Source organism: Rhododendron vialii, chromosome 6a, assembly GCF_030253575.1.
Source record: "Rhododendron vialii isolate Sample 1 chromosome 6a, ASM3025357v1".
In the NCBI taxonomy this organism is placed as follows: domain Eukaryota; kingdom Viridiplantae; phylum Streptophyta; class Magnoliopsida; order Ericales; family Ericaceae; genus Rhododendron; species Rhododendron vialii.
In genome coordinates, this window is record NC_080562.1 from 26,518,951 (window position 1) to 26,645,184 (window position 126,234).

Genomic DNA, 126,234 nt, shown 5'->3' on the forward strand with positions numbered 1-126,234 from the left:
CTTCTGAAAGATTCCAAAAGCCATTGTCAAACTTTGCAACATCCTCCACGGTTTGGGTTGTATGCTTTGCAATAATTTTGCCATCCTCAATACCCATAAAAGACTCCAAAGCTTTAGAGTCAGCTACAAACAGATTTTCACCATCAAGGTCACCCTCATTGAGCTTCGAGTCAGCCCCACCACTTACTAAGAAGTTTTCACAAATGGTTTCACTCCCTTGGACTACATTAAGCTCTGCATCGGAAGAGGACCCACCCATTAGTTTCACTAACCCGTGAGTCCGTCAGACGCACACACCGGTATATCTGTTATTAGTTCCGTTACCTCAGAAGCTCCAGAGAGATTTTCTATTTTTCTGTACTTGCAGTACACGTCCTAATTAAGAGCTACAAAATTGTAACCCTCAGAAATGAATGCTTCAGGCTGATTTGGACACATTGCCCACAAGTAAAAACTGTTAGACATTATAGAATTACAAGCGGTAGTTTCCCTTTGCTGATGCTTTGTTCACTTAAGAAATGAAAAACGTGCAGGTAGGGGAAGACCGAAGAGGAACTGTTATAAATCAAGAAAACTTAGAAATACAAGTCACAGAAAAAGCAATGGAGTTGCTTTTCGTCCGCATCTCTTGAAATCAAAAGCCCTAACAAATTTCCCCATGGGAACTCATATCATTAGATTAAGATTAATCAGACTGCAGAAAGAAAGAAAGATTGTTTTAGCACATCTTTAAAGGAGTTTAGTCGTTTCACCAATTACAAGGTCATTGCAGAAGAGTTTGAAGTTCAAAACACGTTAAGTCTACCAATAAGAAGGAATTTCGTGCAGAAAACAACTTATAGTGCCTCATATTACATAGCCATTGTGACAAACCCAACAAATGAACACACAACAACAACAAAAACATAATTTAACATGACTTCGGCAATTTACACGTGTTACAGATGCAAACTCTGGACATGAAAAGCTCTGCGTTGCCCTTGAACTGCACAGCCCAAGAGTAGTACACAATGATCCTGGAAACCAAAGAAGCATTCCTGGTGCCTTAGAAAATGTAACATCAAGGAAGCATGAGTAAATTTGATGGGAAGCAAAAATGCCATGGGTATGAACATACTTACTTCTAAAACCTGTAAATCTGTGCTGATTTCATCTCAGGTTCCGAAGCCCTGCCAGAACTAGTCACAGCAGCAAAAGGAATAGATGAAAATGTTGCCCTGGAGTTATCTTGATTCATATCTGAACTGGGTTTAAGTATGTGCTTTGCTCCAGCGCTTAGTCTAATTGGACCTGATTTTTCAATCTCATCTGTCGTCCGAATCTCAGTCTCCCCACATTCTGTACTGCTTGGTTTATCTCTGATAGAGACTTGTTCAACTGCAGCCATGCTACCATGTAGTGGTTTTTCAGCACCGGATCCTTCTTCCACCGTCAAGTTAGGAATCTTAGTCGGCTTTGGAGAATCGGATGATGATCTAGCCGCTGGTCTCTTCCTAATGTACTTTCTGTGACCACTCACTCTAGGGCTCACTCTCTCTTTGAACTTCATTCTCTCTCCATGATTCTTACCAACAGAAGCAATTGGTATAAATTCACGACAGAGTGGCATGAGCGGCGGGCCAAGTGAATTCTTCACCGCAGAGTCAGAAAATGCAGGATTATGTGGATAAGGCTGAAAGTTCGATCCATACATGGTGGAGGCATGATTTCCGCCTCCCACATCAAGATAAGAGTGAAAAGAACCAATGGGTGTTTCCTTCTGTTGTGTTGCATTTATCAACCATGGGGGCAAGCTAGTAGGAGGGTTCCGCAACCAAGAAGGTTGGACATGCTCTCCACTATCTGGATGCAAGAAAGGTAACTCCATGGCCGACTTCATTGCATGGGGTAGTTTCTGCCTATTTTGCAGGTCAGCAGACTTTGAAGTCATATGACTCATGTAACCTTGAGGAGTGGAAGCAAACATTTGAATTTGCGAGTTGGCTTTCGATGATTCGTACCCAATTGTAAAGCAATCTTGGAAAAGAGGAGCCGGGCTATATAATGGAGGGGAAGCCGATGAAGGTATATAAGGATGCAATGTAGAAACGTGACTTCCATAGGTGTGGTATGGGTGAGAAAACATAGAAGCTGGGGGTTTCATCAGTGGGCCATTTTGTGATGCCTGATAGATATGAAATTCAGACAAGTACGGAACATTTTCTTTCAACTTTCCGGAACCTGGAAGCGGTCTCTCTAATGAGGAGTAGCCAATGGCAGTGTTGGAAGGACGATGCTCTGCTATGATCTGCTTGTCAGTCCAAATCTTTCCATCCTCAAATGCTTGCAAGTCTTGGCTACTTCTACCGACTGTAAACTCTTTACCCATCAGCCGCATTGTCGGTTGAGACACATGAATTGCCGCATCGTTGGGGTTCCCCTGTTGAAAGCCCTTTCCATCTCCAATTTGGGTCTGAACCTGGTTATACTGTTTATGCCCATAATGAATGTTATTGTTTTTCACTAACTCCAAATCTGATGCGAGGTCATAGACAGATTGGTTTGATTCTCGTGCAGGGTCAAAACAGTGCACACCAGTACCTTGGATACTACTTTGACCTGTCCTAGATGTTACGGGGAAGTTGAGATTCCCTTTCATACTGCTACAAACGGGAAACACGTTTATCTGGTCCTTTGTTACTGCACCGCCATTATTCCACACTGCAAAATTTGGAAGGGCCAAATAGGAAGAGCCCGTTACTGTACCACTTGAATTTAACGGGATTAGTTCCCCTTGTGAGTTCAGTGGTAAACCGAAGAAACCTTGATCCACACATTTTCCTTCACCCATAGCTGCTCTTTGCTTCCAGTCTGGAAAGGAAGATATACTGCGCATCAATTCCTTGGGAGTGAAATGACAGAATGATTGGTATTGCATAGCATGGTTAGGATAAGTTACATTTGTGGTCTGTGGTGGAAACGGCAGCTTTCCATTTTCGTTTCCATTCATGGCAAAGGAAGATGGTGACGGATGAGAAGATGATTTTACATACTCCAAGGAACACGCAGCAGCAGCAGTATGAATAAGATCCGTAGAGTGTGATTCAATCAACCCGTCACTCATGCAGTTGGAAGCTCTTACAATATCTGCACGCACTTCGGTATGAACAACGGGATCGTACCTTTGTTTTAGCAAAGAAGGGAATCTCGGGGAGCAGTCATATGAGGGGTCATGTGATGAATCTCTGTAACCTTGATTAAATGTTCCAAAATTTTCATTATTCGGTGCAACTTGATTTACAGTTACTGAACCCTTGGAGAAATGATCTTCATGACCCATAGGTGGCTTCAGAAAATTCTGTGTATCAAACAACTTCCTTGTACTTGAAGGTTTAACTTGAACCTCTGTCTCATTATTTGTGCTGATTGAAACATCTTCCTCCTCACTTTCATTCACCTCAGCAATCGTCAAATTTTTACCCCTTTCCATTTCATGATCCTTGGTGGAAGCAGCTGAAAATACATTTGAATTTGAACTGCTAACACTTTGCCATTTAGGACACTGTGAAGGAGGAGGCTTGCTTCTTGGTCCCCGTATGTCATTCATGTCTGAGAACCTGACATGCCTGTCAGATTGGGGAGTACTATACTGACTAAACTGACCAGCAATCTGAGAGTTGCATAACGTGGAATGCTCCCCTATAAACCCCTTTTTGTGATTCTTGAGAATTCCGCGAACATGAAAACCTGATTTTTTATGCTTGACCAACTTGGAAGGTTTTCCAAGTTTTTTCTTCTGTGTAGCTAAACATTTTACTGTTGGTTTCTTCTCGCGAATAGACACAGCATCCGGAATGCCCTTGGCTAACCCCTCAATACAAAATGAGCTATTCGGTTTTGAGGAGAAAACCATCCGAGATTGCAGTTTCAGCTTATGAGGTTTCTCCTGAGAACACAAAGAGAAAACAAAAAAGGCAGCTTAACTCGGCAATTTCAACTCAATAAAATTATGAACTGCATTCATCATCTGAATTATCAAAATGAATTCTGAGAAGAAAACATGTTCACCAAGTTTCAGGTTCAAAACACATCTCTAGGTTTTGAGCATGAAATGAAGCAATCAGAAGAGTTTACCATGATTGCTTATATTTATGCATGTGCATTCAATGAGGAATATCAGCAAGTACTCAAATTTAGGACTTTGATTCCTTATGGTTTCATAAGTTTTCTTTCTCTCAGGGAAAAACAAGCAAGAGTTTTAACCATTATACTACAGAATACAACAGATATAGGCATATAATATAGAAACTGGCCCATCGTGAAAGTGCCAAAGCTTCTGTATAAATGTTATTCCTCATGGTGAATTGTAAAATTTTAAATCATAGAACACCGATTTTCTAAGCATTTCCAAAATACATCCATCTCTGAAGAATCACTCCAATTTTAATGTTCCATCGGAGTTCATGTCCAAACTACAGTAGATCAAATTACCACCTGGGCTTTGTGGCTAGCCTGCACTTATCTCGGTCAAAAGCCTAAGCCCTTTCTTCTTAGTCAACTCGTTTCCAAACACATTTTGCACCATTTTGTGGGCATACTTGCCAACATAGAATTGCTTTGCCTTTCATGGTCGCCGTGATCTGATTTGCATAGTATAGCTAGATCCGATTTAGCATAGACTTGAAAAAAGTTTTCATATCAAAAATTTGAGATGCTTTCAACCCAAGGTGATACAATAAACTAAGGGAGTATTTTTAGGCAATCCGTTCCCAGAGGCAGGCGCCCGGGGCATAGGCCCACCAAGCAACCGCCTTGGGCTTTCAATTTTCGGCCCAATTATAGGGCCTCAAAATGTCAAAATATATTTGATATTATGTATGTCAAATATTTTCCAAATGGGCGAGTGCAGGATGGCTGTAAGTTCCATGCTCTTTTACCATGATGTCGCAAGTTCGATCCCTGCTCCTTCCAATTTTTTCGTGAACAATTGTTGAAGTTGTACTAAAAAATTCAAACATCATGGCCTTAAGACTTGAACTCGCGTGATCTAAGGGTACAGAAAAGATGTCCCAAGCAGTGTGCCACTGAGCCACAAGATAATTTTGCTTGTCATTTTGATTAACTAATTTATATAGAAAAACATAAAAGACCCAATTTTCAAACCCCACTAGGGACTCGAAAATCTCAGGGTGGGGCCTGCCAAGAGGTCAACGCAAGGTGCCTAGAACATTCCAAACTCATATTAGTAGAACTCAAAATAGAAGTCTTTTCCCAAAATTAGGCATTGGCTCAGCATGTGTTTTCCAAAACATAACTACTTTAAGAAACTAAATGTTACGTTTCAAAGTGTAAGAATCTATTTATCCCTGGGAATAGGTTTAGAATGACCTAACATACCTGAACTCAATGTCAAATAGTGGCTCCTAGTTCTTTCAAAGTTAATGGCACATAGTTGTTCAACTCAATTTGACCTGTTCCATCAAAGCTGAGAATTATAGAGCATCCATGACATGTGGTGTTACATGGACTCAGGTAGAGCAGCAGGTACATGCATGTGTCGGAGAGTAGGATTCATCTAGTTCTCGTGGCAAAGACAAGGAAGAAACACTACGAAATCTTAATGTTTCTTAGTATATTTTTTTTAATCTGCAAAAGTAATAATTTTATTAAGGGAAAGGGGGAAGGAGAATTCCAACCAAAGGTTGAAAGATACATCCAAAGGCAACGCCCGCAACACCTGATGGCCTAAACACCCAAATAAAACAAATAAAGCCCAAATACATCTGATGGACTAAAAAGCCCAAATTTTACAATAACGCACAAAAAGATAACCTAACCCACCAAAGTGGGCTAGGCCCAACAGCCCAAGAAACCCAAAACAAACCCTAGTCAGATTCCCCCATCCTGACAGCCCACCTCAATCACCCACCGAACAGACAGCAGCAACCCAATTGCCGACCAAGCACCTCCATTCACCACCATGACACCACTAGCCAACCCAAATTGGAGAAAACAACCAACGATCGAAACAACCCAGCCACTGCCACAGAAGCTCACCAAAGCCATTAGGCAAAAACCAAGGCGCTCAACAGCAAACCTAGTGAGAGCCACATCACCCGTGTGGCCCCACCCCTCAAACCCCTTGCCGTTAGGCAAAAGTCGGAGCCTCAGGTGGGCAAACCGACCGGAGATCAAGGAGGAGGACTCACAGCCGTGGTCACGAGAAGGACGCGAAAACCAACGTAGCAACCAACACAGATCTGGGGTCAAAATAAAGGAGGGGAGAGGTAGAAGAAAGAGGGAACCGGACTAGGAACCCTAGCAAAGATCGCCAAGTAATTGCCAAATCGGCACCCACAAATGATCTGAAAAGTAACCGAACGTCAAAATCCATTACTCCGGCATTGAGCCACCTACACTGCCGCCTCCAACCGCTCTACTACAATCATCATAAAAAAGGAAAGCGGGGGGGGGGGGGGGGGGAAGGGGCGGGCAGCGAAATAGAGAGAGAGGACGAGGCGCGGCGTAAAACCCAGGTTTTGAAGCTTCTAGAGAGAGGGGGGGTGTTTCTAGAGAGAAGGGAGAGAGAGAAACCAACATAAAATAATGTTTCTAAGTATCTTTCCCTTACTATTAATGCTAAATCAAATTTAGAAGGTACCATATACCACTTCATGGGTAACATAATACTCCCTCCGTCCCATAATGTTTGGCACTTTCACTATTCCAGCCTTATGAAAAAATTAACAATATCTTTTAATCCATAATTTTTTTTTATAAGCAATATGGATCTTGTTTGATAAAGTTTAATTTGTTCTATTATACAAAGTTCAACAAATTGCCTAAAACATTATGGATTGAAAGATATATGCAATTTTAAAATGGCACGCATTCCTGAAAATGCCAAACATTATGGGACGGAGGGAGTAGTTTTTATTGGAGGTAGTTTCTTTCAAATGGCATGCATTCAGTTATGTTTAGCGATCTTCAATTGACGAGGAACGATTTCTAAATGATGGCACACTTATAACAAGGAGGTCATGAAAAGCGTATGATGTTATGGCTTTGAGAATCACATACCTAGACCATTGAGTGTTTTTATTTGTCTTTCTTTTGACAAAGGGTTTGTGCTTCTAAGTATTTTGACCGTATCTTTTCACCCTTAATAATTAGTGCTTTGGTTTTCAAATTTTTGGAAATAGAATTTTATGAAACACTAGCAAAATCGCACAAACACAAGCCCTGCCCATTGTGGGCTCCCCGACCGATGCACCCGAGAGTCGCCACCCAGATTTTTGAGATGGGTGATCCGAGAAACCGAGGGTTGTGATTTGGAAAAGAAGGCTTTTGGTCTAGCGAAAATGTTTAAGACTTTGGGTTATGGAGGGGAGGGGGGGGCACATTACGAATGGGGAAGGTTTTATTGGAAAAGCACCACATTCGCGCTGTAAGAACCAGTCTCTACTTAACATTTTCAAAGGAAAAACTTTAAATGTCTTTTAGGAGATTAAACTCTTAATAAACAAGTAGGGAAAAGGGACATGGGATTAAATATGTCACATTGGCGTGCTTGTGGTGCTTACAGTACAGTGGATGATAAATGAATGATGTGCAGAAATGAAATAACAGATTAATGACAAACTGCCTCAGTCACAAACAACACCGCACGGTGTACCCAAACACGCCGCACGATCTTCTGGTACACCGCACGGTAGACCTATCACTACCAGTCCACTATTATTACTCAGAACCACGCTCGGTGTAACAACTAAATCGTATGGTGTTTCGAGACACCGTACGATATAGTTCCTGACTTATTCCAGAATGACTTTGTTAGAACAAACCGTTGATTCAACCGTCTTTCTTACGATCTTTGTTGAAGACAGTTTGCAAATTCCTTTTTGATGCACTTGATCATTGAAGATGATCATAAAAACCCTTTTTAATAAGCAAAAAGCATGGTTTTCAGTCAAAGCTACATTCTGAAATGCATCAATAACAATCCCTGAATAATACCAATATGACCAACAGTGGATAGATGTGATCAAGACAAACAAAATGAACGACTGATGAACAAAATATACTGTACAGTGGAACTCACTACAATGTGCGGTGTATCATGACACCGCACGGTGTAGTACTTCCAGTACAGTTTCTAGTTTTATTTTGTTTCCAAAAATAGTTTTTAAGCCAACACTTAACAAAACAGATCAAGTATGACTACAGAAAATCCCCCTCAGAGCCAAGGCTGAGCTTGGCCCAAGGAAACTTGCCTTTACCTTCGGTTTTAAGCTTGAACGAGGATGGATAAGTGTGCGTGAGTATGGATGATTACGAGTTTAGAGTTTTGGAGTGGTGGGGGTTCCAAGATAGTGGTGTAATAAGCTTGGAAAGTAAGGAAGAACGGAATTTTTGTAGTGAGAGCGAGAATGTCAGAACAATTCTCTCAAGACTTGGAGGAATAGTGGATGTAAGGTTGTAGAGAGAGAATGTGTAATAAAAGAATGTGGAGTATGTAGTGGAGAGTGGTCCTTTTCTCTTAAGAGGAGGGGATATTTATAGGCAAAAGCCAATAAATATCAATGCAAATGGGGGAGGTGGCTTCTAGGCCGGCTAGAAGTGTATTCTCTGCCAAGCCGTTTTTCAGCTGTGGCTCAAATGAGCGTGGCCAACAGCTTTCTGAGCCAATCAGAACATTTCCAAGAAATGCCATGCGGTGTACCGCATAACCACATGCGTTGTAATAAATTTTATTACACCGTTCGGTGTAGTGGTGTCCCGTGCAATATACCAGATTCAATCCTGGGCTTTTCTGGGCTTTTAGGCTTTGCTAGACTTTTTAGGGCTTTTAGGCTTTGTTGGGCTATGGGAGTCCACATTCAAGCTCTCGAAGGCATTGTTTCTTTTATTTCATCATCGGGGCATTTAAAGAACCTTTGAGGTCCAAATTGGGGTGTCTACACCCATGCAAATGGTTTTGAGGCCTTTTCACTCTGAAGTACTGACACTTCTAAAGGCCAGTGAGTCTAAGGATATGATCACAAAAACGTATTAAATTTAATTAATTTTTTAGGAGAGACAACGGGGACATGGGGAGGACACGGCAGGGATAGGAGAGGGACACATATAAGGACATAGTACGGGTTAAATATGCTTTCTTATAATATTTTGGGGGGTAAATGTGTAGTACTTCAAATATTTGGGGTTAACAGTATAACATGATGTATATATGATGCTTGTATATGTATGTATATACAACAACTCTTTTTCATGATTCTACTTACGACTCTTTTTCCACTAGTATAAACTAAATATTGTTTAGATATTTACTTTTGTCGTGTCCCCTCTCGTGCATGTGTCCCCATTTTTTTTAGAATTCTCGAATGTCATGTGTCATGTCCATGTTCGTATCCATGCTACATAGCCTGTTCTGTTACTAACTTTTTATTTCCTTAACCCAATTTGCAGTAGGTCAACAACTCTAATAATGGTGAACCCTTCTAAACACCCATCTTCTTCTTGGCATTTTTTTTTAATTTCCCAATAGCTACACATACTTGAGGCAAAGTAGGTACGTCCCACACAAGGGTCATAAAAGAATCTAACATTCTTGATGTCTCGCTCAAATACATAAACTACTTAAACATGGCCACTTACCCTCAAGAAGTTTGTCCTAGTCCATGAAGCATCGATACTCCTGGAGGCCGGCGTGTCTCTGTGTCATACGGAAACACACAGGAATAGTTTTAAATAGCGGTAGCAGACTGTGTAGCGGTAGCAGTATAAGTGTAACAGTATCGGGAGTATCGAATGGTACATAGCAGGGATCGGATATAGTGGTCATGAATTTTTTGAAATTGTTTTCGGAGCCAAAGCACCTATAGCAGTCATGTAGTGGGCAAAAAAAATAAAAAATCGAATATAAAGCAACATGTTGCGGGAACCAACCGATACAAATATGAATTTTGGGTAGCGAGGTGTAGCGGTACGAAAGGTCTGAAAAACCGCTATGTAAAGGCCCATACGCTACGTACCCGGCTAGTTTTAAATCTGTGCACACGGGATAAATGGCGAACTACGTATGGGATACCCCAAGTGGCATGTCCATTAAATGTAATTAATTTTTTAAGGGAATACGCCAGGGACACAGGAGGGACACTTATAGTAATACAGTAGGGGTTAAATATGCAATTTCTTAAACTTTTTGGGTGTTAAATTGTATGACTTCAAATATTTTGGGTTAAAAATGTAATATGAGGTATATATGATAGTTGCTTACATATATTAATGTTTCATGCTTACACATATAACGATATGTACACTGGTTTATAATAAAAATATTATTTCATTCCATCGGTTCACAGAATCAAACTACCCCCAATCTCAACAGACATCTAATCATAGGAGTCTCAGGCCTCTCGACGTCTTTGACTTAAGCATTTGTTGATTCGTGCAGCTCAATTTATTTGAAATTTTTGTATTCGTATCCATGCTATATAGGTTCCTAGTTATTAAGACCTTTTTTCTGATTGCACCAATCTTTCAATAGGGACCAAGCCAGAAATTCACACCAAAGGGGGCACAATCGATGCAAGCGACTTTGTTGTGCAAAATAGAAAGTTATCTCTCTTTTTTGCAAACTTGACGCGTCTTGATTTTCTTTGGCACTATTTTTTCAAGACATATTCCTATTTAAAAAGTGTTTAACTATTGGGTAATCTTGAAAAAGCTACAAAGAAAAAATTTTAAAATAATTTTATGTTGCACATAAATTTATAAGTTCCCCAAGTAAAATAATTAAATTTTTAGGTCTTCACGAACTATCTTCAACAAAAAAGAGAAAGGTCTTTTTGAAAATAAAGAAATAAAGGAGAAGGTGATAAAGAGTCGTATGATTTTCATTTTGTGCTAAAATAGCACTCGGTAATTATAATTCCATAAACACGTGGCGGTTTGGCGGCGAAAGTTCAGTGAATGAAGGCTTGCTTATGAGTAATAAATTATTTGTGATTTTGGGACGTGGCCATGTGGTGTCTCAACACCCTTCTCCATCACATATTTATGCGGAACATTTAGTCTTGAGTCCCACATGTCATGTGGGAATGCCCTAAGAGCACTCAATAATTTTTCTGTATTCAAACGGCATACAATAAAACTTCTAAGATATTTTTTTTAAATTCAAAACCATCCAACGGGGGCACAGGCCCACACTAGTCCTCACATAGCTCCGTCGCTGCTTTTGATCCTTTTGAGTCTAGGTATTCTTTGCTCCATATATGTAATGGTTATTTGCCATGTGTAGGAGACAACTACACCTTACAATATTGTCATTGGATTTTTATAATGAAGATCAATGAGGTTAAGAGTCTATAAAGCTTTTTGAATGAGGATTGGTGAGGGCCAAACCATAGTAGAGGTAGTTGAGCTCTGCAAACTTGCCATGGCAAGAGACCATACAAAAAAGTGCATGAGTCCACACACTCCACACCCTAAGGCCTAAAATCCTCTTGCTGAGTCCACGTAGACTAGCTCATCTTGTTCTAAGGTAATCTAGCCACAGGAGTCCATCAAGGCTCCAAGCATGAATTCTTCATCAAAAATACTCTCAAAGCCTCAACTTGCCCTTGCTTTTTAACCAAAGATTTTCACCAAATCTAGAAAATAAATTTCCTATCCTTGAGAAAACTCAAGAAACTTCAATTAATCTTGACCTCACATTACAAGTATGACCCACACCTAGGAATTGAAATGTTGTATTTGCAGCTCTTGTGTAGGGTACCGTGCTCAGATTAGGTTACAGATGACGAAAAAGAGCTATTTATAGAAAGCAATGCCAACCAGATTCTATTGATAGGTTTCCAATTAACACTTGACACCCATGCATGACTTAGAGCTGAAATCACTTTGGTTCAACTTAGAACTATTAGCTTTGCGTAAACTTATCAAGTTGGAACTTAGCTTGAACAAAAAGCAGAAGATAAAGCATGATGCCATGATACGAACAACAGGAATTAATACTATCCAATGTAGCATGTAAACAAAGTTAAATGTTGAATTTTGTATATTCATGCCGTGCTTATGATCACTTGTAAAGAAAATAAAAACTACAACGTAGTACTAGTAAAAAATATGGATTGTTGATGGAAACCTCAATAATACCCTATGAAGCACCGACACATTTAGACGTCGAAGAATCGCAGTGTCAGGACACGGGGACACGGCGGGACACCTCGGAGATACGTACGGGACACGCCACGTGGCGTGTCCCATATTTTAATATTAAATTTTGAGGGGGACACGGCAAGGGCCAAACTGTAATTTTTTTTTAAAATTTTGGGGGCCAAACTGTAATTTTTAAAATTTTTGGGTGTTAAACTATATTTATTTATTTATTTATATATATAAATAAATAAATAAATATACACGTGGTGTGTCCCCCGCCGTGTCCGTGTTCCCATTTTTTTAGAATTCCCGTGTCCCGGTGTCGGTTTCGGTGTCCGTGTCCGTGCATCATAGGTAATACCACCTGTGGTGGTTATAGGACACTCACTGAGGGATCCATCGTCGTTTAATGACAAGGGATAACATGACAAGAGAGGTCCAGCAAGTGTCATGTCGGTGTCCAACAAGAGTCACACAACATGCCACCTACTTAGAAACTTATGAGCTTCTTCACCAATATGACATCTTTCTAGACCACCTGATCAAACACCTCACTACCACATGGTCCCACAGCTTCTTTATTCCACTTCTCCAACAACGTTTTTTTTTTTTTTTTAATTCCGTATCGAACAAACTTCTCTCACAACTTGATGCTCCACGGACTGGATAAATTCATTAATGATGAATCTTGTAACCAGAATGATAGAATCGCAAGCCTTTGCAAAATAAAATATATACAGTCAACATAACCGAGCAAAGGCCAGAGAGAGTTGGGATTTCCTGCAATCCAATCCGCAGGCAAAAATACCACACAGTTGTTTGAAATCTAGGCTAAAAAGTCCATTAGCATCAATACAACGTCCCCAAAAGCAAGAAGAATCCGAGATCTGATTTTCCATTCAGCTCTTTACTCTTCACTGTAATGCCAATCTCAACAAATACCAAATCTGAGAAAAAAAATTCCCATTTAAGAGGGAGTCCCAGCAAAGTGATGTATCTTCATGTCATATTCCATCATGGAACGTATTCCATTGTGAAATTGAGATAACATGTCTTTTCTACACTTACCAGTACTACTACTACATATCCAACGGTCTAGCTACTCCCCAATTTCCATATGATCTGCAAACTCTTTTCGTCATAATACAAAATATTCATGTTAATTGTCGGCCTTCTTTATCAGGCAAATAGTCCTCAATTAGAACATGTAACCTTCAATATACCACCATATATAAGTAACGGGAATGCCTACTTTTAAATCTTAGTACTTCATCACTATTCCTCCATCAGATGATCAAAGTTCAATCTATATTCTGAACAACTTATTCACGGAGGAGTCGAGAATAAGTTATTCACGGAGGCGCGTAATCTCATTTGTCCGTCTCGACAATTAATAGTTGAGATATGTTTTTAAACTTTGACCATTAATAATTATCTCTGATCGGTAATAATTTATTTTTAATCCACATCATCTAAAACACTTTTGGACGCACGAAAGTGAACTCCCTAAAACTTATTCACGGCTCCTCCGTAAATAAATTTTTCTCGTTGCAAAAAATCTAGACCATCAGATGCAACTTTCATTCGTTTCATCCTTCTATATATTGTCAAGGCAATGATGATTCGACGAACACATAAATAACCTGTCCGAACAAAAACAGCACAATTAATTGAGGATACACTGCCAGTCTGCCAGACAAGGACAAATTCTACAACTCATAAAAGCCCTCACTGTCTAATCCGTACTGCAAAGCTAGCTGGAGCACCCATACTCCGTCCCTCCAACTTTGTTGAATATGTCCCAGCATGAAAAACCCATGTCTTGTTTTTAACTTTTTCTCTTTGGATACTGAACCTCAATCTCAATGCCTCCTAGGCCTAGCTCACGCAAGAAGTACAATAACTAAAATCGCTTCCCTCATCAAAGGGGTATACAGACTTTTATCAGCCTTTCAACAGTAAAATTAGGCGCCTAGTGATGCAAAAAAAAAAAAGAGGGAAAACGCTCAAATCATGAGAGTTAAAACCCAAAAATCAAGTAATCGACAATGAGAACAAAACTACAATTACTAACATTTAACAAAACCCCAATATTTTATGCACCAAATTAAGCATGAGATAAACAAGAAGTACCCAAATCAAGTATATTTTATGTTAGTAATCACTTAATATCGCTACCACAAACAAAGCAACAATGTATCGTAAATTGGTGACGGTAGAAATCACGTACCTTCTTCTTTGCAATTGGCTTGACCAATAGATGGGCACATTCTCTTTCCTTGTTCTTGTTCTTGACCTTGCTCATCCCCTTTTGCTTCTTTATATTACTTACGGTTTCGTCTTTCAATTTGGCTTTCTTCTTTTTCTTCTTCTTCATCTTCTCCTTACTTTTCGAATCGGAACTAACATCACACAATGCCAAAACCTTCGGATTGTGAACCTCGTTCTCTCGTGAACTACCCCCCTCCTCCTCTTCCTCCTCCTCGTCATCGTCATCCTCCACTCTCTCCACCTGTGGAGCCACCGCAATAATCTCCACAATTGATCTCTTCTTCGGCGCCCTAGACTTCGCCTTCGTCTTCACATGAGATCTCTCATCGTTCCCCTTACAATCAAAGCCGATTTCCTCACTCAAACCCACCTCAACAGCGTCTCCCCGACTCCTAGACGACTCTCCGAAAACCATCTCCCTCTCTTCGGACTCCAACCGCACGAGCCCCAGCTCGTCGGACCACCACCTGAACTTCGCCACCGTAATCGGAGGGAGAAAACCCTCGTCCGTTTCCCCGTCGAATGGCCAGCATTTGGCCACGTCAACACTCCTCATCTTCGAAACATACTCTCTACGACAATACAATGATTCATAAATTCACATTCACAACAGTCAATAAATTTATACTTTCCAAAAATAAAAATAAAAACAGTCAATAAACAGCAGACTAAGAAAAACGATACGGGAAAATATCGAAGAGAAGAACAAATTACCGGATCGAGAAGCCCTGGAACGCCACCGCCATGCCTCCTTGTATGGTAGAGAGAGAAACTAGAAGAAAGCAGAAAACCGATCGGTATTTGTACAGATATATAGTAATTTAATTAGCAATAGGATATTTCTCATTCTATAGTAGGAGAGAGTATTAGAGAAAAAAAATTAAATAATTGAACAAAAGGAGATCACGTCAGAGTTTTCTACGGTCCAAAATCGAGCTTACGAGTTTAGAGAGAGAAAGTGAAATTAGATGGACTGCGGAACATGATGATGATAAACTCACTAGCCTAGAGAGAGAAAGCTTTAAATTAAACGGGCAAGACAGAATCCTTATCCGACGATGATAAAGCATATAGAGAGAGAGGGAGAGATCAGGTTAATTAGAAGGAATCAGAGAGAAGTTCTAGAGCGAGAAAGTAGAGAGAGAAAGCAAGAACAAAACCTCATATCATCATCATAACACAAGGTTCCAAAGGAGGTATAAGCTCTACGTACAACAGATATGCGTATGTGCAGAGAGAGGAGGAGGGCGGGAGTACTTACGTGTGGCCGACGGGAGCTGATCCAGCACGACGGCCGGATTCCGAGGGTTAGAGAGAGAGAGAGAGAGGAGTGCTTTTTCGTTTTCCCGCTGCGTATGGGATGAGAGAGAGAGAGAGAGAGAGGGGGGGGGGAAGGAGAGAGAGTGGGGTTTAGAGGTGGAGTGTATTTCGTGCCCCTTATTAAAGGGCTGGACAGCGACCTATGAGAGCGGAACCTAACAGGGAAAAAGGAGCGAGGAATATAAAAAGAAAGCGGTCTTTTCATTAAGTTTGTAATAATAATAAATTATAATTCTCCTAGTAGAGTAGAAAAATAATAATATACTTGGAAGTACTGTAAAGTTTTTATTATGGGGTGAGGTGTACATTACATACTCTCTCTCTCTCTCCTCTCTCTCTCTCTCTTCTCGGGTAGTGTGGACAACTGAGAGAAGAACAGATTCGCCCACTACCATTTGTCATGCGTACGCGCAACGTCGCAGCGGGTGAAGTGCCCTTCCCACAAATCAAGATAATGATGTTACATGATACTCCCTCCATTCCGATCTGTTGGTCTCATCTTAAAACCAAGATTATCTCTAAAGAGCTGTTTCTGACTTTTTAGGTACTTAAAGCAAACAAATATATGAGGCCTTTTTGTCGAATTATTATTAAAGAGTAACAAAATATGAGGGGTTTTTGAAATTTAAAATTCTTTAAAAATCTAAAGCGACCGCAATATAAATTTTAGCTCGGGACCGGTTCTATCTGAAGAGCAAAACCAAACCAAATTTGAAGAGCTATGCCATCAAAATACCCTCCAAAGGAAAAACAAACTCGCTATACCATTTTGATGTAGCTCGCTCTCTCTCTCTCTCTTGTTTCAAGTTTGAAGCGTGAGAAATGGGTCTTCAAATGGCCAACTAAACAATTCTACTACTTTTGATTGGGGAATTAATTGATTGTTTTGGCATAGTTGGTCCCTTAGGAGTCAAAGAAATAATAATATACTCCCTCCATTCCAATTAATTTATTTGTCTCTCGTTTTATTCTAACTGATTAAATAATTTATTATATCTTTAAATTCATAATGAATTTTATATCAAATATGAATCTTGTTTGATAGATTTTGATTAATTCTATAATACAATATTTCTAAAATCACCTAAAATATTATAAATTACAAGATATAATCAATTAAAAAGTAGCATAAACTCCCAAAAAGGACAATTAAATTGAGACGGAGAGAGTATTTACATTTGAAGATCCCCTTGTAGTGCACTAACATCATATGACTCTTCAACTTGTCACATAGGTCACTAAAGTATATATTTGATGTAGAATTTCGCTTATTACATTGGAGATACTACAAGAGGTGTGTTTCCACCGGGGCTTTTTACCTCTAAAAGTCGTAGAAAGAGAAAAAAAAATTATCTTTTGTCTTTATTGAAATAAAAATATGCGTTTTTTAGTTGTGCAACAAACTTTTATGAATTATTAATTTGTCTCGATGCATGAAATTAAAAAAATAAAACACTTCTGGCCTTTACCCAACTTTTTTTGAAAATATTCAAAACAAAATCAAAAAAACGTCTCTTTTTTTTCCTTTTTTGATATTTTCTGGGTTTTTTTTTTTTTGACTATTTATTGCATATTTTAAAAAATATGTGCATAAATGTCATAATTTTTTAATTTTCTGATTCTTCTCATCAAGGCTAAACTAATACTCTATAAAATTTTAGTGGGAAACTAACAAATGTGAATTTTTTTTGAACAAAAAAAAATTTCTCACCAGAACTTTTAGATTAGTGGAAACACCCCCCTAAATGAGCTATATCTAATAAATTTCTCTATTACCCTTCCATTTTTAAATTAGATATTATCAATTCATCTTGAGGAGAGGATCGGAAAAGTTAAAAATTATTAGCAAAATTCATAATTTTTTGAATAAAGAAAAAAAATAAACCAAAAAGATACAAAAGTTTGACACAAAATTAACAAATGCGAAAATCTTGAATAAAGATAAAAAAATATATAAAAGAAGCTAAGTGGTTTAGTTTTGCCAAAATAGGCCTAAGTTGAAATTCTTAAAATGGACCAACAAATGGTTTTTTTTTTTTTTTTTGTAATGTACTCCCTCCGTCCCTTTATTATAGTTCAGTATTTCATTTTGGGCTGTCCCTTAATAAGTGTCCATTTGGTAAAGTTAGTGGGTAAAAGTTGGTACATTGTCTATTTTGTTCCTAAAAGTAGATTTCATTTTGAAAAGTTAGTGAGTAAAAAGTGTAATGATGATGGGTAATTAGGGAAAGTGAAGGAAAAAGTTGATGTGAAAGGTATAATGATGATGTTTTTTTAATAAGTTGGAATTACGAAGTAGGACATTTAAAAAGGGACGGATGGAGTAGTAGTTTTTTCTTTCTTTTACCATCCTTATCTGATGTAAAATACGTACAGATCAATCCTTTTATCAATTCATCGTTGGTGTTTCTTTTCATTTGATAAGGATGTATAATGTCGTGATGAATATTCTAGTTCGGTCAAACTCAATACGCTCAATAGAAAGCTGGGCTTAATTAGGCCTTTGATTCTGTCTGATCGGGTCAACTCAAATATCAAACTCTTAGGTTCAAAAGCTGGGTTCGCCACATGGTAGCATTCAGATATATGAAGTACCAAGCTGCCATTTCTGGCTAAGAGTGACACTTGACTCCACGAGGTTCGGACTCTTAGGTTCAGCAAACTCCTGCAGGCCAACTCACTTTCGTCGGCCTAACCGCCTTGCTCTCCCTATATGTGTGTTGTGTCGTCACTTGGAACGTTAAGGCATGCACATGGGTGACCGCTCATGCACATGCGCGTTAACGGTCTTATCCAAAACGTAATGAGTGCCGTTAGCCGGAATGGTTACCGAGCATGGGAGTCACGCGCAGGTACTTAGAGGATGAAACGCAAAAACGGTACACAGTACTCTTTCTCTCTCAAAACCCTAGTCCTTTCATCCTTCTCCTGCACTTTCTAACCAGATCGATCGTCAGAGGGTCATTCCGGGTTCCAATCGGATTGGCCTTTTATCATGCGTTACTTGTGCAGACAAAGCGGCGCTAAGCGAACCCAGTCGCTGAACCAGGAGGCTCATGCAACGTTAACCGAATTTGATCACAACCACACATGTTATTTGTCTCACTCGTACACAGTTGTTCATTTTCCATTTGTCTTAAGATGCACACGGTGTATTAGATGCATAAATATCTCTATTAGTATTATCAATGAAGTTCTTACTCTTTTAGTAAATAAAAAGATCAACCAATATCTTATATAGTAATATCTTTTAACCAGGATCTTACACAATAATTCATATCAGTGATTTTGTTTGTTTTAATATGTTCATTATTTTTTATATAAAAAAATCAAATTGACCAAATATCGATTTTATTTTAAACAGGGTGTATTTGTCACAAGACAAATGTAGAGTTAGAATCTGGACATTCTTTAATCTTCAGTCAACTATGATTTGACCAAGTTGAATTATTTATCTTAATAATAGAGCATATTTGTCACCCGATCGAGAAACCGACAGAGTTTTGATCGTCCACTTTTCTTCCATCGACTATGACTAGCTAGACCAATACATGCATGATAATTATTTCAAAGGAATATATTTAATTTGTTACAGGAAAAGTAGACGGTCAAAGTTTTAGATATTTTATTTTTTTAACAAGCCTTTATCACATTCCAATAAATATGAATCTATGGCTTGGGTTTGGGTTTGAGTTTGGGTTTGGCTAACTTTAATATTCTTCGATAAAATTTTATAAGAATTTTATTTTTTATGTGTTTTTTGTAATTTCGCGTCAAATTTTTGTGGATTAGTTATTCGTCTCGATAAGAAGAGTGTAAGAGGTTAAAAATTATTACAAAAACTTTAAAAAGTTCGCTAAAGACTCAAAAAATTAATCTGTCCATGTCATTTTTTTTTTCATTTAGTGAACTTTAAAAAAAAAATCGCTTTTTACCTTGTAGATTCTTATCGTTAAGATGAATCAATAATCCATATAATTTGGCGCAAAATTGACAATGGTTCATGAAAAAATAAAATTGGAAAAAATATTTATCCAACCATAATTGAGAGCAATCCCAACCATAAACGATAAACACGTCGAGATTTAATTTACAAATAAATAAATAAATGTTTCGAACCGTTAAATAAAATCATAATGAATCATTCTCTACGTCATATGAAAAACAGTATAAAATGATGACATGAGATCGATGAGTATGACTATTTCTTCTCTTTTCACTGTCATGGTAAAAACATGAAAGACTAGTTTCTCTTTTTTAAGAGGAAAAGACTTTTTATTAATCTTTAGAAACAAATTACAAAGACTAAAAAGATCCTAAACTAGATAATTAAATGCCGCCAGGATCTAAAGAGGAGATAAAAAAACCGAAATTGACAAGAAGCCAACTAAGATAAAAACGCCCCCACAAAATTCATCTAAACTCACTCCTCAAGCCAAAAACATTAATCCAAAGCTAACATGGCTCTGTAATGCTCGTCATCAATTTTTTTTTTCCCGTATGAGCAATCCTACTGATCACTTCCTCCCTCTTCACCATCATGGCCAATACCTTGAGTCTTCTCGAAGTCCCAAACTACTCGAGCCTCATCAAGATCCCCATACTGCTTGAGCTTCAGCGAGAATGATTTTATTCCGATTATTAATTCCTTGATCAGACGATAATGCGGCTATTGTTACTACTGACCTAAACTGAACACATTTTTGCTTCTTCTTGCCGCCTCTTTTCTTGGATTTCCCAACATATGTTCAATCGAGTACTTATGTTTCCATTTTGTTTAACCTCTGCAGTTGAATTGTGATCCACAAATAACCGGATACCAATTGATCGGATCAACCATTTCCTCTTCCAAATGAGAGACTGACGGGTTTTTTACAATAACTAAAAATAACCACAATTTAAGTCAAATTATCCCATTTGCTTATGACAAACCGAACGAACTCTTGCTATTGAGGATCCAGTCAAATGGTGATTGAAGTAGAAATTTCGGTTCAAATTAATTAACAATAATATATGCGGTGGGTGAGTGACTGAAGGGCTGTGGACCCAAGTCACACAATACGCATGCAGAGTGTGAATCGTTTTTGTTTTTTTTTTTTTTTCGAAAACACCTTAAACCACGCAAGTTCGAATTGAAAGCCCGAGCTTAGCATGAGAATTGAGACACTGAAAGCAAGGCTCTATTAAAGGATTATGTGACTAAGTTCTGGACCTGGTACATTAATTGATAACAATCGTTCATTTGTCGTTTCTTTGAGTAATATGGTAGTTCATGGAAAAGATATCGCAGTTATAAGATATCGGTAGTGATCGATTAACATTTGTCTAGGGATATTCATTTGGGGGGGGGGGGGGGGGGGGGGGGGGGGGGGGGTGGGTGGTGAAAGAGGACGCGGGGGCTCTGCTGCCCACCAGGCGCAGCAGCCCCTGCCCACACTTCACACACACCTCACACGGCACCGTTTTGTGAAGGAAAAAAAAATTAAACTTTCCGTTTGCAATCCTATAGAGCAGAAACGTGATTATGAGAGCCTTAGAGTTAAAATTTAATTATGTCTCTTTAGAATAATATGATCAGAATAATAAAATCTTCGTGTCAATTCAAACGGATTGAAAATTGGAGTATTTAATTTTTTAATCATATTTTTTAATATATAAACCATCTAAAAAAATTAAATACGCCGAGTTTTAATTTGTTTGAACAAGTACGAAGATCTTATTATTCTAATCATATTATTCTAAAGTATCATAATTAATTTTTGTCTCTAGGGCTCTCATAATTTAGTATATGCTCTTTATTTAAGATCCTATAAATCAGAAACGTGATTATGAGAGCCCTATAGACAAAAATTAATTATATCTCTTTAGAATAATATGATCAGAATAATAAGATTTTTCGTATTTGTTCAAACGAATTAAAAATTAGCGCACTTAATTTTTTTAGACTGTTTATATATTAAAAAATATGATTAAAAATTTAAGTGCTTCAATTTTCAATCCGTTTGAACTGACGCGAAGATCTTATTATTCTGATCATATTATTCTAAAGAGACATAATTAAATTTTAACTCTAAGGCTCTCATAATCACGTTTCTGCTCTATAGGATTGCAAATGGAAAGTTTGATTTTTTTTTCCTTCCCAAAACGGTGCCGTGTGAGGTATGTGTGAGGTGTGGGCAGGGGCTGCTGCCCCTGGTGGGCAGCAGAGCCCCCGCGTCCGGTGAAAGACGTTTTACATACGAGTTCTTTACAAGATCATATATACTAGTTATTTAATTTTAATTAGGACAAGTGGCGGGATTTTAATCCGAGGGGAGCCGGCTTAATATACATATATATTTTATCAGAACGTATACTTATTATCTCATAAAGTTTTTGCCTTCCAATACATTAAATTTGTACATTGAAATGATTTTAACCTAATGCAGTTAAAGTATACCAATTATTTTTCTTTTTTTCTTTAGCCTACTTCAACAGTCACGTGTTTATTTTTTACTATTTATGAAAAAAATTGTGAAATGAGAATGTAAAATAATTAATTTTTTTATCAAATCAAATCAAAATTATTAAAATTATAAATAGCTATACACAAATAATTATCAATAATATTTAAAATCAAGTATTTACAAAAATAAAAAAAATTTAAAACTCGAGGGTTGGCCCCCCGAGCCCAACATAACTCCGCCCTTGGCCCCACTGTAAGCATATCAATGGTAGTCGGATGAAAATCTAAGTTTACATGTTTCTGTCGTTTTTAGGACGTCCAAAACTAATAAAATAATTTGATTGAAAGATGAAAGATGAAAGATCGTACTGTGTTCTGAAAAACTACCTTCATTCCCTACCCACATTTTTTTCTTTGGGCAAATGGATCATTTCGTAACCAACCAATCGAAGAAACTAAAAGGACAATATCACACAATACAGATATTTTGTCTTTGGATTGTTGGTTGTCTGCTTTGATAGTAAGTTGTTTTTTTGTTTTTTTTCTCGGCAAACGAACGATTTTATAAAGCTCGAAGGGATACATCGAGGAAAGAACATCTTAGCTCAGAGAGCCAAGATACAACTATACAAACAAAACAACACATCCAACAAATAGTTGAATGATGTACCTGAGGGAGAAATTACAACTTTACTCTCCGAATACCATCTAAGGTTGTTGGGTTTGGTTTTTTTTGGATGGCATCTTCCCGTCCTTTAGGTTGGTTCTCGGATGGCGTTTTGTCGGTATGCCCGAGACCCGCTTAATTTTTGTAATCCTTTTCAAACATTAATTTTATCTTTTTTGCTGAGCAAATTAAAAAAAAAAAAACCCTACAACAATCAGCCACCAACCCACCAAAACTAGGGATAAGCAGTCCCAAAAATTCTGTTAGATAACAATATTTCCATAGACTGCTGAGCTAAATCTTTGGTTGTCGACAGAATTTGGAACATGCCTCCATGTACAAATCCTAAACCTGATAGTTTCATTAAGACTGGATATTTAAAACTTCAGCTAGCAGAGTTCCTAGATCTTCCTCCAAATATTCTGGCATGCATTTCTTTCCAACCACATGTAAAATAGACTCCAGCAGCCAAAGCCAGTTTGATTTGAAACTTCTCCCCCTACAGTACCCAGTGGCACAGATGAGTTCTCTATCCCAAGTCTCAGCTCTCCTTTGCACCTGGAATCTGGACGATAATATCTCCCAAATGCATCTGGAAAAACTAAAATCTGCTTGGTTTTGGGTTGTTTTGAGCCAGAGTTTTTTGGTATTTGCAGGTTTAGGTTGTTCCCTTTCTTTTCTTTTTTGGGTTTTCGCGGCTTTAGTTTGGCTTTCTCTGCAGTCTTATGTGTGTTGTGGGTGGGTGTTTTGAGGATTGGTGTTGGGGTTTTTGACGTTTGGTGTTGCTTGGGCTTTAGGGTTGGCTGTCTTTGTTCTTGTTTTTTTAAAATTCCAGAGAGAGACATCATCCTCAAAGTCTCCATCGTACTCCGACCCTGCCCATGCCTTCCTCCAAATCATCAAGAACACTAATTCTTTTCGCTATTTCAGCCTCCTCTATTTCAACATATTTCTTTAAGTTATAGATTCTCCCGCCTCTAAATTTATTACCCAAAGTGACTCCTATGTCCATCGCCTTATAAGCTCTCCTAAAAAATATCATTTTCCTATTGTTTTGGTTGACGTCTTGCCTTCGTGACTTTTTTTGGATCTTAGATGGCTCTTGCCGTTGTATCCTTAATCCGTTTAATCTTTTTCAAAAGAGTAATAAATTTCTCTTGCCGAGAAAATAAAAACTACAATATTCGAAGAACATGTGTTATAATATTTCTTCAGAATGAGAACACAAAATACATTTAGGATCAATCTCCATACCCCACCATCATTACATGTACATATTTCTTTTTCTGTTTTTTTGATCGGCACATAGTTCATATGTTAAATACAGTAAAATAGTTTTTAAAGAAGGAAACCCTCATGCAATGTGATTTTGCATTTTTTTTTTTAATGCAAAGTGTCTCAGACCACAAATTTTTTTGGTCCCAAGAATTACTAGCAAGAAAAATTGAGAAAGACAAACCACAAAATTACAGACCATAATCACTTGGTCAACCCCTTGAGGTTGATACGTGAATAGTTTGTTAGGAGGCGAATGAAATTTTCATGTTTTTTTTTTGTGAGGCAAACAACGGAGCATAAATTTTTTTGCACAAATGCTTTATTCTGAAAAGAATCGAAACATACAGATCGAGGGTGTTGTTTCATCACTACGAAAGTACTAGTTTTTTAGTTTGACTGTACGTAACGTATATGGTACTGATTGCTTTAATGAGTGAGTGAATTCACTCACAACAGCTTTGTGTTTTCGTACTTGATCAAATGAAACTTTTATCGATTGTAAATTGTTGGAAGTACCCCCGACAAAGGGATCATGCAACCAATTGGGATTAGTTTAACTCTAGCATGTTGGGAGTTTGAATCTTTTCATCTCTACGTGGATGGGAGTTTGAATCTCTTCATCTCAATGTGGCTGCTCTTTTTATTTTGATCGGCAATTTTTTTTAATTAAAAACTCGATAAGCGTGCATCCAGGGAAAAAGTAAGAAAAACAGACAAAATAAATCGAACAAAAAGTTGAATAAAACAACATCCGATCCCCAAACCCAGCATCCAATAACTGCTTGATTTTTTTTTCCCTTTCTGAGTTTCGACTTTATAATGGGTTTGGTTGTATCATGAACTCTCATAATTAATATAGTATTTTGGGTTTATACTTTGTACTTTATATATGATGTAAATAATAGTACTCCCTCCGTCCCTAAATAAGTGTCCGGCGTGCAAAACTAGACCTTCAAAAAGATGCATTTGTTTCGTTAAAAAAATTAATTTTTTTTCATAAATCAATAGATAGCAATGAGTTCTATTAGATTGTGAAAAAAAATTAAAATTTTTAATAGAAAATATGCATGTTTTGTAAAGCCTAGTTTTGCGCGCCGGATACTTATTTAGGGACTGAGGGAGTATCTTTTATCGATTGGAAAAGAAAAAGACAAAGGAGTGCCAAGCGGATCTCTATCCAATAACACAAAACGGCGATGTCTTTGATTAATAAGTGTTCTTGTTTTTTATTTTATTTTTTTAATCGGCAAAAGATAATGCGATCATTCATCCATAATGGCAAAATAAAAAAAGTGTTCTTGTTTTTTATATTTTGTTTTTTTAATCGGCAAAAGATAATACTATCATTCATCCATAATGGCAAAATAAAATGAAACCATTACAACAGAATAAACCATGCATTGAGATAGTCTCGAAGGGACCAGAACCCTCCTACTTTTAGAGCCTATAAGAGTCTAAACTGCCCCCTCACCTCACCATTTTATAAGAATAGAACAACAAATCCTGTTGGCAAGATGCCAACAGATCGAACACCCAATGGGCGAAGCCGAAACTACACCTAATAAGTGTTTTTGCTCATCTTATATTTACTAAAAAAATTAGTTTTGCACATTGTTATTGTACTTTTTAAATAATTCAGAAAGCAAGACTAGATATCTGTAATTCAGTGTTTTGTTTTTATTTTCTTAGTTATCTTTAATAAGTGTTATTAGGCATTATTGAAGGAAATAGATGGTGGGTCGAGTCAACTACACCAGCCTTACTAACTAGATTTGGATTGTTTTACTTTTATTCAACAAAAAAAAAAATAGTTTTGTACATTATATTTACTTTTTAGATTCTTCTCGTCAATACGAATTAATAATTTTAAAAAAACTAAAAATTATCGCAAAACTAAAAATTGTAAAAAAATGGAATAATGACAAAAAAATTTAAGACAACGAATTATATAAGCCAAATCATCCCTAAATCCTCAAGGTCCTATGTAGTCATGTTAGATGGTTGATGGTAGCTATACACTCAGAGATCTATCGATCCCCAAAACCAACACACAAATCCCACTAAAGCACAACAAAACCAAAATCCAACCAAAACGAGAAGCCGAAATAAACCGAAGGGCCGAAAAATTCCACAATAACCACAACTACCCACAAGGAAACTAAAACTCCGTCGAAAGAGACATATCATCTTTCCTATCGGAAAATTCTCCCTCTTTTAATTCCGCGTATTTCTTCAAAGCTTACTCTCTATCAGCGATTTCCTCCTCTTACCGTTCAACCAAAATTTCCTCCCTCTTTTGAACTTGACTCCGATCCCAACAAATCACAAGATTCCATGGCCTTACCACGCTTGACCGAATAAGCATCCTTTATCCCTCCTTCGAACTTGAGTCCCACAAGATTCCATGGCCTTACCACGCTTGACCGAATAAAGCATCCTTTATTCCTTTACGACCCCAAATTGATTGAAAAACTTCCTGAACGACAAAAGACCGACATCCTCCGGATCAAGATTATCCACAAAGAGATCGAGTGAACAATTCTGAACTCTCGCTTATATCCATATCCTCCTAACTTGGATTATCAGAACAATATTCGAACCTCTTAATTAAACATCCAACAACAACCACCAGTAGCACAAATCGATCAGCAAAGATAGCAATACATAAAAGTCCAAGAGCAACCCAGCCGCAGATCAGAACGGTAGCACACGAAGAAAAAAAACGGCCCAGCCTCCCAGGAGCAGGGAATTAAACAGAAAAAAAACCTTGAAGAGGGAAGCGAAACGCGGTGGAAACGAGCAATGGAGACCGAAACGGCCGAACCCAGAAGCGGTCACATGACGGCGGCGGCAGCGGCAAGAGCAAAACGGCCGGTGAAGCAGCGAAAGGGCAAAAAGCAGCAGCGGCAATACGGGAAGGATCCGGCAAACAGCAGCGGCAGAGACGAAACGAGATCAGTCAAGGGCAGTGGCGCTGGCGAGAGAGAGAGAGAGAGAGAGATCGGCCTAGGGAGTAGAAAACGGGCTGGGGAGTAGAAAAAGGGGTTGGAATAGGATAAAATGAACGGGGGGCTACATTTTGGAGGCGAGAAGCAGATCACATAAAGAGGGAAAAAGGAGAGGGGCGAAGGGGGACGGCCGGTGATGTGGGCAGACGACTAGGGATTAGGGGAGAAAACGCCTCATTTCAAAAAGAGACTGGATTGTCTCTACCGAAAATCCTGTACCTTTGCAGTGAAAGAATTTTTTAACCGTTAAATATAAGATATAAAAAAAATCACACAACCTAATGGCCAAACTCGTTCTGCACAAGGGTCAGACCCCTTTCAAAATTGCCTCAACCGCAGAGTATGTTTCACTTTTAGTTCCACTCCTAAAATGTTAGCATAGTTTCTGTTACCTAAAATGTAAAATATTTAAGACCTAAAGTTCTTAAAATTTTAGTAAAGACTGAAGCATTTCACTACAGGCAGAATTTTTTTATTATTTTTTGTCTTTTCTGAACAAAAATATTTAAATCATTTATGCTTGGATTGGAGTTTGAAATTTTTTTTAAAAAATAGTAGGGGTAATAAGTGAAGAGAGATAGAGAAAAAAATGTTAAAAGTACGAAGAATCTAGAGAAAATTTAGGAAGAATTTTTTGAAAAATTCTTTTTGAATTATACAGAAAACAAGGCATTAATAAAGTTAGGCAAGTTTTACTCGTACTATATATTTACCTTCAAAAGAGAGGACAAAAAGAAACTTTTAAATAACTGGATGTCAACATTGTTGGGATATTTTCTTCTTATTGTGATGTCACTCTCACTTGTTTTTCTTTAATCTTTGTAATTCTCCTTTCAAAGATTAATGAAATACTTTTTTACCTTAAAAAAAAAAAGTGGTTATCTATTTTAGAATAAACAAGTACTTCTAGCTCTCTAGACGATGTAGAGAATGAAGGGGAAGAGCATATATGTAGATATACTATATAATTTTTGATTACGTAAACGATAGCGATCACAATACATATAGCGATTACAAAATATAATCAATTGAAAAGTAGTACGAACTCTCAAAAAGAACAATTAAATTAGGACAGATGGAGCATAAGTTGTAACTCTATTTGGAATTTTGGATCACACGATATGCAGCAAGAATCACTATCTTGTAGTGGATGTGAACTTTTATAAATCAATTTTGGGAAACAAAATACATTTAAAATACCTAAATTAGCGTAATGGTTGAATATCGTCTGTAATGGCCGCGAACCTTTCCGTGAATCGAAAGACGGCCGATGCGTAACGCGAATTGATCGACCGATATACAGATGCGCAATTTTCTATCTCACCAGTATATCTGAAGACTGGAAAAATCAAAATGTGTGTCATATGTAAAAGTAGATATTTAAAACCTTGAGATCGATACATATATGTGCCCAAAGGGAAGTGTAACAATAGAAAGTCTGGAGATATAACGCCGGCCAAGCAGTGGGAGAGTTGAAGCCGGTGGGCAGGTTGGCTGTGGAGCAATTGAGCAAGTTGATTGCCTATCGATCAAAAAAAAATTGAGCAAGTTGAGCAAATATCGACTGGCATGCCTAGGGTTATCTTCGTTTCATTTTATTCATGTTTAATTCCATGTTCGGCGGGGACAAGAATAGGATTACGGGTGCTTTTGGACTTGCGAGAAGAGAAGAGAAAACTGGAGTAATAAAAAAATTCCCTCTTTTATTTGGTTAACTATACTGGAAGGAGATAAGAAACATGAAAAGTACTGACGACCAAATAGTATTCCCTCCGTTTGGATTTAATAGTCCTTCGTTCAATTTTAACAGGATAAAAAATGAGTTATATCTTTAAATTGATAATGAATATAATATCTAATATGGATCTTGTTTGATAGATCTCAATTAGTTCTATAAGATAATGTTTTCAAAATTACATTAAACATTATAAATTACAAAATATAATCGATTGAAAAATGACATGAGCTTCAAAAAAGAACTATTAAATCTGGACGGGGTGAGAAATTTTTTTTCTCTGAACTTTCTCTACATTTTCTTTCCTTTTCTACTTCTTTCTTCAACTTCCAAACGCACCCTACGCCCCAAGATTCAAGACTCTGTATCGAAGCAAAGGCTCCTCTAAAGTCTAAACCCATATTATTTGCATTTTCAGTCACTGTGTCATACATACATACATACATATGGGAGCGGTTCCGGGGACACTTATCTTATGAAACCCATTTTTGGAGTCACACAAGCAAATGATCGGAACCGTTCAATTTGTTTAAACATGTTTTTAAGAGTTCTTAAAAAAAAATCAACTATCTGAAGGGGTAAAGACTAAATGAATCGATTGAGCCCTTAGCGATATCCGAATGAGTTAATTTTTCACAAGAACTCTTTAAAATATGTTCTAAATAAATTGAACGGCTCCGATTATTAGCATGAAGCTCCAATAAGATAACTGTCAAAATAAGTGCCCCTGAACCACTCCATATAAATACTTTGTTGAGATTTTCACATGATCATGTAGCCCCATATATATGTATACTTTGTTGAGATTTTCGCATGATCATGTAGATCCACTTCAACATCAGTACAAAAGACTTTTGCCCATGTAACACATGGTAGGTCTAGCCAGCCAACCTTTGTGCATCCCCATGTCAAGACACTCTTTTATAAGACTTTACACACACAGCAGAAATGTACATTTTCAGGGCATGAACAGTGAAGGGTTGCTTTGAAGAGAGATAAGAGGGTAATTTTACATATCAATTCACCTAGGCAATTGTTGACTAGGGAGAGACATAATGGACCTTTTAAACACACACACACACAATATCCAAACTCTCGATGTAGGAGTCAGCCCAGCTGACACAGGCCCAAGAGCCTTGCCACTAAAGAGTGGCATCACGACAGAAGGCCCAAATGGCCTACACCAGAGGTCAAGCACCCAAACCACAACATGTGAGCAAGACTTGGTTGCTTTGAAGAATGGTAAGAGGGTAATTCAACATACTAATTCACCTAGACAATTGTTGACTAGGGAGATGCATAATGGATCCTTTAAACACACACTCACAAAACCCAAATTCCTAATATGGGTATTGTGTGAGGTTGTCCAAGAGACCTTTCAAGTAATTAGAATGCAAACACCATTTTCTCTCAAATGTAAAAGAATCCTACTTATTATGGAGTATCTGCCAAAGATAGAAACAAACTTCAACCGCAAACTACCCAAAGATTGAAAAAAAAAATTAATGAAAAAGTTTTTTTTTTTTTTTTGGCAATAGCAAAAAGATTTTATTAATCTTTATAAACGATTACAAAGATTAAACAAAACAAAGGTATACCGGCAAAAGCCACCCAAGATCACGGCAGGAAGTTTTGATCCACATACTTGAATGTTAGTTGCAACCAACGTTATAATCTGAGGGTGAAAGAAGAAATTTGACAGGCCAGGGTGACATCATTGAATTTGAGATATCAGAAGGAACACTAAAAAAAATACCTGAAAAGTACCTATACCCCACAAAGAAATTACTCCTAAAAAATAACGTGCCAACTGCCAAATATGACCATCTGAATTGTAATAATTGACACCGAAATATACCTCATCCTTGTTATCAAATGCTGCAACATGCAAATCAAATTAAGGTTTAGTAGAGTTGTTGAAAAGATCGAGATAATTGTCTGAGCAAGTACAATTTTTAGGTTGATTGCGGACTAAATTAGAGCTCGTTCTAGATCACTGGCCTTCTTAAAAAATAAGTACTAATTTCATATTTTTAAACTCAAAAATAATATAAATGAAAAAAAAAATCGTTTAGTAGAGTTGTTGAAAAGATCGAGATAATTGTCTGAGCAAGTACAATTTTTAGGTTGATTGCGGACTAAATTAGAGCTTGTTCTAGAACACTGGCCTTCTTAAAAAATAAGTACTAATTTCATATTTTCAAACTCAAAAATAATATAAATGGAAAAAAAATCGATTTTTTTGTCCTGTTCAACAGATCTCAATGAGATCTATCAAACAATATCCATAGCTAGAAAAATTATTTGCATGAACACATTATTTTTTAGCTTAAAATTGCCTTCTTAAAAAATAAATTTTTTTTGGATAAGGTAAAATTTTATTAGAAACCCACATTACACAAAATAGGGGCATATCCCTAACCAACAAAACAACCAAGACCTAAGGGTATACGCACCAAACTCTTTATATTTTGGACCAATTTACATCTTAAAAAAGTCACTTTATTACTTTAGCTACCCACTTTTAAAATAACTATTGCACCAGGCTTTTTACTCTCACTCTCCTCTCAATAAATAATCAAACTCACCTCAATTAAATACTCTCCCTTGCCTCGGAGAGAGAAACAAAAGCAGGAAAAGTATAAAAATCAAGGGGAGAGAGAGAGATGGAGTACAAAGAGAGAGAGATTGGGAAATAATATAAAAATGAGAAGCAAGTGAACAGTTGCTCGGCTTCCAAATGAGCAACTCTAGCAATGTTAAGAGTTTTTTCAAAGTAGAGAGGAAAGAAGAGAGACTGATGCAAGGGGTTTTGGGTGTTTTTTTTCTTTTTGGCTCTTTAATTTAGTTTGAAGAGGAGAGTAAAGAGAGAGATGTGGATGCTCTAAGGGACATTCCCCAAAAAATATATATAGAAATTAAGAGTTGACAAAAACCCTGCCTGAAATGTTCCAAGTCAAGCAAAGTAGCCTATTCATATCAGACTTCCCAATGTTCCTCCAAAAGCTCACATAGCCACGTATATCAAAAGCAACTACACTAATAATCTGATCTGGAGTAGAACTCACGCCTTGAAAAATGTGCCTATTCCTCTCCCGCCACAAGTGGTAAACAACTGCAGCACAAGGCAGCTTCAACAAAAGAGTTTGGAGGCTAGCATCACCCCTATAAACATTGATCCACTGGATCTCATTAAGCAAAGGCAAGCAAGGCCAGTGGATGCTATTTTTCACCAAGAAATATTACCACACAAAAGTGGAGAACGGGCAACCAAAGAACAAGTGCTCATGTGACTCATCAAAGTTGGTACAAAGCACACAAGTAGCACAATCAATAACTCCCCATCTATGCAATCGATCCCTAGTGGCCAACCTCCTCAAAATACACAACCATTGGACTATAGCCCATCGCGGAACATGATATTTAAACCAAACAACCTTATGCCAGTCAACTTCAGGAGTACTAAAGCAAAAAACATTCCAAGCTGTCTTGATTGAAAAAATCTCAGAGGAAGATAAAAGCCAACGAATGGAATCTTCACACAACACATTAGGCAAAAAAGAGTTCAGGGTAGCCCTCTCAATTGCCCTGACAATGGCAAATCTACCATACAGCCATCTCCAGTGATTCTCAACAATAATAGAGGAAACCTTAGTAGTGGAGGCTATACGTAAAGTATCATCTAATCGATCGCCAAAACGTTGGAATAAAGGGCCAATCGGATGCCAATTGTCCCACCAAAGAAAAGTGCTAGACCTGGCCCACAAGACATTTAATCCAAGGCTGAACCATGTACCGAAGCTTAAAAATTTTCTTGATTGTCCATGAAGAAGAGGCTGGAGCCTTCATATTCCACAGACATTTAGTTTTAATTACAAATGTACGAACCCATTTGATCCAAAGAGTATCCGCTTTATTTGCTAGGGCCCATATATATCTTGACATAGCAACAGCATTCCAGTCCTTTAATCTTAGAAATCCAGATCTCCTTCATATTTAGGAAGACAAACTGAATCCTAGCTGACCTTACCCCAGAAGACTTCAAATCAGGCCCTGTCCAAAAGAAAGATCTAAGGATTCTCTCTATTTCTTTCAGCACTTTTTTAGGCAGAACAAAGATAGAGCTCCAATGTTGTTTGTATATTTCTCTCTAGAAAAAAAAGACGCTCTCTCTCTCTCTATAAACTTTCAACAGATAGGTTTTCTCGGGGGGGAGGCCCTGCCTCCGCCGCCTCTCCCCCTCCCTCTTTCCCCCCTCCTTCTCCTCCCCTCCCTCTACCTTCTCCTTCGGTTCTCTCCCTTCTATCCCACTATTCCGATTTTTGGCTTCGTCTCACCCTCAGTCAGGATAGAATGTTGCGTGGCTTAGCCCCCATGTTTCCTCTGATCTGGTTCGGCGAGGAAGCTCTGGTGATAGGCGGCTGTTGGTGGCGATTTTCGGGGATTTTGGGTATGAATAATGGGGCTGGAGTGTTTTGGGGTTTTTTGGTTTTCTGTCTGTTTTTAATTTGCTTTCTACCGGTTGACTTGGGTTTCCCCCAAATCAGTCCGGTTTGGTACCAGTTTGGCTTCCCCAAATCTGGTGTGGAAGATGAGGTGGGCAAATAATCCGGCGCCTTTTGAGGATCGTCCGAAGTTGGGGTTGTTTGTGGTTGTTGGTAGGTTGAGGTTCATCCGGCTGACTTCTGCTCCGGTGAACAGCTCTTGCCGTCCAGATTTCATATACGCTTCTCGGGTTTGAGTTGGGGTCCGGTCCGTTTGGGATTCTCTACTCTCTAGGCCTTGATTGGTTCTCATCTGGCGATTTCGCCGGTCTTGCTTCTGCAGGGGGTGCCTGTGTCGAAGTCTGGATAGTTTTGACTCATTCTTGTATTTTTTGATGAAATCTGTATTGTCTTCAGGCTTTGTTATAAAATGAATTGAATGTGTTCAAAAAAAGATAGAGCTCCAATAACATTGGATACTAAATAGAACCGAGGAAACAAGTTTAGCTCTGCCACCATATGAAAAGAGTTTATTGGACAAAGAAAGAACTCTGTCCATAATTTTGGAAACTAATATCTAACAATTAGAAGCAAGAAGTCTGAAAGTAATAAGAGGAACTCCAAGATACTTGACCGGTAAGGTACCCTCGGAGATACAGAGAATGTCCTGCAAATGAGTCTAAAAAAATAAGTTCTTAAAACCTTTTCTATTTCCGTTAAAGATTGTCGACATTATTTAGCTTTTCGTTACCTTTTTCAGCTTTTGAGCCTAATTTTTAATCACATTATTTGTCTCGGCAGATAATATCAAGAAAATATAATTATACAAACCAAAGTTGAAAACAATTAATGTAAGATCACACTAACTTCTCTCTTTTTTTGTCTTTTTCGAATTTTTTTTGTCTTTAACGAATTTTTTTCAACTTTGATCTAGTTTTTATGTATTTTATTGGAATTGATTTTCACACTCCTTTTCTTTTATATCCACTCTTTATTTTGTCTTTTAGCCAAAAAAAAAAAACACATACACTTTAATTTCAACACTAAAAAACAAAAAGAAAAACAGAAAAGAAGAACTATGGGTATAAAAAAAAAAAAAGAGGGCAAAAATCACTCTCCTTTTTTTATTCCTCTGGTCAAAATGAACGATTAATCCAAAAAGTTGATCAATCTAATCTAGAAAATATTAGCATAAATCAATTAAAAAAAAACTCTCTCAAAAAGAACAAAGATTTAGGCCATTAGTTCAACTTACAGTACAAGACAATTTCTTGGGCACAACTCGTGAGAATTTTCTACTGAATTTCATAATCTCCACTAGAATGATCTTCCTTTAACTAAATTGAATACAATATTAAGACACTTTTTTTTTTGAACAGAAAATATTAAGAGACGCATATTCCGCAAATAAAATAGAAAAATAATTTGCACACTTCCTTTTTTTATAACTGCACTCTTTTTTTTGTATTTTAATGGAAAAAATAAACACAAAAATTTCAGTGAAAAGCAAATAAAATAGAGTGCCTTTAAAATAAAATAAAAAAGGAGGGTGAAAATCTTTTTCCTCCAAATGTTGCAACATGTGGTACGGAATTCGAGGTAATGCACTGTGAGAGTCTGTACAGGTTGAGCGAGTGCGGGGAATGAATAAGTCGGGCGCGCGTGCGCAGGACTTCCCTCCCGTCTTCAAAGTATGTGTAGACATTATGGGGTGTTGTTGGGTTCATTGGGGTTAGAAAGTGAAAACTGATTTTTAAGAGGACCCCACCCCCAACACCATCCCCATCCATCATGATACAAATTAAAAGTAGACATACATCCATCCATCCATCCATGAAAAGTGTATAAACATAGATAAACACGCCCAGATCCAGATGGTCCACATGTGTATCAGTCGTACATTTATGTGGCATCACCATTGAGCATTATGTGTGCCACATGGGGCCTACGTACACGCATGTCATGATGATGATGGACAACAACGGGGAGCGGGACGCCGGACCCTACCCAACGCACTTGTCCTCTCCTTTGATAACGACTTCGAATACGGACCTCTTATAATAATAATACACCCTTCGTTTCATAATATTTGTCCGGTCTGCAAAACGAGGACTATAAAATAATGTATTTCTTTCAAAAAAAAATTTTAATTTTTTTCATAAGTTAAAAGAACTCGTCAAGATCTAGTAAATTGTTGAATTTTTTTTCAACTTTTCTTACAAAAATTATATTATTTTTACGTCTCTATTTTGCGGACCGGACAAATATTATAAGACGGATGGAGTAATAATGAGAGAGAGAGAGTGAGAAAGGAGAATCTTCTGTCTCATTTTTATTGTTCATTTTTAAATTGTGTGTCATTTTTAAATTATTTATATCTTTTAATTTATAATATTTTTTATAACTTTAAAAATTTTGTATTATAAACTAACCGAGATCAATCAAACAAGATTCATATTGCATATTTTTCAAGATCAATACTAATAGATGTAAGCAAAAGATATAAAAGAGACAAACAAAATAATGGATAATGAAAATGGGAATGAGGGAGGAATTCTCAGGTAGATGATGAATATTGGAACATAGTAACCGGTGATTAACTTATACACACTTTTTGGGTTTTGTCATTTTTGAATTTTTTTTTGGATATTTTTCAAAATGTTTTTGGATATTTTTCAAAATGCTAGTGTAAAAGTCATTTTTTATTTTTCCAATTCCTCTCGTTCTTACTCATTCATATCACATAAAAGTTTGGCGTAAAATTAACAAATGCAAAAAAAAATTGAATAAAGACAAAACCCAAAAATTATTTTGCATAAGTTAATCACTAGTGTAAACACTCTAGTAAACGAGTTCTTGTAAATTCACAAGTCTGAAAATTATTTTGATATGTTTTATTTTTCGTAACTTTTTGTTTACTTTTTTGTCGTAATTTTTAGGGTTAATCATTCGTCTCGACAAGATGAATAAGAAAAGTATAAAATTATGGACCGTTATTAAAAAAATTCAATCAAGACAGCACTTTAGACAAATAAAACAGCTGCTTGATAGTACTTTTTTCAATCCTAAGTGAATTTTTTTTTTACATTTCATCATAATTTTGTACTTTTTAAAACTTCTCTTGTCGAGCTGATAATTAATCTAGTAAAAAATATATCGCAAATTTAACAAAAATTCAGTAAAAACGAAAAAACACACAAAGCCAAGGGAAAAAATCTCAAAATCCAAACAAGTCTCACTATGGGTACCGACGGCAAAAGTACCGACAATGCTCGTGAAAATGGATGAATAAAAAATGTTTGAGGGGTTCCAACGGCAAGAGTACCGACAATTTTTCAATTTTTTTTGGAAATCAAATACGACGGAAAAAAAAAACATTATCTTCTTTGTCAAACTTTTTAATTTTTGACATAAGTTTAAAATTTTAAATTATGTTAGCGAAGATGAATGATCAATAAACTTGGCTTAAGTCTAACAAAAATTCATAAGAAAGATCAAAAGACTGATTTTTTTTTTCCCCAAAAAGGTTTCTCTTGCTTCGTCAAGTGTGTCTTTACTTATTGGTAGGGCTGCAAACGAGCCGAGTCGAGCCGAGCTTTACAGTGTTCAAACTTGTTTATTAAATTTTTAACGAACTCGAGCTCGAGCTCAGTGAAAACTTAACGAGTCGAGCTCGAGCCGAGCAGACCTTGGCTTGACTCGAGCTTGAGCTTGTTCACGAGCCTCAACGGACCAACGAAAAATGTATATATATCCTCGCATAGGCCTAATATAACCAAAAATATTTTTGATTGTGAAGATATATATTTTTCATTTTCCTATGGAGCGGAAGTGTACTAGTGTGCGTGTATTCTCCCCTCCCTTGGTTGACTGGAAAGTGAAAACGGAAAAAATAAATTATGAAATAACAATAAAAATTTTAAACTTAAGTATATATACCCCGGCTCGCGAGCCGACTTGAGCTAAGCTTATCCTTGCTCGAGCTCGGCTCGTTTACAAAACGAGATGAAAAAATTGGCTCGAGCTCGTTCGTTTAATTTTCGAGCCGAGCTTGAACGAGCCACTAACGAGCCGAGCTGCAACCCGCTCGCGAGCCGCTCGGTTCGTTTGCAGCCCTACTTATTGGTTGTTGATAATTTAAATTAGCACTTTTCGAGTAAATAAATGAGGAATATTTTTTATGCCCTTTTATCTATTTGCACTTTTTCCTTGCCTTTTATTCACGTACATAAAAAATCAAATTGTTACGTGAAATATGATTTAAGAAATAGAACAAGAAAAAAAAGTGCAAAATGATAAAACAAACAGAGTGCAAATTTTTTCCTTAACAAATAGTAAAATTGAATGATCCAAACAAGGCCTTAAATAAATAGTTTCCCTCTTCTAAGAGAGTTACTCTATGCCTCTCAAGTACCTCCAAGTGATGCTTTAAGGTCTCATTACCGAAAGAGAAATAAGTACTTATTTTTTAATAAGGCAATTTCAAGCTTAAAAATTATATGATTACGCAAATAATTTTTCTATCAATATGGATCTTATTTGATAGATCTCATTGAGATCTTTTTATGGTGCAAAAAAATTGAAAAATTATTTTTCATTTATATTATTTTTGAGTTTGAAAATGTGAAAAAAAATACTTATTTTTTAAGAAGGTGTTCTGAAACGGAGCCTAAGTCCATGGGCAAATCTACAGTAGCGGCTCGTTGCAAGGCAGAAATTTTTTTGTGTGAATTAGAAAAAAATGTGGATAAGAGGTGTATATGTCATTAGAGGAGATTATTTAAGGAGGGAGTTTTAACATTAACAGGCCATTCACTAATGCAATTTCCTAGTCCTAGAACATATTGAATTCATGAAAAGCAAATACGAAGAAGATCAAGCATCTTTGTAAATATTGCCTCCACTGCCTGATATTTCTAACTGCCCTTTTTATTTAAGGGTGTGTTTCACTAACTAAAATAAGTATTTATTTTAAATAAAAGGTGATGTATTGTGATATAGTAATAATCTGTCTCGGAAAGCATAAAATGGAGTACTTACTCCATCCATTCCAATTTAATAGTCTTTTTTAGGAGTTCGTGCCACTTTTCAATTGATTATATCTTGTAATTTATAATATTTTATGTGATTTTGAAAATATTATATTATAAAACTAATTGAGATCTATCAAATAAGATCTATATTAGATATAAAATTATTACCAATTTAAAGAAATTACTAGTTTTTTGTCTTGTTAGAATAAAACGAAGGATTATTAAATTGAGACGAATGTAGTAAAAAATAAGAACCTCAGTGAAACGGGGACCGATAAACCCTGTAGTGTATACCACAGCTGATGGTGAGCATTTTCAATGGTCCAGATTCAAATATAAAACTTTTCCGACGAAAAGTTTAACTTTTCAGCGAAAAAGTTTTATTTGAATCCGGATCGTTGAAAACACTCACTCACTACTGTGATTTGCCCTACAGGACTGATCCGCCCAGCAGGATCCCTGGGTCGGCGGAGCGGGACCTAGCGGAATGCATGGTGGGAAAGAGGGGGCCCAGCGGAACGGGGCCCGCGCTAAAAATAATTTTCCTCTCCTACTCTCTTTTTTTCTAGGAAGCACTTTCTACGGGGAATCTGGAAGCTGAGGTTTTGGACAATTTTCCCGCCTTTTTCTAATCCGTTTTTTTTGTTAGGTTTAAGGCTGTTTCCCCTTTTACCTTTGCTTTTTTATCCTCTCTCTCTTATCCTTTCTGACACCATCCCCGAAGGATTAATGGGAGATCGGACGCTCGGCTTGTAGCGCGTTCAAAGCACGCGTCGCAAAGGCCTAACGCAAGATTTTTTATCAGGACTATTTATTTTGGCACTTCTTTTTTTGTTAACGGTATGTCCCTGCAAGTGTCTTTGCAAGTGTATTTTTGAAGAGTGCTATTAACAAAAGAGGAGTGCCAAAATCATTTCCCCATGGGTTTTCCAAGATGAGCTCTTTAATCATACTTTGCCCATACTTGTTCAAGTTTAAGTCTTTACTACAATTCCATCCAAGTCTTCCAATAAATCTAAGACATACTAGTATTCCTCCTTCTCAAATTGATAGCCCACTACGAAAATATATGATTTTTAGTAAAAAAAAATTTTAAGTACTTTCGTATACAATTTAATTACTTTGCGCAGTATCTTATCTAGCATTAATGTTATATGTAGAACTCATTTTAGGTGTTTGGCTTGTTCATTGTAGAACTCATTTTAGAAAAATGACTACTAAGATATTGAGGGGGTGTTTGGTTCCCTCCTTCACATTCTCATTTTTTCATTTTTGGGTGCTTAGATGGTTCATTCTAGAATACATTCAGAGAGTATTTCTACTAACAAAAATCACAAAAAACTTAAAGCTTTTTTCTATTTCGTTTTCACTAACAAAAACTTTCAGCATTTTCACATTTCGTTTCCACTAACAAAAAATTTGTCAACAAAAAATGTTTTTGCTACAGTAACTCTACTCACAAACCATCAACTTATTTACTACCGGAAACAACTTGACATTTCTCAACAACTTATTCACTACCGGAAACACCTAATAACTTCTCAACCACAAATAAAAATTTATAATTTTTTCACTACCGGAAACACCCCCTTAATAAAAACTAATTCATTGTTTCTGCAATTCTAGGCCAGAAGTGAGAAGTAGCTCAAAAGGTCCTTTTTGCATTATTGGGTTTTCTCATTTTAGGTACAATTACCAAAATACCCACTCAAAGCTAGTAATTACTCTTATCATTTCCACACAGAGAGATCAGCATAGATCGGAGAGACTGAGAGAAAGGGAGATGGAAAAATATGTACGGAGTCTCCCGGCATAGGAGTCGCCGATGGTGGCAATGGTGATGGGTGATCAGAGCGACGAGCGTCGACGTAGGAGTCACCCGTTGTGGCGACAATGGTGGTTGATCAGAGCGATGAGCTCGGAGAGGGAGATAGGGAGGGAGAGGGATGAGCGAGAGGAAGTCGCGCTAGGGGCGAAGGAAGGTGGGTTTGGGCTGGAGTTCGGTGGGTTGGGATGAGAGTGAGAGGAAGTCACGAGGAACTATACAAGTAAATATTAATTAAATACATCTTTTAATACATAAAACAACCAAGGCTAATATGGTAAAAATCAACTCATAATTCATCTACCAAACACTACTATCAAAATACATTCTGACATATCTCTCAAGCACTAATATCATACTCAAAACACATTCTGATCATAATTCAAAAATGCAAAAAGGCAAAAAATTGAAAATGAAAAGCAAAAAAGTGTGCTCCCACTAGGGATGGCAATGGGGAGGGTTGGGGGTGGCTACTACTATCCCTGTCTCCAATCCCCGAACTCAAATCCCTCCCCATCCCCCCTCAATCCCCACCGGGGATTTATTTTTACCCTTCATCCCCGCCCCAAACGGGGAACGGGGATCCTCTTGGGGAATTGGGGATCCAAAGATCCCAAAACTTTTTAAAAAAAAAGTCACTTGCCATAAAATACGAACCAAGAAACTAAATTAAAAAAAAAAAAAAACAATCTACGCTGCCATTACAAATCAAATGCCAAGGAAAATAGCCACAGTTGCTGCCATAGTGTCATTACAAACCAAATCAAAATGAAAACAGTCACATCTGCTGCCGTAGTGCCATTATAAACCAAATTTAAATTAAAACAGTCACATAGTTGATGCCATAGTGCATTACAAACCAAATTGAAATATAAACAGTTTCAAACAAACAAATAAAAACAGTTTCAAACAAACAAGACGAGTATGCTAGTGGGGCTGGGGCAGGGATCGGGAACCCTAAGTCCCTAACTTATGTGTGTGTGTGTGTGTATATATATATATAATTATGTATTATATATAGTAGGCTAGTGGGGTGGGGATCGGGCGGGTACTACCTCATATCCACCCCCTACCCGTTCCCCATTTTTTTAAAAAAATTATCCCCATACCCTACCCAATCCCCAAATAATCCCCGAATCCCCTACCCATTTGGGGCGGGGAACGGGGCGGGTTGGGTCGGGGCGGCCGGAATTGCCATCCCTACCAAACACCCATTGAGTTTAGAGAAAAGAAGTAAGAAGTAGGGGGAGGATGCTTGCTCGACCAAAGTGTGTCATAGAAGAGGTTGCCCCAAGCGTAGGGCTAGGTCGATTGCAGCATAATATCCAAAAGTCCGGAGTCGAATCCACAGGGAGTCAATGGAGCTAGGCCGGAGGTTTTATTTACGAATGATTTTTAGCGTTAGGACCGCTAACCTTTAGTTCGGCTTTGAGACGGCCAACTTTTGAGTGATGAAAATTCTCTCTACCTCCTAACCTTAATTGAAAATGAAGATTGACTAGAAATTAAAAGCGGTAAGGTCTAAGGGTTTATTCCGCCCATAACTTAGGTCGTTCAATGCTTCTCTTTGATAACTCAAGTGAGAGTCGTTGTCATTTGATCTCACTCGGAAGATTTAACCATGAAAATCAAGTTTAACTCATACAACGGGGTTTGAAAATGGAAAGGAACTCATTTAGGCTTTTTATCAAACACATAGAGTGCCATGGTTCTATGCATTGGGTGTGCCAAGGAGACTTGTCTACACACAATTAAAGAAGTTAACAACCCTAAGTTTAGACCAAATATTAGAGTTCAACAAGTTCTTTGAGCCATTTTGGCAAACATCTAGAGTGACATAGCTCTAAGCATTATATATGGCAAGAGGTCAAGTCCTTGTCTACACATAATCAAAGAGGTTAACAACCCTAGGTTTTGTTACATAAAAATGAACTTAATCCATTCACAAATCACATTAAACACAAGAAATGAGAGAAAGCATTAAACTACCTAAATCATGGGGTAGAAATCACCTCATCACTGAGCCTTAAACACTACTCACCCATAGTGGGTGTAAACACAAGGCAAAACGAAGAGAGATATGAAAACATGGGCAAAAACGAAAATAAAAGTTAGATTAATACAAAGAACAAGAGTACTTACAACATTAATGAAGGAAATCTATCCCAAAACCTTAGCAATCCCCCTTCTTTGGAAAGAGAAGGAGAGCTAGAGAAGAGAAGAGGAGAGGGAGGTAGAGAGAGAAAGGAAAAATGAAGAATGCCCTAAAATCGGGCTAAGGGTGGTATATATACCCCTTTACAAAATAATTACAAAACTGCCGTTAAAATGTTCGCACAGGACCAAGGGATCAATCCCTAAACATTGGGGGATCGATCAATGTGCTTTCTGGATGCTGCAAGAGCTGATCGGGGGGGGGGATCAATCCCTGTGCTAGCTGGATTCTATAGACACTTTTTCAACTTCGAGGGCTCGCTCCGGACACTTCCGAACTTGGATTTAGATGTTCTTCAAACTGTTGAAAAGCTTGTTGAGTCTACTTTCTAACCCAAATAGTTTGGATCAAAAGTATTTTGTACATCAAAAGATATGACGATTCTACCCTCAGTTGGTCAGAAAATGAATTGCTTTGGGTACCATCCTCGCATCTCCCTCACTTCCTTTGACTCTTGGGCATCCCGAGTATGCTTCAAAGCTTCTTTTCATGACTTTTGGAACTCGGTCACGAAGCGCCACATGATCTTAGGTACTTGGACACACTCAGGGCTATCCATGACCTTCAAATGCGCCTTATTCACACGATTAACCTAAAGATGGCAAAAACACATTTTTCGTGCAATATCATTCAAATCAAGCAAGTTGTACACTTGTGTGTGACAAAAATGTGAGAGATAAGCCCTATTATTTACAATATTGAGAGCTTATCAGAGGAGCTTTTTGAATTCTTATTTTTCACTTTTTCATTTTGGTTAATAAAAAGACCTACAGAATATATTTCGCACATATCTCTCAAATACTAATTATGTTGTAGAATATATTTTCCAAACACTTTACCATATTCAAAACATATTATAATTATAATTCAAAAAGTTAATAACCAAAATGCAAAAAATCAAAAGGTAGGGTAACCAAACACGTACCCTGTACTAAAGCACCAACAAAAAGTCAAAGAACTCAACTATGACATTCTTTGAAATCTAAACCATGGTGCGGTCTTGTTCGTTTTCAAATTTTATTTTATTTTAATTTTATTTTTCAATCATTATCATATATTTTTCTTTAATTATTATCTTATTTTTTTAATTATTAATTTCATTTTTCTCTTTATTTCTCTCCAATATTATCTTATTTCTCTCTTCACTCATTATCAAAACTAAATTACCCAAAATTACAAAACCAACAAGGCCTCTACTGTATTACCCCTGGAAAATGACTTTTAGTGGCTTGTCCTTTTTAGGGTCTCTTGTCCAAATCCCCTTGTAATCAATTCTTTGGGCCGGCTACCTTTGTGTCTGAAATAATTGTGGAAGTAGAAGAGACTGTAAAGAGTATTCGCGCATGTTAGTTTAAAACACCCATAAAATAAATAAGTTTACCCATGGAGCCATGTATTAAATCATGGTACTGTTTGTAATTGTAAATCATCCAAACAATTATAACAAGTTAAAAATCCGAAGGGACCAGCCAAGTGGTGATCTTGGCTTGGGACTTTGGAGTGGGGTTTGCTCTTTTCTAAGGTCTCGGGATCGATTCTCCTTACCAGCAATTTTTGGGATTACCTTACCCTTATGCGTAAGCATGTGAAACAGTTACAGAAGGGGTTGTAGGGATTTTCCGAGATACGTACAAGCTAACATAGGACACCCTGTATTATAAATAAAAAATTATTAAAACAGTGATGCAAAAAACAAAGAACGCATTATCAGGTTTTTGCCACTTATAGTACGTGTTACCCAATGATCACTCGTTAGCATAATAGCGAGGGACAAACTAAATTTTTTATTTTCCCAGCAAAAAAGAATTTTATTAATTTTTAAAAATAAATTAAAAAGATTAAAGAGATCCTATGTATGGGACATCATCACGGAGTATGAGCACCCCACAAAGGAGACGCCCCTCACACCAAAAATCATATGCCGCTAAGACCCAAAAGAGAAAAAGAAAAAACAGCAATCCAAAATTGCCAAAAAGCTGACCATGACGTAAACCCCAAAGTGAAACATCTCTCCCATAACCCAACCATGACATAAAAAGATACATAAAAAGATACACCACTCTCCCATCGTAGCTGAGGGTCCATCGTCGTGTTATGAAGTCTGAATATTGGTCCTTTCATCATCTTCGACTTTCACTATCATGATGGACGAAGTTATTTTAAGAAAATAATTGTATGTGTGCTTCGCTCTGTGACAAATAACACAACATCTTTGTAATCTTTTTCAAAGATTAATAAAAAAAATTGTCAATAAAAAAAAAAGATGGGGTCAAATATTAATTAGACATAAACTTGATCTTCTCTTATTTGCTAGACAAATTTTGAATATGTACAGAAAAAATTAATAGTGATTGACTGCCCCTAAGAAAGTGACATAGTAAATTTTATTTTTTTAAAACAGCAGTAATGTTTATTGGCAAACTTGATAAGGGTACATCAAGTTTGCACAATCTTTATTAAGAAAGTGATATTGTGCAAAACGAAATTTGGTATTCATGAATTATACATAGAAGTTTGCAAATTTGTACACTTAATTTTAAAACATGTATTGAAATTATAATTGCTTTAGCATTTAATGAGTACTGCCACACTTATTAACTGATGATTAGTACTAAAATTCTAGTGTTAAAAAGAGAAAATATTTATTTTTTAATGGGTTTCCTTCGTACTTGGGGTAGTATCTTAAATATTGTGGGATTAAATTTACAAAAGTCAGTAATAAGAATTTAACCACACCATTAATTAATTAATTAATTAATGGATGAATATGGAAGTCAATGGGTCAAGTGACTTCAATGTTTGAGATTAGAATATATTAAGTAGAGGAGTTTAAGATGTATATGGATGGTATTCAAAATCTAAGGATTTAGTTTTGGGTTAGGTGGAGTAACGTCCAACTTTTTATTGGAGGGTTGTATTTTTGTTTTGTCATGTATTTGTTCCCTCGATGTACCATTTTCGAGTTTATAAAAGTTTCGTTTGTCAAGAAAAAAAAAAGGGTCAAGTGACTTGCCTTGGCTTGGCTACATTAACTTTATGAAAGTCTACTTCGTACGTATGAACCGCAACAATTAAGAAATCAAGTCCAACAAATACCAAAGTAACTCAACAAATGTCACTATTAAAATCAACAAACGAAGAACCCAGAAAAACACACACAGAGAGAGAGAGAGAGAGAGAGTAACTTAGTATACTCTTTAATGAAAATTTACCGTCTAAACTCTGTAATGAAGTGTATCAAAATGATCAACTGAATTAAATTTCCTATATTTGGTGAGTGGAGATCAGAGAGAGTTGAGGGGAAAAGATTTGAAGTTTTTCACCTCAAATTGAAGTGAAACTTCCGTACGTACTCCAGTTCCTCGTACCCAATAATGAAGGTGTGTCAGCAAAGTTATAATGGGGGATTGGAAACAGGTTTCTTGCTATTTCAGTCAAATTATCGTCACCTGTCAAACCAAGGCCGGTTTTGAGCTAAGCCAGACGAGATTGCCGACTTAAGCCTTGAGCTCTGGTTCAAAATTAGGTCCTAAGATAGAAATAACAAGGTGTGTAAAATATATTCAATATAGCTCTTATATAACAAATGACCTAGCTTGCCCAATAGAAAAGTTTAGTTTTTCTATCTAATAGGTACATGGCTTAAGTCCCAGGGGTCTCTCTTTTTCTTACTTATGAGAATATTTTTCTCTCTCATAATTTTGTCTTAGGCTCCAAGAATCTTAAAGTTAGCCCTGCGTCAAACTGATTTTTCAAAAAAAGCCAAAGACTTTTTGGAATTTATCTTGGATATTTTTCCAACAATTGGGTAAAAATCATACTTTTTTAGTTTTATGATTTCTTCAATAGAGACGAACTAAAAATTTACAAAAAGTTGGCACAAAATTAAAAAAATGCGAAAAATATTTGAATAAAGACAAAATAAAAGGCCAAGTTAGTTTTTTTTTTTATTTAGAAACTAAAGTTTCTTGTGAATTGTGTGATGGATTCTTTCTTTTGGATGATGTTAACTAAGCGAAACCAGCCAAATACACCCCAAAGATCAATACTTTCTCATATAAAACTCTTTATTTTTCAAATAACTTCTCCATGCATGTAACATTATCGTACGCTAATGGAAATACTACGATACACACTTATATTTTGTTGATGTTGAAACACACTTCTATTTGAGTTTGTATGGTGTGCACCCTTTTGAGTCGCTTTAGATTTATAAAATATTTATTAAAAATCCATGACATTTGTATGAGCATTCATAACAATGGCTTAGAATCCGTTAAAATCAAGAAAAACAAAAGAACATGCAATACCAAACCAAATCGAGCCTTACGTCCCAATCACTTAGGATCAGCTACATAAATCCTTTTTGATAAAAGAACATGCAATGTTATGAAATAAATAAATTTATGTCCAAATACTGCATATGATTACAAGATCAAAGACATTTTTGCAAATATTGTGATTTTTTATACAATTCAAAAGATACATACCATACACACCTTTAGTAGGGATGTGTGTTGTAATTATCCATTTTCCTATGCTAACAGTGTTAATTTTGATCTTAGTAAACATTTTGGCAGTGCCAAACTGCATGTTCTAACATTGTCTTAATTTAATTATTTCCTTTTTTTAATGTATCCTATATACATATAATCCATTAAATTACTTCTCTCACTCTTTTTTTTTTTGCATTTTATTCTCTCTGTGAAAGATAGTGTGATCTTTTTGGTAGCGTGTACTTGGACGCACTTATAAGGGCCGGCCAACCACTTTGATGTGGTCCAATTGTGTGCATGCATGCCAAATGATAATACACATTAAGCAGACAAACGTCTTGGCACACGCCATGCGTGTGCAAGTAACGAGAGAAAAACAGAAAAAACAATCAGTCGCTATTGAACAATAAGGTTGGCAAACAATTGGAAGAGAATGCAACACAATTTTTTTTTTTTTTTGGTAAAGAAGGATTTTAAAATGCAACACATTTTGTGATGTACGAAAACATGAAGAACTAAAATAAAACGAAGATGAGTCTTCGATCCTAAACATACCATTAACCACGGAATGGCTGCAGGAGGGGATTGAGAAACCAAAGAAAGAGCTAGAATTCTTGCAAATACAGTAGATCTTTTTATCTCTTTTGATTTTTTCGCTATCAAATCTATGGAAGCACGGTTGCCTCTTTCAAAAGAAGATAGAAAACGGAAGCGGTTAAGACTAATTTCACAGTGGGTAGTAGATAAACTATGGAGGCAGTTACCCGTGGGTGATTGTAATTACAACTCTGGCCTCCGGTTAACGAAAATTAAAGCTCTGGAGGAAGAAGCTGTAGTTACAATCACCCCTAACGTGTAACTAAAGCTTGATATCATGGTATGTATGTTTGGTCTGAAATTGTGAGATGGTGGGTTGTTGCTTGGGTGTGCCATCTCATGTGCTGGTGGTTTAACAAGAAGTTAAAAAATGTGGAGAAAGGCTGCTGCTGGGAAATCAGCTTTTATGCTATAATTTGGTTAGAAAGGAATCAAATCTTAGTTGACAATGTAAAGTTCAAGATAGCCTTGTACGTGGACTAAGATGTGCTTTGACCTCAAAGGGTATTATAAGCAGAATCATTATTATGGAAGCTATATTATTGAAGCTGAAGACGAGGAAAGGGCAAAGGTTCAGTTCTTAGGTGTTTCTTTGGGAGTTATTTTGTCTTGGTTGCTTTTGGGAAGTGAGTTTTCTATTGGGGTCTCATCTTGGTTGGCTTCTTGTCAGTCTCGATTTTGGTTTTCTTTCCTTCTTGGGGCTCCGGGAGAAAATTGATTGTCAGAGTGAGGGACGCCATTTTGTGGGTGCTATTTTGTAGGTGTGTGCTCTTGATTTGATGTCTTATGTTTTTGGTCCTTTTAATTTTTATAATTTGTTTTTGAAGATTAATAAAAATTATTTTTCGCCATTAAAAAAAAAAAAGGATATGCTAAGTAATGATTTCTATCTACGCCGAAGCAATTGATGGGGAATCGGTTGAGTGTGAAGTCGAATTCGACGTTTTTACACGTTTTCTAAAGTTTCGGCATCTCTTGTCTGGATCATACCAAGTGTGGTCCGGATCAGGCAAGAAAAAGCAAAAAACTAAGTTGCAGCATGTCTGGTCTGGTGTGGTCCAGTTTGGTCCATACCAGAGAATTTGGTGGCCTAGTCTGGACCAAACTTACCTATGCGTGTTTTTTGATGTTTTTGAGGGCTTCTCTTGTATTCCTTATAAAAGGCAAAGGATAGGCAGCCTCCATTATAACTTTTTCATCTTTTCATCATATACAGTGAAACTCACCACCACACCGTGGAGTACGATTCAGCAAATTTTACTTAAGTCAGAACCACGTATATCGCGTATCTTGTCCTTTTCGATTGCTTGTTTATTTTTCGCTTGTGCGTGTTCTCTTGCCAGCCCTAACAGGATCCATGTTGATCGATTTGCTTGCAGCGGAATTCAGAGATCTCAGGTTCTCCCTAGCTTTGTTTGTCGATCAACTTGCTTGTGTGAAGAAGCATCAAGAATCTATGCTTTATAGTGTAAATTGTTATCGGAAGCCGTACGTTATACTGGCCGGAGCAAGGCTAGCTGCTGGGATAAGTTGAAGTTAAAGAGCTATGGAAGTCAAGGGATTCAGTTTTGTTTCGATTAGTGTAATATGATTGTTCTGGGTTTAATTAATTAGGTGCCAACCACGAATTAGGGATTCAGTTTTATTTTGCTTCTTCTGGTTCGGTAGGCAGGCTCCAGGCTAGCTGCTCCTTAATTTCGGGTTTTAGGCTGGCATATATGATTGTTCTGGGTTTAATTAGGTGCCAACCTCGAATTAGGGATATATTCTTTGGGTTGTGATGTCGTTTGCCTTTTCTCCTTTAATCATTGTATGTTATTACACCAAATGTAGCTCTCTTTTTATAATAGAAGAATAGATATTATAAACTTGAAAAATAGCAGTTCAGCGATTTTTATAAAAGACAACAATCTAACCTAAACATGTAAATATATATATCGAGACACGTTTATAAAAGTTACACCAAAGATTTTGGCTTCGCTCGTTTAGGTCCCGTTCTGCTAAAATTTTTATTTTTTAAGTATTTATTTTCTGTTTTACGAGACAGATCATTCTCTCACAATACATCACATTTAATTCAAAATACGTACTTATTTTATTTAGTAAAACACACCTTTGTTTACTGCTATTTTTAACCTTCTTTTCCAAAATATTTTAGCTCTACTTTTGTGAAGAAAAAAATTGTCATAGAAAAAGTATTTTCAGTGTATAACTCTAAATCACATACATAAGCAGTGATTTTAGTTTTATTTGTTACCAAAAAAAAAAGTTCAGGTAGCCTTTGAAAGTTAGGTGGGTTCTGAGTTCGTTTGCATCACAAAAGAGAAAAAAGTATTTCCATTACCTGCAAATGTGGATATCAAAAAGAAGTACCAGTTGCTTGGATCTGGGAATTGAGAATTCCAGCCAAACTTAATATCCTTTCCCTGGATTATCATGCATGACTGCCTCCCCACTAACTCCCCATTAGGCTTCGTTCAGTTGCACAGAAATGATAGAAAAAGATGGAAAAATCAAATTTTCTATAGTTTTCTGTGTGTTCAGTTACCAGAAAAGTTGTAGGATTCAAAGTTTCAACTTTCCCATCGGAAAACACTTTCATGCAAAATAGGTTTCACCAAAATGAAGGAATTCTTATTTTCCTTCAAGATTTCTATCAATAGAATACACACAGAAAAATAAATTTCATTTTTCTTTACTTCACTTTTTTTTTTTTTGCTCGGCAAATAGAACTTTTTATTAAATTCGACGGAGTACATCGATCAAAAATAGTAACTATTACGTGAAACTACAGAGCTATATTCAACCAAGATTGGATAGGAACACCTCACTGACTACCCTCTTTGTCTACCTCACCCTACATTTTCACTTTTCGGATCCCATCCAAATATCCTTTGAAGTCCTCTACCGTGTAGAGCTTGATGTCAAATTTGGCCTTCATCCACATGGCTACCTTAGTTTTAATTAGGTCCGCCACCTCCAGAGCCTCAGTTGTTACCCCGTTAAAGATATACCCATTCCTCGTTAACCAAATTGACCATAACGTTGCAAAAAAGCACACTTCCCAAATATTTTTCTCCAAGTTTCGGAATCTATTCCCAAACCACCAACTTGCTAACTCTTCAAATGAGGCTGGACAAACCCACTGGATGTGCCACCAATTCAGAATTTCAGATCATACCACCCACGAAAATCGACAATGTAATAGCAAGTGTTGAGGAGTTTTCACATGAAGGGCACACAAGGGGCATGCAGCCAAGTGAACCTCGGGGTCACATAACATTCTCTACAACTAAACGGAGAGCTCACAGAGGCATGATTCCAGTGTATCCCCTGAGGATACTAATCACCTGTTTCGTGGTTGTTCTAAAGGCTTCTAAGTTTTGGCATAGTCTTTGTTCTACTATTTGGTTAAATGGAAGTCTTGATACATAAGCCTCTCCTGGAATGGATTCTCTTCAATGCTAAATCTAAATCTCCTTTTCATTTGGATATAGAGGTACCTTGGAGCACTGTGTATTAATGGCATATTTGGAAGGCACATATATACTAAAAAATGTTTTGATGATTTGGAAACAACTTCATCTGTGTGCATCAACGGAAGAAGGAATTATTGAGAAGTGGGGGTGCTCTTCATTAACCCGTGTCGATTTAGTCCCCTCGAGATTAACCTGTGTCGATTTAGTGACTCCTCGATTTAGAATGTGATTATTTCATACTTTGCAACATAACTTTCCTATTGATTTATCAAGTAGTAATTCCGAAGTCAATTGAGCTACGGGATCTATTGTCTCATCTGATGTGTACCCGGGTGACCCTTTCTAATTTTGCAATGTTGACATAATATGTTGATATTAATCAAATATTTCTGTTAATTCAATATAACTGCATTTAGATTGTACAATAGTACTGGTACTTCTTTTTGTTTTTGTTTTTCGAAGGGAATAGATTAAAATTACTTTAAAAGATAGAGTTCAAGGTACAATAACAACATAGATATAGAGCCAGATAAAACCTAGGTAATACAACGCCTAAACTAGGTCCTAAGATGCCCCACTCCAAGGGCATCTACCATAACAAATTCCCTGGCAGGAAAGGAAACATTTATGGTAATAATAAGATCTTCTTCCTGTTGGTAACCAAGATGAGCAAGACAGTCCGCTGTCTAGTTAGCTTGCCGAAAAATATGGGAAAAAGTTGAGTTATATACTCCCAGCTGCTAGTCTTCTTGCTTCCTCCAAAATACAGTATGTTTTTACGGATGGTCTAGAGGAGGGCCATCTTTCAGATACTGAATTGCAACACTAGCTAGAGTCAGATTCAATCTTCACATTCGTCATGCTTTTTTCCTAAGGTAATGGGGAGTCCTCTATAAATCGCCCAGACTTCTGTTTCAAGACTGCCACTGCTTGTGGCCTTTCCGTAAAAACCAAGAATAATCCGGCTGCCATAGCTGTCACGGAAAGCTCCCCAAACCCAGACTTATTGCTGAATTCGTAGTAGCACCCATCTGTATTAATTCAGTTTGATTGATTTCACCTAAAGGAGGAAGACTCCATATAATTATACGGCCATGATCGACAAGAATCATTGGTCTGGGTAGCCTCGAAAACCTCCTCAATTTTCAACATGAGGTTTAAAGAGAAACCGTGAATTATATTACCTTGAGTTGTGGAAGACTAAGACCCCGTTCCAAAAACCTTCTTAAAAAATAAACAGCTTATTTCACATTTTCAAACTCAAAAATGAAGTAAATAAAAAATAATTTTTCAAATTTTTTTGCATTGTATAAAAGATCTCATCAAGATCTTCCAAACAAGATCCATATTGCATATTTTTAGATTTCAATAAAACCATAATTTTTGAGCTTAAAATTGCCTTCTTAAAAAATAAGAACTTATTTTGATTTCCGGAACGGAGCCTCAGAAGTTTCAATAAATAAATAAAGCAATTTTTCAGGAGAAAAAAACAAAGCATAAAGCTACGGAGTAATAATAGAATTATCGGCACTAGCTCTATACAAAAAGTGTTGTCCTCTTATAACTGGATGCTACAAAAGAGTCGTCAAAGCTCTCTTCGCAAGGCAGTAGTTGTATAAATTTATGTTTTTTTGATAACTTAGGTGTCTAGATCAGTTTACACGCATCTTAACTAATTTCGGAGGGTCAATCTCACCGTTCACTAATGGGGCTCCCAATTGATGTCAGAGCAAAATTGCATATGGATTGGCCCTAAAGGAGCTTGTAACACTTGAAAGGTTTCAAACTTGAGATTTTAAAAGGAAGCAAATCCCTAAATCTCGTGCCTTAACAATTGCATAAGAGAATAAATTATGTATACCGGCGGTGTAAACATTAGTTTCCTCCAAATCAATTATATTGCGATACATCGTCAAAACAGTGATCCCAATTAACAGAACATTGCGACTTGACACGATTTAATTGATTTAAAGGAAACAAATGTTTACACCGCTGGTGTACATAATTTAAAATGTTATTTATGAGGGAAATATTCAGCTAAAGTTTATGACGATTTTATTACCTCGAATATGCAATGACATACAAAAAAAAATTCTTATAATAACAGACAATGACAAAAAATACCCCAAAAAAATTTGTTAGTTTTCCAAATAATCCTGAAACTGTACAAAAAGTAGAAAGTCTGAGGCATTGCCACTTCCTCAGTTGGGCTGGTTGGAAATGCTTTGTTTGGGGAATTTGACACCAAATTTGAAAAGGCCCAACTATTCAAAACTTAAGAACTGGAGCCCAAAACTATATTGGGCTGGCCCAACGCTGTGAGTACAGCAATTCTTTGTTTTTTGTTTTCTTCTTTTGAACAAGAAGTACAGCCATTCCATAAATGTATTTTGAAGGGTTTAACAACAATTTTTGTTTTTAATCCAAGAAAATCTTGTTCTATACTATCTATAGCAATAATACATTCGTAAAATCATTTTAATCTCTCTCTTTTTTCCCTTCCAAATGTCTTGCATAGTACCGGTAGATGCTTTGTATAGAATGAAGGTAAGCATGCATATGTTAGAGACTTAGAGAATCAATAGTGGAATAAACAAATGTGAATAATCAAAACATGCCACATCATATTTTGATTATTCATTTAAAGGTTGCTAAAGTTAGCAATGTTAAATCCCATATTGGTTATTTTTTGCCCATAATCAAAACCAATGGGTCCTCCAAACTTTTTCCCTCCATTTCATACATATTTTTTTAAAAAAGAAGGAAAAATAATAATTTATGTTAGAAACAATTTAAAAAAAGTTTTATGAAACAAAAAACAATTTTTCAAAAAATACACTTTGTTCACTTAAAAAATGTAAATACAATTTTGAGAAATTTGAAAGAATTATATTTACACAAATAGTTTTGAAATTTTAAAAACTATAAATACAGTTTTTTTAAAACATATTTTGTGTAAAAAGTTTTCTATAAAAGGGTTTTGAAATTTTAAAAACAGATTTTTGAAAAACACACTTTATTTACTTATAGTTTTTAAAATTTTTGAAAAAATTGTTTTTTGTAAAAAAAAAAAAAAGTTTCTGAAAAAGACAGAAAAAAAATCTGAAAGTTACAGTTTTTTAAAATTATTTTTTGAAAACATTGTTGAGAGAGAGAGAAGGTTTTTGTGTAATGTTGGTGTACTTAATTGAGAGATAAAATTTGGTTATTGACAAAATATTGCTAGCTTTGATTATTGAAGAGCCAAAATTTGATGAGTTGTTAAGAAGTTGCTAGATTTGATTATTCCAATGTGAACACTTTTTTGATCCACGTTGCTAACTTTAACAACTTTTTGTTTTGTTTATTCCACTGCGAATGCTCTTAGAGTTAGTCTGGTTGTTCAAGATTGTTGTGCACAGGGTTCCTCAATTAATATATTTTATGTTGGTAAAATAACAAATTGATGAATATATTTGTAATTTCATCTTATAATTAGCAAAAAGGAATGTGTTTGCATAAAAAGATGGTGTGAAAATTTAGCACTCAAATACATAAATTAGACAAAAGCCTCATTATGAAAGAGAAACTAATTTTCACGCTCCATTTTTTACTAATGACGCTCCAATTTTAACTTGAAGTTACTAGTAACTTCATGAACAAAGTGAAGCGCCATTAGTAAAAAGTGGAGCGCGAATATCAATTTCCTTATGAATGTCTAGAGTAATTTTATTGAAATACTATTTCAAATTTATCAGATATAATTGAAATATTCAAGAAAATTAATACTATAATTTTATAAAATCGAGTGGGACCTGTGCTCCTATGGCTCCCACTTGTATCCGGTTATTACATTTGCTGTGCAGTTACCTAGAATAAGGGGAATGCTAGGTACAAAGAAAACTTACCCCGAAAACAGCAATCAATGGTTGAGAATCACTTTGATGATTGTATCACACACATCAAAGTGAATCTCAACCATTAATTGATCTTTTCGGGGTAGTTTCGAGGTAAATTTTCTTTGTCCATAGCATTTCTGATTAAAATAAGTACTTATTTTTAATTAAATGTGATATATTGTAAAAGAATAATCTGTCTCATAAAGCAAAATATAAGTACTTAAAAAATAAGAATCTTAGCAGAATTAATAGGGCCTCAAAATGACTTTTTTTTTGTTTTTATTCAAAAAAAATTGTATTTGTTAATTTTGCGTCAAATTTTTGTGACTTTTTAATTCATCTCGTCGAGAGTAATTAAAAAAGTAAAAGAAAATTGATCGAAACTCATAAATTTTTAAAAAAGACAAAAATAAGTTAAAAAGCGAAAATTATTCAATACTCCCCGTAGTATATGAACAATACACTCTCTTCTCTCACATTACATGTGAGATCCACACATAAGACATATATAGGGCTCACATTTTATGTGAGAGGAGAAAGTATACTGTTCAATAATTAAGACTATTTTTTTTTAATATTTTTTTCTTTATTCATTAAATTACGGGTTTTTATTTTAATTTTTTACCTTTTTAATTCCTATTACTGAAACGAATCAATAAGTTATAAAAATTTGACACAAAATAAACAAATGCAATAAAAATTTGAATAAAGACTAAAACAAAAGTAAGGAAAAAAATTACACCCTCCGTCCCTTTTTAAATGTCATGTTTCGTAACTCCAACTTATTAAAAAAACTTTATTATTATACTTTATACATCAACTTTCTCTACTTATCCATCATCATTACATTTTTACTCACTAACTTTTTAAAATGGAATATACTTTTAGAAACAAAATAGATAATGCACAAACTTTTACCCACTAACTTTACAATATGAACACTTATTAAAGAACAGCCCAAAATAAAATACTAGATTCAAAATAAAAGACGAAGAGAGTACTTAACTTCCTTATTCAAAATCACCCTTTATTTGAACAAATTTCAATCGTGCCAACCGCAACCCAGTATGACAATATCTGAGAGTGCCCCACGGTCTCTTCTTCCATGTGCCCTCCACGGTTCCAGTTCCACCCACACTGTGAGAGTGAGACTCTCCTCCTCGCATCACTAAACACCAATTCGCTCTTCAAATAAAAATTGAACAAAAACAAAACATCATTCCATTCATTTATATTAGCGTTTGTGCTCGTTCGATATACGAGATAAAAAAAAATTCATTGGTTTATTTTCAGTTCCGTGCATCGAACAGGCAAAAACGCTAATAGATAAAAAAAAATAGTTTAATATTTAATCCAATTTCGTGTTCGATACACGCTAGTATTGGTCTCATTCTATATACTGAAAAACATGTGATCGATAAAATGAATTTGGAGTAAGTCTAGTAGCATAGAATAATTTCTCTCTCTCCCTCCCTCTCCCGCGTTCCGCTGCCCCACTTTCCCACATTTTTCTCTCTCTCTTTATGAACGAAAAAAAAAAAGAAAAGAAGTGAAAAATCCAGAAAATTAGAAATAAGAGTTTGAAGGCTTGTGGGGGGTAGATAGATAAATAGAAACTCCTGGATACTTGCCAAAAGGAAATTCTTTCCACCTCCAAAATTTATTTGATGTGAAGCAACAAGGGAACAAGAGCAGTTTCGCCAAATGCCAACCACCATCATCACCACCACCACCACCACCACCACCACGGTAAGTCAACAGAAGAAAAAGAAAAACAACCTTCACAAACTTTGTTCGACATTTTTGATTGAATTGGAAATCGCATATATATTTATATATATATATATATATGCACACCACGAATCAGGCGAGAGATCTCTTATTTTGTTAAAATGCGGGACTTTCATTTTCAGGTCAAATTTTGAAAATCCGAACCGTTCAATGTGTGCAGAACGTGATTTTAAGGGTCTCCGCATGAAATCAGCAAAAAAAATGACCGGGAAGGACTTCATCCGAGCAGTTTTTTTTTTAACCGTTCAATGAAAACTGCTCGGATGAAGCAATTCCCGGTCATTTTTTTTGCTGACTTCTCGCGGGGACCCTTAAAATCACGTTCTGATCACTTTGAGCAGCTTGGATTATCGAAATTCAATCGGAAAGAGGAGTCATTTTATTAAAATGCGGGATACCTCACCGGAACCTGACTCTATATGTGTGTATATTTATCGTCTCCAATCCAACAGATTACTATGGTGCGAGTTCTAACTCATTCATTATTCGGTTAGGATTGAATAGAGAACATTAAATCCGGACGGAGGGAGTAACCCGGGAGAGAAAGTAGAAAAACCGTTTGCCTTCTTCTCACGGGTAAATCTTGGATATCTGCTCGAAGCCAGAACTCATGGGGGAGAATCCAATTTCAGGAAACAAGCAAATGTTTTTGATTCTCACTAAACCCTAGCATCTATCTACCATTTGGTGAGCAACTCCTCCTCTTCCTCCTTCTTTGTTCGACTTGCATTTCCGCTTGACCACTAAACCCTAGCAGTAATGATGATATGTTGTATCGTAAAATATCATTGCGCACACAATCAATCTCCATGATAGTCAGAGAGAAACAGTGTTTTTAGATGAAATCTTGAAGGATCCAGAAAGGAAATACTTCATTATCTCTAATTTGTTGTTGAAAGAGTGAAAACCGAGTGGAAAATTTTCAAAAATTTTCAACGCCATGGTTACCCCTCTCTCTCACATGGGGTGGGACCCAAGCATATATGTGGCTCACATTAAATGAGAGGGCGTTACAAATAACCGTTGCATTGAAACTTTCTATCATATAGAGGACTCTGTACTAAATTCTGTGTGTATTTGTGTGACAGGGAGAGAGGTAGAGAGGGAAGGGAAGGCACTATTATTTGGCAATTCTAGATGAGTATCAGTATCACTTTCTTGGTCAATTTTCGGTTTTGGTTATTAATCTCGACGGAACCCAATGTTTACAATGAATTCTTGAAAACCCAGAAAGGAGAAGGTGTTTCTGAAAAGAGGGTATATTGTGGAGAGAGATAGGAGGGGTTTGTACAGAAGTTAGTAGTAGTATGAAGTTGCTCTCCACTGTAATTACTGCATGCAGACACTTTAGCTCCAAAACTCCATCCAGAAACCCGAAATGGACTCGCAACAAGAAGAAAAAGAGTAAGGTGGATGACCCTAAAACCTCTGAAAGGACTAGAATTACATGGACTGACGAACAGTCACGAGTCTTGGATGCAATTTCCAGTGGCAAGTCCGTTTTCATTACTGGATCTGCGGGAACTGGAAAAACTCTATTGCTACAACATATTATCCGAAGACTCAAAAAGCTCCACCACCGGTCTAGGGTTTTCGTGACTGCTTCGACTGGATTGGCAGCTTGTGCTATTAAGGGGCGGACCCTTCACTCCTTTGCTGGCATTGGACTTGGCGAGGACGATCGCCAGACTTTGCTTCTTAAGGTTATCTCCAATAGGTGGGCTTATAAGAGGTTGACTCAAGCTAGGGCTTTGGTGATCGATGAAAGCAGCATGCTTGATGGTGAGATTTTGGATACTCTTGAATTCATTGTGCGAGAGGTGAGAGGAGGTGAAGAGCACAATTCTGAAAATAAGGTGTGGGGTGGAATACAGCTAGTTGTAAGTGGGGATTTCTTTCAGCTACCGCCCATTGTCAAGCGAGAGAATCGGAAGGAATTTGCATTTGAAGCAGATTGTTGGGGTTCTAGCTTTGACATGCAAGTCGAGCTTACGAAAGTTTTCAGGCAATCGGAGGCTAATCTTGTCAAGTTACTTCAGAACGTCAGAAGAGGGGAGGTGGATCGTGAAGACTTGGATCTCCTTAAAAAGTGTTGCACAGAAGCAGAACCGGATTCATCTGCAGTTCAACTCTACCCGAGGAATCAAGATGTTAATAGAGTGAACAAGAAGAAAATGGAGGACCTAAAGAAGCCTACTTATATTTATCATGCCCATGACAGTGGTGAGGATCCTTGGTTGGGGCAACTTAACCAGGGGATTGCCCCCGATGAACTTCCACTTTGTGAAGGTGCGAGGGTGATGCTCTGTAAGAATTTAAGCACTCGGCATACATTGGTGAATGGTGCTACGGGTACAGTTACAAAGTTTCAGTATGATGATGCAGGTGTTTCAGACTTGTGGAAGACAGAGGAGCGACCCATGGTGCCAATGGTTAGATTTGATTCGGGGCTGGAGGTGGTTATTAGACCAGAGGCTTGGGTAATAGTGGAGGGAGGTAAGGTGGTTGCCTCGCGAAAGCAGTTGCCTCTGATACTGGCATGGGCTTTGAGCATTCACAAGTGCCAGGGCATGACCCTTGATAGCCTTCACACTAATTTGTCTAGAGCTTTTGGCTTTGGAATGGTCTACGTTGCACTTTCTCGCATTCGAACGTTGGCTGGCCTTCATTTGTCTGGATTCAAGCCCTCAAAGATTAAGGCGCACCCTAAAGTTCTTGAGTTCTATCAGAGATTTTCTCAAAAGCAAGATAAGGGAGGAGAGGATGGTGGTGTCTGTGAGGATAGAAGTGGCAGCAGTGATGTAGTATGTGTTTCAAACAAGACAACCGGTAAAGACGACGACATAAATTCAAGCCTCATCTTTCGCTGTAAGCCCAACTCATCCCTAGTGATTTGGTGTAACAGTATAACCAAGAGCAGAGAACGAGGGGTGACTACTTGTTAAGTTATATGCGCTCCAATTGGTTGAAGCATTGTTGGTGAAGTTTGAAGAGTGTTTTTGGTGGCAAGATGAATTGCCTTAAGCTAACCTGGAAAAAAGTCAAGATTTGATGTTTTTCCTTGGTATATAGGATGTTAATCTCCTAATCTTGCCTCTAACGTCTGTTTATTCATCTCTATTTTTCGTGGTATTTGATGAATTCAACATGTTTATCGAATTTGACAGGGCACATAACATATCATGCAAGAAGCTTTAGTATTCCAGGAAATTAAGGTTAACATTGTAGCTCTTTAAAACTGCAAGGGTTTCTTCATATGCAGTGATACTTCCAGTGTGGATAACAACCAATGTTCTCTCTAGCGGATGAAGAGGTATTGTTTTCGAAAATGTGATTTGTAAGTAAAAATATAATGACACACACAAATTGCTTAGAGCATGGAAGTGGAGACCTTCTCAATCTTTCCTTCTGCCCTTCTCGTGCCAACACGCTGGAAATCTATTTTTCTTATGGGAACTACTGGAGCTCTGCAATTAACCTACCAAACAAATCCAAGCCTGATATCTGACCCTAAGCCAAACTCCATAGTTTGTTGGTTTATACGATTGATTGAATCGAAGTACGAAGGGGTTGATTTAAGTGTGAGATCCACCGAAGACTAAGTCCGAGCAAGTAGCTGGTGCAACGTATAACATGTTACCGAAGAGGAGAGAATGGGGGTGAAAGATTGTTGAGTTGTTAGCTCTGGAAATGGTTGTGGGAATGTAAGTGAAAACTGAAGGCTGTTTTGGGAATGCTTGTTGATTTTGTGGAATCTTTTATCATACCGAGTCTATATGTTTAGTCATTATTTCCGTATTATGTTTGAATAAATCCAAGATCACTATAAATTATTGGATTTTAGGAAATTATTACATACATTGTAGCTCAGTTTGTAGAAATTCTGATGTTGACCCTGCATATAATGGAATGTTCCTTGTAATCCTCAAACTCCAAAAAGGAAAAACACTCAGGTGAATGAACCGTGATACTGTTATCTAGGAATGGCGAGTCTGCAATTTGACCAATACACGTAATGGTTACCGGTTCAAGCTTGAAAACAATACACGTACATGAATTTCCAATGAAAATTGCTTTATTTCCAGGTGTTGAAGTCGAAACTTAGAGCAATACATATTATAGGTGAGTATACAAATAATACTATTCTCAACAATGGAACTGAAACACCCAAAAAGATATGATCACCTTCAACCGTGATTACTGTGCAAGGGAAATAACACATAAATGCACAAAACCATTGCCGCAGATGATGCCTCCAGTTGAAGGTTGGAAACAGCCAAACTTCTGCTTGCTTTCACTGAAATAATTTGTCATCAAATGGAAGAGCAAGACGAATAATGACTGCTTGGATTAGAACGATCAAGCTTCAACACAGACTCGAAGTTCAGGCACTGAAGTGCTCGTAACTGCCAACAATATGAGAACTCTGCAATTAATATTTGTTAAACACAATAAAATTGGACATGGGCCACCTTTGTCATTTGTAATGTATTATTTATTCGCATTCTCTGGGGCATGTATTAACCGATGTACTCGGCTTATCTAAAACCTCAGTAGGTTTATGCATTCAATGAAAATTTTAAAAATGGAGTAATCTAACATGGCACATAATTAGACAACTGTTGTTTAGAAGCCAATATCTAAATGCCCATCCGTGTGGGGCTTTTCACTACTAATAAACATTCCATCTTTTCAGCTATTACATAATATAGATGACAATGCACAGCTTAAGAAAAAAAATGAGAGAGAGAGACCTTCCAACGTCTTTTATGAACAAGTTGGTTACCAATGTCCTCCAGCTTAACAATAATTTGGGCAAATGTTGGTCTCATGAAAGGCTTTTGACTCCAGCATTCCTCTATTAACCTGTGACAATGGATAATGACTTTTTAAAGGACTAAACATATAGCTAAATAAAGGACTTACTGGTATTGTAGGTAACTAAGGACTTAATGGTATTGTAGGTTTTACTATATAGAAAATATATCTACATGTTCAGGCAAACGATAGTAAATATGAGATAACTACCTTTAAGTCCCTAATCAAACCAAATCGAGCCTTATGTCCCAATCATTTGGGACCGGCTACATGAATTCGTTTTCTCTAATCGGATTCATCTCATAAGGATCTAATAGGGTCTTTTGGGTGCTGACTGTATGCTACCCAACACACAACTCTCCTCCTATATCCGGGCTTGGGACCGACTGTTGTAGAAGATAGTAATTCTCTAGTCATGAAAGAGGTGGAGACAATTACGTGAGTTAACTACATTCTCAAACTGTTGATAGCTTGAATTCAATAATATTGCATTCGAAGTGTTGCAACTTGCAACATTAACCGCAACATCATATGAAGTCATTAATCCTAGCCCCAGAAGAGAAGAAACAATTCAGATGTGACAAGAAGCAGCATATTACTATACCCTGTTGCTTATTTTAAGCCTCGAGATTAGTTAGAAGATATGTTCCCTGAGGCTGTCGGAAATAAAAGGCTTCACCAATGCATATTACAAAGTTGGCACGATTGATACTATGATGTACCACAAGCAGATTTTCTAAAATAGGTGTATCACAATTGAAGGGAAATACAGGCGTCCAATGTTACACAATATTGAAACAGATAATACCAAGGTTCAAGAAAGTTGCGCACTTGCTCGCACGCTGTGCATCTCGGCTTTCCTTTAGAGTTAGTTCTGTGTATGTATATGTGTGTGCACGTATGTACTCCGCACGCTAATGGAGAAGTGATTTTCTTTCATTAGGATCTCTAATGGTCCTGACTTGGTTGAAATTCATTTAACAACTGCCCTCTATTTACCACCGACCCAGGTGGCTTACAAAGCCTGAAGACTTAAGTCTCTCTCTCACAGAGCGACAAAGACCCCAACCAGTCTCACATTCGCCAGCTAAGTCCACGCTAATGAACTTCAAGAGCTGACCTTTCGTGGGAATAAGTGTGAGCTACTGCACTGCATAAATGTTTACTTTTTAAAGAACTATAGACCTATCACTGACTAGGATGGGAGCCTATTGCAGCGCAACCAGATGGTACGGAGCAATTAAGGTTGACACCGATATGTCGATACCAAAGTACATTAGGTCACAGACTATGAAGCACCTATAAAGGAGAACTAAAGTGACAAATGGACAAGAGTAAGAACAAAGGAGAATTGAAAAGGAAGCAAATGAATAATGAAGAGCTGAGCCTTTTGCCCTGGGGTAAGGAGCAGAATAATTCCCACAGAGTTTGTTCCTCATTAGTTATCACTTCTGAAAGTGGTATATGAATCTGCACAGCCTCTCTACTCATTGCCAAGTGGTTATGAGTTCGATCCTTCAAATGGTATCAGCTTTCAAAGGCTTTTGGACAATACTCTCTTGTGTATGCCCCTCGGTTTGTGCCTTAGCACACCTTGTTTCGTTGTGGCGTACTATATTTTATGGATTTTGTGTTTACCTCTCCACGTGGGAGTGGGGGGTCGCACTTGAAGGGTTTTATTAGAATCTGTCCCACATCGGTTAATTATTTCCCCTCAAACAAGTATATTAGTCTAGGCAGCACTTATAGTCAATTGATTTTGAGTTGGATGCTCTAACAGTGTATGAAACATCACATCAATAGAAATTATTCACTTTGAAACAAAATCACAATCTTCGAAGATAAAACCACTTTAACTGCTTTTACGTCAATTATGAAAGCTACAATTTTGATATGCATGCCAAATTTATTTCTGACATCAGATATTAATTACAGGTATCCAAACAAAGGAATAAAGACTAGGGAGCTTGAAGGGATTACTCTCTTAATCCATGAGCATAAAGTTTTGCTGAAGCTCGAAAAGGAGGACGTTCGTTTTGAACATAGGCTTTAGGAACTTCAATTTCTTGCTTTGTTGAAAATGGTGGAGAACCTTCAATCATCTAAAACAGTTCCAGTTTACTGAAATTAATCACCACCTCCAAACATTGAAATGAAATTTTACTAAAACAAGTAGATACTTCCACACATATTGTGTGAGAATAATGTATTCAAATCGTCCACAAATCACTTACCACGCAAGCATCTGCACAGTACATATCTTATCAGACTAAAAAGTACCAACCGAAGATTGAATAGGAAAATACAAAATTCAACTCATGAATAGAAAACAGGAAATCTCTCTAACACAAAACAGTAAGAAACTAACTCATGAATAGAAAATAGGCTAGTTTTCCAAAATAGTAATGTAATGGCCAACCCATCATTTAGACCTACAAAACCAAACTACGGTACATAGAAACACATAGAAGTACCCATGTCAGGCACTCAACACTTGGGTAAGGGTAGGGGATCATGCTCAGCCAAAGCATATAAAGATATATCAACATTCAGCAAAAGAAAATGCTGAAAATGCAGAACCCCAAATTGAGAGACGTCTACCAAGAGAGGGGGAGAGAGTCGAAAGTGCCTTCAAACTAATAGATTGTCGACTAAATAAAGTTAAGATGGAAGTAGCAGCACACATACACAGCTATTGTAGAGAGAGAGAGAGGGGGGCGGGGGGTTACCTCTTGCAAAATCAATGCAAATGAAAAAACATCCACCTTAGTATCATATTCTTCGTTTTTAAAAACCTCAGGAGCCACATATCGCCCTGCACAAACAAATGAATCACTCCATCACCAACAGCTCATAAACTCTAGTTCCACATAACAGTACCACCCCAACAAAAGGTTAAAAATTCGGAAGACCTTAATTGCACAAAACTTGAATATTCAAAGGCATGTTTGTTAATTTCTAGAGGCAGAGTGAACCATTTTGCAGAAGGTGTTCTGTCACTATTTTAGGCAGTGTAAGGTTTCAAATGTAATGCCGCTCGCAAACTGAAATGGCCCCAAGTTCATCTATGCAACCCCTTAAACAAATTATATGACAAACAAGAAAATGAGTATCACACCAACGGTAACTTACAAGAGGTGTCTTGACACGTAACAGGTTTGTCTTCTTTAACAGTTTTTGCAACTTTCAGCAGCTTGCTTACCCCGAAGTCTGCAACTTTTAGGTGCCCAGAATCATCCCGCAGTATATTTCTGTCAGTTTACTTATTTGTAAAATTAGATGCAGACCATTAAAGACCATGCATAGCAGAATTCAGACAAATTAAATAGGCAAATACAATTTTTTTGTTTTATATGTGTGTTTTAAGAGAGTAGACAAAGTAATGACATGAAGACATACGATGGCTCCAGATCTCGGTGGATAATGGCTTCAGGTTTATGTTCATGCAAGTAATTCATACCTCTGCAACATTAACAAAATATTGCTATTAAACAAATCCATGAAAGTAACAGAGAAGGATTGCCGCCCATGATTTTGTATCCAACAAAAGGCAGTATTTAGTTTAGTTTGACACTTTTGACCTCAATAACTCAAACATATACAAGGACTACCACTATTATATGTGCCACTAATCCACATCATTCTTAAACTGTTTTAGTTCCGTTTTGCATAGCAATTGCTACTCATAAGATCTCCCTACATGAATGTTGGCTCTCAATCCCATTCCTTACTGTCGTAGAATACCTTTTCTTAAGTAAGCTTCTTCTTGCATGTTCCCCTATCTGATATTAATGTTCCAGTGACTAATTGATAATTCTGCATCACTTCTCATAAAGTTAGCTGTTGCTTGTCTATACTGATGTATAATTGCAGTACAAACATGGAAGCAACTAACTGAAATACCTAAGTTCAAAAAATGCAGAGGGTGACATCTAGCGACTGTAAACTCTCTGTATAGATGAAATGCAAATATCAAGACAATTTACGTATGTAACTCTCTGTACAATGAAATTGTCAAATTTCATCAGATATCAAGCTCGTGTGCATTATGCCAGCCCAAAACCAAAGCAAACGAACCAACCTTGCAATATCAAGTGCTAATTTCACAGCTATTATGGGCTTTAAGGAGCCTTTTCGTTTCAAGAATGCACGAAGATCACCCTGTAGAGAGCATGGGATCACAAAAGTGTTAGATGTCGGCACAGCTATCTTATGAAATGCAATGTATAGTTGCGTAAATTTTCAACTTCTCCTATTTAGTTGCTTTCACCAATATAATGACAAAGCACAATCATCATAGTAATTTCTTAATATGTGCAGATAGGAAAAGGTTCATGGCTGCATCTCCTACCCACCCATGTGACAGCACAAGCAAAACAAGCCGTGGTACCAACTGAAGAATATAGATGTCACTTTGCAGATTATTTGTGACAAGGAGAAGAAGATTTAGCTACTTTAACTCTCAATGCCCTAAGAAAGACAGCATATTTACAGAGTAAACTGAATACTTAGATATCTTAATTCACCAGCTTTCAACAACAATAACAAAGGGTATTCCCCTGCAGAAATATAACTGACCCAGTGGCTGCTAAACGTGATGTCAGCATTAACGACCAAAGAACATACGCATTTTAAACTTTTCATGTTGGGTTTCCAGGTTTCGTAGAGTCATTCTATAATAGTAGGATACTAAGATCAAAATTCAGATGCATTTGGGGTTGCTTATTTAATGGGAATCGATTATCACATGAGGTTATAACTTGTAAGCAATATAATTTTAAGGCTTGACAAAGAACTGCTTACTGGCGTAGGAGGAATTAGTAGAGTATAGAATTAGCAAAACACAAGATACAATACAAAAATGCAGATGATTGTTTTGATGTTGAAACTATTTTGCTCAATAAAGAAACGAACTGGAAGAGAGAGAGAGAGAGAGAGAGAGAGAGAGGAAAAGTTGACTTATTAATCATTTTCCATTGTCAGGGCCTGAACTAAAGTATACTTTTGTAATTGAGTTGCTTGACAAAATTCCCTTAAAACAAAAATAGAAGAGTCCCATAAGAAGCAACAAAGATTAGGTTGAATCTTAACAAGAAAAGTCAATCACCACCATAATGTTCTAAGCACTCGCACCAAAAATGCTAATGCAGTTGCACCCCCCACAAAAAATCTTACTCATGGCCTTCAAGTAGAACACTTGATAAAATTAGGAGAAGCACTTGATCTTACTAGTGATCTTACTAGTTTTGCACTCGGATGGGTAACATGCATCTAAAATGGACAAGAAAAAGTACTTGCATGGTTATTCCTTTTTCAATTTTGATTAACATCAGTGGTTCGAATTGTGATACAATAGCTAGATCTAAACCGTTTATGGTACGGATGACATTGTGTAATGTGTAACTTTAGCTTTTATTTACAAAGTAGGGTGTTTTGGTACTTCAACAAGAAATTTGTCGCCATACCTGCAAAAAGTATTTACTAGAAAATAAACATATGCTGATAGTAGAAAGGAACATGATGAAACATCAATAGAATAAAACCAGACAATGGCACTTTAACAAGTAAACAAGCTAAATCAATCATTGCTCCAGCACATAAAACTAAGAAAGGACCTTGGGAAGATACTCGGTGACAATCATCATTGGACTACTTTGCGTTACAGCACCGAGAAATTGGACAACATTTGGGTGTCGTAGCTTCTGAAGTAATGCAAGTTCATCCGTAAAAGCCTTTCTAAACCAATCGAACATCAGATCCGGTCACAATCAAGTCACATGTATGGACCATTGTAAATGGTAAGAAAGAAAACATGAAAAAGCCATGAATGGCATGCAACCAACCCACATTTTATCTTCATCGGTGAACAGTTCCTCGCCAAGCAATTTCACAGCAACCTGGATTCCACGCCAAGAAGCACTACAAAAAGTTCCCTGTCCTTTTTTCATGTTAAAAACAAACCAGGTGCACAAGATAAGTAGAACAAGATAGTTAGTATATTGTTCAGAGATTTATTTTAAACAGAAACTCATAATACAGCAACCCCCAAATAATTGCTTGAATAACAATCCTTAAGAAGCAAGCGAGAGGAGTCATGATACCTTTGTTATGTTCACACTTTTGGTAAAATCAAGCTCACCGGGATGAATTTCATATTCTGGAACTTCACGAGCATTTTGGACATGCATGGGAGCCACCTAAAACAGGTGTCGGCAAAAAATCAGAACATGTCTCTCTAACAAGGAGAGCTTTTATCCCCACTTTCATTAAAAAAACTACCGCCTAAATATCACATAGTACATACCGGAGGTTTTGCTCCATGTTCCTCCAAAAGCTTGATCACCTCATGATTTTTGTAAAATATTGCATCTGCAAAAGGCTGTGAGAAAAGCATTGTAACATGTACAACCAAAAGATAAAACAAGCTGAAGAATCTCTTTCAAAGGTAACAGGTGTGGTGCATGCTTTGTATTTGCATATTGAACAACCAAAATAAGTTTGAATTTAGTAGTAGGAGATCAACTAACCACCAAGATTAATTGAGAAAGAAACGACAAAACAATACTCTTCTAGGAATTGACATCAGCACCAGGAACCGACTAGGGAACTGCTCAGAACTAAAAATGCCCAAAGGGAAAAGCTCTTGGCACGAAGTGCACTCAGCACTCAAAGTACCTGAGCAAACACACAGTTGGCCAAAAGAGCTCGACCATTAGCAAGCTTGGCTGAGCTATCCGCCAACAGAACGCATATCTTCTCAAATAATAAATAGAGCACAAGCAATACTCTGGCAGTTGTCCACTGGCATGCACTTTAGAATGCTGGAGACCTGTCTAATCAACCAATCGCTAGAGAAGCTTGTGGCATGACAGCCACTTGATTTTACCAAAAGTACCCTTAAAGATATTCTAAAAGAGCAATGATGAACTGGAACCAGGTTTAGCCAACTGGTGACCCATCTTCAGTTAAGGACTCATCTTGGCCGATAAATAGAGCAGCATGGCAAGTGAAAGGGTCTGATCTGCGTACCATACACTCACTGAGAGCTAGTTATCCTCAGAGTATTCTCTCTCAGCTACATTTAGCTTTGCTATTCTAGCTTGGTTGAGTCCAACCGAGTAGATTAGCTAACAGAAGGAACTCTGGCCATTGTTGGTGAAGGAGATAATAGTCAAAGTCCAGGATTGGTCAAAGTATTGATAATCCCCTTACACATAGTATCAATCCCCTTACACATAGTGGCACAAAAATGCGCCCACTACAGTATCTTGTTAAAGTATTAGTTTAAAACTATATCTCAAACTAGACAAGACTTGTTTTTCACATTCATGGTTGACATATCGATTGCCGTAACGTTACCAGTTGCGATGACACGGTTTTGGCGTCCAAGAGTCGTCGCGTAGCGTAACGATAGCGCTAACTGGAGAAGTGATTTTTCTTAAAGTCGCGCAACATAGGGAAAACTGTCCATTACTTTTGTTTCTTTTTCAGAATCACATTTGTTGGGGTTTAACATGGGGTGTGGCTATTTTCTTTACTTTTTATACCTAATCCTCTATTTTTTTCTCTTTGTTTGAACTTTAAGTGGCTTTTAAAATAGTTTTGTCCAAAGTTATGCGTCCAAAGTTCAAACCTTATAGTGCCTTAATTTAATGCTATTCATTAAGTTGCATGTCAGGTGTTATGCAAATGATTTTCATTTACACCGCAATATTGGCCATAATGGGACTCAGTATGATGGTACCCCTGCCGAACCGTTATGTATCACCAATATTTCAAACAATACTAGCAATACACCTCATATCATTGGAAGACAAATTTTGGATTAGTCGAGCTGCGCGTAATCTAGCCCGAACACTTTGAGTTATCAAAAACAAGGAAGAAAAATAAAAAATAAATAGGCCCCAAGAGGCATGTGTTCAGATACGAGTACTAGTAAGATACAGTTACATTGATATGGCGAAACATAAAAAAATGTAGGGTACGGGTACAGCTGGGTATGGCTGTAACCAATGTATTGTTTTAATTTAGAGCAATGCATTACACGCAATAAATACACTTCAAATAAAAGAACAAGTTAAATTAGGAAATTCGACATCAAATAATAGTTTAACGCCAACTAGGTGCAAATTAGAGTTTGATGCCATTATACTGAAGAACATATTGACCAAAATTGTTAGTATTTTACAATAATGCTAAGCATAGCGAAAAAGAGTCTTGTTAACTTAGTTTCTTTCCGTGTTGGGTACGGCTTGATGTATAGCGGGGTACTTTTGTCTGGGCTACGGAAATATTCAAAGAGAAAGGTTTCGGGACATGTTTCGTGTACCCGATACAGATTTAGAAGCTTAGTAGCAAGATCCTTCTAAAATGGGTGCGCTCCCAAGACGGGAACTCGAATCGGCGCTCCCAAGATGGGAGCTTGACGGGAGCTTGCTCCCAACTAAGATGGGAGCTTATTGGGTGGTTAAGGCAACTATTCTCATACTCTTAAGGGAGTTATGGCATTGTGGAAATAAAAATATGAAATTTTTATCACTCATGAAGTTTTGCAAATTGAAAATATCTTACTTCCTATAAGTACCCTTTAAGATCATGAAAATTCTCATAAGTAATCACTTTTCCTTCAATGGTTAATGTATTTGAAGATACTTTATATACGTATTTATATGAAATCTATATACACTCCTTAAGCGTTCACAGCCTTAGGAGCTTCTAGGTGCCTCCGCTCCCCCGCACCCGCACCCACTCCCACTCCCACTTCGTCCTACTAAGTTTAGAAGTACCATGCAAATTACTGGTACCTGGTCCATTACTGATAAATAAATTGTATTTGATCCCTATGCTTCATAGATAGGGTCAATTAGAGAGGTCAAATGGGTCGGGTCGTTTAGCTACGTGCCAACCGTACTTCGTGTCGTGCCATGCACGCCCGTGTACTTAATCGTGTCGTTTTTAAATTGTGTCGTGCCATGATGTGCCAATGCCGGCCCATCTCCATCCGAGTTTTGTCCGGAAAAGATTTTAGTGCAACAACTAACAACTTTAGTATTTCTTGTGCCGCCGTGTCCGTCTAGAACCGTGCCCTTTCGTGCCCGTCTAGAGCCGTGCCCGTCTAACACTGTGCTCTTGCCGTGCCAACCCGGCCAGTTTGACACCTCTAGGGGCCAATGCAGCAACAAATCCATTTTCAAGTTTCAATAACATAAAACCATATGGATCAGAAAAAAACATAGAACAATAAAATCTGCTAAATAGAACAAAAATGCGTAGTACTTTTGAGAAAGCATATTATACCGTGCTGCCCCAGCGGTCTTCCAAATTGACGTCCGCCCCTCTTCGGAGCAGCAACTGGACGACGTCGGTTCGGCCCTGACAAGCAGCGACGTGGAGGGCAGTCCTGCCGTCAACGTCCTTGAAATTCACGTCAGTTCCCGAGTCCAACAGCTCCCTGATACCCTCCGAATCCCCCTCGTTAGCCAGATACATCAGCCTCACTCTCGGATCGATCCCTTCCGGTAGTACTTCCACTTCGTCGTCGAAACCCCTCGAATTCTCGCGGCGCTCCGGCGGAGCTAGCGATGATTGCCTTCCAAACCTCGCCTGCTGCGCCTTGTTACACTCCATAACCTAACTCTCTCTCTCTCTCTCTCTCTCTCAATACAATTCAGCAACTTTCTTACTCTCAATTCTCGTTCTGCGACTGCGCTGCGCTCTCAATCCTCGCAATCACAAATTTTCTTGAAGCCAGTACACCACTCTGTATCTATAAAATATGTCGAGTTATACAGAAGCACGCTCTGGTCTCTCTCTCTCTCTCTTCTCTCTCTCTCTCTCTCTCTCTCTCTCTCTCTCTCTCTCTCTCTCTCTCTCTCTCTACATATATCTATAAGGGATACGTCTAGTAGTTATACAGAAGCACTCTCTCTCTCTCTCTCTCTCTCTCTCTCTCTCTCTCTCTCTCTCTCTCTCTCTCTCTCTCTCATACGTCTAGTAGTTATACAGAAGCACTCTCTTTCCCTCTCGCTCTCTCTGTTTCTCTATCTATCTACAAATAATAAGAGTGAGAGGTCGGTCGCAGCAAGGAGTAGATTCGCATTGATTGCAAAAGTTTCAAAGGAAAGATTCGAAGCTGATAATATAAACAAGTGTGTGTATATAGAGGAGGAGGAGGAGGAGGAGATGAAGAAGCAGCAGAATCCAGCTTTTCTTGCTTCGTAAAATAGTAGCAGTACCAGAGTAGAGTAGTAGGCGGATCAAAAAACAAAAGAGTAGAGTAGTAGTGGGTGGATTCGCTCATGACCTTTTTTACAGATAAGCACGAGGAGAAAAAGAGAATGCTACTGACGCAACCTAATTTTGAAAGGGAAAATTACACTCAATCCCCCTGAGATTTTTCACAAATACGCTGACCCTCCTCTAATTTTGTAAAAAAAATTAAAAATTAAAAATTTCTCCGGTTTAGATATTTTTTCAAACCAAACCAAATTTTAATAGGTTTGGCTCGGTTCGGTTTAGTTTAGCTTGATCCGTTTATTCATGTTTTTTGTTTACATTTAAAACCAAAGGAACATTAGAGCATGTACACCAATGTTAGCAAAAATACCTAATGAAATAGGTACAATTTTTGTTCTACATATCCACTTTTTGCTTCTATCCTCCACCAATCTCTCTATCATTTTCTCTGTATTAATTTGGGAGTTTATAAATGCAACTGTGAATTTACTGCATGTAACTTGTTTTAAGTAAATAATATTCGAACAAAAATGCCCTTACCAAAATGGACAAAAATACCCTTGCTTTTATTACATACAACCAAAAATATATAACCACATCTAAAACATATACCCCATAACCCACATTTCCCTCCATATTTTCAATCCCATTTTCTTCTTCCAGGTTTCATCTCCCTACTTCTGTTCCAGGTTCACCGCCACCATTCCAGGAGCTCCCACCTCCCACCTAAACCCAGTCCACATTTGCCTCCGAACTCTCACCTCACACATCCTATCTCTCAATGGAAACCTCCATTGCTTCTTCTCCCTCCATTGGTAAAGAAGAAGTTTTTGACCCAACATATGAGAGCAATGTGCATTTTGATTGGAGATTAAAAGGTTGTGCAATGGAAATGGAATTTGACAAGGAAAATGTAGCCATGGATGTTGTAATTTCAGAGCCGAAATCACAGCAACAAGTAACTCATCATTTTTCCATTTTTAATCTGGTTCTGTCCCGACATTGTTAAATTCTAAAACTCGAAATTATGCCAAAATTTCAAACTCTAGAGTTTGAAAATTGTAGACAATAATTAGTCCTGATTCTGTCCTGATATTTTCAGATTCTAAAATTTGAAATTATGCTAAATTTGCAAACTCTAGAGTTTGAAACTTATCACTCCTCCATATTGTCTAGAGTTTGAAACCTATACACAATATCATATTCTAAAACTTAAAATTATAACAAAATTTCAAACTCTTGAGTTTGAAACTTACTGATAATATCATATTCTAAAACTTGAAATGTTGCCAAAATTTCAAACTCTAGAGTTCGAATATGACGACGCGAGAGAAAAGGGGGATGGGGAGAGTTAAAAGGGATAACCCAGGGTAATTTTGGAAGTTCTTGATTATTTATTGGGTTGTATGTAGCAAATTCTTATAAAATTTTGTGGCTTTGTTTAGTAAACGTTACATGCAGTAAATTCGCAGTTGTATTTATAAACTCCTATTAATTTTGTACACCCTCTTTAAAAGAGAGTGAACATTATTCTCCTTTTTATTAATTAGAATGGTATGAATTTCACCACAAAGTGATGTCATGTTTATTAAAAAATGTATTACATGAGTGGAATCTACATTATATCAACCAAGGGAGGTAACGTTCACCCTTTTTTAAAAATGGTGAACAAAATTGCGCTCCTATCAAATATCATACTAAAATTTTACAAGAAGAGTATATTATCTACTAAATATATATCCATGCACCGATATATGCATATACTCCTATACACATGTACCCCCCACACCTATAGATATTATATATATATATACACACACACACACACACACCACACACACACACACACACACACACACTAGTGCTAGCCCGTGCCTATGGCACTACACATCCCGGTTGAAAGGGGATGACAGTTGTGTGATTTAGGTGGAAACCATGGGCACTTAACCGAAAAGTGAGAGGATACACTACAGCCTTTAGATTAAATGAATCTAAGCCATTCCAGCAACTTGTACCCACACTCTCCTGTTTTATAATATATATATATATATATATATATATATATATATATATATACACACACACACACACACACACACACACACACAAAACTTCAAGTAAGGGCGCCCTTACCTTATTAAGGTAAGGACCTCCTATTTTCCGATCGAATTTCGATGATCCGAGTCGCTCAATATCTTCAGAACGTGATTTTAAAGGTACTCACAAAAAATCGGCAAAAAAAATGACCGGAAAGGGCTTCATTCGAGTAGTTTTTGTTTATTTTTTATCGAACAGTTCAAATAAAAACTGCTCGAATAAAGGCCTTCCCGATCTCTTTTTTTTTTTGCTGATTTCTCTCGGAAAACACATTGAGCGACTCGAATTACTGAAATTCGATTGGGAAATGGGAAAAAAGGGGAGGTCCGCAACTTAATACGGTAAGAGCAGCCTTACCTGAAGGGGACTAATATATATGCTTCTTTCTACAGCCCGTTTATGCCAATGTCGAAGCAGAGGAGGTCACCAGACATCGTCGGACCTCACCACTCGAGAGAGGTCAACAAACATGATAGTTCATTCACCTCTGTCTCACCACAATACGCTATATTCCTACAATTTTGTGAAGTTGTATCACAAAAGCAAGTACAGCAATATCATTGCCCTCAATTACTTTATCCGTCCCATTTTGATGGTACCATATTCCAATTTGAGATGTCTCACAATATGTCCATTTTGCAAAATCAACCATTGATGAAATTCCATTCTTACCCTTGCGTTTAAGTGGAAGTAGTATTTACATCAATCAAATTTGAAATGCCAACTCCATTGAATTTCACAAAAATATATTAGAGAATACTTTTTAGAGCAAATAAGCGAAAGGTATAATTGGAAAGTGAAATACCTTTTGGAGCAATCATTATGCTCCCTTAAAAAATTTGGATCTTCAAATAGTTGGAATCCACGAATGAGACTATCTCAAGATTCCTAACATTGACTTAAACAGAAGTGCAAGTCTCTATGAGGGCAAAATCGAAAACGAAAAAACAACCCATCCTAAGTTAACCAATTTCCTTTTCAGGTTAGATAGACTAGGATTTACCGCTCTTTGAAAGCACTGAATCTCGTGCTCGTTGTAATTTGAATAATATTAATGAATATAGTTAGAATGATTACTAGTAAATGAATGGAAAAATTTGTCATTTAAATAACAAAGAATATGAAATTGTAATTTCAATGTTTCGTGGTCGGCATTTAAGGCTAAACGTGATTAAGTGAGTAGGTAAATTGTGGGGAGGCATCGAGATTAATGGAAATGATTCCTTCTATGGGCCTAAGGCTTGGGAGATATGATAAAATGAGAGTAAAGGCTAATATATCAATGTCAAATAAATGATGACTTCCATTTCCCAATAATTTTAACATATACTATTTGAGCTAATCAAACACCTATAATATCATAATAACCAAGACCGCTCGAACCATAACCAAACAACAGTCATTTCATAAAAATAAAAATAAAAATAGAGTGTACAATAGGATTCTCCGTACAAGCCTAAAGTTGAGCCAAATTCTTTAACAGTGCACAAAGAAATTAAAGAAAGAAGATATTAGTACAAAATATCTTTAATGGTATAAAATGGAAGCTATGTTGTTTATGACCGCATAGAGTTAACCTTTTACACTTTCTGATACATCCTTTAAGGACTCATCATAATCTCTTAGGAAAAATTTGCCATATCCTTCAACCAGTGCCATTAACTTGAAAACCAAAGAAAAATTCTTTACCTTGAAAACAAATTCCACAACAATTTTAGCCACAAGGTACTCTCTTGGTACAGAGCACTCAAAAAACATGACATTGAGCTCAACAGATCGAAGATTGTGATTGCATAGGCACATCTAATGACTGAAACAATAGATAGGAATAAAAAATCTAAGCTATGACTACTTATTACTAATCATGTATATGATCGCAGTCCATAAGGTTAATAGATCAATAATACTACCAACCTATACTCCGGTTGTTTAAAAATTTAGAAATTTCAATTCGATGATAAATAATATCCAATTACATCAAGTTTCCCTTCAGTAAAACTATCTACATGCTTTATGATCTATATACATTCCAAAGATTTGCTATTCATAATTCATGGGTTTCATTTGCCAACAACGCAATTCAAAACCAACTCGACTCTATTAACACACGAAGTTATACACATTAGAACATAAAAGTTACCAATGAAAAGACTCACCAGCATCTACTTGATTAATAGGCATTTGCTGAAGAAATTCATAAGCATCGTTCAGTCACCCCGCAAGGGCCGCAACCAAGTAAATCCACCACACATGCATATAATGCTTCAAGTGTGGGTCCTTTGGGACAATACAATACTTATGTTTTATGTTGTATGAGTGTCTTGTATCTGTTTTTCCTTAACTATATGAATTGTGTTTTTTTTTTTCGGGGAAAAAAAATGTCTTATATTTTCCTTGCAATATGAAGATTCAAACACAAGCTAATGGTAACAGCCTAATAATAAAAAATTCGCATGAGTAAACACAAGCAAAGTGATTAGAAGTTACAATATTATCGAACTAATAACAAGGAAGGAGCCAATACTACAAATAAGACAAAAAGATCGTTAGCAGAGCTGATGTTGGGTTCGGGATAAGGGGATTCATACCTCACGGTGAGAGGCTCTGCAAAAGCACAAAAAAATTCATCAAGATCGAATGCTTGTCAGGCGACGTAAATACATAAACCCAACACGAGGAGGGAAAAACTGAAACACAGAACAAAAAAACTTTCAGCTTTTTGTCGAAGGGATTTTGGGTGAACGGATTAATGCCTTTTCCTATGAATAGAGGCTTTCAGTAAACAACAATAAATACAAGTTACTCCCAATCGAAGAATTCGCAGAATAGGGAAAACACAGACCCAAACAAAACAAAGAACTGACTCTCTGAACACATAGTTTCTCTCTACCTCAGCACAGTAAATTCCTTTCCTCGACAATCATAGACATAGCAGATTTGCAATAATCCTCATCCCTAAATGCCAGCGTCCAGCTCCCATCAACCAAATCATTTGTCTGAAGCTTTCCTTGAGCAACATGTTTAGCAGTATCCACAAAGGGAAAAGTGGATGACGGACCCGAAGATGCAACCATCTTGAATGCTTATCATCAATTCTTGGCTGGAAGACATAAAAACAAAAGCCACAACAAATTAAAGGTGAGTTAGTATTTTTTCCAAATCAACAGTTATATACTCACAAGGATGAGCGGAAGCCAGACATTAATATTACAGACTATACACATACACACAAACAAAGCTTCAACAACTTATATATCGAAAGGAGAGGCAGTGATAAATCACACCTAAGAATCCAAAACCATGTGTATACAGATTTGGAAATACGGAGGTGATAGATTTCAAACATGTAGGTCCTGCTGTATAAATGGTACAAGCGCCAGGATAATCCATTTGAACTGCTTATCTTCTCTTAAATCTGCCTTTTGAGGAATTTTAGACACCAGAAGATGAAGATGGCAGATAGATAGAGAGGATCACATAACATTACATAAGTCCCCAATGACTACGCTGACTCAAAGGTCCCATAAGCAACCTATTTTTGTCCTAATTCAGTTCCTCAGCGAAACAGACATGAAACTCAACTCCTAAAGCCTTGATTTCAGATGTACTTGGTTTAGAGTATGTACACACATTCATGTGCACATATAAAGTAATATTGACTATCATATAATGCAATTAAAGTTTCTTCACTTGGTTTGCACAAGGCAAAAGAAAGAAAAGGAAGGGAAAAGGGGTCTTTATCACTCCTCCGAAGAAAAGAAGGGGAGGAGGGGGGAGGAGACAATTCATCACTTTTCACTTTCATTGTTCTTCCAGAAAAATAACCAAAAAAATTGGTCAATTGACAATCACCTATGGAAACTTCATTGAAAAGCAAGAGACACAAACCATCCACCACAAATATTTACAGAAGCAGTGAAATCAAGTAGGATGAAAGCATAGTTACCCATTTTGGTGCCCACGAGAACAACGGGCACTACTGGAGCATAATGCCTTAGCTCAGGGACCCACTTCTCCAACATAACAGGTGGGCAAAAGGCAAAAGAAAGGAGACATAAAGATGTGATTAGACAAGTTAAGGGAATTATTGACCAGATAATCAAAAGATAAACCAACGTAAGATGGGTTAAATTGAAAGATAAACAAAAAAGAAGCATACTTTCTTTGAAATATTCTCAATGCTAGGCATACTTATCAGAGAAAAGGCAAGGAGGAAGACATCAGCTACTCTATAACTAAGAGGCCTCAGCCTGTTATAGTACTCTTGGCCTGCATAAAGAATTCAAAACAGACTAATATTAGAAGTTGCTATTTATTGCAATTATGATAACTAAACAATTTTGTCTAGGAACTAATCAAAGATGCCCGATTAACTTCAACTTTGTTGTTATTCTTCTCTTATTTATCTATGCGATAGGACATTTTGATCCACGAACTACTGAAAAGCAATGAATATCATCTTCATCCACGGAGGAGCATAATACGAAGGAATTTCCTAGATAGATATCCATCAACTTAACATAGTGCTTCATAAATTATGAACATGTTAGAATAAAACAGAATGAGTATTATTAGTGTAGTAGTGGAGTTTCAGATAAAAATGGTGATTGACTAATTTCCGTTCAAGTTTCAAATGACCCCATGTCAGATTTCAGTCTTTTCAAGCTATTTGCCTGCCAATAAAAGAAAAGTTGAAGAGCTGAAATGGACCAACAAATCATGGTCAAGTTTCTAACTTGAGAATCCGAAGTCTATTCCTATGGAAGCTTCTCTCAAGGAATCTCTTTCCTAGATTCAGATTTTTCTATCCTTTCCCCATGTCCTCAGCGATATCAACATTGAAAAATCTGATTTTTTACACACACAAAATAATATGCATTTCTATGGACTTGATGAGCTCTCATATAGTTTCACCACCAAGTTTTGCCTTTCACTTTGACCATTCATCAAAGAATGGTTGAGGTCTTGTATAAACCCCACAGAACAATGAAAATAAATAACATTTGCAGTAGAAAAACTAAAAGAGCGCACTTCTTTTTAACTGACAGGAGTTTACTACATGCAAAACCTAGTCTCATAGAGTTGACAGAATATCCATTACAACCATATCATTATCATATACCAAAATGTAGTGATAATTTAGCAGGAATTTTCTCTTTAAGCTAATATACAGGTAATTAATTTCATAATGCAACCCTTCTCTGTTTTCCTTTTAATGCGCTAACAGACATATAGCCCCAAAGGAGGTAAACCTACATTAACGGCCGATTAAGCAAAGAAATAAAACACATTGTGCAAGGCATTCTCAGCTCATCGTATCATAGCGTAAAAACAATACTTTTAAAACTGGTTGAACTTTATGATAGTGAAAAATAGTACACGGTGAAACAACCAACCAACATATATCCACAAAATCATATTCACAGAAAATTACAGCGTTAGCTTGTTAGATTACTAGTTCAGGCACGGCTCAAAATTTTTAGAACATGACTTCTATCCATGGAAAGGTGTAAGCATAAAACAATGGCACACCCTAATATTTTCTAGCGCATCCCGTGCCAAAAGGCCCGACTGAACGGAGTATGATCTCAAGTTAAATTAACATTAGTTGCCCTATCCAACGAATCTTTTCTTTTATTTCCAAAGTAATCGTTGTATATGTCATTGATGAATGATAAAACACTATCTCTCTACACCAAGCCGATCCTCCGAAAGCCCAAAACCACAATTCAGAACACACTACAAGAAAACCTAAGCTTGTAGTAAATAAGATTCTACAACAATGCAATTGAAGATACTTGAGCTTCATTTTCAAGTTTCAACATGACATACTCCTAAGGAAAATACAAATCTTATGGTATAAACTAATACTCCACCTAAAAAGAAAACCTGGTGGCCCATCCAAGGATTCTATATGACTGACAAGAACCACATGACATTTATATATGAATGACATGAACCAAATGAACATCAACGTTAATGAATTAGTACACAAGTAAAATTTATAAGCTGAAGTTTTTACACCTCATAGGGTTATCCCCAAACTACGGATAGTTTGGCATATTTTCTGAACCTCCAACACTTGGTTGAAAAAAGGTTTCCAAAAAACACACCTCTCAAAAGGAAAACTGTGCTTCCAATGTCTGTTTTCCAATGGAAGCATGCCTAGAAAACACTCTTTCAAACGAAAGCATCATTTAAACATGCTTTTGGTGAGCTGTAACAGCAAAAAAATAAGTTAGGTGCATGATTTCATTCAAACTTGTGATTAGAAAACATGCGTAGGGCCTGTTTGGATGCGGGATAAGAATTGGGGTTATTATTTATGAAGGGGGATAAGATAGTAGGGAGTATTATTTAAGAAGGGTGGACCCACTTTTATGGAGGGGGGATTAATTAGTTGTTGGTTTGGATGATGTATTGGGTGGTGGGTGGGGGGTGGGGGGGGGGGGGGGGGGGGGGTTGGGAGGATAAAATAGTACTTGATTTGGATGAGGGATAAAATGAGGGGATAAGGAAGGGTGAATGATATAAAAAGCTATTAAATAACTCTTTTGCCCTTGAGCAGTAATAAATTAGATTATTCATTACGAACAATATAAAATTGCAAAAATTAATTACTTTTTCATACTTAAGCAATAAAAATTTAATTCATTAATAAATTAATTAATTTAATAAGTATAAATTTAAAATTCATTTTTTTAGGGTTTTTTTTTTATAATTTCGTGTGTTTTTAAGTGTGGATGGGTGGGGTTGTATGGAACACATGGGCACACATGCTGACATGCACATAATAACTTTCCCTTGCTCTTTCCTTCTTCTTGTTCAGAGAGAGAGAGTAAGAGAGAACGACAGAAGAAGAAAATAAAGAAGACGAAGAAGAAGAAGAAGAAGAAGAATGTCTGTTCATCATCAAGCCCTGGCCTGGTTCGTCCTCCCTCTCTCCAATCTGCTATTGTTCTTCTTCTTCTTCTTCTTCTTTAGGTTTTGCTATCTTAATTGAAAAAACCCAGGTGGTTTGGGTTGGGGGAAGGGGGATAAAAAGGGGTAAAATCATCCAATTTCCAAGGGATTGGGGGATAACTTAATAACACCTCAAACCCCAGCCGAATATTAGACCCCCGAATCCCTCTTCTCCAGTCTTACCAAGGAGAGGGGAATAAATGAAAACCCCTGAGTTTTGGCTTCCCAAACCAGGGCTTAGAGATGGGCCCAGGTAATATTCAGGGGTGATAACTTATACCCTTTCTCAGTCCGGCATCCAAATGAGCCCTTATGTTGAACTATATGGGGCTTAGGAATATGTTCAAAAAGCACTCAGATCTAGTTAAATACTCTCTATACGTGGATGCTCAATTTTTGAGCTCCACTTATGTGCAAATAAGAACGAAAATTGTACGCCGAAGTAAATGGGTTTGGGAAATAAGGACAAGGAGATGGGAACATGATATCTCTATATCCAAACCCATAAAATGGTCCACGGGATGCTTTAAAACCCAAATACCTATATCCCATAACTGACGAAGGATAGGAGTTAAGTTCTAAGAAAACATATAAAAGAGTTGTTTGGGCACATCATAAGTTGAAAGCTGCCTAAACTAAATATAACTTAACCAATGACATGGCATAATGCAAAGGAAAGCATTACATATTTAAGGAAGGGAACTTACTCAGTGACCGAAAAAGTAAGACACATCAACAATCATCTTTAAGACCCCATCACTATCAATGCCAGCAATTACCTGATGAAACAAGAAAAACTGCACTTCATTCACACCTCATAATGACATCAAATAATCATATTCAATGAAGAGCTCCATCTTCAAATACACTTACAGTAGTGCACAAGATGTGTGCGTCGATGTCCACATAGTTTACCACAGTTAGATGTGCTTCCGTCCACTCCTCGTCTCCCTACAAGTATTCATCCACATAGTCATCATAATCATAATTATCCTCATCAGCCAGCTCCTCGCTATCTCGGAATAACTCAAAAGAAGAATCAGCATCCACCTCCAAACCTTGATCATTCTCCACATGAGCATCTCCGTTGTCATTAGCTTTGGAATTACAAAACCCCCCCTCGGACCCTTTTGAGGCACCATCTTCAAGAAGGCGACGAACACACAAACTGTAAAGAGCAATGAATATTCATAGCTGGAAAACGATTAACGTACAATGATGTTGCATATAGTGCTCACTAACCTAAGGAGGAAGGATGAATACATAAATAAATGGAGACAGGTTCAAGCAATTGACCTTGACATGTGTTGCTCAATGCTAACTTGGAAATGAAACCAAAACAGTTACTCCACAAGCTATTCCCTAAGCACAAGTTTTCAGGATCAAGAAGAGAAGAGGAAAAAGAACTAAACTAAGGAAAGAGGACAAAAAATGTATCAGTCGCATATATCTGCACCAACTTTCTTTGAAAATCCTGCATGATCACCAACTACGTAGGGCTTATTTCCAGGTCAAGTGACCTGCACCTACTACCTACCTCTGCCTTTCCGTGAAACAACAAGGGTGGTTCACACATATATAGGCCAGCAGCGTCCGACTCCATTTGCACTGGTATTTTCCTAGCTCCCTGGAATTCAAAACCATCTAACACAGATTGCACTCGGCCAATTGATACTTGAGCAACAGACTTGAAAATAGAACTGAGCTACATTTTTTTTGGCCAAACAAATGATGGAATTGCAAATAGCTTCATATAACAAGCTATGCCCGAAATGTTCATGTAGAAACTTAGGTGAGCTGCATTAGGTAACCATACTATAAATATTTACATGGATACGGGTACTTGAATTGGGTGCGGGTACATATCTAAGGGTCAGACACCTCAAAGCTGAAAATAAAGGATTCAGAGATATATATCCGAATTTGGATACGGGTGCGGGGATCCGCTGAATATTTGTATACGTATAAAAAAAATTATATTATTTATAGGAATATATAAAATTATTTTCCAAATTATCATTATTTAATTTGAATTTTTATTAATTCCAGCACAAATATTAAAAAAAGTACTAAATAATAAAAGGTAAACAAATAAATATCTTTATGACCCATTATTAAAGAAAATGTCTTTATGGCCAACTAATTGAAAAATACAAAGTACATGCCTTGCATAAATGGCCCAAACATAAATGTAATGACCCAACTTTTTAAATGGCCCAAACCAAATAAAGCAATAGCCCATGTCTTACATATAAAACCCTAAAATATATCTGCAGTCAGCGATTACCATACAGATCAATCTCAGCAGCGATTGGTACTTCGTCGGAGATGACGAAGAGCTTTAGGCATCTCTCTAGAGAGAGAGAGAGAATCTGGTACAGATCCCATACTTCCTCCAAAATGGCGGATCCGTGTATTATATATAATAATGCTAGATGAATCGTTTGTGCAATTTTGCAAGATCCAGGCCTAAACTTTATTCGTCAGCCATTTTATGAGCTTGACAAAAAAGAAAATACTGAAGGCAACAATAAGCATCTATGAAGCACCGACACCTCTAGAGGTCGAAGAATTGCAGTGTCAGGACACAGAGACACCGCGGGACACCTCGGAGATACGTATGGGACACGCCACGTGGCGTGTCCCATATTTTAATATTAAATTTTGAGGGGACACGGCAGGACACCGATGGGGACATGGCAGGGGCCAAACTGCAATTTTAAAAAAAAAATTGGGAGCCAAACTGTAATTTTTGAAAAAATTGGGGGTCAAAATGTAATTTTTTTTAAAAATTTTGGGGCCAAATTATATATATTTTTAAATTTCTGGGTGCTAAACTATAATTATTTATTTATTTATATATATAAATAAATAAATAAATATACACGTGGCATGTCCCCCGTCGTGTCCGTGTCCCCATTTTTTTAGAATTCTCGTGTCCCGGTGTCGGTTTCGGTGTCCGTGTCCGTGTCCGTGCCTGTGCATCATAGATAAGCATTATCTCAAAAAAGGCTAAGGAAAAAAATAAGCATAACTTGCCATAGGCAACGCACACAAAACAAACCCTAAGCATTACCCAAAAAGAGAACATTCATCAGTTTCACATATGTACACTACACATCCAGTAGGAAATACCAACAGTTTTCTGCCCACATTCAAGAACCATAGAACTGGAACCTACTTTGATTCTATGAATCATTTCTACGAACATTTTAGAGTCAAATATTAATCCATCAAAGCCAAAGACAATAATACGGGAACAAATTACAAAATTATATCAGTACACAGTGCAAAAGCCGTAATCTCTCCTCAAGATTCAAACAAATTGCAAGATTTGTAACTAAATAGATGGAAGGAAACCCCCCTATTTCAAACAAATTTCATTGAATCTAACATGTTTAGAACTATGATCTGTAAAAACCAGTACACATGCAAGAGGAATAATGAAGAAATATAAGAAATCGAATAACCTCATCCCAGTTCTACTTAGTCCCAAAAGTAAATAGGTGAATGGAGGAAAGCAAAAAAATAGTAAATTTGTTATAAAAAAAAGAAAAGGGAAACCGAACCCCAAAACGAAGATCAAACAGCAGATGTACTCAAATACCTAGACGAAATAGTCTGATGTCTCGCGATCGACTGGGACTCAAAAACCAGGCCGCACTCCGACCACACACCGTCGCCACCAACGTGGTCGATCACCGCCTTTGTCGCCCGTTTACAGACTGAGAAGTAGACGTTGGCCATTGATTTGTAGTTTTTTTTCCCTGTTTGTTTTGGAGATGAGATGGAGAACACATGATCGGAGATTTTTTGAGGGCTTCTTGTGATGTGTATGTGATTTGTTTTAGCTCTTGTTTTTCTCTCGGAGGGGGGGGGGAGGACTCTGCAGAACACAGAAACTCTGCACAAAGGTAAACCCCACCACGCAAAGGGCAGGATAATTTTACAAAAAAAAACCCACATAAAGGAGCACAAAAGACAAAATAGAAAGCAAAAAACAGGACACAAACGGAATATCCCAAAAGTCAGAAAACCCTTTAAAGTAATTCTAAATAAACTCAAACAGTAAGTGAATAGTGCTACAAGCCCCCGTCAAAATAAGCCAAAATGACCCAAACAGCCCCAAAGCAAAGCCAGAAGTGGTGGAAAGCTCAAATTGAAACCATCACACATCTCCCTTCTCTGCGTTTGGATATGTAGATATGTATATATATATACACACACACACTAGTGTAATGCCCATGCTTCGCACGTTTCTGTGTGCTCATTGGTTTAATTGTAGTCGAAACTTAATATATTTATATATATATAAATATATATATATATATATATATGTTTTTTTTTTCCTATGGTGATGATAGATACGAACTGTTGTGTCTATGAATACTGAGAGTCATAGGTGCCCTTGTTGCCTCTAACTGTACGCATAAAATAAAACTAACTTTAGCCATGGAGCAAGCATCAACGCTTCACGAGTAGCAAGACTCTCCGGCACTGGGGCAAATCTATGCACAAGCCTATGCAAACATGGTTACAAGCGGTGGATAGCCTAGTTCCTAGTTCCATCGACCCTACTGATGAGTTCCGTTTTTCGAGTGGTTTCTTTAGTGATCAATGCGGTTTATGCATCCCAAGGTAGGATGTGTCATCGAGAGCCTGCATGGCCCAACAACTTTTATATATTTTTCCAGTAGTCATTCTAGGTACTATTGCGGAATCCTATCTATTCTATTGAAATGAAAAAAAAGAGATAGTAGGCAGGGATCACCAGGAAGGTAGCACCAAAGAGCATCCGGCATAAATAATGAGCCCTACTGAAGACTTCTCTTGTTGCATTTCTCGGTTTCTCTTCCGGGCACAATCTATGATCTCAGTGCAAGAAACAAAGCAAGGTAAAACAAGGTATCTCGATAAGCAGCAGCTCAATTTTGTCAATATGAGATGAGTAATGGCCACAAAGTTAAACCAGGCATAATGTCCCACCTGTTTTGCAATCCCAATTCTTTTTAATGAATATTCCGAAAGAAAAGGGGCTAAATCAGTTACCAAAAATATCACAACATACATTTTGATTATTACGTATATCTAAGTTGGCATTGCTCTCCTATAATCAACATCTGTGGCACACACCCACACACAATTATGCACTCACACACGGGCATAGAGACAGACTACACAGACTCTTTGCTACACATTTGACAAAAGAGAATAGTTCATGGAACATAGCTTGACAATGAATTACTACAAAATAACAATTCCTATTTCAGAGATGAGTTTTTCCAGCCTCTATAAATCTATAACCTGGAACAAGTTGTGGGTTATCCTTTCTTGACCTTGAACAAGTCTGAGGATGGGATAATGATAGTCCCGACAATTGAACTCTTTCTTTCTTGTCTAATCGTACAATTTTCTAGCCCTTCAACAAGGCTGGCCAAACTAAATGGGCATTCTCGTCAAAATCAGACTGTTTGGCTTGCTTGAATAGTCCAAAGTCCAAACACAAGCTGGCCCACTTTGGTAATCAACTAGTACGCCTAAATGTAGTCTTTGAGGTACTGATATATGAATAGAAAACAGGCATTCACCTGCCCAAAATGGAGGTACTCCGCTGAGAAAGATGTATAGAATGACTCATGCATCCTTCCCATAACTCCGCTTCAACACTTCTGGAGCAATGTGATAAGCACTCCCAACAATGTTCCTATAAACTTTTCTTGGAGAAACATTTTGAAAAGCCTTATGTTAACTCACAAAATTTTTACTGATCATCAATCAATGAAAATGAACAGTCAAACAGCAACTTAAAAACATTCATGGGCAGAGAAGAAATAAGTGAACCTCCCGATTACCAAATTAGGGGGGATAAAATTTTGATATAATGTCCACTTCTTGGTATGACAGAACAACACCAATTCAACCATTAGAAGCAACTCTAATCAAAGTTCCATTGCGGTCTATATATATTCACGGTTATGATTTTAGCAAGATTATCAGGTTCAAGATGTGAGAGCTTCAAGTTCATCAATCCAAGGCCAAGAATGATCATGAAATATTAAGGAGCAGTAGGACACAGCCTGCTCACGAGGCTGTTGAAACTTGATATTCTACTCAGGAGACAGTTTCCTACTATATGCCAAAAAGATGTGTAAGGCATATCAATCAATCATCCATTAGTCGAAATGGCACCAAAAGGACTAACGTGGTGCTAAGTTTAAGCCTTTTGCTAAACTTATTGACAGTTATTAAATTTTGACACAGTATGTTTGTTCTTCTTCTACTTTTCCATTCTCTGTTTTTCATTCCGTTTCCTTCAAAAACTGCACTGTTTTATTTATTGACTTCCAAAATCTATGCCATTATCTTGACAGTGAGTTAGTCATACATTATACAAGCACTATTCTTTTCACAAGCCTAACTACATATTGTTCATAAATAGCAATGAAAAGAAATTGGGGAAGTAACTTATCCGACGAGTGACGTAATTTTTAAGAGCGGCAACCAAAATATTAGGGGCCTCAAAGCAGGGAAAACAAGATTTCCAATGTGGATAGCACGGACACCTACATATACAATTTTCACATTAATTAAGAGCCTCGACTCCAATGTTGATAACGGGGACACCTGCATATACAATTTTATTTTAGTTCGGGCATATTGAATATGTAGTCAATAAAAGTAAAGATATACCGACCTTCCTCTCTTGCTGTTTCTTAGAATTTTGCTCTCTCTTGCCCCCTATAGGCACTGCCATCTTCCACCACGTTATCTGACATAAACGTAAGACAGGAAGAATCTGAAAAAAAAAAGGTTCATGTACCTGGTGTGCAACATAAACCACTGTCCAAAACCATCCAATCAACAACAAACTTCTACTCCAAACCCACAATTCTGATACCGTAATACATTAAAATTTCAAATCACCACCGGTGCACTCTATAACTTTACCACTCTATAACTTTACCGTCTAATCACCAAACAAACTATAACAATCCCCTTTAATATACTGAAACCAACCCCAGCACTCACATCCCGCTATAGCCACAATCCACTGCATAGTCACTACCAATCAAGCGGTCATAACCTTGAAACTCAGCAACTCGAAAGAGGATTAGCAAGTTCATTTACCAGTTACATCTAAAAACACACCTAAAGCAAATGATACAACAACACACGTCGATAATGAGTATCACACAAAAAAAAAAAAAACTTGGTATTTGCTTAGTCACCTCAATTCATGTATCTCAATCCAAACAGAAACACTTAGATATGCGAATAAATCTCAAATGTAATAGGAAATAGAAGTCAACCATTCTATTCTATGGTTCAGAAGTGAGTACAGGTCATTATACACTTAGCAAGTAGTCTCAAAAATCTTTGTAATACAATCACCTCTACATTGAAGCTTTCTTCAGTAAGTCCAACTTTGAAAAACATGTGATTCCAAGAAGTACATCCAAGTGAAATTTACTGGATAGAGGGGTGAGCACAAATCATTCGTATAAAAACAAGAGTTCCAATGTGCTAGTCCATTCCACAAAAAAAAAAAAAAAAAAAGATGGATGGATGGACGTGGACAAAGAACTCATCAGATGAGGAATGGACCGTGAGGTTTCAAGTCACGGCGAGATGGTCTAAATTTATGAGTTTCGAAGATAAAGATGTGGAGGCTTATATGAAGCTCAGGATCAGATATTAACGAGAGCCGTCCGAGAACGCCATTGCGAGAGGGTAAAAAATCTTTGCGTGCTTTGAGAGTGTGAGAAATTTGTAGGAGATGAGAAAGAGTCAATGTATAATGGAGGAGAGAAGATAGGGTTTCTACTCTGTAGAGTTCCTCAAAGTTTCTTCTTGACCGTAATAAATCATGGAAAATGTTGATCCTCAAGAGTCCCAAAATTACTCCTGAGATTGTGGGAACAGTTGCGCCAAATACGGCAGCCTAATCTCAAACACGCCTTCACACAGTGAAACCTTCACACAGGGAACTGCAGGGTTTATAGTTAGCAACAACTCATGAGTGTCTTACCATCCCTGCAGTCATTCCTAATTTTTGAAGAAGAATAAGAGGAGGTTAACCTACAAAATGCCGCCTAAAGAATAGGCTAGGCAAAACAAAACAAAAACACAAGTTCCAAAAAATCAACTAATACCTTTGGTCATCTTGAGTTCAATCACATCTATCATAGTCAATTAAAAAGATTTATATCAAATGCCATTGTATAATCCTATGTAATGTGGTACCCAATCTTATTAGATTCTCAAACTTGAACAAACCAAAATTATAGAAACCAATCAAGCTAATAATATGTGCTCCATGGACAACTTTCAAAACATGTATGTGATTTCTAATTTTGATAACCAAGAGTGAATTAGAAAGAGCAACTCTCATCCAGATGAAAATGGGAAAGAAACTTGAAACAAAATACTATACAAACCTAGAACAAAACTTATAAGAAAAAATCAAAAGATCCAAACAAACCAAAACTATCATGTACTAATAAAGGATCAACATAACAATTAACTTAAATATATTCAACGAACCACACAAAAACTAACTTGGGTACATAGTTACAGCTCACATGGAAGACTATATTTGCTTACGGATATGTTTATGGTCATGCATGAATAGTACTCAGTAAATCATTATTCCCTAAATTTTTATCGGGATTTTTTCGATGATTCAATTCGATTTTGCTCTCATAAATAGTCTTGTTTGCATTTGTTTTACCCTCTCCTTGAAATGCAAATCAAAATAGTGATGAGCAATAATTGATAAAGGGTGGCTTACCAGCCCATTGCGTAATTTTCTTCTATTGCCTTGGTGTCAAATGAACCTACCAACATTCAAATCTCCTGTTTTTGGATGATTTTCTTTGATTGTTTTCTTCTGGGTATTCACAAGAATCATAGTTGTATAGTTTTGAGAACAAAAAAACAAATGATGAATATTACCTTATCCTACACACTGAATCATTGTTGAATAAGGAACCAAATGATTTCCTACATAACTAATATAGGCAAATCATGATTGAACGAGGAAACCAAATGATACCCAAGTAACTTCACCATTTATGCCAAAGACATGGTAGTTACTTACCTCGAGGAGCAGATTATCGCATCTAGGTTTGTGCGAAGAAATTCAGGCCTTGAAAACTCTTGTAATAAGTTGTTAACCCACAGGTATGCAGACAGAGAACGAGGCTAGGGTTTTCAATCTCAACTCTATATATTAAAATGATTAGGAAGATGGAGAACACAAAATAGAGAAAAGAAACAACCAAGCAATCACGCAAGAACACGAAGATTTATGTGTTCTACTTAGGCATAAGCTTAAACATACTCCACGGGCTGTATCCAAAACTATTAAGAGAGGCATAACCATTAACAGCCCAAAAAACAAAACCCTAGAACTCCCCAAGGTTCCATGACAAAAATAGGTCTAAAACCCTAATCACCTCAACTCATATTCTCTATCTACACCTCTGTTGGTCTGTATGTGTGCGTAAGAGAGAGAGAGAGAGAGAGTACCTAAGACAAGATGAGTGCGGAGAGATGAGACTTCCCTTCCGCAACCTTCTTCGTATATGAATCAAAGACATAGATAATCGAAATGTGGATATCCTGAAACCCTAACAGGTAAAACCAATCAGCAATGGATATCCTAAAACCATAACAGGGGAGTAAAAGAATTCGATAAGGATTAGGGCAAACATATGATTGGAGAATTCAGAAGCCACCGTTCTGAAGGCCTCACATTCCGACGTACGCCAAGACTCCCATTCCCATGTACGGCAGCCTTCGTATAGCAGTAGCACATCTCCTCTCTCTCTCCATTCCCAACGTTCTAGGGTTTGTTTTGCGGAAGAGACTCTAAGGACTCGGCTATGGCTTGGTCGGACACCATTGTTGTTGCTGCCCCTCTCTCACTCATTGTTCATCTACTACTAACAGACTCGGCAGATCTCTCTCTCTCTCTCTCTCTCTCTCTCTTCATCAACAAAAAGCAGAGATTAGTTTCAGGGTATTACAGCTTTGTTGTATTAGTTGGGTCAGCTAGGTAGGCGATATGTGGGTGTTCCATGTTAGGGCAACTAGAACTACTAATAAAGGATTTTGCGTTCATAAGCCAAATGGGACGGCTTATTTACTATTTTGGTCCCCAAAGTATTAGCGAGTGGGCAATTTCGTCCTCAATCTAGAAATTTGTCCAATTTCGTCCCTAACGTTTAAAATGTGTCAATTAGGTCCCCACCTCTAATGCCATCCCTCTTGCCTGTTAAATGAAGGGCATCAGTGGTATTTCACTCCCAACACAACAACAAAATGAAAAAAAAATGAACTAAAAATATCAAAAAAAATTACAAAAACATCGGTGGCCTTGCCAATGTCAATCTAAAGAAAACCTATCCTCAAGTTTTGGTTTTGGGGAAGAACACAACTGCTCTTGAATCTTGATTAGAGGTCCAAAAACAAGAAAGCTGATCCCAATATAACTCAAAAATCAACTCCGTTCAAAGGGCAAAGCACACTGATGCCAAAGATTGGTAGAGGAGAGTGTTTGGTGGTTTGGACTATGGGTTGCCTGTGAACCAGTGGTTGCAGCCCGGTTGGAGATCCAACGGGTGTCGCCGCCCTAGCCGGTTTGGACAAAGATTGGTAGAAGAGAGTGTTCGGCAATTGGATGAGCAAACAGCTTCCTTGTTTTTGGACCTAATTTTTGCCATCAGTGTGCTTTGCCCTTTGAACTAAGTACCATTCAAGCAAATAATATGTGCTCTATGGACAACTTTCTAAACCTATATATGATTTGTAATTTTGATAACCAATGAAATTAGAAAGAGCAACTCTCATCTAGAAGAAAATGGGAAAGAAACTTGCAACAAGGTATACAAACCTACAACAAAACTTATAAGAAAAAATAAAAAGATACAAACAAACCAAAACTATCCATACTAATAAAGGATCAATGTAACAATTAACATAAATATATACAACGAACCACACAAAAACTAACTTGGATACATAGTTACAGCTCACATGGAAGAAATTGTGTATGCAATCAAGATGATGGAAACAACAGAGTTGTACACATTCAAATTTGTTGTCTGTAGCATACTACTTTGGTCAATTGCAGTAGCCGGCCAAGTTCGGTCTTAACCTATGGTGGTCAATTTGAAACATGGACGCATAGAAAATAGAAAGAGAAGAACAACAATGACAAAAACGAAAAGCTGGTGGCATATTGTGCTAGCTTTCATATTCACCCTCATAGAATATGGAAAACCGCTTCAAAAAACTAAACTAATTTCAACCTGAAACCTATGAGGAAATATGCTTAAACCCTTTGAAGCGTGAAAGCGAAAACCTAAAGGCCTTCGTTACTTTGACTCTTCAGCTTATAGTTCCGTACCCATGTTGACATGACATGACATGACACTGACACAATTTGCGAGGGACGCTAATTGTTGTTCTAGAGAAGAAGAGATAAATTTGGCCAAAGTCCAAATGATGCAAACGCATATCATTAACTGTTGGTAACTAACAAGAGGAAAATACTAATGTATCTTGGGCAAGTATTAGAAACATTCAAAATACCATTTACATTCACATGTGGCCAATTTTTAAGCCGCAACCATGTACGACATGTGTCAAGTATGACACGCATGTCCAAATGGGGATAACAAAGCTAAAGGCATAAATTTGTCCATAGCAGACATAAATGTGAACCGAAGAACATAAGAATAAGTGTTAAAGCATCCAACTCATAAACATCTGACAATGAGGGGAGAGGCTGCCCAGGATCATATAATAGTATTGGAGGCCATAATTAGCCGATGTGGGACAAATTTCAAGAATAAGCAAGTAGGGAATATAACTTACAGGCAGCACAGGCCAATTCTTTACAAAAGTTTTGATAGAAATATTTAATCAGGCAAACCTATTCCAACAATAGGAAACAAATCCGAGAACGCAAATATTATCTTAAATAAGGCATGGGTTATTTACCTAGACACCCCTCAACGTTTACCCGTTTTTCATGGACACCCCTTCCCCGATTTCTCGCTACAGGCCTACGGCCAAACACCCTCATTAAAGTCTACTTTTCTTCTAAACCCCTTCCGTTAGCCTTCCATCTAGAACCATTAATTTATTACCAAAATTCATTTAAAAGTGGTCTAATCTTCCAATATTGCCCCCTACTTGAATATACTCCCCCAAAAAACCCCTCTCCCTTAATGAAAAAAAAAGCTGAACATATTTGTTCCCAAACCAAATATGGAAAACGACAGAGAGGAGGAAGAGGAAGAGGACTAGGTGGAGCACCACCACCGGCGAGACTCCCACCAACCCTTCGAGAAAATCGTGACACCACCAGCACCCATTAATTCCATAATTTCTTTGGAGCTGTTGATACCCATTTCATCAAATCAAACACATGCAGTTGGGGAATCGAACAAAACCCACTTGACAGATTTATAGATCTCATCATCTCAGAAAAGGTTGGAACTAATTTTGCGTCCAGAAAATGGCAGTTAACCGAAGCATCAGCCGTCCATTCGCTCACGTTTTGCTTCAAAGCATCGGTCGTCCATTCGCTCACGTTTTGCTTCACCTCTGGACGACGGCAAATCTCTCCGGTGGACGACGGTAACAAGAGGTTGACGCCGGTAACGTCATAAGATGCGTAACGCCGATGTGATTTTCACAAGGGTTGGTCGCCGGTTGCGGAGATGGTTGGAGTCGCCGGAGGTAGAGCCGGGAAGAGGCAAGCCAGAAGAGGGGATGATGCTGTTAGGAAAATGTCAATTTTCACCTCAATTTCCCGGCCAATTTTTTGACCCCATTTGGGAGAGAAGAGAGATGAAAATTTTGGGTTTTGTTTAGAGTGAGAGGAATGGGAGTCGGGAGAGAGAAGGTGACGGTGACTTGGTGCGGCGGTAGCAGTGGTGGTCGGGGAGAATCAAAGCCAGATGGGTGGAGGTAGGGGCGAATGGGCCCACGTTGGGTTTTCAACTTTCTGTTGTGTTTCAGTTTCCTTTTTTTTTTTTTTTCCCCCAAAGAAGCAGAGAGAAGTGTTGCTGTGGTTATTTGTATGTAAGGGCAAAATGGTCTTTCCATTCATTCCGTCCAACAGTGTTAGGTCCCCCAAACGAAAACTTTAATGAAGGGGTCTAGCCGTAGCGAGAATTCGTGGACGGGATGTCCGTGAAAAATGGGAAAACGTTGAGGGGTAGATAAATAACCCTTCAAGTCATCAAATAGGAAGAAAGTGAAAAGAAGATAAATGCAAAAGGAGTGTTCCACTACAAGGCTCCCTTAAAATCCTTTGTTTTCTAGATCACGTCAAAAACTTCAAAAAGAATTAATTTTGGAGGAAGAAGATGAAGAATACCATTATGTTGGTTTTAGCAAAATCATACCAATCCAACTGCTGCCAACACAAAAGTGGACCCTGCTTCCACTTATTGCTATCAAAGCAGAACCTTTTCCTAAAACCCCAAATATGCAAATCCTTAGTTTCGATGACATCATAAAAAAATATTTGACATGTACACATTTGTTTTAATGCAATAACAACTTTTCTGGTTTTCCTAGTCTTCATCAAACTGAATGACCTTTTTAAAGTTAAACTAGGTGCATCGCGACGTGCAAGGCACGTCTGTCATGCTCGTTGAGGAGAACGAATTTAAATATTTGTGGAGCTGGAATCATAATATAATATGGGTTATGGTCACAATGGTAAAAGCATTTGGAATGAGTTCTCCTTACGCCATCTAAGCCATCTCGCATACATATACTTTTGTCACAAGCTATGAAGCACCGACACCTCTAGAGGTCGACATATTGCAGTGTCAGACATGGGAACACAGCGGGGACACGCCACGTGGCGTGTCCCATAATTTAATTTAAATTTTTGAGAAGGACACGGCTGGGGACACACGGGGACACGACATGAGTGGACACCCATGGGGACACAATGAGGGCTCAAACTGTAATTTTTTTTTTTAAAAATGGGGATCAAATTGCAATTTTTTAAATTATGGGGGTCGTAATTTTTTTAAAATTTTCAAGGGTCAAACTGTAATTTTTAATAGGGTCGTATTGAACTTATGGATGTCTTGTTTTGTTTGAATGGTATTGGAACTATGGATTTTTCATTTTGTCCATATTTTGCTATTTGAACTAAGGAAAAAAAATTAGAAAAAAATATAAATAAATATACACATGGCGTGTCCCCCACCGTGTCCGAGTCCCCATTTTTTTAGAATTTCCGTGTCCATGTCCGTGCATCATAGGTCACAAGTTAAAGGTGCATGAGAATACAAGGAAGATTCATGTTGGAAAAACATGCATAACAAGATACATATAACTTTGACGACTTCTACATTTATATCATCCAAAAAATATATATAGATATTGAGTAATAGAGGTCTATATTTATTAATTACAAAGGTCCATGAAAACATGCTGAAAACCAAAAAATTACTCCCTCTATCCCAATTTAATAGTCCTTTTTGGAAGTTGGTGCCACTTTTCAATTGATTATATCTTATAATTTATACTATTTTCTGTGATTTTAAAATATTGAATTATAGAACTAATCAAGATCTAATTTTCTGTGATTTTAAAATATTGAATTATAGAACTAATCGAGATCTATTTGATGCAGTAGGATTTAGGGGCGTTTGTGTCTTTTTGCTGTCCTTAGTATTGTTAGGGTCTTGAGTCTATAAATAGGTAAGTTGTCTTTCATTTTGGTAGCTTTTGATTATTAAGAATATTGAATATATTGATTGAGACATAGTTTCTCTCTCTACCCTTGGGGTTTATTCCATGAATGGGATTTTGGTCTTTTCTTTGAATCTTTGATTCCCTTTGGTATTTTGGGTTTGCATCATTTGGTATCAAAGCTTCTAGGCTCGATCCCCACCGTTCATCTCGCCGGAAACTTTGCCGGAAACCTAAACCTCGCTGGAAAATTAAGGCGGCACCGGAAAATCTCTCCGGAGCCCCCCAATCCACTAGTCTCCTACAGATCTGCTCAACCCAAGAGCCTTTAAACCTCGATTTCTACCCTCAAAACTCACTAATCGACCATTTCGGAGCTGATACCTGTTGTTTTCAGACATCAAAACCCATTTCGGAGCATTTCAAGCACTGCTACAGTGATTTCGAGCTTGCTGCAGTGATTTTGGCACTGTTCACGCTTGTTTGAGGCATGAAAACTCATATCTAACCCTAAAAACACGAAACCCACTAGTTCCGAGCCCTTGAGGTCTGATTTGAACCTTGGGTTGCTGATTGGAGCCTTGGATCTGATTTCTCAACCAATTTCGCAGCTCGTGGGTGTGATTTGTTGCTTGATTTTGGAATTTCAGCACTCAAAATAGTGATTTCATACTAAAATCTTCTGGAAATCAACTCGAATCAGTGTATCAGGTTAGATTTTCAGCTGGGTTTGTCTCGTTGTTGCGATTTGCAGCGATTAGTGTTGATTTCTGTTGTTTGCTTGCGATTAAGGCTGTTTGGTATTGAGTTAATTGGGTTTGATCAATTTTGATTGAGTTGGCTGAATTTTTGCATCAAGTTGATTGAGTTTGGGTCTAAAATCACTGAGTTAACTGAGTTTGGTGACTGAGTTGACTGGTCCAAGTTCTTTGGGGTTGATTTGCTTGTTTGAAGCTGATTCTGGGTATTGTGATGGCTCATGGAGGTAGAGTTAGAAGAGGAGGTAGATGTAGAGATGTTATGGGAAATTTTGGTGATGAAATTGATACTTATGGCAATTTAAATTGCGAGAAGAATGAGATAAAAGAGTTGAGTAAAGAATTGGCTACCTTGGTTGAAAAGGTGCGACGTTTGCAACTTCTGACCAAAGGCACGGATTCTTTTAACTATAACCATTGTGTTGGTGCTCCGCATTGGCGTAGAGCATGTTCGAACAACATCGTGGTTAAACTTCCCATGTTTGATGGAAGCCTCACTCCTAAGGAGTTTGTAGATTGGTTGAATACTCTTGAGAGAGTATTTGAATGCCATGTTATCTCGGATGAAATGAAAGTAAGGTTAGTTTCTAAACACCTTTGAGGATGAGCCTTTGATCGGTGGGAACAATTACAAGATCGTAGGAAAGAGAGAGGCAAGGGAAAGATTAGAGAGTGGAAGAAGATGAAGAAAACTTTCTTGAGGAACGATTCTTACCTTTCTCTCACTTTGCCAATGTTGGTTCTTTGACTAATGTTGCTAAGTATAGGACTTGTGGGAAGTCTTTTGGAGTTGGAGTACGAAGCACAGTGGATATAGGTGTTGTCCCAATACAAATAACCTTCATTTGACACTTTGAAGTCTAGAAATTATTCTGCAAATGAGAAACTTGAAGGCTTCAAGCAAGGGAAATCTAGTTGCAAGTTAGAGGTTGGTGAAAATGCTTATGAGAATCAAAGTAATGTGAATATATATTCTGTATCTAGAATATATATTCTGTATCTTCTTGTAATATGCTATTTTAGGACATGTATCGTAATCAAATCATAGCATAATCATAGGGTAATCATATCGTAATCATATCATAGCGTAATCATAGGGTAATCAAATCTTGTAATCTTCCTTTCTTAGGCATAGCTTTACTCTATTTAAAGATGTACTCACCTCATTGTAATTCATTCAGAAATAATATCAGTATTTTCCGTCTCTGTTTCTCTGTTTTCTATCATGGTATCAGAGCCGATTCCGAAACCCTAACCTGTTTTCCAATCAGTCTTCTATCCTCAAATCTCTTTCCCTCTGTCAGCTACTATCGTTCACTATCTCTCTGTTTTTCAGCAACTCAAATCACAAGAAATACCCACAGCAGCCGACACCCATCCCTCTCCAACCGCCGGTGACCTACCCACACTCCGACAACCTCCAGCAGCACTTGCAGGCACTGCAGTAGCTCCGGCAACCTCTGTTACAACTCCGACGAACCAGTCTAAGGCAGATTGGTACTCTGGTATTCTGTTTTCTTTTTTGACTGCGTTTCTCTGTTAGCATCATGTCTGGCGATAAAAATCAGACTATTAGTGTTCGTTTGACCGGTAACAACTACTCTTATTGGGCTCATGTGATGAAAATTTTTGTTGTTGGTAAAGAAATGTGGGGATACGTAGACGGTTCTACGCTACCTCCTTCTGATCCAAAAGACCCAGGGTATGCCACTGCCTTGGGAAAATGGAACACAGGGAATGCACAGATTTTGACTTGGTTTCACAACTCCGTAGAACCAAGTATTGGCATGAATTTTTCGAAATATAACACAGCAAAGAAAGTTTGGGATTATCTACAAGCTCTGTATCTTGAATCAAATTTAGATAAACGATATGAGCTTGAAATGTCCATCCGAAATACCACCCAAAACAATAAATCGATTCAAGAATTTTATAACGAAATGACTACTTATTGGGATCAGTTAGCTCTCATGGAACCTTCAGATTTGCAGCTACTTGATAGTTATGTCAGATTTCGTGAGGAACTACGACTTGTTCAGTTTCTCATGGCCCTTCGGCCTCAGTTTGAGCCTCTTCGTGGGGCTATCTTGCATCGGTCTCCATTGCCCTCAGTAGATGGTGCTGTTCATGAGCTTATCGCTGAGGAAACGCGGTTCAAAGTGGCTAATCTTGCACCTCCCTCACAGTCTGTCTTTGCTGCTCCATTTGCTCCATCTGGCCAATATCCGACACATCACTCGCCCACTCCAGCATCTCATCCTGTCCAATTTGCGACCAAGCCAAGGCCTCAAATTCCTGAAGATGAGTGTAACTATTGCCATCAGAAGGGTCATTGGAAGCATCAATGCCCTAACCGTCCCAAGCCAAAGGGACGAAATGTTACTCAGTCAACTGGTCCTCATGCCCCGCATCAGTCTCGGGCACCACAACAGCAGTCTCGGGCTCCTGCAGCCTTGGCAGCACCGGCCTCCAGTAGTGCACCTCCAGAGTTTGATTATGAGCAATTTCAACAGTTTCAGGCTTACATGGAAGCCATTCGAGGGGGTTCCCCCCAAGCTTCTGCCATGACTACCACTCACTCAGGTTTGCGTGGTTCTCCCACCTCAGGTATCCAACCCACCACTTGGATCTTTGATTCTGGCTCTTCTCATCATATGACTCCTGATATGTCTCTTCTTAGAAATTGTGTGCCACCTACTTTTCCTATTAGTATTGCCACAGCCAATGGTTCTCCCATGCATGTTTCTTCTATTGGCTCCATTCTATCTTCTACTGCACCTTCACTATCTATTCCTAATGTCTTTTATGTTCCTCAGTTGTCTTTGAGCCTACTTTCAATCAGCCAATTATCCGACTCTGGTTTTGATGTTGTTTTCTCTTCCTCTGGTTGTGCTGTGCAGGATCGGGATTCCAAGAAGCAGATTGGGGCAGGCCGTAGAGTTGGTGATCTCTATCTTTTGGAGCACTTGCATCTCCCAATAAAACCTTCTTCCACTGCTGCGTCATCTTTTTGTTTAGATCATAAGTCATCTCCATTTTATCTTTGGCATTCTAGATTAGGACATCTGTCTAGTGAACGTCTAAAACTTTTAGTTAAGTCAGGTCATTTGGGTCATATTTCAGTCAGTAATATTTCAGAATGCAGTGGTTGTAAGTTTGCAAAAATGTCAGCTTTACCTTTTAATAAAAGTACCTCTATTTCTACTTCGCCTTTTCAGCTTGTTCACACTGATTTATGGGGCCCTTCTCCGGTTGCTACTAAAGGTGGTTTTGTCTATTATGTCTCTTTTGTGGATGATTTTAGTTGGTATACTTGGGTTTACTTAATGACACACAAATCTGAGTTCTTTACGATTTATAAGAATTTCCATGCCATGGTTCAAAATCAGTTTTCTACATCGGTTAAAATTCTTCGGTCTGACTTGGGTGGGGAATATTCACTTTCAGAGTTTCATAAATTCCTAGATTCGCTTGGGACTATCCACCAATCGTCTTGCACTGACACTCCTGCCCAAAATGGTAGAGCTGAAAGAAAACATCGTCACCTTCTTAATACTGCTCGGTCTCTACTCCTATTTTCCTCCGTCCCGTCCTGTTACTGGGGAGAAGCTGTTCTCACTGCAGCCTATCTCCTGAATCGAATGCCCACCCCTCTTCTTTATGGTAGCTCTCCTTATGAGCGGCTTTATGGTCAAGTTCCTAATTACTCTCTTCTTCGAGTGTTTGGTTCTACCTGTTTTGTTCTCCTCCCCAAGAAAGACCGCACTAAGCTCAGCACCCGCTGTGTCTTAGGTGTTTTTTTAGGGTATGGCATTAATCAAAAAGGGTATCGGTGTTATGATCCTGTGACCAAAAAGCTTTATGTTTCAAGGCACGTTGTCTTCTTAGAGCGTCTTCCCTATTTTACTCTTCCACCTCGCACTGCTCCAGTAGCCAAAGAAGACTTGATCCATATTGACCCATTTCCTATGGATCTGGATGTGCCTCCCGAAGAGTACACCTCCACTCTTCAGGTATCTGATATTTCTACAGCCCCCTCAGCATCACCTCGTCGTGCTCCGATCACCCAGGTCTACACCCGTCGTCCAACTTCTACAGCTGCTCCCCAATCTACCTCTGCGGATCCTGATCCGCCTGCCCGCCGGTATCCCGTCCGCGACAATCGTCAACCACCGGTAAAATATGGCTTTACTAATACTTGTTTCTCATCCTCTTATCAATCATTCCTTTCCCGCATTCACACTTATTTTGAGCCTAGGTCCTATAAAGAAGCTTGCAATGATCCCAATTGGATGGATGCCATGCAAGCTGAACTTACTGCTCTTGCTCACAATCAAACTTGGGAGTTGGTTTCACTTCCGGATGGTAAGAATCTAATCGGTTGCAAATGGGTCTACAAGGTTAAGACTCATTCTGATGGTTCTTTAGAACGGTATAAAGCCCGCTTAGTTGCTAAAGGGTTTTCTCAGGAGTATGGGATTGATTATGAGGAAACTTTTGCCCCCGTTGCCAAAATGACCACTGTTCGCACCTTGATCTCAGTGGCCGCAGTGCACCAGTGGCCTCTTTCTCAGTTGGATGTAAAGAATGCTTTTCTCAATGGCAATCTCTCTGAAGAGGTTTATATGCGGCCTCCTCTTGGCTTCTCTCATCCTTCCGGTATGGTTTGTCGCTTGCGTCGTGCTCTCTATGGCTTGAAACAGTCCCCTCGCGCTTGGTATTCACGCTTCCAGGATGTTGTTCTTCAGATTGGCTTCACGCCCAGCATGCATGACTCTGCTCTATTTCTCCGTCGCACCTCTCATGGCCTGGTACTTCTCTTACTTTATGTTGATGACATGATCATCACTGGTTCTGATTCTACTGCTATTGCTGAAGTCAAAAGTCATCTCTTCCGTGAGTTCGAAATGAAAGACTTGGGCCCACTACGTTATTTCCTTGGTATTGAAGTTGCTTCCTCTCCTCAGGGGTATCTTTTGGGACAGTCCAAGTATGTTACTGATATTCTTCACCATGCTCGTCTCACGGATACGAAGACTGTTGATACTCCCCTTGAACTCCATGCCAAGTTCTCTGCCTCTGATGGTGTCCCCCTTGAGGATCCTACGGAATATCGCGAATTGGTGGGCTGCTTAGTTTATCTTACTGTTACTCGGCCAGATATTTCTTATGCAGTTCACATTGTTAGTCAGTTTGTCTCTGCCCCCCGGACTACGCATTGGGCTGCCCTCTTACGTATTCTCCGTTATCTTCGTGGTACCCTTCATCAGTGCCTTCTGATTTCTTCTACATCAAGCTTAACCCTCCATGCTTATGCTGATGCTGACTGGGCAGGTGATGTCGATGACCGCAAATCTACCTCTAGCCTCTGTGTTTTTCTAGGCGATTCTCTTATCTCTTGGAAAAGCAAAAAGCAATCTGTTGTTGCTCGCTCCACCGCGGAAGCTGAATATCGTGCCATGGCCCATGCTACCTCTGAAATCGTCTGGCTTCGCTGGCTTATTTCCGATATGGGGGTCTCTGTTACTACTCCTACGCCTCTTTACTGCGACAATAAGAGTGCTATTCAGCTTGCCCACAACTCGGTCTTCCATGAGCGCACGAAGCACATTGAGATTGATTGTCATTTCATACGTCAGCATCTTCAGTCTGGCACCATTGCTTTACCCTTCGTCTCCTCCACATTGCAGCTGGCTGATTTCTTCACGAAGACCCATACCGCTGCTCGTTTCCGCTTTCTCCTTGACAAACTCTCGATGCTCTCTGCCCTCGCACCTTGAGTTTGAGGGGGGGTGTGAATATATATTCTGTATCTAGAATATATATTCTGTATCTTCTTGTAATATGCTATTTTAGGACATGTATCGTAATCAAATCATAGCATAATCATAGGGTAATCATATCGTAATCATATCATAGCGTAATCATAGGGTAATCAAATCTTGTAATCTTCCTTTCTTAGGCATAGCTTTACTCTATTTAAAGATGTACTCACCTCATTGTAATTCATTCAGAAATAATATCAGTATTTTCCGTCTCTGTTTCTCTGTTTTCTATCAAGTAATGCCCTTTTTGTTGAGGAGAAGATGAACTTCAATCCGGATGTGTTTGATGATGAGATGAAACAAGGTTATTTCTATGACGCTCCCATCTTTGATGAATATCCTAATGAAGAACTTGAGCGAATTCTTGAAGATGATTGTGTCTTTGAGATTAAAGATGTGCCCATCTTTGATGAGTTTCCGAATGAGGAGTTTGGTGTTGATAATGAAGAGGGAATGCTAATTGATGAACTTTTGGCGGAAGGTTATTGAGAAGAAGGAAGTCGTGAATTTGAGATTGAATATTGCTCTCAAGAATTGAGTTTCAAGTTGCCTTTGGTACAAGACACTCAACTTGAAGAGCATGGGAATGATTGAAAGCTCCTTTATTTGATGAAGAGTCGGTTGAACCAAAGGTCGAGGGTTGCTTCCAAGTGTTGCCTCATGAGGTGCCTCAATTGCAAGATGTTCAAGTTTGTGGTACATTGGGGCCCAAGTCAACACTTTTTTCTACACTCATCTCATGGACTTCACCAAAAGAAGCGGAAGCACTCGAGGGACAATTTGAAGACCCCTTGGGTATGGTGTTCACTCGAGCGAGTCTTGGGTATGATGTGGTGCATGTTCTTAAATCTTCGAATGATGATTGGTCAAAGTATATTTTGGGAGTATGTGCTCAGAGATCTTTTGATAGTGTTTTGCTGCACTGAAGACATGCCAATTGGATTGCTTATTCACACCTAAGTATGGCCGCGGTGGATGTATACAAGAAGAAGCTAATATTGAAGATTGGTTGTGTTGAGGGTGATGCGTTAATCAAGGAATGCAGCCACACGTCTAATTCGGAGCTGCATGATAATCACTTCTATGTTTTCTTTATTTAGTTGTCTTGTGTCTTGTGTCCAACTTGAGGACAAGTTATTTTCTTTAGAGGTGGTGTATGATGCAGTAGGATTTAGGAGCGTTTGTGTCTTTTTACAGTCCTTAGTATTGTTAGGGTTTTGAGTCTATAAATAGGTAAGTTGTCTTTCATTTTGGTAGCTTTTGATTATAAAGAATATTGAATATATTGATTGAGATAGTTTCTCTCTCTACCCTTTGGGGTTTGTCCCCTTGAATGGGATTTTGCTCTTTTCTTTGAATCTTTGATTCCCTTTGGTATTTTGGGTTTGCATCATTTAGCATCAATTTCATCATTTGGTGAAATTGATACTTATGGCAGTTCAAATTTGCATCACTATCAAACAAGTTCCATATTCGATATGAAATTCATTATGGATTTTAAGATATAGCTAGTTTTTTAGCCAGTTATGGAATAGAATGAGGGACAATTAAATTGGGCAGAGGGAGTACAAGTCTTGTTGACACTGCCACTTTAGAATTGGTAGCCAAATTGATACATTTAGGCACCAATCCATCTGGCGTGAGAGAGAACAAGAGCTAAATCAACTTGTGCATGTTTGAATGCAATCGTCATATTAAAATCAACAAGAACAAACGAAGCCAAAAAAATGTAATGAAACAACAAAAGCGAAAACAAATGTATACCTTCAATTGCAACTTCACGGAAGTTGGTCTTGGTATTCGAGTAGAGCCTCTTCCAATCATCCAGTATTATCTTACCAGGGGCAGTAGATTAATGGGATTCTTTGGTTTGGGTTTTGGTGCAGCCTCCTCCTCAACAGCTTCTTCTTTGGGCTTTGCTGATTCCTTCGCCTCTTTCTTTGGCTATATTTCAGCTTTGACTTAGCAGTTCCTTTTAGCTCGGAAGGCTTCTTGGTAGATGTAACAGATGGAATTTGTTCTGTCTGCTTGACGTCATCCAATATCTTGCTGAAATTTAGTTGATTAACCATGGTCCAAAAGTATCTTTCAACATGAGGGAACTCAAAGGTAAAGCTCTAAGTCATGAGCCGAGTGAATCCCATATACAAGTTCACGGTCACGATAATGTCAGCCAGGGTCACAGAATGCACAACCAGATAAGTGTTTGAAGCCAGATGTGTGCTCAAAGCACTCTCTTCAATGCAGAAATAGCAGCTTCCTCAACCTTTACACAAAGGCATGGGTAGGTAAGTAGAGGGCATCTGAGTAATACAAACGCTTTAGCAATAGGAAAAGGGTATGAATTGTAACTTTAACAGCCCCCAGGACTAATGTAAATTATTCATTGGCAAAGAGACAAAAAAAATCTAATGAAGGACCAAATAACTGAATCGCACAGGATGTGCCAATGTGGATTCGTCATTGTTTCTTATAAAGTAGGAAGCATCTGGATGACCCAAGAAATAGAAAACACCATTCTCATCAACTCAAAACAGATCAATCCACAACTCTACCTGAAAGGAATGTACCCTGTGTAGCATGGATAAGGAGACGAAGATGGGATTTATAAAAAAGCGGGGACACGGCGTGTTCATGTCCCCGGCGTGTCAGACAGAAGTATGGCGACCTCTAGAGTGTTGATGCCTCCTAGATTATACCTTTGATTGAGTTAAATACTACAAAACTGTTGTCTTATGCTGATCCAAAATTCTGGAAATATAAAAGTTAACTGGAATCCCCTGCTTTCTGAGCCTCCTCTCCCACCGCCAAAATACTAAAATACATTTGCCTTAGATTGAAATGGAGATGAAAATTTTTTGAACGAAAAACCAAGGATACTGTAAACATAGTAGCTATAGATTTAGTTTTCTCCATGACGACTAGATTTTAATGGACATGAGAATTCTAGGATAGGGAGTGGGTTTCATACTTGACATTCTGACACCATTTTTTCCCAAGCATCTACCTAAAAATCAGTAGACATATTATAACCTATCATTCCCTTCCCAGTAACATCACGAAAAAGAAATATTATTCCATTCATATTCTTTAGCTACCTCATTTGATTGCATCTCTGTAAGTCCACATCAAAACAAAGTGCAGAAGGTGTGATCCACTGATTAAAGAAATGAATGATTGAAATCTCACATAATTATTTGGATTAGGCATCGTAAAACACTTTATCGCACAAAGGCAATTTATTGTCATGCAATTTAAAAAAAAAGTACAAAAGCAAATATAGGAAATACTATCAACAAGAACAGAAGACACAAGATAACTAACTGGAGGAAGGTAAACAGCTTGTCCCATTCTTGTTCTAACTTCTAAGCCAGTTCCCAAGATTAGCATCAATCTCCAATGACGCAAAGTCAATGCACTACTCAATAAGGGCCTAGAAAAAGCAGTAAATCGACAAGCATAATACACGGATCCTCATTTTTGGGCAAAGTACCCGTGTCAACACGACATGGGTGCGGGGGCGGAATCTGTACCAGGAGAGGCAGTTGAAAATCGGACTTAGTCATCTCAAAGCTGAGGAAGAAGAAGAAGAAGAAGGATCGAGTACAATTGTACCTGCTTTGGAAGAAGAGATATGTACATCGGAGAAGTAGATCTGGCGCAACAAAGGAGGAAGAGAAGATCTTCGTCGTCATTGACGATCGTCGTGTAGTTGGGAGGCAACTAATGCCAGATGGATGAAGCAGCTTAGGTGCTTTATGAAGCCTCCCACATGGTTGTAGTTTTAAGTGTAGTTGTAGGGATTGTATTCGGAGATCGATTCCAACTGAAAAGTTGGATCCAACACGTGACGATGAAAAAGTACAAACTCGTCTCATAGGCAAGAATGGTTGTTCCTGTTTTTCACCTGAAGCGAAAGATGGAAACCCCTATATCACTTCACTTTCTATTAACTCAAATACTAATCGCGTTTGTCGTAATAGCACTAAATTGTCAGGGTCTAGCGCTCCACATATGACATAGATTTGTTTGATGGGAAGTAATCATCCTACCTACACCAAAAGAAACATTTTGACACCAAAACACAATACGAGGGCTGACACCAAAACACGCCCCCACCACCCAATATATGTCGTCAAGTCCAAACATCAAACAAATCGATAGCTAAAAAATAACAGAATGGTATCTATACAGAGAAACGTACAAAACTCAAGATCAGTAAATAAAATCAAAGTCACTAAAACATTTTCAACAAATTGAAGAACTTAAAGAGGCTATGAATTCCTTAGAAACTAGAACACCAACATTACTAATTAAATTACATGAGATAATAATCAAGTAATTTGAGGACGGAAGTATCAGCCATAAGGCTTAAACAGCTATGGCTGCAAAATCATATATTTATAGAATAGCAAAACAACTCAAAGTGTCAGACTCTTAACAGTCCTCTATAACCTTCACATGACTTTCTAAGTGACAGTTGCAATATTATGGATACATGTAAACATGAAATTGATAGTAAGATCATTGGGTCAAAACAAAGAGAAAGCATATGAAGTGAAGAACAAGACAAAAGAACTTAAGTTGACAATGCTACCATAAGCTGATTTTCCAGAATGGGGAAGAAAAACGAAACCATAGGATTGTGTGGCATAGATGGTTAACAAATTGGTACCACATGTTCCCAACTAAAGGTTTTGCATATGTGTGCAGCTGTACATTTGTCACTTAGCATTACCCAGATTGGATGGATTCCCAGAAGGCAGCTGTCATGTGAGAACCCTTTAGCGTTCTGATTCCTATAATAACATGATGTAAGTAACAACAAAATTGAAAAATAATGAATTTTGAGATTGCACAAACAATACATTAGTAACAACCTTCTGAATTAAATTCATACAAAATGATAACCTCAACTAATGTAAGTCTATTAATGTGCAAGTTCTCACACAAGGGAAGCTCATGCCTGCATGAGCAAGCATCCAAACAAACAAGAGGACTTGTTCGGTTCCAGATTGAGGAGAAATTTTTGATGCTCGGGGCAAATCTTTTCTTGCCAATTTGTTTCTTAATTTACTTACCCATCAAATCAAACATGAAAAAAATGAATCATTCACTTTCCCAGCTACATGAAATGATTTCATCCTCAAAATGGATACATAATACCCCCAAAATGAAATATTTTAAGATGCTTTGTAACTTCAGTGAGCAGTTTGGAGAGAGAGAGAGAGAGAGAGAGAGAGAGAGAGAGAGAGAGAGAGAGAGAGAGAGAGTGTGTGTGTGTTTTTAATAGCTCACAAATATAGCTCGATTCGAATAAATACAGAGAAAATCAATAAACAGCAAACGTAGAGGACACTACAATCAAATAATAACTCCAAAATATGCATCCAGTAATAGAGAGTGGTACGTGCGTCATGTTTGTGCACATTATATATATAATATATGGAGAGAGAGAGAGAGAGACCTCTTTTAAAACAGCGTCTAGTTTCCCAATGCCTTGCAACAGCAGCAATTGTCCTTGCACCTTCAATTGTGTAAACATAGTAGAAGCCATCATTAGGAGAGCCTTCATGTGGGTGTTGTTCGTAATCCTTGGAAACAAAAGGAACATGGAGCACCCATAGCCCTACAACATAAACTGAATAATCAATAATGCAGTACAATGTATCTCATAATTCCACACTGATACAAAAGAAGCAAACCCCAGGGATAATATTGATTAATTGAATACCAAACTGAAACTACATGAATTTATCTAAGAATGGTTTGGTAACAATTAAATAATGCTGCCGACCACAGATGCTACATGGACTTAAATTGACAAAGCTACCATAAGCTGATTTCCCAGAATGAGGAAGAAAAACGAAACCATAGGATTGTGCGGCATAGATGGCTAACAAATTGGTACCACATGTTCCAAACTAAAGGTTTTTTGCGTATGTGTGTAGGTGTACATTTGTCACTTACCATTACCCAGATTTGATGGATTCCCAGAAGGCAGCTGTCACTTAGCGTTCTGATGCCTGTAGTAACATATGTAAGTAACAACAAAATTGAAAAATAATGGTAGTGTTTGGTTGGGAGTTTAGTTTAGTTTAGTTTTGGTAGTGGGTAGAGAGAGAAATAGAGTAATGATTGAAGATAGGGGTAATGATTGGAGAGAGATAGAGAGAGATGTGAAAGTAATAATTGGAGAAATAGGGTAATAATTGGAGAAAGAAGTAGGGTAATGATTGAAAACAAAACTAAAACTAAAACTAAGTTAAGAACCGAACAAAGCGATAAATTTTGATATTGCACAAGCAGTACATTAGTAACAACCTTCTGAATTAAATTCAAACAAAATGATAAGCTCAACTAATGTAAGTCTATTAACGCGCCAGTTCTCTCACAAGGGAAGCTCAAACCTCGCATGAGCAAGCATCCAAACAAACAAAGGGACTTGTTCAATCCAGTTTGAGGAGAAAATTTTGATGCTTAGGAAAATCTTTCCTAGCGATTTGTTTCTTAATTTACTTACCCATCAAATCAAACATGAAAAAAATGAATCATTCACTTTCCCAGCTATATGAAATGACTTCATCCTCAAAATGGATACATAATACCCCCAAAATGGAATATTTTAAGATGCTTTGTAACTTCAGTGAGCAGTTTGGATAGAGAGAGAGAGTTTTTAATAGCTCACAAATATAGCTCAATTCGACTAAATACAGAGAAAATCAAAAAATAACTAACATAGAGGACACTATAATCGAATAATAACGTAGGCACGACGCAACACGTTCTGAGTACAACTAAACTGAACCACCCTTTCCTATACTGCTGACCAATGAACACAACTTCTCCATTAAATCCTTTTTCTCGGGGTAAAAAAGTTCTAACATGATCCATCTACTCAGTTTCAGAAAGTGAACTATGAAAAAATACAACTGTAGTCATATCACATCCATCTACTCAAGATACAAACCAGTCTTAAACCTACCGGAGAAGTAAAAGTACGCCTACACATTCCATTCAATCACATCCCATGAAATCAAACTGCTTACCATTGACAACCTTCCAGCAAGCATGTTTAGGGAACATATTGGTGACTTCCGGTCACCTGAAAGAAAAACTAAGCAAGTATCAACATGCGTCATAAGAATGGACCACGGTAAAAAACAATTCAAATAGAATTTGGTATTCATTTACAGACATGCATGGTGTTCAAGTATCTAGTAAATGAATATTTAGATGCCAATTTTTGAAATCGGTAAAGCGCATGAAACCTAAGCTTCTGTGCATGTCCATATCTCATTCATGTGTACCCATCACATTAAGGAGTACTATCCATTGTTGCTTGGACTGCAACTCTGGGTTTTGTCACAGGCCCTCGGAGTGGCACTAAAAATGATGTACCCTATGTTTTATTGGAGGAACTAAAGGAATAATAAATTTAACTTTAAAAAATACTTAAGATCCAAATAAGACCATTACAAACATTATTATCTAAAACACTTTATTAACCAATTAACTGTTGTCGTTTAGCACCATATTCATCTCCACCAAAGCGAATGAAACAAAAATAGGAAATGATGGCAACAAAACCAATATATTTAAGTATTACCAAAAATAAAGGACAATAGTAAATCCATTGACATTATTGCAGTGAGAATTTAAGTCTAAAACAAAAGAGTTTTTCGTTACCTGGATTTTTATCCTTAGAGATTCGATTTGGCCTTATCCCCGTGTTTTCTTCCAATCTTTTGAGCTAAAAACTCAAAAAAAAAGAAAGTTTAGGATTTATGAGGGCAAGTTATCAGCACTTCATCACAAAACCATGTTCAAATGGTAGAAATGTCTAGACTCTAGAGTGTTCAAAAGACACAATTCCATAACATCAATATCCTAGAAATATATTAAGCCACATCAATCAACGAAGGAAACAAATCTGAGGAAGGGAGCTCTACCTTTTCAACTCAGATGTCCTTGCAGCCTCCTACATTCATCCAATGTTGGGCTTTCAGTCAAACACCTAGTAGGCGCCTTCGTCCAATGGTTTTGCCTATCTTCTTCTTTAACCATTGGTGAAACAAATACACAAGCAAAGGTAAGTCACAGCAGAATTATGAAAAGAAAAAAAAAAAAAACTGTTCTTAGGGGTATCGAAATAGCTTTGCTGTGTTTGGTTCGCTTCTCAAAAAGAATTTTTTAAAACTTTTCCAAGATTTTCCTACTTCTAATATTTCTTTCTATCTCTCTACTTATTATTCCTACTATTTTTCAAAAAGCTTTTCAAAAAACAAACCAAACTTTGCCAGTACATATACATAAATACGCATATAATGAGATTAAATTCTTTATAGAGTTAATTGTGATCGGTCATAATTGAAAACAGATCTTAGTCATTGATTGCGCGATTAAACGTCTGAGATTGGTTGGTACTGTAAACAGGCTATTTACAGTACTTTCGTAAATAAGACAGTCTCTTTATAATTTTGACCCGCAATACATTTTTTTACACATCTAAGGACAAAATAGCCGTTCAAAAAAAAAGAGCAAAATAATAAATTTAAATAAATAAAACAAAAAAAAGTGTAAAAATCATTTTCGTTTCCGATTTCCATTTATACTTTTCACCAAAATTTAAACTCTCAATGCACTGCTTTTTTCAAAAACTCTCAATGCACATTCCACTGTTTTCAGAACACTTTCACGTGTCATTTTCACTTAGATCGAAGCAATAAAGTTTTAAAACAAATTAGGCACGGGCACCTGCAGGTCCTATGCTCCTAAAAAAAGTTCATATCTACCCAAAAAAGCTTAAACTAATAAACGTGAGATCTCAATACTCTATGGTCTCGTTTGATAACAGTAATAGATGGATAGGATTCGTAAGAAGATGAGATTATGATTGGGATTTGTAATGAAAAATGATTGATAATGAGTATGTCTGTTTGAGATGTGATTAGATGATAGGATTATTAATATCATGTTTATTGGAGATGGGATTAGATGATAAGATTTGATTGATAGAAGAAATTGGTAATGAGAAAGAGTTGGTAATGATAAGAGATTGGGATTGGACTATGAATACCAAGTCCCAGGGGATATTCCTAATACCCCCTATTGGCCGGCTTGGACATACCAATGGACTAATAGTCCGGATCTTTTTTTGTTACCTAACAGAATATTAATACTCGCATGGGATTAATACTCCAATCCCAACCCTCAAACCTCTTATCAAACGGGGCCTATAAGTGACACACTAATATTCTTGTTAAGAAACATATTTCGAATGGCAAAAAAAACAAAAACAAAAAAACATATTTTGCACTGGAGTTCGAAACGTGTGTGAGAGAGAATACCAAAACTAATAGTGATAAATAAAAAATGAAACTGCCAAAGCTATTAGCGAAAAATATAGTTTCATTTTTCCACATCGAAACATATACTGTAGTAACGTATACATTAATCTACAAGAAACCCAAATTATTGGAGTACCAAACGATACCTGTTGTACCACAGAGTGCCTAAACTAATAGCGATAAATAAGAAACATGACATCCAAAACTTTTCCAGACAAGTGCCACGAGAGAGAGAGAATGAAACCCGAAAAACACTAAAAAAAAAAGTTTTTTTTGGGATAAAAGTGGTTATTTTTTAAAATATTTGGATAAAAGTAATTTTTTTTTAACTTTTCCAATTCGAATCAATAATCCACAAAAATTTGAATAAGGACAAAACGTGTTGATGGATTGTCAACTTTTTATCTTAATTTTTAGATTAACCTTTCATCTCGTTGAGAAGAATGAAATAAAAAATATAAACCGATGTTAAAAAAATTCACATATGACTACACTAAAGAAAAAAAGATACTACTCCCTCCGCTCATTATTTAGAGTCCGGTATTCCATTTTTGGGTTGTCCCTTGATAAGTATCCATTTTATAAAGTTAGTGGGTAAAAATTAGTGTATTGTTTATTTTGTCCCTAAAAGTATATTCCATTTTGAAAAGTTAATGAGTAAAAATGTCGTGATGATGGGTAAATAGGGAGAGTAGAGAAAAAAATTGATGTGAAAGATATAATGATAATGTCTTTTTAATAAGTTTGAGATATAAAGCAGGACACTTAAAAAGGGATGGAGGGAGTACAAGTTATTCGCATTTTTTCAGCTTTAGTTAAGTGTAGGTGGAGTACTTTTTAGACTCATCTCGTCAAGACGAATAGACAATCCAAAAAGTATAATGTAAATTCAACAAATATTCAGAAAAGACGAAATAAATACCAATATTATTTTTTTTTAGAAAGAACATGGCCTATATTTTTCGATGCAGTTCTATGCATTCGGTTGTACTATCTTAATTGATATCAATGAAGTTTCTCATTTCTAAAACACAAAACTCCGAAACTTCCCCAGAAAAGTGGAGAGAGAGAGAGAGAAATGAAACCAGGAAAAAAGATTTCGAAAACAACAACCACACTGGGCACTTGTGATTGCAGAGAGATACCTGGAGCATTTAGCAGAGGTCAATGATCAGGTGGTCAGGCCGCAAATATGAGCTAAGATTGATGTATTCGTGGAGGGAGTTCAAGAAGGAGGAGTCGATGGACCAAGGGAACTGCACAAACAAATAATTAGAGAAAGAGAGAGAGAAATAGAAAAAGTATTTCACCAGGAGCAAAATAGTTTAGATGTACCACGAAGCTAAACCCTCCCCGGAAGATAGTTTAGATGTGGAAGAGCATATGGGAAGAACAAAACGTCCGCGCCGGTGATGCCATCTTCGTTATCAAGAAACCCCAACCAAAGAGGTAAAAGACACCTCACCTCTTGAGCCACGGGGTGAGAGAAGAGCCGGAGAAAGTTTGGGGGAGAGATAGATGATTGAAACTTTCAAATTTGAAATTGCAAGATAGTGCGAAGCGTGTTTGGGGTAGTAAAACAAAAGTGATATAGAGATCGAGAGGAAAGAGGCGTGCTTTGGAAGAGAGAGAGAGAGAGAGAGATTATGGCCAATCCAATCTTGGCCGTTGGGTCAGTGGTGCTAAATGTCAACCACTAGATACATATAAGAGTTTTGTTGACCTGTGCAGAGTTTTGAAAACACTGAGCTCCCTTATGGCCAACCATATAAAAGGCTGCATTATGAATGGGAACTACCATCTCGTTTCATCACTACTTGGAACAAAACAAGACTAATAAAAGAAAAAAGTTAACCACCTAATTGTACAGGTTTTTCCAGCAAAACAAAACTACATATTTAAGAGATAAAAGTCTCATCTCATCTATTCATACAACATTCAAGCTATTTTGAGCCTAATTGAGAAATTTAACCTATGGAGAACCCCATTGCTAAGCCTAGTGTTATTTATAGTTTTACACCTATTTTTTCATATTTGCTTATTTTCCTTTTAGTTGTTTCTATAATAAAAAAAATGTATTATCATGGAAACCAAAAAGACTGGTGCAGAAATTTCATTGAAAACCAAAAAAAAAATCCTGTGGTGAAAAGGAGTGACGTTTGGAGAGGAAAAAAAAAAGATTTTTTGAACCCTATTTGCTTAGAAAACCCAAACTATCGGAAGGACCAACATTTTGCGAACCCAAGTTCGATAGACTAAAAGGAAAAGATGAGTCACAAAACACAATCAAAGGGGGAAGAAAATGTAACACTACCATTTCAGATCAGCCAAAACAAAGGACAAAGATGGGTTTGAAATCGGTTACCTTAAGACCCTCCTTGTCACTCCGGTTGAGTTCGAAAGAGCATGTTGTGGTTGTGGTTGTGGTTATGGTTATGCTATCACAAATTCCCAGTACCTGTATAAAGAAAATCCAAAATTCCAAATCCAATCAGTTTCTAAATGGATTTTCGAAGTCATCAAGGAACAAATGGCTATGTATGCAGTCTCATATTGGCAACTGAATAGAATGGGTGCTGTTAACGGCTGGGACAGAGGAATGAACCCTAAATCAAATAATCCCACCATGTATGAAGATTTCTTACCCCTACAGCACATGGGCCAAAAAATGTCCTGCCACCAACCTACCTGAACCTGTCGTAAAAGGAAAGGACAACATGATTAGGTACCATTTTTGTTTAATACATTTGTGCTTGCTTTGGTAACTTAGAAGAAAATAGTAGTTTAGCTTTCAGGAGCACGTGAAGTGGTTCTATTCTAAGTACCTCTTCAAGCTAAATAAACAATGGCAAGGGGACTTTAAAAGTAAAAACTGAGAAACACCCATACTGTGGGGGAAAACATGAACATTCAAGGCAAGAGTAACATAAATACTTTGACATCAAAAGATAGAGGGAAAACAAATAACGGATTAGATGTGATCTACCACATAATCATACCAGAAACAAAACAATTAACAAAAAGCTGAAGGAAAAAAAAAACTAAAATTAGATGTGATCTACCAAAATGTACAGATACAGCAGATATGTATAAGCCCTCAAAAAAACATAACCTTTCATTACCTATCCAAAACCCTTGGAGTCGGGATTCCACAACATACTCAAAGATCTTTCCACCTAGGGCTCATCACTGGCGACACGGGAAACTGCTGAAACCCTAATTGACCAGCTGCCTTCGACGGCGAAAACAGCAGGCTGGAGGACAATGGAGGGTACGAGGACTGCGGGTGACGGGAAGCAACCGCATGGCAGCGGCAATGACGGGAACAGGAAGCGATTGACCCACGGAGGCCTGTGGCGGAGGAAGCAGTGGCTGTTGTTGAGAGAGAGATCCCAAAATCAAAATAGAGTTTGCCGGCAGCCGGACCCATGGTAGGGTTGATACGGCTTGGAGACAGAGAGAGGTTTTTGAAATTCCTGAATCAAGCTTGGCTGAATCAAATCAACAATCAATATTCCTGAAATAATTATAATAGTTAATAATCAGAAACCCTAAGTCTGTAAATCAAATACAAACATCAACAATATAATTAGAAGCCTTAAATACTTATATTCCCTGAAACCCTTATTCGAAAGAGAAAGAGAAAGAGAGACGACACGACACGACCACGACGGCGTTCCGAAAGGTCTTCTTCTTCTTCTTCTTCTTGTAGGTTCAATTCAAATTCGGAAAGCTCTTCAAGAAGATGTTCAACAATACACAGAAATTCTTAAGGAAAAAAAAAAAAAAACCTTGGTCTGACCCGAACTCGTTGTCCGTAGTAGAAGCGAATACTCCTAGTTAGGTTCGGCGGTGGTGGTGTGCGGTGCTTGTGAAGAAGGGTGGTGGCGACAAAACCCTAGAAAACATCTTCGGTTACGGGAGACGAATTCAAATCCGAAACAACGGCGGCATTGCGCCGGCTCAATCTTCATGATCAATCCGACGGGCTAGAGTCGTTGGATTCACAGACAGGAACGATGGAGACAAGGGGATTGACGAGGTGTTAGGTGGGGAAGAGGGGCTTGGTTAGGGCTGGGTTGGCGGCGCCGGCGGCGGTTGTGAGGGACTTTGGAGGCGGCGGATTTGGAAGGGAGGGTGCGGAGTGGAGAGGAGTCGGGGGAGGAGTGGCCGGAGGCGGTGGAACTAGGGTTTGGTATTGACTTGTCTGGTTGCTGGAGGTGGTGGTCGTCATCGTCCATGGCGTTGTGATTGTTCGAATGGGGGAGGGTGGGAGAAGAGAACGATGGAGATAAGGTTTGAGTCTGAGATTGTCGAGACTTGAGAGAGAAGAAAAGGCGGGTTCGACCGTTGTGGGTTTTGATGAATCCAGAGGCGGTGATTCTGTTTGTGTTTGAGCAATTTGAAATTTGCACTTCACTACTTGTACTTTCTGTTATAACACGCAAGAAACTCTCTGTACAAAAAGTTAATTTTAAATTTAAATGAAATGATATACAGTGAGAGCCCGTTTTAGAAACGAAATAAGAACTTATTTTTTGTGTAATAAGAAGGTTTGTTTCTGAAAATAAGAAAGCTGCTACTTATTTTGGAAGGATTTATATAGGTACCGACCGGCAGGGGAGGGAAATCGTACCACCGGACAGCCGATTCGAGCCGTCCAAAAATTCTATAAAAAAAAACGAGGGGCCCCTCCGGGGGAATCAACAGCATCCGAAGTGTGTAGGGTGTTTGATCCAAGCACCCCTTTTCCATGTAGGGTGCTTGATCATATATATACGGAAAATGGGTGCTCGGATCAAGCAACCTACACACCTCGGATGCCGTTGATTTCTCTAACGGGCCCCCTCTTTTTTTTTTTTAGAATTTTTGGACGGCTCGGATCGGCCGTCCAGTGGCCGGATACGGCCCGGCATGGCCGTCGGTACGATTTCCCTCCGCCGGCACCCATTATCATAGTAACAGTCTTATTTTTTGTATAAGGTGTCACATCCTCGAAATTAAACATAATTATAAATGATTTACATAATAAAAATACTCACAAATATCCGTACGGTACCCTAAAGATCACTGTGTTCTCATTCCTTTAGTTACACTTTCAAGTCAAAAGAATTACAATCTAAGTTACAAATACATCTTTCAAAATAAATTTACAAAGATGAATAAGTAACTCCTTCGGTTAGCTTTCAAAATAATGTCCACATTCCAAGCACGCCAAGCAATGCAAGCTATGGTTCCGGGTTAGCACCTGAAAATAATATAAGACTTGAGCTACACTAGCCCAGTAGAAAAGTCTACGCAAACTCTATATGCAAATGAGCGAGACGAATGAACGAATGATGGAAAAATCAAGACAACGGAGGAAGCACAATTATCATGAACGAGTGTCCCAAAATCTCCGATATTTCTTTTATTCAACCCATAAATCATACCGTCCAATTTATGTCTCAACATGTCATGTTGTTTATGTGTCTGAGCCGAAGCTCCTGCCGGGCTAATTTTGGGACCCTGATATCCCCTGCCAAGCACCCACTTTAAAGGTTAGGCCTTGAGTAATTATTTTGAGCATTAGCTCCTGCCAGGCTAATTATGGAACCCTGATATCCCCTGTCAGGCACCCATCCGTCGATGGGCCCTGAGTATTCGCGCGTCATTCACATTCTAAAATGTACCGTCCGTACCAACATCGTGCAAGAAGCTCGTACTTATCGTTTCACAGTTTCACAAATTTGACCACATTATAAATATATTTCGTGTACCATTGACCAAAAGACATGCATGATTGTCCAACTCTTATTATTTATGTATATAATAATCATACAACCCATGGAAATATATACTTTGAAAAGAAATGGAACTTCAGTGCACGGAAGATTCTGACATGTTGACTGGTGACCTACTGGTAGGGTACGGGAGGTACCGGTAGGAGTTAAGAAAATTTCCAAGGTTCTACAGGTAGGGATCAAGTCCTACCGGTACAAAAATTGATCAGAAAAGCCACCATTTTGCACGAGGAAAAATTTGAGACAGGCTACCGGTGAGAGAAAAGTTCTACCGGTAGGAAGCTAATTTTCTGGCAACACGACAACGTTCTACCGGTAGAAAGGACGGACCTACCGATAGGAATCAAGGAAAAACAGATGATTCTTACGGTCATAACAAATTTTTATTCAAACTCAACGACAATCAATACAAGCTCGAATAATACATAAAAACACTCAAACAACATATAAAGAGAGGTAGAATTTCCTACCTCGAGTATCCGAACCAAAATCGAAGAGATGGAGCAAGTCCTAGCTTCCGGAATCCCAAACCAAGCAAAATACACCAAACCTGGCTCGATTCAACACAATACGAGCTCGAATATGCAAGTAGGCGATGGAGTTGAAGTAAATTGTTGTGGGTTTTGAGTGATTGGATGAGTTTTTGGGTGAACAAGAGAGAGATCGAGAGAGAGAGCCGAGAGATGGGATGAGAATGGAAATAAAAAAAGAAAAACACTTCCCAGGAGATATACACGACACACACACATGCACACATGCACTAATTACACTAAGACCCAAGAGTCTTATATTCTTGCACATTGGACCACCTCAATCACATTCTTGACATTTTCATTTTCATTTTCTTTTATTAACATTAAAAATAAATAAGAAAATTTACGGGTCTCTACATAAGGCAACTTCAAACTCAAAAATTATGTGTTTACGCAAATAATTTTTCTACCACTACGGATCTTGTTTGATAGATCTCATTGAGATCTTTAATACGGTACAAAAAAAATTGAACTTTTTTTTTTCATTTGCATTATTTTTGAGTTTGAAAATGTGAAAGGAACTTTTTATTTGAATTTTGTGGAATGACCCTTCTTATTTTTGAATGAGAAGTGGCAAAATAAGTACTTATTTTTTAAGAAGGTTTCCGGAACGGAGCCTGAGTATAATACATATCCTCTATGTTTGCTTTTTTCTAGGGCTGCAAAAACTCGGCTCAACTAGGACTCGTTCAAGCTCGACTCGAACTATAAATGAGCAAGTTTGAACCAAATATCTCAGCTCGTTTGGAAAATGAGCCAAGCTCGAGCCACTAAGAGCTCAGCTCGAAGAGCTCGCTAGCCAAGCCATGACTACTATATTTAATTTAATGTGCCAAGTGCTGCTAGCATAAGTTAAATGCTAGTGAAAGCCCAATCAACGCACGAGAGAGGGAAGTGAGAGCATTTATAGCGCAAAAAATACCTCGTGGCTAACGGGTCTTTGGGTTTTCGATGTAGGACAAGCAAAAGTAAAGACAAAATGAAAAGTTCCTCAATCGAATTAGCCCACATCGAAAGTTTTAATCTGGTACACAGAGAATCTTTTACTTCTTTCAGCAAGCCTTTGCTTCTTTAAGCCATTTCCCATTCAAAAGCTCGAGCTGAGATATAAAATCTTGAACTGAGCTCAAACCATCTTGTAGTAGCTCGTTTCAAGCTCAAGCTGACCTCTTTTCTAGCGAGCCAAGCTCGAGTAATCTAAAGCTCGACTCGGCTACCCTACCTACAATCTGGTCCCTTTTCTTCGCATGCTTTCGAAACCCCCATTTAAAGGAGCAGCGGCAAGGGTCGAATGATTGTATAACTTCTAAATGAGTGAAATTGTCTTCTTACCCAATTAGCCATTGACCAAACCTATTTGAATTGGACCACTAGGCTCTAAAAAAAATTGACCCGATTACCTGACCTGTTTCCGGACCCATTTTCTTGCATGCGATTCGTCAAAAATTACATATACGAATTCATCACTTAGATTTACCAAAGTTAAGGGTTTAGAATTTCTAGGCAAGTCATCAGAGATTACAGAAGGAATCCTAGGCCTCCTTTCCAGGATGAGATCACCCTAATCAAAATCGCGAGTTTAATGACATGAGAAAACGAAGATGAAAAATCAATAAATGCAATCAAGAATCAAAATTAGGTATACCTCTACATCAGTAAGAATATTTGCAAGATCACTATTAGTTGAGTCATCAGAATTCGCAAATATCTTCACTCTCAAAATCGCGAGTTTAATGACATGAGAAAACGAAGATGAAAAATCAACAAATGCAATCAAGAGTCAGAATTCCAAGGTTGTTTGTGATATTTTGGGGTTTGTGTTCAATGGGGTATTGTCCATGCTTATTGGCATGGCTGAGTGCGAAGAGGCAGCCTCTGGTATTCGATTTGAAGGTCTAACACAGGGATTCAGCCCTATTCATAATTTTGGTTTTTCAACAAAAGGGTTTGTATCTGAAATGATTCCTAAAATTGAGTCTGGAAATCCAAAGAAGTCTGTCTCTACGGTTCCCCTCACAATGAGTCTCAGAGAGAGGAGCAAAATTCAAATAAGTCTTGAGGAGAATGGGTTTAAATTTCCCAGTATAGTGCATCTACCTCTTGCATCTGCTGTGGGCATTAGTTTCTTGAACCAAATATTATTTCCCAACATATCCGAAAGAAAAATTGCCCTATTTGTCAATTATTGGAACTTGTGTGGAAGTTTCAGTGGTTTTGTATTAGTACCATTTAGTTAAACTCTTAGGACAGTTCTATGATAGAGATCTTATTGCATCTGAGAGTGGGAATATTTTCTTACTTGGCTTTTTTGATGTGGTTGATAAGCTCTTCGCAAAGTGTGGAACGGAGAAAATTGACTTTGTTTTTGTAGAAGTAAAGCTTGAAAACCCTGAATTTAGGCTGTTTTTAGAAGGAAATTTTGGAAAGGAAAAAATTTCGGTTTTAAGGTTATCAGTGCTAGCTGTCAGAGCTGTGATTATATGCTGCAATTTGTTAAAGGCTGTAGATGACTATAAGCCATGGGGTGATACCGAGGTACTTCTAAGTTCATTATCTTATTCCCTGATCTTCAAGGTTTTTTGATGCAGCTTGTAATGTGTATTTCTAATGTTATATGTGAAAGTTTTTGAGATTATAAGACTTTGTTGTCACACGGACTTGGATGGAGTTTGTCGATGTTGTTCGATGGTGGACGACATCTTTGACGCAAGGGATTATCTGAGGGATGGAACCCCTCGGTATCCTAATTGGATTGAGAAGACAATAGAAAGTTATTCTTGGAGACTCTCTCTTTCTTGCATGAGGTCCATCCGTGGATAAAGGAGAGGTCTTAGAAGATGACAAGTTGTATAGTCTTTATCTTATCTTTCTAACTAAGTGTGAAGATGGGGAGCAGTGAATGACGAAGTTTCTTGGAATAACTGTATAACATGCCAAAGTTTAGTTTGCTCCACTTGTCACTCCTACCCTAGAACTCAATGTGCTTATTGCATGTTCAATGTATTGTTATTTTATTTAGGTTCTCTTAGTTCTTAAATAGTTTGGCTTGATTTTTATCCACTAATGTGTTTTTATTGTTTGGCTTGTAGTGTACAAAAAGCGGTTCAGTTTGGGCTGAGGGAGGCCCCACTTCTATCTTTGATCGTACTGAGGTTGATGATGCTTTTTCGGATGATGCGTGAGCTTTGATGATGTTGCTAGGATGTGTGAGTTTTACTGTATAAACTTTGATAATTGATAACTGGAAGCATCAATAGTCATAGGTTTCGTACTGTTTCTCTCATTGTTTTGGCCTTCGGATCATGTTAGGTTCCTCACCGTGTTTTCATATTTCCTTCAAGTATTTTCCTTTAGTTGCATGGCCCCTGTATTTTGGTGCTAAATGAGTTCTTGCTGTCTCGATGGCACTCTTCAAGAGTTGTTCAATTAGTGTCCAAACTGATGATAAAAGATGACTTCACATGATGGGGCATGGCTCACTAGTTCTCATTTCTGAAATTCATATACGTTTGTTTAGAGTTATTGTGATCAAACTTTAGTCTGCAAACATAGATTGTGCTTAGTTATGAATCATATGTTCTTCAACTTCATATTGGCCTTTTGATAGCAGAAATGTGGTTATATTCCTTCTTCAAATATTGATCTACATTATGCTCCCTGTAGCACCCATAAAATATATTCTATAAATTAGAGGAATTAAATTACTTTGTCTGGAGTTGTTTTATTGAGATAAAGATAAATTTTAAAACTAGTAGTTAATGTGCATGTGAGTAGCAACGTGTAGACTCTAATAAGAAGACTTTGAAGCTGGTTACTCATGAAGGATTTGTACACGTGGTGTTAATAGGATAGGACTTGGTTTTAATGGACTTATGAGCAAGATTTTCAATTATTAGTAAAATGCTTTAGAGAAAAGAAAAAAAAACAAACTAAGGGTGCTTCAGAGAGAGCCGAGAGGAACATGGGCTCTTGTTTTGTGAGATTTTGGACGACGTTTTTTGAAGGTGGGATTGTATCTGATGGCAAGGCGATTTGAGGGTGACTGTGAGATACATGTTTCTTGCACAATATTAATATTGGGTTCTTGTTGGTTGTGTTATGTGCGGTGACTGTATGTCATGGAACTGTTTGGTATGTGACGAGGTGACTAGGCTAATAAGCTATGTCAAAAGACAAGTTGGCCAATGGGCTATGGTGAGGCTAGTGAGGTGGTACATCACCCGTCTTATACTGAGGAGGACCTGATATGTGGTTCCATTTATGTGGAATATGTTATATTCGTGGTTGGTGTTAATACGTGGTGGTTGATGTTGTGCTGTTTATTTGGTGTTGATATTGTACATGTTATTATGTCTCACACACTCCTGGGGTCCTTTTGGACTCCAGCTTGCAGGTTGGTTAGTGGGTCAGGTGCCGGTGGTACGAGCTTGTCTAAGTTGCTGCGAGAATGGGTTGTTGTTTATTTACTTTAAAGATAGTTGTAAATTGTATAGTTTTTGGAATAAAGGACAAATTGTGGTCTTTTTAATATCATGGTGCTTGAGGATCAGGGTTGTTACACTCCCTGCTCCCGGAATCTAGAAAAATGTAAAGTTTGTGGCGATGTGATTCCTAGAAAATTTGCTGAGGAACATTTCTTGAGCATACATGCTCCGATATGAATTAATTTGACAAAATGTTACATAGTAAAATCATGTACTGCACATCTACCTGGGAACAAACACAACCTTGGATTTCTTCCACAATCCTTTTAACCACAACAGATGAATCTCCACCAATCTTCTTGAAAAGTGTCTTTTCCTCCATATGTAATGCATAGAATTAGCAATGCAGAACTTTTACATTGACTTCCTCGTAGACTTCCCTTGGAATTAATGCTGTATAAACATTTTGAACAAACAGATTTCCAGAATTGAAGAGCATAGGAACATTAAAAAAAACTGGTGTCCATGGGATTCAATCCCTCCAAAACAACACACAATACCGCAAAAGGCAGCATTTTTTTCATGTAGTTTGAGTCGAGCTGATCCTTGGGTTCATACTTTATATAAGCTCCCATTTAGTTTAATGGTTCTCAAGGTGGTCTCCCGGCCATAGAGAAAAAGAATTCTTGCGATAGATTCCCCATAATTCAATCACTCTATTCCAAGTCAATAACATTGCCATTCTGTTTCTTTCTACAGGAAAGAAAGGGAAGACATTACCGACATATGGTCACTATTAGTGGTTCAATCTCCTCCGAATTTTGTTAAGCAATGCATTCCAGCCTGGCGAGTTCTTTGGACACAGGAGCTAAATGATTTTAATAATTGGCCATGACATGGAGTGTGCCGGGTTTGCTCATTCCCATGATGTTTAGTGATCAAGCAATTTTGGCCTCATGTTTAAGCTTGTCCTCTCTACAATTAGAGTACATTGCTGCCATTACCATGGGCGAACACACTCACTTGGACATTTTTTTGTACTGATTGGATCAACCTTCTTTTGCAGATACAGAAGACTCAAAGGCTTCAACTTTTCCAGCTTAATTGCTTCATTAGGTCCCAAATTATAGAACCTTCCTAACATCTCTGCTTTTGGTGGATTACATGTCCCCTACACGAAGTTTACTGGCAGCTCATAATTTTCATGGAAGGCCTTCTCAATTTCACCCCATTGAGGAGTTACGTCCCCAGCTGCCCCTTCATAGTCTTTGGCACTTTGCCTCTTTGGTTTTTAGCTCTGGCTTTTGTTGGCTTAGACTTCTAGCCGTGGTTAATCTACCAGTAAATTGTTACACATTATGCGTGTAATTACATAGTGACTAAAAAGAGTTTTTTGAATGCTTCTTGGTTCTCAAAATAGAGAAGATCAAGAACATTAAGTTCTGATGGCAATTTTTTTTTGTAAGCGAAAACTCTGAAAGCTTACTTACGTTCTCTGATCCGAAGGTTAAGTGGCATGCTTCCTTTATTTTCCCATGGATTTTGATCATGATTGACAGAAAATCAAATTAATTCTAGTGCCATATAAGTTCAAATATATTCTTCAATATTTAAAAAACTACTACTCCAAGGGTACAGGTCCTTACCTTATACTTGGTGGCGGGTGATAAAAACTTCTCACCAACAGAACACAATTCATTCAGTAAAAAAATGGAGATTCAGACGATGCAATGCAAATTGCATCGGAAAGTTTGGGACCATTGAATACAGATTGTTGTGGGTAGGGGGTGTAACCGTTCAAATTGTGTTCTTTCCAATCATTCTATGTAAGCAAACAGTTATCTTAGATAGATCGAACTCTTAAAGTGTAAAATAAATAATGTGTAAGGAGGATTTATGAATGATAAAGATTTGATTCAATGATAAAATTGTGCCAAAAATTATATTTGTGCTCTCCCTTTATATATTAAGGACCTGTTTGGCCTAACTTGTTACACTTTTTCATCTTGAGGTATTATGTAGTTCATGCTCTCTTTTTTTAATCTTGAAATTATTAGCTTATGAAGTTCATGCTTGCTCGCACTTAAGAAAACAAACTTACTTCCGTTTGCATAAACCTAAACGTGTCAAATTAATGTTACGAAGAGTGATACTAAAAAGGTCACTTGATTAGAATCTCAGCTTTGATCACACGATTGGTAGGCAGGAGAAATTTTTTTAGTGCCGAGCAGGCACCACGTGGTGCTCAAGCAGTGCATCTCAACCGTCCATTCTGGTTTTTGGACAGTTCGAATTTGGAGAGAGAAAAGGAGAGAGAGAATTTCAATTTGGACTATCCAACACAATTTTGAACGGCATGAATGTGCTGCTCCGTAGCCATCCGGCACTGAAAATTTCTCAGTAAGCAAGGATGCGAGAAGGGAAAGCCTTAATTACATGGCAAACTTGAACTCAAATATCGCATCCTGGCAATAATCGTAGTTAGGTGCCGTTCTAGTTTTTCTTAAAGTTACTTTTTTTTTTTTGCAAAAATAATGCTTGTTCCAGATCTCTGAACCCTCATTTTTTTCCAAAAATCTTCGACCAAAACGACATCGTGTTGATCCCTGTTCCCCACAGCTGCCCGAGTGAAATGACAATACTGCCCCTGCCCTTGCCCTTGCCCTATTTTCATCTCCCAGGGCTTCCGCTGTACGCCATTTTCATCTCCGCAGCCCTCCCTCTCCCTCTTTCCAGAAGTCGCCCTCCATCTCCCCCTCTCCGCCCTCCCTCCCTCTCCCCCTCTCCAGAAGTCGGAACGCGCTGGGAAGAACTCCTATTTCCAACCTCATCTGCGTTGAAGTAACAACGGGTCGGGAAGAACACGAAGAAGAAAGGTCTGATTCCAGATCCGCAGGTATCGATATTGCTGTTCTTTTATATAAAAAAGTGTAAGCTATACCTCAAAATTGTAACTGAGAACGGCTGGGTTAAAATTCATGGAATATGATAGAGTTCAACACTCTGCATTTGATTTGAACTTTTGACTCGGGGTAAATGATATTCTGGGGTTGTCGTACTGGTATTTAGGGGTAGACGCAGATGTGGACGTTAGTGTAGCCGTGGTCGAGGAGGGTTCGGACCAGCCACGTGCCGATGAAGCCGTTGGCGCCGGTCACGCACACAAATGGCTTACTGTTGGATGTCTTTTCCACCATGTTTTTTAATCGGCGTCAATTACTGGTTAGTAGTTAACTGAGCTTGAACCTGCAAGGTTATAAGATTCGACCCCGATCACGTGCCGCTGTCGTGCTAGTTGTTTCAGTTTCTATCTATTCATAGTAATAGGTATCAACTGTCTAGGAAAGTAGTGTTCTCATCAAACATGCGTTTTTCGGGCGGATAAGGTTTTGAGATAGGGAAAGAAGTAAAGTTAAAGAATTGAGCGTTTCTCAGACGGATAATATTTTGAGATAAGAAAGAAATCAAATTAAGGAGTTGATAGGATAGAATAAGAGAAAAGGACTTGGTTTGTTTGATAATTGATATGAACGGATAAGACGTATAAGGTTTTCAGATAATAAAGAAGGAAAGTCTTTTTTTGTTATTCGTTAAACTTAATTTACTCTAACGAGAAGGGAAGTTAAAGATGTTGATATGATAGAACGAGAAAGTAATTAAGAAAAAGGATAAGACTTGGTTTGTTTGGAAGTTGATACGAAAAGATAAGATAGATGGATAATGAAGTAATGTAACAAACTACTTGGTTGTTCTTGTTCCTATATAACTCTGGTAGTGTTCATTTTTCGTTTATTGTCTATTCAAATTTAACAATCACATAACATTGGGCCTTCTCGACATTGTGATGAGACATCATTCGGTTTGAAAGTTAATGTACTTTTTCAAAATGGAGGATATGGTGATTACCTGTATAAAATGGGAAGGAACGATTGTATCGGAAATTTACTAAGAATTCCTACTAACTTTGAAGAAATTCTCAGATTATAATTTTAATGTTTGGTTTCAGAAAATCAGTAATGTTACCTGTAATGGAGAGAAGGTAGATGATTTC

The 126,234-nt window shown here is 37.6% G+C and overlaps 3 protein-coding genes and 3 long non-coding RNA genes across 12 annotated transcripts; 2 read left to right on the top strand and 4 right to left on the bottom strand.

The window, feature by feature from the left end:
- Positions 1-703: 703 nt before the first annotated feature.
- On the bottom strand, positions 704-77,589 carry LOC131329932 (uncharacterized). 2 transcript variants are annotated; one of them, XM_058363362.1, is made up of 6 exons: positions 77,580-77,589; positions 15,674-15,784; positions 15,127-15,184; positions 14,372-14,984; positions 1,122-3,925; positions 704-1,016 (listed from the first exon to the last, which is right to left on the bottom strand). In XM_058363362.1, exons 3-5 carry the CDS (start codon positions 15,156-15,158, stop codon positions 1,124-1,126), a joined length of 3,447 nt encoding a protein of 1,148 aa, XP_058219345.1. In that variant the 5' UTR covers positions 15,159-15,184; positions 15,674-15,784; positions 77,580-77,589; the 3' UTR covers positions 704-1,016; positions 1,122-1,123. The 2 variants fall into 2 exon arrangements, with proteins under 2 accessions (XP_058219345.1, XP_058219343.1); XM_058363360.1 differs by lacking the exon at positions 77,580-77,589 and having other exon boundaries at positions 704-3,925.
- On the top strand, positions 57,127-59,795 carry LOC131329944 (ATP-dependent DNA helicase PIF1-like). 2 transcript variants are annotated; one of them, XM_058363387.1, is made up of 2 exons: positions 57,127-57,350; positions 57,752-59,795. In XM_058363387.1, the coding sequence occupies exon 2, from the start codon at positions 57,971-57,973 to the stop codon at positions 59,606-59,608; it is 1,638 nt and encodes a 545-aa protein (XP_058219370.1). In that variant the 5' UTR covers positions 57,127-57,350; positions 57,752-57,970; the 3' UTR covers positions 59,609-59,795. The 2 variants fall into 2 exon arrangements, with proteins under 2 accessions (XP_058219370.1, XP_058219371.1); XM_058363388.1 differs by having other exon boundaries at positions 57,145-57,350; positions 57,756-59,795.
- On the bottom strand, positions 60,721-71,704 carry LOC131329946 (integrin-linked protein kinase 1). Of its 3 annotated transcripts, none has more exons than XM_058363390.1 (13): positions 71,534-71,701; positions 70,779-71,432; positions 67,786-67,860; positions 67,583-67,678; positions 67,329-67,414; positions 67,097-67,217; positions 65,563-65,642; positions 64,881-64,943; positions 64,614-64,732; positions 64,211-64,296; positions 63,462-63,583; positions 61,418-61,529; positions 60,721-61,069 (listed from the first exon to the last, which is right to left on the bottom strand). In XM_058363390.1, the coding sequence occupies exons 2-13, from the start codon at positions 71,106-71,108 to the stop codon at positions 60,977-60,979; spliced, it is 1,383 nt and encodes a 460-aa protein (XP_058219373.1). In that variant the 5' UTR covers positions 71,109-71,432; positions 71,534-71,701; the 3' UTR covers positions 60,721-60,976. The 3 variants fall into 3 exon arrangements, with proteins under 3 accessions (XP_058219373.1, XP_058219374.1, XP_058219375.1); XM_058363391.1 differs by having other exon boundaries at positions 70,779-71,436; XM_058363392.1 differs by lacking the exon at positions 63,462-63,583 and having other exon boundaries at positions 60,930-61,069; positions 70,779-71,704.
- A 1,261-nt stretch (positions 77,590-78,850) lies between the features above and the next one.
- On the bottom strand, positions 78,851-84,310 carry LOC131329973 (uncharacterized). Of its 2 annotated transcripts, none has more exons than XR_009200900.1 (3): positions 82,074-84,310; positions 81,651-81,945; positions 78,851-81,556 (listed from the first exon to the last, which is right to left on the bottom strand). It is a non-coding gene; the product is annotated as an uncharacterized LOC131329973 (long non-coding RNA). The 2 variants fall into 2 exon arrangements; XR_009200901.1 differs by having other exon boundaries at positions 81,651-82,139; positions 82,315-83,330.
- A 22,005-nt stretch (positions 84,311-106,315) lies between these two features.
- LOC131329974 (uncharacterized) lies at positions 106,316-115,856 on the bottom strand. The gene is made up of 9 exons (XR_009200902.1): positions 115,235-115,856; positions 114,566-114,960; positions 114,089-114,137; positions 113,809-113,901; positions 112,589-112,699; positions 110,046-110,150; positions 109,783-109,846; positions 109,143-109,198; positions 106,316-106,892 (listed from the first exon to the last, which is right to left on the bottom strand). It is a non-coding gene; the product is annotated as an uncharacterized LOC131329974 (long non-coding RNA).
- A 3,324-nt stretch (positions 115,857-119,180) lies between these two features.
- Positions 119,181-121,222, top strand: LOC131329981 (uncharacterized). Of its 2 annotated transcripts, none has more exons than XR_009200912.1 (2): positions 119,181-120,294; positions 120,849-121,222. It is a non-coding gene; the product is annotated as an uncharacterized LOC131329981 (long non-coding RNA). The 2 variants fall into 2 exon arrangements; XR_009200913.1 differs by lacking the exon at positions 119,181-120,294 and adding an exon at positions 120,327-120,759.
- Positions 121,223-126,234: the final 5,012 nt, after the last annotated feature.

Excerpts from the sequence above, each read along its gene's own strand:
- LOC131329946 (XM_058363390.1), bottom strand. The coding sequence starts at position 71,108 with ATGGAGTGTAACAAGGCGCAGCAGGCGAGGTTTGGAAGGCAATCATCG. Across the intron at positions 67,679-67,785 it reads AACATGGAGCAAAACCTCCG|GTGGCTCCCATGCATGTCCA; the intron begins GTATGTACTATG and ends CACCTGTTTTAG. Across the intron at positions 64,944-65,562 it reads TTAGCACTTGATATTGCAAG|AGGTATGAATTACTTGCATG; the intron begins GTTGGTTCGTTT and ends TTAATGTTGCAG.
- LOC131329944 (XM_058363387.1), top strand. The coding sequence starts at position 57,971 with ATGAAGTTGCTCTCCACTGTAATTACTGCATGCAGACACTTTAGCTCC.
- LOC131329932 (XM_058363362.1), bottom strand. The coding sequence starts at position 15,158 with ATGGCGGTGGCGTTCCAGGGCTTCTCGATCCG. Across the intron at positions 14,985-15,126 it reads TTCCAGGGCTTCTCGATCCG|AGAGTATGTTTCGAAGATGA; the intron begins GTAATTTGTTCT and ends GTATTGTCGTAG. Across the intron at positions 3,926-14,371 it reads AGCCAATTGCAAAGAAGAAG|GAGAAACCTCATAAGCTGAA; the intron begins GTACGTGATTTC and ends TTGTGTTCTCAG.